Source organism: Taudactylus pleione, unplaced genomic scaffold, assembly GCF_031769625.1.
Source record: "Taudactylus pleione unplaced genomic scaffold, aTauple2 ptg000319l, whole genome shotgun sequence".
NCBI lineage: Eukaryota > Metazoa > Chordata > Amphibia > Anura > Myobatrachidae > Taudactylus > Taudactylus pleione.
In genome coordinates, this window is record NW_028284720.1 from 3121077 (window position 1) to 3265255 (window position 144179).

The window sequence follows — 144179 nt, forward strand, 5'->3', positions numbered from 1 at the left end:
ATAGGGGAAACTACTGCTGGGGGCAATGCATGTAGGGGGACTACTACTGGGGGCACTGCACATAGGAGGGGCTACGTCTGGGGCACTGCATAGTGGGGGACTACTACTGGGGGCACTGTACATAGGGGAAACTACTGCTTGGGGCAATGCATGTAGGGGGACTACTACTGGGGGCACTGCACATAGGAGGGGCTACGTCTGGGGCACTGCATAGTGGGGGACTACTACTGGGGGCAGCTTATAAGGGGCACTACTGGGGGCACAAAATAGGTGTGCCACTACATGGGGCACTGCATAAGGGGACCCAAAACATATTCTTGCACCTGGGCCCACCACTCATAGTTCTGCCACTGATCCTACTGTATGCTGGCTAGGCATATTCAAATATATGACTAAATACAAGTAAAGCCATATTTCTTTACTGTATTTGTACTGAACATGCTATTTGCACCATTTATTTTATATTTTGCCAAGTCTTAATGTCAGCAGCTGTGTGACCATACAGATATGTTGTGTTGTACATACATGCTTTTTCTCTTCATATTGCAAATTGTAAGGATTATATAAATCACCAGGGATTTGTGTGGACTTTTAAAGATATGATGCTACAGACAATGGGCTGTTTATAGGTTGCAGAACCCAAAGTAACAAAGTAATTATTCACAAAATGTATTGTGCTGTTCATTATAATTGACACATTTTCTTAAAGAAAACTAAAATGATTACATAAGACCTAAGCGACTATATAGATATTATTTACAGTTTATACTTTTAGTCATACAGTATACAGTATTAGATTCGCTTGTATATTACATGTATGTGTATTAACACTATGGGTTGTTTTATTATGATATTTAAGAGAGATGTTTTTCTCCACAGTGTTCACCTGAGAGAATATCAGCAGCTCCAAGCTTTTATATTGGCCATTGATGAGATTAACAGTAACCCGGATATTCTGCCCAATGTTACTCTGGGATATCACGTGTATGATTCTTGTGGATATATAATGAAAGTTATTAAGGATGTTCTACAGATATTGTCTGGGCCTAAGCTGACTGCTCCGAATTATGCATGCTTGGTGCATGGTAAGGTGGCCGGTTTTATTGGAGATATCCATTCTGTCACTACACTTCCTATGGCACAATTACTGAATATCTTGGGATATACACAGGTAATTGCTGTCTACATTTTATTCTATAACATACAGGAAACAGAAGATAGTCCTTTTATTTTAGCCTATGTGATACTTTTTTTACCTTTGAACACCTAATATAATACTAGATGACAATAACCTAGTAACACGAGCACCGTGCACCCTATGCTTCAGGTGAGGGATCTTATAGAGAGAGGAATTGTTTCTGAGTTAGGCACAAAGTGACGCTATTGGATGTATGTATTCATCTGTCTATGTGAGTATCCGTCCATCTTCATGTGTACGCATTGCTCCACATACTGCTTTCCTGGCCACCATCGTAACCATCATCATTATACTACCTGCAAAAGATCCATCTGTAACAGGAAACCAATTTCAATCTACAGGCCTCAAACATGCATAGATGTAAGAGCATGTGTCCACAACACTCCCATGAGTCAGATGTGTTCTGTGCAGCTGCAAATTTGCCACCCAATTGCCACCTAGTGATGCCCATTTCATGGTAATTGCAGATAAAATATATTAATCATCTGATTTTGGATTTACATCAGACTCAGAATCAGGGTCAGAGTTTGAGGGGCCTGGGGAGACCAAGATCCAAGTAGAAAGATGGCAGGAAAAAAAAGCTACATTTCTCACTATGTACTATCCAGTGCTTGTTACAAAACTGGGACTTAGTCATGCCTACCCTGTCTGATGGTGCATTATAAAGGTGGGTAACTCTGTCCCAGAGCGCAGTCACTTTAATCCTGAGTGTCATGGATGCAGCAATGTTAGCTCTGGTCAGGTGAGCACTAGTATCCAGTCACTACCTGTCTCCTGTGCTCACATGACCACCTCCTATTATCCCTGACAAGAGCATCCTCTTTAAACCTGCACCTTAGGCTGGTCCACTTTTACATTGTCAAAGACAAAGATGCTTGAGTCATGCCTCCACAAAGACTATTGTTGTCCATTGTAATGTGGTAACTTGTGTACAAAATTTTAGCTTTGTACGTTGTAGTTTAGTGGTCACCCAGAAGTTTTCTTTCTGGAAGCTGACACAAATGGAGATTATGCTTTCAAATGTCTTCTCATGTATATTTGGCTCTACTGGAGGCCCAGACGTTGGAATATTCGACCGCTTTCAGAAATAATGGAGAAGTATTGATAGAAATGTTTATAGTGCAGTGGAAATTGCCCTCTTCCAAGATCCTGTATTAAAAAGATTATGACAGGCAATGTTAGAATATTTACCAAATGTACTGGAAACACAGCAACCAAGAAACAATTATCAAGAGCTTTTGCATTTATCTCTTTTGTTTCTTGGTGGTGGAAATAGCAGGGAATCATTTTGAGCTCCTGGTCCTACTCACCACACTTGATGGATGGGTAAATGCAGTGCTTAAAGTGATCCTAGAGATGTGGTGGAACTCACCTACTGTGGCACTTTTTCAACAAAAGGGTGTGGTCTCAAAAGAAAGGGCGTGGTCACACAATAGTATCCCCAATTCAAATTACACCACACAGTAGCACAAGCTTATCCACAATACACCGAACATAATGCCCCTGATTCACAATTCCCACATTAGTGCCCCTTTTACACAATGCCCACATTAGTAGTGCCCTTTATACAATGCCCAAAGCAGTAGTGCAAGGTAATCACTCAAAGTTGTTAGGAGGTGGGTGGGGAGCAGGTTGAACACACAGTGGGATGGGGCAGCACTCACAGTGGGGAGGGGGGGTGCAGTGTGTACACACACAGTGAGGAGGGGGGAAGGGAGCAGGGAGAACACAGTGGAGAGGAGAGTGCAGAGGGAGCAGGGGTAAACACACACAGTGGGGTAGGGGGAAGGAAGCTTGGTGAACACACAGTGGGAAGGGAGCAGGGAGAACACAGTGGAGAGGAGAGTGCAGAGGGAGCAGGGGTAAACACACACAGTGGGGTAGGGTGAAGGAAGCTTGGTGAACACACAGTGGGAAGGGAGCAGGGTGAAAACACAGTGGGGAAGGGGGCAGTGGGAGCAGGGTGAATACACACAGTGGGGCAGTACTCACAGCAGGGAGGGGAAGCAGTGTGTACACACAGTGGGGTGGGTGGGAAGTGAGCACGGTGATCACAGTGGAGAGGGGGAGTGCAATGAGAGCAGGGGTAAACACACACAGTGGGGAAGGAGCAGGGTGAACACACAGTGGGATGGGGGCAGCACTCACAGTGGGGAGGGGGGGTGCAGTGTGTACACACACAGTGAGGAGAGGGGAAGGGAGCAGGGAGAACACAGTTGAGAGGAGAGTGCAGAGGGAGCAGGGGTAAACACACACAGTGGGGTAGGGGGAAGGAAGCTTGGTGAACACACAGTGGGAAGGGAGCAGGGAGAACACAGTGGAGAGGAGAGTGCAGAGGGAGCAGGGGTAAACACACACAGTGGGGTAGGGGGAAGGAAGCTTGGTGAACACACAGTGGGAAGGGAGCAGGGTGAATACACACAGTGGGGCAGTACTCACAGCTGGGAGGGAAATCAGTGTGTACACACAGTGGGGTGGGTGGGAAGTTAGCAAGGTGATCACAGTGGAGAGGGGGAGTGCAATGAGAGCAGGGGTAAACACACACAGTGGGGAAGGAGCAGGGTGAACACACAGTGGGAAGGGAGCAGGGTGAACACACAGTGGGGAAGGAGCAGGGTAAGCACACACAGTGGGGAAGGAGCAGGGTGAACACACAGTGGGAAGGGAGCAGGGTGAACACACAGTGGGAAGGGGGTCAGTGGGAGCAGGGTGAACACACAGTGGGATGGGGGCAGCACTCACAGTGGGGAGGGGGGGAGAGAGCAGGGTGAACACACAGTGGGGAGGGGGGCAGCAGCCAAAGTGGGAAGGACGGAGCAGTGTGTACACACACAGTGGGGATGGGTGGGAGCAGCAGCCACAGTGTAGAGGGGGGATGGGAGCAGTGTGTACACACACAGTGGGGAGAGGGGAAGGGAGCACGGTGAACATGCAATGGAGTATATGGAAAAGATTTCTTGACTGCAAAACCTGACTATATATATAATGGGGGGTGCTACCTGATGAGACTAATTGCAGGCACAGAAACAGACAAAATCTCAGGTGCCCAACTCCAAATTATTAATAATATTTATAAATGCAATAAAATTTTGCAATCAATAGAGGTTTTTAGCATAATCATGGCCAAGGTTATGGGCCTACCCACCATATCCACTGCCCCCTCCCCAGTGTGTACTCACACTGCCCCCCTCCCTACTGTGTAGTCACACTGCCCCCCTCCCCACTGTGTGTTCTCCATTCTCCCACTGCCCCTATCCACTGTATTCACCCTGATCCCTTCCCCTCCTAACTGTGTGTTCATTTTGCTCCCACTGCCCCCTCCCCACTGTGTTCTCCATTTTCTCACTGACCACCCTCCCCACTATGTGTTCTCTATTTTCCCACTGCCCCTTCCCCACTGTGTGTTTACCCTGCTCCCTTCCCTCCCACTGTGTGTTCACCCTGCTCTGTTCCACCCTAACCGCTGTGTGCTTACACCTGCTCCCACTGCACTCCCCCTCTCCACAGTGTTCATCTTTTTCACTTCCACTCCACCCCATTGTGTGTGTAAAGACTGCTCCCCCCTTCCCACTCTGAGTGCTGCCCCCCTTGCCACTGTGTGGTCACCTTGCTCCCACACCCTGCTTCCACTGCCCACGTCCCCACAGTGTTCTCCATTTTTTCCCACTGCACCCCTCCTCACTGTGTATTCACTCTGCACCATTCCCCCTCCCTACTGTGTGTTCATTCTGCTTCCACTGCCCCACTCCCAACTGTGTTCTCCATTTTCCCACTGACCCCCTCCCCGCTGTGTTCTCCATTTTCCCACCACCTCTCCTCCGCAATGTGTGGTCACCCTGCTCCCTTCCCCCTTCCCCACTGTGTGTTCACAAAGACAGACAAAATCTCAGGTGCACAACTCCAAATTACTCCATGATTTTAAACCAATACGGAAGGGTGCTAGTCCAGAATGAGGGCACCACCTTTCCCTCAGATGTGCAATAAAGCACATTAAATGGAGTATATGGAAAAGATTTCTGGACAGCACAACCTGACTATATATATATATAATGGGAGGTGCTACCTGATAAGACTAATTGCAGGCACTGAAACAGACAAAATCTCAGGTGCATAATTCCAAATTATTAATAATATATATAAATGCAATAAAATTTTGCAATCAATAGAGGTTTTTAGCATAATCATGGCCAAGGTTATGGGCCTACCCTCTATATACAGGTAACCTCTTTCGGTTAGGTCCCTAACATACTAAGGTTCAAATCCAGAGCACAGGAGCCCCCAAAACCGGCCCAGCTAAGCCGCCCCAGGGCACCACCATAGTAAGAAAAGTGCAGAATAAAGAGATAGTTAGGAGCAGCTGCATATAAAGAATGAAAATAAAAAAGTGAAGTACACATATATATTAGACACACAGTGAAGGGTTAAATGTGTTATAAAGGAAAATGTGTTATTATGCAGTGCCCTGAGACAGACCCAAAAATGAACCAAAATTGCACTACAGTATATAACTTGTAGGACTTACCTAGAATTGTGCCTAATACAGTGTGCATATACATTACCATAAAAAAACAAATGAACACTGTGCACTGAATTGTAAGTCTATTGTATATGGTGAGCAGCTGAAAAACAGGGTGTGTCAACCCAAAAATAAATACTATATTATAACAATTTAATCAGTGCTCAACCTAAATGAATAATATGTGATGTGATTGCTTGTTGTATTGATATTATGTATCGTGTTATGTCCAATTAGGATGAAACAATGGGAATTGTAACAAATTCTTTACTTGATAATGCTCTTAAAATACACAATATTGGTTGCGTTAGGTAAATATGGTCTCGATAGAAAAGGACCAAAACAAAAATGATTGATGACAATAAATGGTGATTAATAATGTTACTAGTAGCATAAATGATTTGTATATAATATACACACTATCATCACTCTGGTATTACTGAGACCCTAAAACTGTATATTGTTAATGTTCAATTGTACAGTGATGTTAGCGGCGTCCCGATAGAAACAATGAGCAAATGTTATTTGATGCACAATGAGCTGGACTGTTCCTTATACTAATGGTCGACTGAGTAGTGGCTGCTTGCTTGATCTTCTGCCCGGGTAGGAGAAGAACCACTCAGTTTACCAGTGCAGGGGCTCCGGACCGGGTAGAAGCAGGTTGATCCCTGAGTGAGTGATAGGTCTAGTGAAAGACCTTATCCTGCACTCTGGATACTAAGCCTTGCAGTCCCTTGGTCAGAGGAGGGGATTGGCTGGATGTGGCCATTACCGATCACGATCTGCTATCTTCTCCATACGGAGACTCACCTGTCTTCCTGATGCTGTGTGTGGCCGGACCCCTCCTCCTCCCATGCTCCATCTCCTCTTGCTGGCGGCTGCTGGTGTGCTGTCTGTGTCCTTGCTTCCTGGTGCTTCCGTACTGGCCTACTTGTTGTGTCACGTGTGACTCGCCGGTCACGTGATTTCGTTCAATATTGAGATAACGGGTTTCAGTAAATGGGTCCTATGAGCGGATAGGAAATCTGGATCTGTGAAACTGGAATAGTATTGTCCCCCATCGCGTTTCGACCTAGATTGGTCTTCCTATGGGAGTTGTTGTAATGGAGGATTTGGGGTTTAAAATACAGGCTGGCCCCCCTCCTCCAAGTCTGGTTGATTGCTGCGGCATGCTTCTAATTGGTCAGTTGCACAATCACTCAAAGTTCTTGAGTGCAGTATACATTTCTTCCCTGTTAATTCTGATTTGAACCTGTCTGCAATGAATAGTGTAAAGGTACCTATATCAGTCTTGTGATGGCTAATATGAATTGGATTATAACATGCATATGCATTAGTTGTATCTGATGGGAATAACTCACTTTTGTTTCAATTAATGACTGGGATGAATAATCAATAGATATATCTAATATTACATGATTAATAACCGGGTAGAAGAGTCAATAGATATATCTAACAATTAGGGATGGCATATAAACAGTTAACTTTGAGCCTGTATAATTGTCTTGATTAAATGTATAATAAAAAGGGAGATAAAATGAAGATAAGATTTCAAATAAAATATAAAAAAATATGAAAATATTAAGAAAAAATTGAATTCAAACCACTTGATAACGTGGGTGTTATACCTATAAATTGGTGTATTAAAAGTTCTGTCCTCTGTAGGTACTCTTTGAGTACTCAGAAAATTATTGAATACTCTGTATTGAAGCATATATAGAGGTAAGATACTTATGTATATGGACTAGCCACAGATAATGGACCTCACTTCATTATCTATGTTTAGTCCATATGGTGCCAGAGTGTCCATTGTTATTATGGCTCTCAATTCTTCTTTATTTATATATTTAATAAAGTCCCCTCCCCTCCAATTTGCTTGTACTTTTCTTAGGCCTGCAAAAATTAATCCCTTGGGGTCTGAATCGTGTAATTTCTTATACTGCAGGGAAATTGGATGTTCTTCACAACCAACCATGATGTTACGTATATGTTCACCTATCCTCTGTTTCAGAGGGTGAATGGTGCGGCCTATATACTGTTTCTGCTGGGGCATTCAAGTACGTAAATGACACCCTTACTATGACAAGTCATGTGGTCCCTAATAGTCCATTTGAATTGATTGGATGTAGAGATGAAAGAATGTATGGGTTTTGTACTTTTTGCTCTGGTTCTGGTGCAGTTCTTACATTGTCCACAATAATAGAACCCCCCCGTTATTGGTTTGTTCACCCCTATTCCATAATTGGGTGATAGTGGTTTGTACCTGTTGTGTCGGGGCTATATGGTTCCTTACTAGTTTTGTTCTAATATCAGGTGCTTTGCGGAATATAACCTTAGGGTCTTTAGGTAGTATTTCCACCAAGGAGTCATCCTCGAGTAATATTGGCCAGTGTTTCTTTATTAATTGTTTAACAAGGGTTGCTTGACTGCTATAATCAGTAACAAAATAAATGTTTTTGAAGTCGTCTGCTTTCTCTTTTTTATCGTTGTATTGTAGTAATGATTCTCTATCCATCAATTTAAACCTATTGAATGCTTGATCTATTGCTTTGGGTCCATATTGTTTTTCCTGTAATTTCATTTTCAATATATTGCCTTGTTGTATGTAATCATGGTCTCTAGTGCAATTACGCTTTATTTTTCGAAATTGGCTGACTGGAATGATGTTCAACCAGTTAGGGTGATGTCCACTAGTGGCCAAGATAAAACTGTTTACATCTACAGACTTGCTGTGCGTATTTGTGTGGATCTTATCATCCCCAATGAAAATGTTCAAATCTAAAAATGTCACCTGAGTTTTACTGTAATGAGTGGTAAATTGAAGGTTGTAATTGTTGTTGTTAATGTAACCTGTGAATTTCTGTAATGATTCCTCATCTCCTTGCCAGATAAAGAATACATCATCTATGAATCTGGACCAAAGGACGAGGTTTGCGTCAAGTTCGTGATTGGCCCATACATGATGATCTTCCCAGTGGCTCATAAATAAGTTTGCGTAACTTGGCGCAAACCTCGTCCCCATCGCCGTGCTGGTCACTTGTATGTAGAACTCGCTATTGAACCACAGGTAATTGTGCGTTAAGATGTACCTTATATTGTTGATAATAAAATCTCTCTTGACTGGTGTCATGGATGGATCATTATCGATGAAGTGTTTGGTGCTCTCGATCCCTAATGTATGTTTTATGACTGAATATAATGTGGTGACATCACTCGTGCCGAGCCAATAGTCATCTTGCCAAGGGATGTTGTTCAATTTGCACAAAATGTCAATACTGTCTCTCAAATATGATTTTTGTAATTTGACATAGGGTTGCAAAAATGTGTCAATGGATTGGGACAAGTTCGATGTTAGAGATTGGATACCAGAAACTATTGGTCTACCTGGTGGTTTTATGGGGTCTTTGTGTATCTTGGGCAAATGGTAGAATACCGGTAAGACAGGGTGGGATGTGTCTAGAAATTCAAATCCTTTGTAAGAATCCCTTTATCTAAACCCTCTTGGAGGTGTTTCCTAAGTTCTGATTGAAATTGTTTTGTGGGATTGTGATTCAAAAGTTCATATGTCGTGGTGTCTTGGAGTAGTCTTCTAGCCTCTTTAATGTAAGATTCTTTACTCATAATGACTATAATCCCCCCTTATCTGCTGGTTTGATTATCATTTCTTTATTATTCTTATGATATTCCAGTGCTAGATATTCCTTTTTGCTCATATTGATGTGTTTTTGCTTGAGTTTTTGGTCACTGAGTTTGCAAAGATCTCTTTCTAGTAAACTGGTGAATGTATTGATATGATGCCCAGATGTATAGGTGGAATAGAAGTTTGATATAGGTTTCAAATCTTATGCCGGTAATTGTCAATGATTGGTTTAAATTCTACTGAGGGTGTTTGCTGAAAAAACTGTTTTAGAGTTAATTTTCTGGTGAACCTATATATATCTAAATAGGTATTGAATTTATCTAATTTGCTGGCTGGGGAAAATTTGAGACCTTTGTCTAGAACAGATATATAGTCTTCACTGAGTGTTATGTGACTTAGGTTGAATATGCCCTGTAATTTTTGTTCTTTTTCATTGGATTGTGTCTTTTGTTGTTTCTTACCTCCTCTACATCCCCTTCTAGTTTTCTTTTCATGGGTATGTTTACCCGATGTTTGGGATTGGTTACTAAATCTAAAAAAGATTGGTCTACACATGATGTTCTTGGGTTTGCTTCGTCTGTGCAGTCTATATGGCTTGTTGTTGGAATATGGCCTTCGTTGCTTGTGTTTATTGAAGTCTTTTGAGGACTATTGTCATGTGTACTTATAATTAGTAGATTTGGTGCTATGTCAAACCAGCCCTGTTCGAGTGACTGTCTTGCCAGATTATGGCAGGTCTCGTCTTCTTCTATATCATAAACTGAAAATGAGCTGGTGTCAAACGTGGTGGTGTCAGAACTCTCTGATGATGATTTGATGATGTATCATTTATCTATCTTTTTGTTATTATTAATGGAGCATGTATTAACAGAGTGTATTTGGGTCATGTATTCTTGATAGGTGAGGTTCATTCGCTTGTAAATAGGAATTGTAGATTTAAGTCCTTTTGCATTGTGATATTGATGTTGTTTTGACAAATTGTTAGTATATACTGAACTGTGTCTTAATGTTTTCCCTTTATTTTTGACTTTGGTGATCCCTAGTTTATCTCTTAATATTTTACCCTTTTTGGTTGATATCAATTTATCTTCCACTTGTCGTAATTTCTTTGTGGTTAATTCTGTTAATTGTTGAAATTCTTTATCTAATTGATATGGGGCTAATCGTGTTTCCAAATTTTCCAATTCTTTGGCTAGAATGGTAAGTTCACTAGATTGTGTTTCCACTAATAACCCAAGTAATTTGAGTGAACAATCTGTTAGGATTTGTTCCCATTTGTTCAGAAAACCACTGTTGTCTTTGTGGTGTGCAGGTGTTTTCTTGATTCTATGGCCTTTGGGGACCAATTGGTTTGTGAGGTACCATTTTAAGGTTTCAGTGTCCCACCACAATTTGTTTTCCTTTGTTAAAGTTTTTTCAAATAGTGTGAACGTTAGAAAAAAATCTTGAACATCTGGAGTACTCGAGTAGTTGTCAATTGTGAAAAAGTGTTTGTGCCCTCTGTTCCCTGTTGTTGTTTATGTTAAGTATACCCATCTATGTATGTCTGCAAATTAGTCCTTGCTGCAGATGTTACTAACACAGTATATAGGCACAAAAAACAAATGAACACTGCACACTGAATTGTAAGTCTATTGTATATGGTGAGCAGCTGAAAAACAGGGTGTGTCAACCCAAAAATAAATACTATATTATAACAATTTAATCAGCGCTCAACCTAAATGAATAATATGTGATGTGATTGCTTGTTGTATTGATATTATGTATCGTGTTATGTCCAATTAGGATGAAACAATGGGAATTGTAACAAATTCTTTACTTGATAATGCTCTTAAAATATACAATATTGGTTGCATTAGGTGAATATGGTTTCGATAGAAAAGGACCAAAACAAAAATGATTGATGACAATAAATGGTGATAATGTTACTAGTAGCATAAATGATTTGTATATAATATACACACTATCATCACTCTGGTATTACTGAGACCCTGAAACTGTATATTGTTAATGTTCAATTGTACAGTGATGGTAGCGGCGTCCTGATAGAAACAATGAGCAAATGTTATTTGATGCACAATGAGCTGGACTGTTCCTTATACTAATGGTCGACTGAGTAGTGGCTGCTTGCTTGATCTTCTGCCCGGGTAGGAGAAGAACCACTCAGTTTACCAGTGCAGGGGCTCCGGACCAGGTAGAAGCAGGCTGATCCCTGAGTGAGCGATAGGTCTAGTGAAAGACCTTATCCTGCACTCTGGATACTAAGCTTTGCAGTCCCTTGGTCAGAGGAGGGGATTGGCTGGATGTGGCCATTACCGATCACGATTTGCTATCCCCTCCGTACGGAGACTCACCTGTCTTCCTAATGCTGTGTGTGGCCGGATCCCTCCACCTCTCATGCTCGGTCTCCTCTTGCTGGCGGCTGCTGGTGTGCGGTCTGTGTCCTCGCTTCCTGGTGCTTCCGTACTGGCCTCCTTGTTGTGTCACGTGTGACTCGCCGGTCACGTGATTTCGTTCAATATTGAGATAATGGGTCTCAGTAAATGGGTCCTATGAGCGGATAGGAAATCTGGATCTGTGAAACTGGAATAGTATTGTCCTCCAATGCGTTTCGACCTAGATGGATATGGTGGGTAGGCCCATAACCTTGGCCATGATTATGCTAAAACCTCTATTAATTGCAACATTTTATTGCATTTATATATATTATTAATAATTTGGAGTAGTGCACCTGAGATTTTGTCTGTTTCTGTGCCTGCAATTAGTCTCATCAGGTAGCACCTTCCATTATATATATAGTCAGGTTGTGCAGTCCAGAAATCTTTTCCATAAACTCCATTTAATGTGCTTTATTGCACATCTGAGGGAAAGGAGATGCCCTCATTCTGGACTAGCACCCTTCCTTATTGGTTTAAAATCATGGAGTATGGTAATGTATATGCACACTGTATTAGGCACAATTCTAGGTAAGTCCTACAAGTTATATGCTGTAGTGCAATTTTGGTTCATTTTTGGGGTGTGGGTCCCTCTGGATTGTGTTGGTTGGTCTGTCTCAGGGCACCGCATTATAACACATTTTCCATTATAACACATTTTAACCCTTCACTGTGTGTCTAATATATATGTACTTCACTTTTTTATTTTCATTCTTTATTTGCAGCTGCTCCTAACTATCTCTTTACACTGAACTTTGCTTACTATGGTGGTGCCCTGGGGTGGCTTAGCTGGGCCGGTTTTGAGGGGCCCTGCGCTCTGGATTTGAACCTTAGTATGTTAGGGACCTACCCGAAAGAGGTTACCTGGATATGGTGGGTAGGCCCATAACCTTGGCCATGATTATGCTAAAAACCTCTATTGATTGCAAAATTGTATTGCATTTATATATATTATTAATAATTTGGAGTTGTGCACCTGAGGTTTTGTCTGTTTCTTTGAACACACAGTGGGGAAGGGGGAAGGGAGCAGGGTGACCACAAATTGCGGAGGAGTGGTGGTGGGAAAATGGAGAACACACAGTAGGGAGGGGGTCAGTGGGAAAATGGAGAACACAGTGGGGAGAAGGGCAGTGGGAGCAGAATGAGCACACAGTAGGGAGGGGGTCAGTGGGAAAATGGAGAACACAGTGGGGAGAAGGGCAGTGGGAGCAGAATGAGCACACAGTAGGGATGGGGAATGGTGAAGGGAGAATACACAGTGAGGAGGGCTGCAGTGGGAAAAAATGGAGAACACTGTGGGGATGTGGGCAGTGTAAGCAGAGTGTGGGAGCAAGGTGACCACACAGTGGCAAGGGGGGCAGCACTAAGAGTGGGAAGGGGGGAGCAGTCTTTACACACACAATGCGGAGGAGTGGAAGTGAGGAAGATGAACACAGTGGAGAGGGGGAGTGCAGAGGGAGCAGGGGTAAGCTCACAGTGGTTAGGGTGGAACAGAGCAGGGTGAACAAACAGTGGGAGGGAAGGGAGCAGGGTGAACACATAGTGGGGAGGGGGTCAGTGGGAAAATGGAGAACACAGTGAGGAGGGGGCAGTGGGAGCAAAATGAACACACAGTAAGGAGGGGAAGGGATCAGGGTGAATACAGTGTGGATAGGGGCAGTGGGAGAATGGAGAACACACAGTGGGGATGGGGGCAGTGTGAATACACACTGGGGAGGGGGCAGTGTAAATACACTGTGGGGAGGGGGGCAGTGGGGAAATTTGACAACTCACATTGGGAAGGGAGCGGCAGATGGAGCAGGGACACCACACAGTGGGGAGGGGGCAGTGGGAGAATGGAGAATGCACAGTGGGGTGGGGGGCATCAGTGGGAAAATTGAGAACACACAGTGGGAGAATGGAGAATGCACAGTATTATCCTGCTCTAACTCAGGACCTCATTCAGAGGTGCTTGCAAAATGTGAGCGCTTGCTCTGAATGAGGGCGGCCACATCTATTTTCTGGCCCGGCCACTTGTCCACTCGCTATGCTATGGGTGACCACCCACAGCTTTAGCGAGCAGCCAGGTTGATGGTCGCGATGGTCAAGTTGGGGCTTGCGACAAGACACTTGTGGTAGGGTCTCATTTTCCGCAAGCCCCAGTGAGCTTTCTGCTCTATTAGACCTGGAAGCTCACCACTAACATCACGATTGATGTCAGTGGAGCCGCCCCCAAATGGCAGGCATTCCATCTGGAACACCTCCATTTGGCAGGCCACCCCCCCTGCCCCGCCTACAAAATGGTGTGAGCTGTCGATCACCATCATCAGCCGCCCCTTTTGTAGTAATCCCCGGAGTGATAGAATTTCTCTCTTGCTCCGGGGCTTGCGCACGCGCAGTGCGGCCATTGCGCATGCACAGGGCCTCTACATCAAAACACTTGCAAGCACGTCAGTGCTTGCGAGTGGGTCTGAATGAGACCCTCAGTGCACTCTAGTGCTCACCAGTGTCACCGTCCATCACACACACAGCATGAGCAGCATCCACATGGACTGGATCCTCTCAGGGTGGCCCCTCCTTACACAGGGGGAGAGACAGACACATGCTGTCTCATTCCCACCAGAGGCAAGGAGACCAGGCAGGCAGTGGGACAAATGTCAATCATCATGAGATGAGAGACAGGCTAGTCATCAACTCTAGTAGCAGTATCGGCCACCTGCCTCCACAGTTATTAATATAGGGCCAGCAGCACTGGTGTGCGGCACAGAGCCGTGGGAACCAGCCGGGACAAGCCCGACACGATGTCACATTACAGTAAAAAAACAACCCTTACATTTTGTCACTGCGCAGCTCTTTTAAGCGCACCACCACACCATGCCACCACCAGTACTGCAGATGCCTGACCTGTGTCATTACTTTCTCTCAGTCACTGCCTCTTCTCTCTTCATCACATCAGGCCAGGTCTATGTCTATGGTCATTGACAAAACTAGCATGGAGAGTGGATTCACTGGACAAATGGGGCCAGTATGATGGGCAAAGGATGGGCAGGCTTATCCAGTGAAAATGGACCACACATTCAGAATTACAGCTGCAGGCCTGCAGCCCATAGCTTACAGTTTCTAAAGCCAGGCTAAGTAGGCAGATGGAGGCGGAACTGGTTCCAACTCCAATTTGAAGTGACAGAACGCATTCCACCCCATTCCGGCCCACTTTAATGTATTTATGCTCTGAAAGTATGTCTCTTTGGAAATCAGTTCCAGTTAACACCTAGAGAGGCAAACAACATGGTGAATTTTGCTTTGTTTGTAAGTCTGGTTTATATAAAGTATTGGAATGAAGCTCCATTGGGAATTAGAACACCATATAATGACATCGAGCTCTTAAGTCTCTTAAATATCTACCCTGATATAACAATTGGTAAGAAAGCTTACATTGCTTTTACCAGACACCTCGGGTTTCTATCTGAACACTTGGTAGCTTTAGCCTTTTTTTGACAATTGAGTGTCTACGAAAACCAGAGAAAAATGGTAAAAAATCTAAAACGTCCACAGCTACCTGATTTTCTGCTACATATTCAATTATCTGAGAATGCAGAACTAAGTCTAGAAAAGTTCAATATAGGGTGATCCCTAAATATTGTTTGTTTGGAAAATGTTTTGGTGTACTACCCACTGATGTACTAAGGAGTAAAAATTACTTTGTGAAGAAAGACAATTTGAATGTTTTATTTTTTTGACCATATTACTGCACCTGACACTAGCACCATGTCAGAACAATGTGAGGTTCTTCACTTCCCAATGATCTCACTCACTAGTGAGTATGTACTACCTCTGATCTGCTGCCTGAACCTGCGCTACTGGATACCTGCAAGTTGCTGCCTCTGAGTTGACTCCATCCATTCTGCTGCGTTGTGCTGTCTGGTTAAAGTCTCTGAATCCAATGTGGCACGAAGGGCCTGATTCAGCTTTGGAAAGAGAGAGAGATTTCTCACTCAACTGATCATCTTGGTGAAACCATGCTGCAATGCACGGGGGCAGATAGAGAAACTGCAGAGAGATTTAGATTTGGGAGGGACGTGTCCAAACTGACATCTAAAGTGCAGTGTAACAATAAAGCTGTGCAGTATTTGTAGGCTACATTCAAAAGCAGCCAGTATTTACCCCACATTCTAAAAAAAAATATGTATTTACACCCCTTGCATTGTAACATGGTTTGTCCAGGTTCACAGTTAAGTGCTAATTCTCACTCTATTCCCGAAGCTGAATCAGGCCCGAAATCTGCTACCTCTGTCCGAATCAGGGTCAAAGTTTAAAAAAAAAGAGAAAAAAGAAAAAGAAGGGCTAGTTACTGGGGCACTCTTCATGAATATTCATATAAATGTTAAAATATAACCTGTATTATACATCCATAAAATTCTAGGGTTACCCATACAAAATCATCAATGCTAACAAGTGTTTTGTATTAATCACCTGCAGCAAATGACCTTATATTGTAAAAAAAAGTTATAAATATTAATGATCAATTATTAAGAAATTTTTCGGCTAAATATTATTAAATCTACATTCCACCAAACACTACAAATAAGTTTATTTTGGATTTATTAGTACAATGACACATCACAAGTATACTTTTTGCACAAATAGGAAGTTTTGAAAATGCTCTGCCATGTGCATTCTAGTCCCAATTAACCTCTTTTGACCTACTTTACAGCACCTGGTATTCCCAAGTGGTCTCCCATCCAAGTACTGACCAGGCCTATTACTGTATAGCTTCCAAGATCAGACAAAATTGGGCAGAGAAAGTAATGTATGGCTGTAGGTATAAAGTAGTTGGGGGAATGGTGTTCACACTGGCACACGGTCAGAACACAAAATGTAGGATTATCACAAATGAATAGTCCATTTTATTAATAAAATACAACGTTCAAAAAACGTGATGCATGAGCATACTTATTTGTTACACATGATTTGTTTTACTTATACTTAATCATATATGTTTAATAAATGTAATAAACTTGGCACCATGTCAAAATATATCTACCAGCATGCATCACGGCGTATCACCATGGTGATGGGACAATATGTGCGATTATTACTGGTATATGACTTCCTACTGTATATCTATCTACATAGTTCTTTGTTAAATACAATATTAGTTTAAATTATGAAACATACATGATAATCTCTTTACTCTCTATAGGGCAGTTCATCTACATATATATATATATATATATTAGGGGTGTGCACCGGACACTTTTCGTGTTTTGTGTTTTGGTTTTGGATCTGGATCTTTCTTCGTGTTTTGGATCTGGATTGGTTTTGCCAAAACCACCCTTCCGTGTTTTGGGTTCTGGGTTTTGTGTTTTGGATCTGGATTTTTTCTTAAAAAATAAAAAAAACCCGCTAAAATCACATAAATGGGCCTTTTTTTGTTCCTACGCTATTAATAACCCCAATAACATTAATTTCCACTCATTTCCACTCTATTCTGAACACCTCACACCTCACAATATTGTTTTTAGGCCAAAAGGTTGTACCGAGGAAGCTGGATGACTATGCTAAGCGACACAAGGGGGCGGCACAAACACGTGGCCCATCTAGGAGTGGCACTGCAGTGGCAGACAGGAAGCCAATCAGCGTTATGGTGCCCATTTGCATGTAGCACGAACCCGGGAGATCCGTGCTACATGCATCTGTGTGATTGGCACAGAGCAATGACAGGTCCGTGAGACCCGTCTGTGCTGCTGTGGTAAAAAAAAAAAAAAAAAAACTGTGTAAAAAAAGAAAAAAATGGCGTGCACCCCCCCAAAAAAGAGCAACCAGCCCCGGGCATTAGTAACCCAGTGCTGGGTGTGCTTAAATACAGGGGACAAACGACGTAGGGGTCCCCTGTACTTAAGCACAACCAGCACCGGGCTAGTCAGAACCAGCGCTGGTTGCCAAAATACGGGGGACAAACGACGTAGGGGTCCCCTGTATTCTGCGCAACCAGCTCTGGGCTCTGATCCGGTCCTGGTTCTGGAAATATAGGGGACAAAAAATGAGTAGGGTTCCCCTGTATGTTCCAGAACCAGCACTGGACTTTTTCTAGCGGGGGGCTGATGCCACAGCCAGGGGAGCCCTTTCACCGGGCCCCCCAGCCGCAGCATCAACCCTGACCGCTAGTCAGCCCAGGCCGGGGATCCCTGGAGAGCTGGGGACCCCCCCAATAAAGGGGTCACCCTCTCCAGGGCACCCCAGGCCCAGGCTGATAGCCCGGGGCTATCCCCGCCACCCCTGGTGGCGGTGGGTGGCGGGTTGATTGTGTGGTGTGGTGTAAATAAAGAATATCAAACATTGTCTTTACAAGTAGAACTGCAAGTCCCAGCTAGCCTGCCCCGCATGCTGGTACTTGGAGAACCACAAGTACCAGCATGCAGGGCATTAAGGGCCCACTAGTACCTGTAGTTCACCTGTAAAAAAAATGTTTAAAAAAACACAGGACACACACACCGTGACAGTATAAGTTTATTAAACATACATACACACACACACATGTACACATACTCACCTATGTAACCTGTAGCATCGGTCCACTTGTCCGGTAAAGTATCCCTAGGGGACCTGTGAAAAAAAACATACTCACCATCTCCTATGCGAGGTTCTGTCCTCTTCGTTCCAAAGTAGGCATCCCCGGACTTGGCAAAAAAAAAAAAACGAAAACGCGATCCACGAACTTAGTACCGTTCTATAGAACGGTACTTCCCGAATGAGAGCTTAGCGGCGGGGTATCACCATGGAAACCCCGCTGCTAAGCGTTCATTGGCTGAGAGAGGTCATCTCCCGTCTCTCAGCCAATGAACGGCTCCCTCCATTGTAGTCAATGGTGGGAACCGCAGGGTAAACTTTAATAACCTTGCGGCTCCCAGCATTGACTACAATGGAGGGAGCCGTTCATTGGCTGAGAGAGACGGGAGATGGCCTCTCTCAGCCAATGAACGCTTAGCAGCGGGGTTTCCATGGTGATACCCCGCCGCTAAGCTCTCATTCGGGAAGTACCGTTCTATAGAACGGTACTAAGTTCGTGGATCGGGTTTTCGTTTTTTTTTTTGCCAAGTCCGGGGATGCCTACTTTGGAACGAAGAGGACAGAACCTCGCATAGGAGATGGTGAGTATGTTTTTTTTCACAGGTCCCCTATGGATACTTTACCGGACAAGTGGACCGATGCTACAGGGTTACATAGGTGAGTATGTGTACATGTGTGTGTGTGTGTGTGTGTGTATGTATGTTTAATAAACTTATACTGTCACGGTGTGTGTGTCCTGTGTTTTTTTTAAACATTTTTTTACAGGTGAACTACAGGTACTAGTGGGCCCTTAATGCCCTGCATGCTGGTACTTGTGGTTCTCCAAGTACCAGCATGCGGGGCAGGCTTGCTGGGACTTGCAGTTCTACTTGTAAAGACAATGTTTGATATTCTTTATTTACACCACACCACACAATCAACCCGCCACCCACCGCCACCAGGGGTGGCGGGGATAGCCCCGGGCTATCAGCCTGGGCCTGGGGTGCCCTGGAGAGGGTGACCCCTTTATTGGGGGGGTCCCCAGCTCTCCAGGGATCCCCGGCCTGGGCTGACTAGCGGTCAGGGCTGATGCTGCGGCTGGGGGGCCCGGTGAAAGGGCTCCCCTGGCTGTGGCATCAGCCCCCCGCTAGAAAAAGTCCAGTGCTGGTTCTGGAACATACAGGGGAACCCTACTTATTTTTTTCCCCTGTATTTCCAGAACCAGGACCGGATCAGAGCCCAGAGCTGGTTGCGCAGAATACGGGGGACCCCTACGTCGTTTGTCCCCCGTATTTTGGCAACCAGCTCTGGTTCTGACTAGCCCGGTGCTGGTTGTGTTTAAGTACAGGGGACCCCTATGTCGTTTGTCCCCTGTATTTAAGCACACCCAGCACTGGGTCACTAATGCCCGGGGCTGGTTGCTCTTTTTTTGGGGGGGAGGACGCCATTTTTTTCTCTTTTTACACAGGTTTTTTTTTTTTTATTTACCACAGCAGCACAGACGGGTCTCACGGACCCGTTAGTGCTCTGTGTCAATGACACAGATGCAAGTAGCACGGATCTCCTGGTCCGTGCGTGCATCTGTGTCATTGAAATACACAGCAGCACAGACGGGTCTCACTGACCCATCTGTGCTCTGTGTCACTGTCAATCACACAGATGCATGTAGCACGGATCTCACGAGTCCGTGCTACATGCAAATGAGCACCATAATGCTGATTGGCTGAGAGCCGTGACAGACGGCTCTGTCAGCCAATCAGCACTTTGCCCATTAAAGGCAAAGGCATTTTTTTTTAAATGGCCGCTCGAGGCAAAACCTCGAGATCCGACAGCAGATCTCGAGGTTTTGCCTCGGGAGAGGGATCCGGGGCAGACAGGGAGATCCGAGCTTGGGCTCGGATCGCCCCGGATCCCCGAAGTTCGGGTGGGTTCGGTTCTCAGGGAACCGAACCCGCTCATCCCTAATATATATATATATATATATATATATATATATATATATAAAATCTACTTGGTGTCATTCAAACTACATTTACCAGAAAGCTCTGCGGCAATTTATAATTGTGTTGAATGTGGCACCACATCAAACTAGATTTACCAGCATGCAATTGTGGATTATTACCATGGTGATGGACAACATGTGTGATCATTATTGTCATATGACCTCTTACTACATCTGGGGGAGGCGTGTTATGTTTCCTTAGCAACCCTCAGTAACTAAGCCTCACACTCTGTAGGCATCACGTGGTTGTTTATAATGGACACTAGGCTTAAATTAATGGTCTAAATTATCAATACAATATGCAATGTAGCAATCCACGTGGATGCCTGAAACTGAAGTTTGTGAATGCTTTGTTTATGGCACTTTAACAAGGGAATGTGCATTGTGCCCTTTATGCATGATTCATTTTTTAATGGAAAACAACATTTACCTATAAAGATTACAGTGTAAAGGATAATAGTGGTTACATTACTAAGTAATTTCTGTCTGATGGAATTCAGACACCATATGAATTGAATAAGTTACTATGGGCACTAAGGATACTTAAAGTTTGTGATATGCATCTCTATACATGAGCACGAACTAATGATATGAGTATTATTAAGCAAGGATGAAACGCATGGGTATGGAATATACAATACCATCTTTATATATAAATTCTTGAGATACTCTTTTGTATGTATTCCTTTCTATTTGGTCACACGTGCAATATGTATGATTAAGTATAAGTAAAACATATCACGTTTATGTGTAACAAATAAATATGCTCATGCATCACTTTTTTTAAACATTGTATTTTATTAATAAAATGGACTATTCATTTGTGATTGTCCTACATTTTTTGCTCTGACTTTGTGCCAGTGAACACCATTCCCAGAACTACTTTATACCTACAGCCATACATTACTTGCTCTGCCCAATCCCATATGATCTTGGAAGCTATACAGTAATAGGCCTGGTCAGTACTTGGATGGGAGACCACTTGTGAATACCAGGTGCTGTACAGTAGGTCAAAAGTGGTTAATTGGGACTAGAATGCACATGGCAGAGCATTTTCAAAACTTCCTATTTGTGCAAAAAGTATACTTGTGATGTGTCATTGTACTAATAAATCCCCCCCAAAAATGTTTGTAGTGTTTGGTGGAATGTAGATTTAATAACATTTAGTTGAAAAAAATCTTTATGATTGATTATTAATATTTATTTACAATATAATTAGTTTGCTGCAGGTGAATAATACATAACACTTGTTAGCATTGATGGTTTTGTATGGGTACCTTATAAGTTCAGTGATGCATAATAAAGGTTATATTTTATTTATTTATTTATTTATTTTTTAACAGTTTCTTATATAGTGCAGCAAATTCTGTAGCACTTTACAATTTGAATCAACATTAACATTTTACTGGGTTGTAAAAGACAAACATACATACATAAAAGACATTTGTAAAAGACATACATAAAGGTAAGAGGGCCTTGCTCGTAAGCTTACAATCTATTTTAACATTGATATGAATATTCATGAAGAGTGCCTCAGCTACTAGCCCTTCTTTATTTTCTTTTTGTTTGATCTATGTACTAAACTGGGCTTTGGGAGCACCACCAACAGCACTTGATGATATAATTAGTATTTAGATAATAGATGGTTGGTTTATATTAGTTGATTTATTAAGGTTTTGTGCAGAATCTCCCCTCCTTTTCCAATCAGGTTCAAGTAAGGTCCAAGTTTGTGCCTTATTCCAGTTTCTAGCCGGCATAGTAGAGTGAAGTCTCCTCGGTGTCACATAGACCTTCCTTGTGGTTCCAAGTACCAAGTATATTGCCTACATTGATCCTAACTACAAGCAAGCCATCTGAGTGCAACTCTCCTTCTCATTGCAGGTTAAAGTGGACTATATTTTCTATGTACTTCAGATTACCTCTCTGCTCTGCAATTACATTACTTACTCTCAACATTGCAGCTTATGATCTACTCACTAAATCATTGGTACCACTATCAATGGTGGTTATTGTCCTAAGGGCCCTCTTTTAGAGTTTTTATGGTTAGTGCTGAGTTTATGTTCCAGTATTCACTCGGTTCCAACCACTTTTTCCTATATTCAGGGTAAACGGTTGAGTTCCTCTCAGTTGGTTCCAGGGAAAGACTGGAAGCTTTCCATGTGTCACTGACCTCTATGAAGGGACCAGGCATTAACATATGGGTCTAACACCATGAGTAGACCTCTGATTCAAACTACAGTTTCCTGCTACAACCCACCAGCTCAGTGCATGGGTCCTGACTCGAATCTCAAAATATCAAATGTGACAGTAATTTTTTGATTGTTTTCTATAGGTGAACCACAGAAAATGTGGTTGTCTCCTTTTCCATTAGCCACAGCAATTAAAGTGAAAAATATATTATTGTATACCCTGGTACAGGGAGTGAGGTAAAAATTTGGAGCCTGAAAAGGAGGAAATTGGCCATCACATGTGTGTCAGTACATCTAATGGGCAGGTTCCAATCCAACTGCACATTTCACAGTAGCCACATAACCAGCCTACCAGGGTTTATTATAATGATTGCCAGAAATGTTCGAATATTTACCAAATGCACTGAAAAAACAGCAACCAAGAGACAATTGTACGCCGTGTTGCAAGACCATAAGAATACATGGTCTTCTTTTATTCATAGCGGAAGTCCTCAGGTTTTCTTCCATGACCTGATTACTCTTAGTCAAAGTATAATGTGATAACCTTCTTTATGGATTACCAGTTATGGTGCATTCTGTAGTAAATGAAGCAAAATGAATCATCAAAAATTGTGTCCCTGAGCAATTGGCAGGAAGACCATAAAACTACTAAGAGCAAAGACTTCATTGTGTTGCTTGTATGTGATTGAAACCGCAACACAGCACCCACAATTTTGTCACCCAAGCTGCTGGATTAAATAGTTATTTGGAGAGTTAGATCTGAAATGAACTGTGATGTGTGGTATTTTTAATTCCTTAAAACATATGTAGTTTAGGAAAAGTTTCCAACCTGTAGATGTATGCTATATGTGTACAGTGGAAGTTGAATCACTTCCATCCAATTTGTTATACAGGAAGTCTTGTTACAGAGGAAGTGCCTCTATAGCCATTTTTCAACCTGATTGCAGTGAGTAAAAGACACATTTCTGCATCTCTCCCGAGTTCTATGGTGATTTGCACATGGAATTCTTTTCACAACCCATTGGCAGTTCCCCCAATATCATAAAGCAATAACTTTGCCCCCCCTCTTTGTATAATGTAAAAAATGTGACTCTATCCTTTTAGAATACTAATACTGTCCACATTAATTTGAAATTTATTTAATTAACCCTATATATTTGAAATAATTTTAATGACCTCTATAATAATGTCATAATTTTGGGTGCACATTTCGAATTCAAATATTTCGAAATTGTAGCAGTAACAAAAAATGTTTATTTACTCCTTTATGGGTAAATTTACTAAGAATCATATCTGCCTGATTATTAAATACACTTTACATCGTATGGACACGAGTGATTTTGTTTCAAACAAACTACCAATAATTATTTTTGACTGAATCATGTGTTTCTGCACTTCAAGGGTTGTGAGCTAATTAGAGGGCACTACCATGAGAAAAGGCCTCTGATTGGCAGTGAGAGGTCTGTCTCTTAGCCAGCCAGTTAATGCCAAAGGTTACACTGAGCTAGCTGGCTGATTAAGCTAAGCGACTGCAGTGGGCAGCACAAACACATTGCAGTTTAGTTTCAAACATGGCACATCTGGGAAGTGGCACTGCAGTGGCAGAGAAGATGGCAGATTAATAATCTCTATGACCCCATAGAAAGTTGATACCAAAAATGTTTTCATTAATCAAATACTAGATAAGAGGCCCAAGAGAGGTGGAGTATGTTTGTAATGGAAGCCAGGGAAAGGAAGGAAGAATTGATTCATAAGTTTATTTAATTTAAATTTATGACTCTCAAAATTTTAATTGATCAATGGGGGCATTGGGGATGGTCAGTTTTGCATAGACCAACATTTTTATTGGTTATTTTTGTCCTAATATATTACTGATTTGCTAAATATTTTTTAACCAAAATAGAATCAAACTTTAAAAGCCTAGGATTCCAGACAAGGCTTACAAAGCCAGATAAATGAATAGCTGCACTACATAGCTGCAAATATTCAACATTTCACCAATGCCCTCAAAAAATAATACAGCCCATCCTTATCAAAGTGAAGAATACCAAAATGTTTGATTGATTTTGATTACTTAATTAAAATACCCATCCATCAAGGGGACTGTCATGGGCATTGTCATACCTACTCCTTTCACCTCTTTCATTTCCTTCCTGGTTACACCCTGTGCTAGTCACATAGGTTTAACCAGTCTGAGGACAATAGTGCCAATGAACTACATCCATTGACAACAGGGAGGTCATCCTGTTTAAGTCCACATCTGTCTGAGCTTTCAGGACCATCAAACATGAGAGGAGAAGTGGCTTAAAGCTGTGACCGAGAGTCAGATCTGCACTGCAGCATGGTTTTTGCACCTCTTCCTTGTCACCCCCCACAGTTAAGGAGAATACTAGAATGATCAATTGATTGCTTGATGAAGTTTTTAATTGATTGAAAAATTGATTAGTGTTGATAATTTAAGAAAAAGAAATCAGAAGTGGAAAGCATGTTAAAAAAGCATTAAAAAACCCAATGTATTTGAGTGATTGATAATTGAATAATTAATTGATTAGTGTTAATAATTAAACAATAAATAAGCAAATTAGTGAAGTGTAAAACATTGTTAAAAAACAAGCATCCAAAATCCCAATGAGATTGAATCATTAGGATTTAAAGCCTAGTAAAATAATGATATGATTTGATGATATTACTCTGTATCTGTTGAGAAGCTGCAGGAATAGAAGCCTATATGCCTGAATGAGAAGCTGGTGATGGATGGCATTGCAAGATACAAAAGAACATGAACACCCCAGTAAAGTACAGTAATATTATACAGTACACTGCCTGTCAAACAGACACAATCTTGGCAATAGGCCATAATAAAAAGTTATATTAAAAAAAAAAAAAAAACATGCACAATTTAACAAACCAATCACTACAGTGACAGGAACTGTAGTTGGGGCTAAAAAGGTTTGTTTGAACCCCTACAAAACAAGCTACCAATGGGCTTAAGACAGCTAACAGTGTTGTTAAATACTGTATCTTTTCTCTACAGCGGTAAGATGTTGTCATCATCCTCCTCACTCTAATCAGTGTTAACATCATCTTCACACAATATTAAATCATACATGCTGGAATCCGGCATTATAGAAGTTTATAAACTTTGATGTAATTAGCAGTAAATGTCTTCCTCATGAAATTGATAGTTCATTTTGATGAAAATCATATTTTTCATATTTTGATGAAGAAGCCACCTACTGTACACCAATCACTAACAAGGTTCCCAGCTCTGCTGAACTCTTTCCGAGTACACACTGGAGGGTGGCCAGCTTGAGTAAAGCAAAGTCAATTTGTACAAGGGCCTACAATTTGCCTTTTTTCTCTCAGTAGTCAAAGTGACTATCTGACATGTCTATTTGTACATGATCATTGAGATAATCCTCCACCATTCTATGGGAGGTGACCATATCAGATTGTGTTAGGGTAGAAGTGTTACTAATTTTGGACAACTCTTTTATGTTATGTTGACTCATCTGCATCACCAGTGGGTCTCTTGGGAAAGATTAGTTTTTTCCTGGCAGTTGCCAGAGAAACTGAAAGAAGAGACGCCGTCATGTCATATGTCACTAGTGATGACAACTTGCTCACCATGAGCTCTTTGCATCTCCTAAGATCTGTGTTAGTTGGAAAGAAAGACATCACATGATTTAAACCTGGGATCAAGCACAGTAGACATATGGTAATGATCCAATTTCAAGATATTTGCAACCATTAGATAATGGTGGTGATGAAAGGTCTTGATCTACAAGTCCAATCTACTTAGTGGGATCGCTTCATTTCACCTACTCCTTCAGTTTTTTGGGCTGCTTTTTCAGAAGTCTAAAAAGGGGAATCACCTAACTCAAGCTAGCAGAGTCTAAACTCACATCATAGATGACTGCTTCAAATGGTTGCACACATTGTACAACACAGAAAGTATTCTCCACTGTGCTAAAATAAAGTGCATTCCCCTTCCACTCCCTATGTCATTACTTGTTGTATAGGTTTGGATTGCTTGTTGCTGTTCCTCCATTTGCTAAAGCATATAATGGTAACTTCTTGCTTCAGTTGATGGCATTTCGAAAATGTCCTAAAATTATTTGGGCCACAGACAGCATCTCCTGCATGCCACTGTCATTTAAAAAAAAATGCACCAACAAGATTATAGTGTGATCAAAACATGGGACATGTTCAAATTCAACCAGCTGTAATGCTCTTTCATTATTTGTGGCATTATCAAAAATGACAAATCCTTAGTAAAATCCAAGCAGGGTAAGCCATTTTGCTATCACATCTCTTACGTTTTTGAACAGGTTAACAACAGTATGACTCTTAATGAAGCTGTTGATATAGAGAGTTGTCTGCCTGGGACTGAACTGGTGTTTTGTGTTACCTACACTGCTGCTAAAAGCAATACATCTACCCTGTGGGCACATTTTTATAGTTGAATTTTTACTTATTATTAATTAATTAATTTCTGGCTGCCTGTAATTACTCCCATTGCAGTGGTCCTCTGTGAAATGGCACCATATTACTGTGGGAGGGAATTCTATCAAATCCAAAATCAGTGAGATCTGATGCCAGGATGATAATGTTTTGCCTTGATTTGGATTTCAAGCCTGGTGGGAAAACCCAAACTGAGATTCAGATCCCAATGCATCCATGAAGTTCATGCAAGCTCGGTTTTTGGAAATCCAAGACCACACATCTCTAGCTCTAATTCATTGTTGTGTTTTGGTTTTGTCAAAACCAGCATCACATGTTTTGGATTTGGATCACTATTTTTCTTTAAAATATTAAAAACTGCTACAGCAGTTACAACTGCTACTACTGTTTTTGTTCCTACAGCATGACTAACTCACTAACATCAATTCCAGTCATTTCCAGTCAATTTTGACCACCCCAAAGTTTGCAATATTGTTCACCAATATTGTTTAAAGGCTGGCTAATTTAAGTGACAGAGCAGCATAACAAATGCATAGCAGTTTAAAAGACTATAGCAAATCTACTATATGGAACATTGCCACATAGCAGTAGCAGACAGGATGTCCATTTGATAAGCTATAAAACTTCTTAGAATTTAATGTTTTGATTAATCAATGACTAGATCAGAGGCCCAAGGGCAGTACAGAGTTGCAGTATGTATGTAGTGGAAGGCAGGTAAAAATGATTGATTAGTTTAGTTCATTTAATTGTTTGATTACTGAAGAAAATTTAAGTAAAAACAGGCAATGAAAAAAATTCCAGAAGTATGGATATATTTGGTACTATTATTATTTGGGATAAAGTGGGATTATAGGTGAGTATGCATGATTGTGAATGTGAGTGTGCATGAATGTTTTAATAAAATTATATTTTTACAGTGTGTAAGTGTGACCTGTTATGTTTATAACATTTTTTTTGCAGGTGTACTAGGAGGTAACAATGGGCCCTTAATGCCCCACATGCTGGTACTTGTGGTGCTCCAAGTTCAAGCATGTAAGAGAGGCTTGCTGAGACCTCTATATAGTTCTCCAATAAAATACAATATTTATCATTCTATATTTTTTACACAATCAACAAAGCACCCCCCACCCAGAGGTGCCAGGGATAGCTCTGGGCTATCAGCCAGGACTTCGGTGCCTCGAAGAGGGGGAACCCCTTTATTAGGGGATTTCCTACCTCCCTGGGCTGATTAGCGGTCAGGTGTCAATGCTTTGGCTGGGGGACCCAGTCAAAGGCTCCCCCAGCTGTGGCATTGCACCCCTGCTAGAAAGAGTCTGGTGCTAGAAACTAGCACCAGCACAGGAAATCCTGGTGCCAGTTGTGCTTTTTGAGGGAAGCCCCACATAAATTTTTACATTTTACTTTTTTGTTAAACACAGAAGCCTTCACAGATATCACTGATCTGTGAAGGCTTCTGTAAAACAGACTTTATAATGAAAGTCACATTAGGAGGTGCAATTTTACATACTAAAAACTTGCACGGGCTCGCACAGTGTAATAGCCTCAAACCTACAAGTTTGCAGGCTATTACATTTGCCGAGTTGTGGGCCATACTCACACCACTGAGTACAGCTACCAAAGTATCCTCCAGTGCACCTGGATTCGCACATTGTGTACTCAGTACACTCCACTGAGTAAAACTACCGAAGCATCCTCTGATGCATCTGAATTTGCATACTGTGTACTCAGTACACACTACTAAGTACAACTACCAAAGCATCCCCTGGTGTATCTGGATGTGCACATTGTGCACTCAGTACACACCACTGAGGACAACTACCAAAGCATCCTCTGGTGCATCTGGATTCACATATTGTGTACTCAGTACTCACCACTGAGTACAGTTACTGAATCAATCTCTGGTGAATCTGGATTTGCACCTCGTGTACTCTGTACACACCGACCACTGAACCACCTTCTTTACCAGTGGTGATTCATTATCCACATGCCATGCAGTCATCACAACCCTAGTGTACCAACTCTATACCTTAGGGTATAGCATACATATTAGTACTTCTCCAATTACTTCATCTGGGCCATAGTAGTGTATCTCTCTCTGTTTCCCACTTGTATTGGATACCTGACCACAGGGCTGTGACCTGCTTGTCAGGAGCAGCTAAACCCATATCCCGCTTGGAGGGGTCACTGGTGAACAACTTCCAGCAGATTAGACTGTGCACCTTTGGTCAGGTCTCCCCAACATCTGATACTTGTGGATGAGAACTTACATTCAGGCCCCTCACCTCCAATTCTGTCCTCAACCTAGGACCTCAGCTTTAAACCCCTCAATTGGGTAATCCTCGCAGCTGGGCATGAGTTTGCACAGGCCCAATGGAAGCTACTGGGTCCCTTGGTGCGGAGGCACTGCTAGACCTTGAATCACACATTGACAATCAGGAGGCTGTGCAACATCAGGTGGGTCAATACCTTCAAAAGCTCCCTGGGCAGTTAATGTCTATACATTCAACGTTGGCCACATTTTTTATTCCTCCTGCTATGGTAGCTCCTTCAAATCCTCCACTTCTTCCTCCAGTTTCTAGAGGCCCTAAACCTTTTCTTAAACTGGCATTTCCTGAGCGCTATGATGGTAACCCTAACCACTGTTGAGGTTTTGTTAATCATTGTGAGATTCAGTTTGAGTGCCTGCCCCAAAACTTTTCTATATCAAGGTTTGAGGTGGCCTACGTTATCTCTCTCATGATGGGAACTGCACAGGATTGGGTCTTCCCATGATGGGAATGGGCAGATCCTCTGATGTCCAACTATGAAAATGTTATTTCTGCCTTCAAGAGATTCTTTGATGATCAAGGTTGCACTGCCTCAGCCTCCTCTGATCTCCTTCAAGTCCAACAAGGGACCCATACTTTAGAACAGTACATTGTAGAATTCCAAACAATATCCATTAAACTGAAATGGAATGAAGACTCCCTCAAGGCAGCTTTCTTCATGGTCTTTCTGAAAAAATAAAAGACAAATTAGCCTCTCTGGGTCTTCCTGAACATTTTGCAGAAATAATTTCCATGTGTATCAAGATTGATTTATGCCATATAAAGGTCATGAAGACTGCTTATGGGACCAGTTCCATCCAGAGGTACATCTGCCTTCCCCTGCTACGTCAAGAAGAGCCCATGCAGGTCAATAAGTCTTGGTTAATGGTGGCTGAACATACCTGTCAGTTTCAGAACAAGCTTTGTCTTTACTGTGCAGCCCCGGATCATAGCCTCAAAACTTGTTCTCTACTTGCGGGAAACGCGAGACCCTAACTGGTGCTGGGGGCATCCAGTTCAGGGTACTGGTCAAGCCATCCCATTCGATGGATAGTCTTTTATCAGTGATATAAACACACACTCACCTGGCACCTAAGTTATCAAATGACAAACATATTTGGGCTGCAACTTCTAAAAAGGGTACCTGCTATTTGTACCAACAACTATTAACAAAATTTACACAATATTAACAAGCGCTGGTCAAATACTTAACACAATAATTTCTTAATTAATATTTTAATTAATAAATATATAAATATATAAAATACATATAATGAAAGCACAGAACAAAAAACACTTTCAAAACAAAACTGCTATTTGTTGTAAAGTCCACGCTATTTTACAACAAATAGCAATTTTGTTTTGAAAGCTGTTATTGTTATGTGCATTCATTATATGTATTTTGTATATGAATTTGTATGTTATATTATGGCCACTTTTTAAAAATTAAAATATATACTGAAAAATTATTTTGTTAATTTTTTGTGGAGATGCTATCTCGTCCATTACTCTTCTGGTCTCTTTTCAAATAGGATGTCTTCACCACAAAGAACTGGAGATTCTAGTGCTTCCAAAAACTTCCTATGAGTTAGTCTTAGGTCTGCTTTGGCTTAAAGAACACAATCCCACACTGAACTGGTCCACTATGCAAATCCTAGCTTGGGGTCCTGACTGCTTCCATCTATGTCTGACCCGTGTACTTCCGGTGCATATCCATCAAGTTTCAAGTAAACCTTTCCTTCCTGTTTGATCAAGTGTTCTCTCCGACTGCAGGTTACCTGCATCCTTTTAAGCTTTGTCTGATGATTTTGATGAACGAGCTGCAGACCAGCTACCCCCCCCCCATCGCTCCTGGGATATGGCATTGACCAACTTCTTGGGAAAATGCCTCCTCATGCCGTATATTCCCATTATCTGTTCCAGACTTTGCAGAACACCTGGCTCTAAGGGATTTTTCAGACAATCCTCCTCTCCTGCTGGAGCTGGGTTATTTTTGGTCAAAATGAAGCCCTGAGGGCTCAGACCCTGTATAGACTACCGTGGCCTCAATTTGATCACTACCAAGAACCGATACCCTCTCTCACTCTTCTCAGAACTTTTAAATAAGGTTTGTGGGGCCCACCTTTTCAATAAATTAAACCTCCAAAGTGCTTAAAATTTAATTTGTATTAAAGCTGGAGATTAATGGAAGACTGAGTTCAACACCCGAGATGGTCATTTTGAATGTTTGGTCATGCTATTTGGTTTATGCAATGCCCCAGCTGTATTTCAGGGGTATGTGAATGAGATCTTCAGGGACATCCTTTACAAATTTATCATGGTCTTTCTGGAGAACATCTTAAAATATTCCAAGGACCTACAATCCCACTGATTTAATGTCAAATAGATCCTTACTCATCATCGAGCTCATAATTTTTACGGGAAGATCTCCAAATGCCTCTTTGAATGACCCTCTGTGCTTTTCTTGTGGCACATCATTTCTGGAGATTATCTGCAGATGAATCCAGACAAACTGTGTGCCATCTGGGAATGGCCACAACCAAATTCTTAAAAAGCCACTCAGCAATTCTTGGGGTTCTCAAATTATTATTGCAGGCTTATCTCCAACTTCTATACCTTAGTTACTCCCATCACAACCCTCACTAAAAAAAGAAGCCAATCCTTCTCATTGGCCATCTACAGCAGTGGACAGCTTTCAACAACTGAAAACAGCCTTTTCAACCACTCCAATAATTGAAATCACTATTGGAAAACTCCTTCATCTTAGAAGTGGGTGTCTCTTTGGTGGGAGTAGGGGCTGTACAGTACCAGACTGCAGAAGATGGGAAAATCATCCCTGTGGCTTCTTTTCTCTAAAGTTTTCTCTGGCTGAAAAAACTATTACATTGGTTACCAGTTGGCTATGCATTTGGCACTGGAGGAGTGGAGGCACCTTTTGGAAGGCACGAAGTTCCCCATTAATATCATCACTGATCACAAAAACCTGTTCTACCTCCAGTCTGACCATCGACTAAATGCTAGACAAGCTTGCTGGTCCCTTTTCTTTTCAAGATTCAATTTTAAACTTCAATTTCACCCTGGAGTCCTGAATAAAAAAGCTGATGCTCTTTCCCGATCTTTCCTGTCTCCTCAAGAAGAAGAGGACCAACCCCTAATTTGCTCAGTACTGGATCCCTTTGTCTTCATATCCACCTGACTCCAGTCTCCTCCACAAGGTAGAATCATCATTGCACCATCACTATGAAAGGAATTTCTGACATGGGCCCACGTTTCTCTTTTCTCTGGTCATTCGGGCATTCTGAAAACCTTCAAGCTCCTGCAATGATCCGACTGTTGGCCCTCCATGAAAAAATATGTCAGAGATTTCATTATGTCTTGCACCAAATGTGCCCAACATAAAGTCACCTGTAGTAAGATTACCGGGCAGTTACGTCCCCTACCCACTCCTGATGCTCTTGGATTTTATCTCTGATTTGCCACCGTAAAAAAGGGCATAACATCATTTGGATGATTGTTAACTGAATTTCGAAGATGGCTCACTTTGTCCATTTATTCAGTCTCCCTTTGGCACCACAGTTAGGCTAAATTTTCATTCGAGATATGTTCAGGCTACACAGTCTTCCAAAAAAAGAAAGTGTCTGATCGATGAGTTCACTTTGTGGCTATGTTTTGGAAGGCTCTTTGTGCTTCTTGTGGAGTTAAATTTAAATTATCTTATGCCTATCATCCCCAAACTAATTGCAGACCAGGAGGGTGAACCAGGAACTGGAGACCTTTATCAGACTCTTCATATCCTCCTTGCAAGATGGCTCGATTTCCTATCTTGGGCAGAATTTTCCCATTACTTCAGATACCATTTTTCTTCATATACCACTCCATTTTTTGCAGTATATGGTAAACACCCATGAGTACCTGATTGCCAAGTGTTACCTTCTATGGAAGTTCCTGCTGTAACTAATCTTGTGGATTAATTTGCTGATGTATGGAAAAAGATTAATTGTTCCCTTAAAACAGCTTTCAAAAGTTGCAAGAAATTTGCTGATCGGAAATGCCTTGCTGTTACCCTTCTAAAACTTGGAGACTGAGTTTGGTTATCTTCTAAGAACATTCGTTTAAAGGTCACAAGCATGAAATTTGCCTCCATGTTTCATTGGACCTTGTCGTATCCTGAAAGTGATTAATCCAAAAGTTTATAGATTGTAGCTGCCACCTCAGTTGAAGATCTCCAACACATTTCATATCCCACTGTTATGTCCTCTTATCTAAATCAGTTTGAACGTCATCCATCCAAAACAACTTAAATTCGGATGCAACAGGGGGTCAAGTTTGAAATTGAGAGGATCCTTGACTCTCAACATCGATCAAATTGCCTGTAATATCTCATCAATTGTTTGGATCAAGTCCTCAGATGTCTATGCTCCCCTACTCATTTAAGGGTTTCCTGATAAGCATTATGGGTGTCCAGTGTCCACCCTGAAAAAGTGGGTTCTGTCAGAGTTCTGCCTAGGAACAGCCATTACTCACCCCAGCACCAGCTTCCCCGACTTCTTGTGCGGTCATACATCAGGTTCAGCGGGGGGTGCCATGCAGAGGATTTTGCCTTAGGTGCTTTTGGACTTCCATGTCTAGCTCTATGTCTTGGTTTCCGATGTTGCCGTCAGGGATACTGAATTAATCCTCGGTGCATCTGGATTAACATCTCATGTGTTATGTACACACCAACCACTGAGCCACCTTCTTTACCAGCGGTGCACCATTATCCATAACCCATATCCTGCTTGGAGGGGTCACTGGTGAAAACCTTCCAGCAGGTTAGACTCTGCACCTTTGGTCAGGTCTCGCCAACATCCAATACTTGTGAATTAGGGGAACTTGCATTCAGGCCCCTTGCCTATGCTTCATTCCTCAACCCAGGAACTCAGCTTTCAACCCCTCAATAGGGGATTCCTCAGAGCCGGGCGTGACACAGGTGTTGCATCATTATGTGAGGATATAGGAGAAGATGCTTGACTGTGTTTGGTCTTGGCTACAGCAACAGGCATTCTAGTGCATGAAAAAGCAGTAGCAGTACCACCACTCAAAGAGAAAAACCATGGCCTGAGCTTTTCCTTGCCACTGCATGTGGTGTATGGCATGTTTGCAATTTTATGGTTTTCTTCAGTAAACTTTCCTTTATTATTAGAGGTGATGCTTTTTTCTTTAACATTGGGAAATATTAACTTGATTTCAGGTGCCGTGTCTTGAGCCCTTGACCACCACCTTTAGTAATTGTTGAAGTACTATCATGACTAGCAACAGCCACAGCACCAGTACTAGGTAGCTCCTGCTCTTTTGTTGACTGATCCATATCCACTCACAGTGCTTCTAGTAATGGTGGCACAGCACCTACTGAACATTATTTTTTAACAAAGTACCTGAACATGCACACAAGTTATATTAAATAATTTTTTTTTCAACAAAAACACTGCTCCTAAATGGAATGTTTTTTTTTAACAGTGCCCACATAGTACCCATTTAAGAACACAATGCTCCTAATGGTATTTTTTTAATAAACAAAGTGCCCAGTGTCTACACAGTGCTCATTTAATAAGAACACCATGCACCTAAGGGTATTTTTTAAGTGACACAGTGCCCCTGCCTTACTGGCTAAAAGATGCACATACACACAACAAGAACAACACAGAGTTTCCACCAGTGATGTGTGCTGAGGTCAATGGCTTGGGAGGTACACATGTATAAAATTAAAAACACAGTTTTTATATAAAAAATCTGGAGCATGCCTCCCCTGCCCACCCTGACCACATGTCCCTGGCATCTGCGTCTGAGTAATCCACTCCTCTGTCATTTAGTGCCTCTGGGTGCTGCAAACCACAGTCCCAAAATGGCAAAGTGCCTAAGTTAGAAAAACCCAAGTTAAACTTCTTTCTCTAGCACAGTGCCCACATTCTTTCCCTTAGATATCCTGTGTGAAATGGTGCCTAGACACAATGGAATTACTTTTATATGCAATCCAAAACACATGAGATCTGGCACCAGGAAGATTACATTTTGCCTCATTCTAGGATCCAAGCCTGGCAGAAATACCCGAGCCGGGACATGCACCAACTTAGAATACCTAAGTTTGTGTCGGTTTGGTTTTCAGGAAACTGAAACCTATTATCTCTACTGTATGTAGAACAAAGTCAGAAGAGCAGCCCCTCTGATAGGATCCAGAACTGCAGCTCAGAAATTAAAGATACCTGGTTACCCTTAGTGGCATGGAAACATACTTCTGGGAGACAAGGCAAAACATACAGAGCTCTAATAACACATGACAAGTCTTAAAGCTGATCTGACTACATTTACCATGTTGCAGGAACAAGATTTGAATCATCAATTTGTGGTGTAGATGGATGCCAGTGCACATGGCCTGAGGGCCTGATTCAGAGACGGACACTCTGAAAGAGCACTCGCTCTGAATCAGGGCGTTTTTTTTTAAGCAACCTCCTGGCCACTCGCATAGCTGTGGGTTACCACCCACAGCTATTGTGAGCGGCCAGGATGATGGTCGCGATGGTCTTGACCATGGGACCATTGGGCTTGCGATGAGACCCTTGTGGTAGGGTCTTGTGGCCGCAAGCCCCAGAAAGCTTCCAGCTCTAATTGAGCCAGAAGCTCTCCCACTGACATCACTGGTGATTTCAGTCGGGTCGCCCACAAATGGCAGGCATTCGCTTGGGAACACCTCTGTTTGTGAAGCCTCCCACCTGCCACACCTACAAAACATGGCAAGCTGTCAATAAACATTGACAGCCACTCCTTTTTTAATGAGCCACGGAGTGAGTGCTTTTTGCGCTCGCTCCGAGGCTCGCGCACGCGCTGTACGCACTGGGCCACCATCGACCCACTTGCAAGCTCTATGCGCTTGGGAGCGGGTCTGAATCAGGCCCTGAGTTCCATCCCCAGTCACAAAAATAAAAAAGAGAAAGAACACACAGGTCAAAAATTGATCAGGAGCTTTTTTTCAGGGAAGAAGCCTATGCCACTATGAAATAAAAGAGTTCATACATTATATAGTCCTTACAGAAGCTACTATACGTCCCTACCTCTATGGATGTCAGTATACAATGGGGACAGATCACAAAACCTTTACCTAGTTACACAGAGTGTCAGGGGATAATGGGAAATTGCTGCAGTGGAGCTGAGTGTCACAACAATATGAGGAAAAATTGGGCTCAATAGCCTCTAACCTTATGTAAGCCAGCTTATAAATAAGGGCAGCATTCAAGTTTGATCACTGCACAGCCAGTACATTGTGCACTAGAGAAAGAATCAAAACTACCAAACAACTGAGCAAGGAAACCAGCATCAGAGTGTGTTCCTTATTACTTTATACTGAGGAATATCAGGTGTATCATCATGTTTAGTCATGGCTGTGAGTTTTGCATTTTATATGAAATAAAAGTTTGGATAGAAAATAAACTTCCATAATTGTAATAAGGGGAACCAGCAATCTGCTCACCAGGTGGAAGCTTAAAACTAAAGTTATACCCAGTCTGAGTATAAAGGGGTAATGAGCCAGCAGAGGGCCTGATCTAGAGGTGGTCTGTATTGCAGCCAACACTGCATCTTTTTACAAAGCATGACTGCATTACACTAATGGCACAGACAATGGGCATCCTATGGAGATGCCCAGCAAATGTGGCAGTAATCCCCCGCTGTGTGTACAAAGATGCCCCATCTATTGCACATTGGTTACAGCATCGGACATTACAACTACCACTATGGAGGTGCAGAATGTCCATCTGAACAAGGTAACGAGTGCCAGTGCATCTACGGTAAAAGCCACAGTTGCTGACTGCAACACGCCTGTAACATGCCCACATTCAAATAGACACCCCGGTTGCCTTCCAGGAATGCCCACTGACATTGTTTCTATTTGCATTGAATTAATTCTGTGACTCCCAGGACACATGTGCAGGGTGGCTCAGACTCATAAGCAGACTGAAAACATTGGACACTTGCATCCAGTGACACAACCGATGATGTCCACCTTGGTGGCCCTGAGTCATTATTATTATTATTATTATTATTATTATTATTATTGCTACTTTGTTTACTTTAAAAAAAACATCAGTGTAACACAGGCCTAGAATACAAATAATTCTGTCGCCTTCTTATCCATGAATAGTCTTTAGTAGCTGTTACTTTTGGAAACTGACACTATTAACATTTCCAGATCAGCTATGGAGCGAGGGAGCCGCTGCTCAGTGACCGGATTCTGTATCCAAACTTCTTCCGCACAGTTCAAAATTACTGGGCACAGCAAGTGGCCATTGCAAAGTTATTGAGAAGCTTTGGGTGGAACTGGGTCGGAATCATCACATCAGATGATGATACTGGAGAACGGGAGCTACAACATCTGAGCGAGCAATTACACAATTACGGAATTTGTATTGAATTCAAAATTAAAGTTTCTCAAGCTAAATATATGCCTGACATTCTTCTTGAGTTAAAGACCTCATCTACTGAGATTATTGTTATTTGTGGAACAAGTAATGTAATGTTTGTTGTGTTTTTGAGAAGTGTAACATATATGCTCATTAACAAGACACTTATCCTTCCAGCATCGTGGTCATTGGCAACAGAACTTTTGGTTATGGAAACACAAAAAGCAGTTGAGAACAGTTTGGTGTTTTCTCCTCCGTCATGTTATATCCCTGCATTACAGGAACGTTTATTCACTTTTCATCCATCCAGTCATCCAAGTGACCCAATGCTGGAAGATATCTGGCTGCAGTACTTCAGGTGCCTGTCAGGAAATACTTATAAGAATGCTCTATTTTCAGACTTTGCTAAGACAATATTTGAGAACTGCACTGGGACAAAGAGGTTTATGTACCTTTATAATTATTCTGGAGATCCAGCCACCTACAAAGTGTATATCGCTGTCCTCAGCATGGCACAATCTTTACATGATGTGAATGTAGCCCTAAATATGTATTTAGAAAAACATGATATAAAAACTTTTGTATTTGAGCACAAGGTGAGTGAGTGCAAGTTATGTGTACTAAACATTATATTGCCACAGATCTCATGGAATTCATTTACTGTACCCAATGGATATGAAAACCAGTAAGAAAAAGTTTATATATTTCCTATATAGAATTTTAGGGGTATATTTACAAAAGGTAGATTTTTTATGTTTTGGATGTATTTGTAGGTGATTTACATTCAATTTTGATCTGTGCATGCTTCTTAGGGATAAAGTTATCTAAATACTTAAAAATATAAAAACTTCAATGGGAATGGCCCTGGGGTAACCCTCACAATTGAAGATTAAGGGCAAAACATCGCTACACCCATAGATTTCAATGGAATTCACCACAACTCTGCTTTATTTGTAAAGTACTAGACTGTACCTAGTGAACAGTACTATATCTGTGGGCTCAGGAAATTAATTTTAAAATAATTATTTATTTTAAATGATCAGCCAAATACAAACTAATACAGAAAAAAGGGGGCAACAGGATCCAAATACAGACCAAATTTTAAGAATATAATAAGCAGAGAAAAAAACAAATCAAGTGCTTGATAAGAGGGAAAGGGGTAAACAGGGGGTCGGGTGAGGGGAAGGAGGGGGGAGAACACAACAAATCCTCATAAGGTTAGATACACAATAAGCATCTAAAAATAAGAAATTATAGCAACCTAGGGGGTAAAACAAAAAAGTTTGAGGGAAGACATCATTCAACACCCATGGGTACATGTATGAAATTAGTAGAAAGGGGAGGGGGACTGTGCTTCACAATCAGCCAGGGAGCCCAAATTTGTGTGCAAACATGCACTTGGTCATGGAGGTAAAAGTTATTTCCTGAATGGCCGCAAAATCCCAGATCTGAGAGAAGTGGTGGGGAGGTCTCTTTCCAGTTTTGAGCAAAAAAGGATTTTGCCACCGCCAGGATGTGTGCAGCATGTTTTTTAGAAAGTTTGCCAATCTCTGGGGTTGGGTAGCACAATAAAAATGTACAGGGATCTTTTGAAATCTAAGCCTCCAGTAGGGTATTTAGGAGTCCATGAAATGAGTGCCAGAAAGGAATAATAATTGGACAGGTACACAAAATAGGGATCATAGTACCCCTCCAGCCACAACCTCACCAATAGATGGGAGCATTTAATGAAGTATTTCAAGGGTATGATACCAATGATAATACATTTCATATGTCATTTCTTTTTTATTGGTTGCAAAAGAGCTTTTGGCTATCACCTGTCTCATGTCCTCCTAGGTCTCATCATCTGGATGAGGTCCAAGATTTAATTCCCAAGCAATTTCATTGGTGTAAGAGAGGGAAGGGTAGTGACTAAAAGGAGAGCAAAAAGCTGGGAAATTAAACCCCTAGTTAAAGGGTAATGCCTTCAAAGACTGGGAATTTCAATTTTAATTTGTTGCCAAGTCCTGTCATGCTTACTGCTCAAGAGGACTGATTGGCACCTGGAAGATGGAACATAGAGTAGTATTTCTAGATGGCTACTAGGCAGGAACTGGTTATACAGATAGAGGAGAATTTCTAGATGGCTACTAGGCAGGAACTGGGTGTACACATAGAGGATAATTACTGGGTAGCTGCTAGGCAGGAACTGGGTATACAGATAGAAGAAAAATTCTGGGTGGAAACTAGACAGGAACTGGGTGTACACATAGTGGATAATTTCTGGGTGGCTACTAGGCAGGAACTGGGTGTACACATGGAAACATAGAATTTGACTGCAGATAAGAACCACTTGGCCCATCTAATCTGCCCCAGTTTTAAACATATTTTTACCTCAACCCTAATTGAACCTTACTTCTTCTGAAGGATATCCTTATGTCTATCCCATGCAAGTTTACATCTAAGCCTCTACCACCACTGATGGGAGGCTATTCCATTTGTCCACTACCCTTTCTGCGATGTAATTTTTCCTCAAATTTCCTCTGAACCTACCACCCTCCAGTTTTAGAATATGTCCTCTTGTTCTAATAATTCTATTTCTTTGAAGAATGTCTCCTTCTCTTACCATGTTAAAACCCTTTATATATTTGACTGTTTCTATCATGTCCACCCTTTCCCTTCTCTGCTTCTGGAGATATGGCCTCCAGAACTGAACACAGTATTTGAGATGAGGATGTACCAATGACCTATACAGTGGTATTATCACTTCTTTATTTCTGCTACTGTTTCCTCTTCCTATGCAACCAAGCATCTGACTTGCCTTCTTCATTGTTTTGTTACAATGTTTGCTTACCTTTCAGTCACCTGAAATAGTGATTCCTAGATCCCTTTCCCATTCAGTAGTTTCCAGTATAGTGCCATTAATACTATATTTAGCCTTTGGATTTCTGAGACCCAAGTGCATGATCTTGCATTTTTTGGCATTAAACTGTAGTTGCCACATAGAGGATAATTTCTGGATGGCTTCTAGGAAGGAACTGGGTGTACACAGAGGAGAATTTCTCGGTGGTTACAAGGCAGGAACTGGGTGTACAGATAGAGGAGAATTTCAGGGTGTCTACAAGGCAGGAACTGGGTGTACACAGAGGAGAATTTCTGGATTGCTACTAGGCAGGAACTGGGTGTACACATAGAAGAGAATTTCAGGGTGGCTACTAGGCAGGAACTCGGTGTACATATAAAAGTGAATTACTGGGTGGCTACTAGGCAGAGACAGGGTGCACACATAAATTAGGTTTTCTTTGTGGCTACTAGACAGGAACTGGGTGTTCACATAGAGGTTAATTTCTGGGTGGCTACTAGGCAGGAACTGGGTGTACACATGAAAGAGAATTACTGTGTGGCTGCTAGCAGGAACTGGGTGCTCACATAAAATATATTTTCTGGGTGACTACTAGGCAGAAACTGGGTGTACACAAAGAGGATAATTTCTTATTGACTACTAGGCAGGAACACTATATACTATATTTTTAATTCTGTGTAAGCCAATGGGATGCCTATCTCAGTTGTAACCTTTGCACCTATAATGGGGAAGGTGTAAGTGCCAATGATGATGTCACATATTGAAGAAATGGGGTGATGTGCTTGCATTGAGATGTGTGTACAGTCACAATAGCCTTCTGTTTGCAATCTATTCATATTTAGAATATAGCTTCATTCAGATCTTCGTGTGACTGGACAGTCAGAGTTGCATGCAGTTAGAATGCAACACCAATGTTCACATACTTGAGTGGTTATTTGCCACTGCACTTGTGGAAAAATCTGGTAAACCCCTACACTGCCTGTGTTACAGAGTGAACACACAAAGGAGCTGCTGTGATCGGGGCAAACAGTCTCGGAAATTAGGCAGAAAAGTGACAGATGTTCCTGGTGGTCACTGGGAGGTGACATGCATTGAACACAAAAAAAATATCATAAACATGTTATTGGCATGTTATAGGCATGTTTAGGAGTGTATTAAGCATGTCAGTGACAGCGTTGATGTTCTTAAATGCAGAGCTGCAGCCACAGATGCCAGGGGGTGATGGTGCATGTGGTGTTGCATGTGATGGTGCATGTGGTGGTATATGTGGAGGTGCATGTGAAGGTGCATGTGAAGGTGCATGTGATGGTACATGTGATGGTACATGTCATAGTGCATGTCATGGTGCATGTCATGGTGCATGTGGTGGGGCTTGTGATGGTGCATGTGATGGTGCATGTGATGGTGCATGTGCTGTTGCATGTGATGTTGCTTATTTTGTTGCATGTGATGGTGCATGTGATGGTGCATGTGGTGGTGCATGTGGTGGGTGCATGTGGTGGGTGCATGTGATGGTGCATGTGATGGTGCATGTGGTGGTGCATGTGGTGGTGCATGTGATGGTGCATGTGAAGGTGGTAAATGTGATGGCACATGTGATGGTGCATGTGATGGTTCATGTGGTGGTGCATGTGGTGGTGCATGTGATGGTGCATGTGATGGTGCATGTGATGGTACATGTGATGTGCATGTGATGGTACATGTGATGGTACATGTGATGGTGCATGTGGTGGTGCATGTGGTGGTGCATGTGATGGTGCATGTGATGGTGCATGTGGTGGTACATGTGATGGTGCATGTGAAGGTGCATGTGATGGTGCATGTGATGGTGCATGTGATGGTACATGTGATGGTACATGGTATGGTGCATGTGGTGGTACATGTGATGGTGCATGTGATGGTGCATGTGATGGTGCATGTGGTGGTACATGTGATGGTACATGTGATGGTGCATGTGATGGTGCATGTGATGGTACATGTGATGGTGCATGTGAAGGTGGTAAATGTGATGGTGCATGTGATGGTGCATGTGATGGTGCATGTGATGGTACATGTGATGGTGCATGTGATGGTGCGCTGATGGACTGTTAAGAATCACCGGCATTGTTACATCATGTAGAGGCCCTGAAAGTGGGCACCTCAGGGCTTGCACCAGCTATTGTATATTATTGCCACCAAGACTCTGGCAGCAGACACAGCAGCCCCCACCTCTGTATCCAGCCTTCTGTGTGCAGAAATGATGTGTTCATGTGCTGCCCTCTCCTCACATGGGGCCACATTCTGAGTTGCACACACTACTGATGTCAGACACACAGCGCATGCGTCACGTTTCATGTCACTCACAGTCAGGATATGTGAAGCTGCCATTGGGTATCTAAGTACAAATCCCAGAGGCTGTGACAGTTGCTGTGCACAGAGTTGCAGCTGTGGTGGCATTAGTGTCCTTCTCTGCATCAGGCCCAGAGTCGGAGCTGTGATTGAGGCATGTGTGGGGAATGTAGTGGGTGTTTCTGTATGGTGACATAGAGGTGGCTTAGCGCATGCACAGAGAAGTTCCATATTATGCACAAATTGTTATTTCTGCATCTATGGATGCAGAAAGTGGTCGCCATTCCTTGCACACTCACACTCATGGATGTTCCCCAGGGAAGGAGTGTGTAGAAGCATTTGCATAAAGTCGCACACAGGTGACTGAGAAGAGATGCAGACATGGGCCTGACTGGGTATGGCTCAGAATCAGTCCCATAATGTCTTTATAAAGGGGCACAACCAGGTGTTTCTCTAGTGGCTCTACAGGTTGCAGAGTGCCGATCTAGGCCCCCTATGAGCCAAATACAGCTGCCAGTGATGGTGCCACCCCCTAAGCCCTGTGCCCTGGGTGACAGCCCTACTCGCACACCCCAAATTATGGCCCTGGCCATCAGTATCACAGCACTGAAAATTTCAGAGCAAGGGGCCCATTTATCAAGTTTTATCATACGCAATGGTTTTTAAAACTCACTGTGTATGATAATGGTGCTCCAGCCAATCAGCTCGCAACTGTCATTTTTCAAACAGATGGCAGTTGGGAGATAATTGGCTGGAGCAACGTTATCATACACAACAAATTTTAAAACTTGTTGTGTATGATAACACATGTTGATTAATGGGCTCCTGTACTTGAAAACAAGTAAAATATGTGAATTTGATTTTATGTTTAACACACTAAAATGAGATTTACATCTTCTATGTCATACCCCAATATGAAATACAGAAGCGTGTATTTGGTGTCATTAATGGCAGGTCACCAGGCTATTCACATACTACACCTAATGCACAGTTATTATCTTTAATCTGTAGTAATCTCATTTACATTCTACAAACTGAATCACCAATTTTATGGATCAATTCAAATAAATTGTCTGTGCTCAATGTATATTGTACACTCTGCAAAATCAGCTTATATTTATAACTGTAACTGACATAGTAAACAAACATTTTAATAATTTAATAAATGATGATAAAATGACTTTTGGTGTTCCACACTGTTTCATGGACAACGCTATGCAGCATCTATCTAAATATAATATATATATATAGTCAGAAATCCACTGCACTCGCCACTCTCAGATTTGAGGCGCAAAACTGCACTCGCCATTCCCAGGAGTGGGGTGCAAGTGGCTTGTGACCACATTGCTTAAATAAGTAAAAACATAAAACTCAGCAGCTACCAGGTTTCCAGAAGTATGATATATAGTGTAGGACCTGCAGAGATATGGGGTCCCGAGATGAGGGCTGCAGGCTTAAATACATTAATCTATCCATGAACCCAAACCCCATTATTTATTTATTATTGTGAGTGATTTCACAATGGTGAGTGCTAAGTTTTCTGTATATATATATATATATATATATATATATTATAATGAATTATGCTGTGGAATTTTGAAGAGGGAGTATGGAAAATATAAGTTGGACTTATGCGCCTGCCAGATAAGGGGGTGTGGCCACCCACACAGGGTGTGTCCTTAAGACACTCCACTTTTTCATTAGTGTAGTGTACCACACCATAGTACTCCTTATACACATTATGCTACACAATAGTAGTGCCCCTTATACAATGCTCACAGTAGTACAATAGTAGTGCCCCCTATGCAATGCCTACAGTATTAGTGCCCCTTATACATTGTCCACAGTAGTAGTGCCCACTATACAATGTGCATAGCAGTAGGACCCCTTAGGCAATGCCCACAGTAGTAATGCCCCTTATAGAATGACCACAGTAGTAGTGCTCTTTATAAAATGCCCACAGATTGCATTGTATAAGGGGCACTATTATTGTGGGCACTTTCACATTAGCACATGCACACAGTGCAGTAACTTTGTAACCAGGTATCAGGCTTAGATATACCATGCTGGGTGCACTGGTATCAGGCTGGAATCTACCACTCTTGGTGCACTGGACACCAATTTCTCTCTGGCTACTAGGACATGCCATAGATAACATAAAATAGTGGCAGGGAGAAGATTTATTTTTATGCAGTCCAGTGCCAACAGCAGCTGCAGAGAGCACTTGTCCAGAAGGAATTGCAGTCACAGGTGAAGAGGTGGGCAAGGAGTGGAGGCAGACAGGGATGTGGGTGCATACAGTAGGTGGGTGAGGACAGAAGGTGGCTAAAGAGACAGGCAAGGATGTATTCTGGTAACTGGGAGAGGACTGGAAGTGGGAAAGGACTAGATGCAGGTGAGGACATGAGTGGATAGACAGGAGTGGACTTGAGGTAGGTGAAAAGGCAGGTGGGTGGCAGGAGAGAATGAAAGGCAAGTGAGGAGGCAGGAGGGTAGGTGGGAGAGGACTGGATAGGGACAGGGAGATGTGCTGGTATGCAGCAGAAGACTGGAGGTGGGGGAGGATTGGAGGCAGGCAAGAAGGCGGTGGGTGGGTAGACAGGAGTGGATGAGAGGCAGGTAAGGAGGAAGGTGGGTAGGTAGGAGAGGACTAGAGGCAGGAATTAGGCAGTGAGAAGTTGGTTGTAAAAGGACTGGATGGGGCAGGGAGTTGGGTGAGGAGGCTTTTTAGTAGGCATTAGATGACAGGAGGTGGGTGAAAATTGAAGACAGGCACGGAGGCGGTTGGGTGGGTAGATCAGAGTGTACTAGAGGCAGGTAAGGAGAAGGGTGGTTAGGTAGGACTAGAAGCAGGTATTAGGCAGTGAGAAGGTGGGTGTGAGAGGACTGGATAGGGGCAGGGAGATGGGTGAAGAGGCTTGCTAGTAGTCAGTAGATGACCGGAGGTGTGCGAGGATTGGAGGCAGACAAGGAGGTGGTGGATGGGTGGATGGGAGTGGACTGGAGACAGGAAAGGAGGCATGTGGGTAGGCAGGAGAGGACTAGAAGCAGGTATTAGGTAGTGAGTGAGAAGGTGTGTGCGAGAAGACTGATTGGGGGCTGGGAGACAGGCAAGGAGGCTTGCTGGTATGCAGTAGATGACTGGAGTGGGTGAATATTGGAGGCAGGCAAGTAGCAGTGGGTGGGTAGAGGAGAGGGGATTAGAGGTAGGTAAGTAGGCAGGTGGGTAGGTTGGAGAGGACTAGATGTAGGTATTAGGCAGTGAGAAGGTGGGTGTGAAATGACTGGATGGGGCAAGGAGACAGGTGAGGAGGCTTGCTAGTAGACAGTAGATGACTGGAGGTGGGTAAGGATTGGAGGTCATGGGAGAGTAGATGTGAGTGGACTGGAATGCAGGTAAGGAGGTGGGTGGTTAGGTAGGAGAGGACTAGAGGCAGGTATTAGGCAGTGAGATGGTGGGTGTGAGAGGACTAAATGGGGGCAGGGAGACAGGTGAGGAGGCAGTAAATGACTGGAGTGGGTGAATATTGGAGGCAGGCAAGTAGGCGGTGGGTGGGTAGAGGAGAGTGGACTAGAGGGAGGTAAGGAGGTGGGTGGGTAAGCAGGAGTGGACTAGAGGCAGATATTATGCAGTGAGAAGTTGGGTGTGAGAGGACTGAATGGGGCAGGGAGACAGGTGAGGAGGTTTGCTAGTAGGCAGTAGATGACTGGAGGTGGGTGAGTATTGGAGACAGGCAAGGAGGTGGTGGGTAGGTAGACAGTAGTGGACTGGAGGCAGGTAAGGAGCTGGGTGGGTAGGCAGGAGAAGACTAGAGGCAGGTATTAGGCAGTGAGAAGGTGGGTGTGAGAGAACTGGGTGGGGGCTGGGAGATGGGCAAGGAGGCTTGCTAGTTGGTAGTAGATGACTGGAGGTGGGTGGGGATTGGAGGCAGGCAAGGAGGTGGTGGGTGGGTGGATGGGAGTCGACTAGAGGCAGGTAAGGAGAGAGGTGGGTAGACAGGAGAGGGCTAGAGGCAGGTAGTAGGCAGTGAGAAGGTGGGTGTGAGAGGACTGGATGGGGGCATGGATATGGGTGAGTAGGCTTTCTAGTAGGCAGTAGATGAATGTAGTGGGTGAAGATTGGAGGCAGGCAAGGAGGTGGTGGGTATGTGGGGTGTTCAGCTTGTAAATTTAAATTTTAAAAAATTCCAGATACTACATCTCTTAAATTATTAACACTTTGGACAGTCTGGAAATCAGGTCCTCTGAGTATTAATAATAATTCTACTAATGTAATTATAATTATAATAAATAGGTGGAACCCCAATTTCCCTCTTTCTCTTACTCTCCCTCCTCTTTTTCTGTTCTTCAGCTCCCCTCCTTAACATAGCTCTGACACACTAATGAGTCCAGAGTAACGCTGCTGACACCCCCCACACCCATAGCCCCTCCATCTCCAGCTTGCACCCATACTCCTGAGCCTTCCCCCACTTACAGCAATACACCCACTCATGTCATACTCCCAAGCCCCCCAACTTGCGGCCATTCCCCTGACACCCATCCCTGTGGCCATACTCCTGAACCCCCCCACTTGTGGCCATACTCCTGACACACACCCCCCATGGCCATGCTCCCAAACCCCCCCTCTGCTCATGTCAATACTCCTGACACCTCCCCCATCACCCACAGGGACACATGATACAGTACACACTAGCCAGGGCAACCTCCATTGTCAGGATCCAGGTAGCTGTGGTATGAGCAGTGGAGGAGATCAGTGAGCTCTTACTGTGAGAAGTAGCGGTTGAAAAGCTGCCAGAGTCTCCTGCCACCCTCAGCAAACCCCCTCTGATCTGTGACCACATACACTGTAGTAAGTGGGCATGATAAGAATGTTGGGGAAATGGGGACATTTTTTGTTTATTAAAGAACAAAAAGCACTTACACATTCCCTCACATTTTGGCTGGCTTTAGGGGCTGGGGCTGTCCTAGTACACACTGACAGCATGTGAGCAGTGTCAGTGTAGTGGGCAGAGGTATGCCATGTTGTTTTCCAACTCAGCACTGAAGCCATGCCTCTGCCGGTATGCCATACTGTTGTATACCGGCACACTTCTAGCACTGGAACTTTGAAGAACTGCATATAATTAAGTCTGTGGTGGCATTAGTGCTGTATTATTATAATTCCAGGTGTGTTTTAAACATACTGTAACAATTTTCTCTGTATTGCAGATTAGAGCAATTAGATAAAGGGTTTGCCATTTAGATCATATCTATAAACACTTACTAATTGTATTTTCTGTATTTTTAAAAAAAAGCTGAGACACTTTGTAGGTAAAATTAATTACACAGGTCCATATAATGAAACAATATTTTATGATAAAAAAGGAGAATATCCGGAATTTCTGTACATTGAGAATTGGAAAAGTAAACAAACAGGCCATGTACATATAATGTATCGGACGGCTGTTGGTAAGTTTGATCCATACGTTACAGAAGATCAACAGCTGATTATTTTACCATGGAGAATCTCATGGAAACATGGAAAGGTAAAGATCTTGTATGACTGGTACAGAATGTTCCAGATAAAGCAGATACAGTACCACCATCTCCAACTCGCCCAAAGTTTTTGCCACCCTGCTGTGTATTTGGCTACTATAACTGCAGATATGGCAATGGTTTTACCATGTCTATGTCCTGCAGTGTTCTGTTCTGTGTCACCTTTTTACATAGTGTTGTTTACGTTCTTTGTAAGGTGCTGATTTGCCTCTTTATTGTTTTTTGAAAACTGTTAAATATGGGATTTTGCTGGTGAAGAAAGTATAAAATTCTAATCCTAATTCAGGTGTAAATATACCCTGATCTGCACTAATGAAAGACTATAACTCAGGAGGAGGCTGCCAGATTGGCACCGCAGGGGGGAGTGATGTGTATTTGGGGGTGGGAAGGGGGAGTGTTTTCAAGATTGACTCATCGCAGCCACGCCCTTGCTACACAATGCTGAGATTACCAGCATTGTGCAGCTGGGGGCGGGGCCACAATGATGTGAGTCAGTGTGAATTATGTAATTGGCTTCCCCAGACTTCCCACTTACAAAGGGGAGTGGACTCTGGCAGGTGGCTAAGGCCCTCATTCAGAGCCACTCGCTATTTGCGGTCGTTCGTTCTAAAACTAGTGGTGGCTATTCAAATGAACCGTTCGCTGTTTGCGGTCGGTTCACGCCTCTATGTCTGAACGAGCGAACAAAACTTGCGGTCGTTTTTTGGAAAAATACGCCCCCTGGCCGCTCGCATCCTACGTCATGTCCGCTATTTATTAGATTAATCGAGTTCATCGACAAGGGTATGATCTGCTCGCTATTCTTGGGGTTGGTGTTTGCTACCACAATTTTGCGAGCAGTTCTGACTATAAAATAACCCAGTGACGTGGTCCATGACGCTGCTGTTTTAAATATGCACACCCATAAAACGCTTGTTTTGACCTTTAAGCACGCCTGCGTTCTGATTTCCACTCCCCATTTTCAAGCACCTTCCCCTGTTACCACCCACATACGCCTCTTTCTGTCACTCAAAATAGCAGGCATTCGCTATTTTGCGAGCACATGAATTTCGGCCGCACTGACTGGTTAGCGCATGCGTATAACGATCCGTACGCATGCGCAGTTGGGCTAACATCGCTCAGAACGAACGAGCGGCCACTTACGAGCGGCTCTGAATCAGGCCCTAAGTGTTAAATGTTGGAGGGGTACTAGCAGCTGGTGGTGGCTGGGAGACTTACCCACTATCCTGGGGGGCTGCGATTTTTGGGAGGCTCCAGACCATCCTGGGAGAGTCAGTAAGTATGCCAAAACTGTACATGCAATTTCTGCACTTGTTCCATTACAGAGAAGTAATCTTGCCCCACAAATCAAATTCTGTTTTTCATTCATGTGGGTGCAAAAATTAGCAGTCAGCAAGTAACAAACTAATGTAGCGCTGATTGGACAAAATAAAAACAATTTATTATATAGTCTGCATCTGCTCAACAACTCCCCATTTGTGCTTGATCACATACACCCATCCTCATCCACTTGGCAGTTAGTTTGTTACTTGGTGAGGAAATAGAAGCAGGTGCGCAAAATAGTCTGCTAGAAAGCTATCTGGTCAAATAATCAGCTACACAAAGCCCCTGATTCAGAGCCGGTCGCTATTTGCGGTCGTTCGTTCAAAAAAAAGGGGTGGTTATTCAAATGAACCGTTCGCTCATTGCGGTCTGTTCACGCCTCCATGTCTGAACGAGCGAACAAAACATGCGGACGTTTATTTGAAAAATACGCCCCCTGGCCACTCGCATCATACGTCATGTCCGCTATTTATTAGATTAATCGAGTACATCGAACAGCGTATGAACTGCTCGCTATTCTTGTGGCTGGTTTTTCCTACAGCTATATTGCGAGCAGTTCTGACTATAAATCAACCCAGTGACGTGGTCAATGACGCTGCTGTATTAATTATGCACACTCTTAAAATGCCCGTTTTGACCTTTAAGCACGCCTGCTTTCTGAATTCCACTCCCCGTTTTCAAGCACCTTCCCCTGTTACCACTCACATATGCCTTCTCCTGTCACTCAAAGTAGCAGGCATTCGCTATATAGCGAACAAACGATTTTCGGCCGCACTGACTGGTTCGCGCATGCGTATTATAAACCGTACGCATGTGCAGATGTGCGAACATCGCTCGGAACGAGCGTACTGCCGCTTATGAGCGGCTCTGGATCAGGGCCAAAGTGCGATCTGCAACCCACTAAAACAAAAACAAATAAAACACAATGTGTCAACTCAATATCATGAGTACATTAAATTATACAAGCTGCAAATCTAATCAGAACATATTTCTCCCTGATTAGTCATAAAAATCCCCTCCTTCTAAAGAAACTGGGAGTCAAGTCCTGGAGAAACCGGTTAAGGCTTTTGGGCTTTTTTGTCCCTCTGGAAGGTGGTCATATCCCTGCAACTTTACCTCATTCAGATTACTACATGGGAGCTATCTATATATCTGGACACAGATACACATTGGCTGCCATTTACTCACACGCTGACGCGGGTGCCAGCTATCACAGCCCGGGGATCTGTAAAGGAGAAAGACTGCTATCAGAAGCTGTTTAAGGCTGAGGTGAGCAGCAGGACCACTGGACGGGTAATATGCAATTGCACCCTCAATTATTTCTGACTTCAGTATTAGCAGCGCCACTACAACTTTGTGCAGCGTACCATTGAGGGTTAATTATTCAAGTATTTCTGTATACACTGGATTTGACATTCCTAAATACATCTCTAATGAGGTGAGCTCATCTATTTATGGGGATTTGTTCCATAATTTGTGCATATAGACCGTTTGGTAAGACTTACCACTGAGGGATTTTTATGACTAATCTGGAATATACATGTTTTGATTAGATTTGCAGCTTGTATAATTTAATGTACTCTTATGATATTGAGTTGACACATTGTGTTTTATTTGTCCCATTGTAACATGCTACATGTTTTATAATAAATTGTTTTTATTTTATCAATTAGCGCTACCTTACTTTTATTCACATTTGTTTTTGTTTTAGGGCAGTGTTGGCTAACCTTGACACTCCAGCTGTTGTGGAACTATATATCCCAGCATGCCCTGCCACAGTTTTAGCATGCCGTAATAGCAAAACTGTAGCAGTGCATGCTGGGTTATGTAGTTCCATAACAGCTGGAGTGTCAAGGTTAGCCAACACTGTTTTAGGGGGTTGCAGTTCGCACTTTGTGTAGCTGTTTATTTGACCAGATAGCTTTCTAGCAGACTATTTTGCGAACCTGCTTCTATTTCCTCACCAAGTAACAAACTAAACTGCCAAGCGGATGGAGGATGGGTGTCTGTGCTCAAGCACAAATGGGGAGATTTTGAACAGATGCAGACTCACACATACAGGGCCTGACTCACCAGTGAAGAGAATTGCAAAGTCACACACAAGAGGCTTTATAATTCTGTCCTGCTAAAATACAAATACTGCAGAAAGCATCTGAGGTGAAGAGATGCCTCCTGTCAGCATCTGCAATCCCAGCGCTGTGCCCGAGGTTGCGATGTTGTGTGGCACAGTTTCCAGAACGCAGACTGTCCCTGCCCCATCACCAACCCCAAAACGCCTCTGCCTGTCAATAAGACAGAGATATAGGGGGGCCTGCGTGCAATCTGGCAGGGCCCTCTCTGCAAGATCTCACAAGTCCTGATTAAAATTTGAAAGTGTGGGCCTTATTCAGTATGGATACCAACAGCGATTACACACACAGTCTCACTGCAATGATATGCTAATCCACGGAGATCGCTATGCCATAGCAGCACTACATAAGGATGCCCACTTTACCTTACAGACTGCAAAACCATCGGTAACACTGAGTACAATCGCAGCCTCATGCAAACTTACAGAAGCTCTGACCTTTCTCAGAAATTGCTAACTGCAGCGCACACAGTGAAAGCCCAAGCTGTGTATGGCATTGCAGTGGATAATTTTTGCATGCCCCTGCAATGGTGTTCAAATACACTGGCATGCCTACGTTTCTCCGAGCACCCCCCTTACCACCCCCAAATGGAACTTCCTATCAATCTCTCTGCGATGGGTCTGAGAAGTCACTGTGATCACAGTGCCAATCGCAGTGGAGTGCCCGCGACATACACTGCAATGCATATGCATGCGCATAATGCAACAATTGGCTGATTGCGTGGATAATCGCAGTTGCAATCAGTAATGAATAAGGCCCTGTGACCATTGCTGAATCAATATTACAGTCTTTTTCTAAGTAGAGATAAGTGGGTCTGGCTCCATGAGAATTGGACCCACCTGAACTTCCAGTACCGAGATGAGATCCGAGTCTGGCTCAGGTTTTCCTGCCTGACTCAAAGCGAGGCAAAATGTCATCATCCCACTGTCGGATTCTCTTTGGTTTTCGATTGTATGAAAGTCCCTCCCCACGGTGATCAGAGCTTTCATGCTTGCTGAGAACCGGACTGTAAGGGCTGTGCTTCATCCAAGAGGGGCTGCTGTGTCCATCCAGGGGCTGCTGTGTCCATCAACGTAAGGGGATTTTGTGTCCATCCAGGGGTTGCTATGTCCATCAAGGGCAGGGAATTCTGTGTCTGTCCAGGGTCTGCGGTGTCCATTCAGGGGTTGTTCTGTCTATTCAGGAGCAGTGGCTGCTGTGTCCATCCAGGGACTGCTGTGTCCATACAGGGGCTTCTATGTCCATCCAGGGGTTGTTGTGTCCATCTAGGGCAGCAGCTTTTGTATCCATCCAGGGTTTTCTGTGTCCATCCAGGGGCAGGGGCTGCTGTGTCCATCCAGGGTTTTCTGTTTACATCCAGGGGCTGATATGTCCAACCATGAGATCTCTGTCCATCCAAGGGTTCCCAGTGTATTCAAAAATAAATGCTAATAATAAATTAATGAAAAATAATACATTTTTTAGTGCTGAACCAAAGTGTACTATATATATATTTTTTTCTGCAATGCTGCCTCAGACCGCAGTGTAATATTCATACACATAAAATAAAATAGATAAACCAGTCGGCGCTAATTATCAAAAGGTAAAGCTAAACTTAATATAATGTGATCAATACAGCTGCTGTTCCAAAGAAACTCTTCAGTTTCTCAACAAAAGAATGGTAACCATAAACATGTAAATAAGAAATTGCGCTAGACCAATCACCATAAATACTCAATTGTTTAAAATACAATTAAATGATTTATTCAGACATATAATATAATAATCACATTAATGCATGTGTACCAGCATAATAAAACCTAGACAATATACTGTACTCATGTGTTTGTCATCTCAAACATCAATATAGATATAAAATAAAGACCTTTCCTATTGTTTGTTACACTGTAAGTGGAAAACGCAGTGTATTCATAAAAAATATTGTCACACTATAAGTAGAAACACAGTTTATTCATAAAAAAATATTGTCACACTTTTAGTGGCAATGCAGTGCATTCATAAAAAATATTGTCACACTTTTAGTGGCAATGCAGTGCATTCATAAAAAATATTGTCACACTTTTAGTGGCAATGCAGTGCATTCATAAAAAATATTGGAACACTGTTAGTGGAAACTAGCGATGTTTTCCGACCCCCATGTTTTGTTTTTTGTTTTGGATCTGTATCTCCCCTGGTTTTGGATCTGGGTTGATTTTACCAAAACCTCCATTTCATGTTTTGTTTTTTGGTTTTGGTTATGAATCTAGATTTTTTTCTTAAAAAAAAAATCATAAAAACAGCTAAAATAACATAAAATGGGCCTGTTTTGTTACTACAGTATTAATAACCTCAATAACATTTCCACTCATTTACAGTAAATTTTTACCACCTCACAGCTCACAATATTGATTTGTTTCATCTAGTTAAGGGCCAAAAGGTTGCATCCAGCTAGCTAGCTGTCACGATTCCTAGGCGGAATCAAAACTGAGTTATAAATAGAGTTTAGGACTGTGCAAAGATGATGGTTAGGGTACCCCTTGGGGATTGAATAACTGAAAGTTTATTATTGATACAGTCACTGACTGAAAGAGGAATTGATAGTTGATAATTGGTGCAGCCACTGGATGAAATAAGAATTGATAGTTCATAGTTGATGCAGCCACTGGCTGAAGTAAGAATAGTTGATTATTATTATCATTTATTTATATGGCGTCACAAGTGTTCCACAGCGCCTTACAAAGTACATAAACAGATAAGCAACCAGCGACTTACAATACAATACAATGCAGGACATGGACATGGATAATAAACATAGCTATATATTAGCAACCTCTATACCCACATAAGCAGCCAAGTGTTAGTTGCCCTAGTGGGGAGTAAGAGATAAATGAAAATACAGTACAGAGAAGCACAAGAGGGTAGAGGTCCCTGCTCAAAAGAGCTTACATTCTGAAAAGGAGGGGCAGAAAACAGGAGTGACACAGACGGGCTAGGCGGGGAGGAAGGAAGATGTAGCAGCAAGTTAGAATGAGAGCTGGAAGGCTTTAATGAAGTAGTAGGTATTAAGAGCTTGTTTTAAAGATTGTAGAGAGATACCAAGTCTCATGGGGAGAGGGAGGGAGTTCCAAAGGTGGGGAGCAGCATGGGTAATATCTTGGAGGCAGGAGTGATTGGAAGTAATCAATTGGCATGAAAGGCAGCGTGTATTAAGTGAATGAAGAGGGCAGACAGAAGAGTGAAGGGAGATGAGATCAGAGATGTAAATGGTAGAGGAATAGTTGTAAGTGAATGTGAGAACCTTGAATTGGATTCTGAAAAAGAAGGGGAGCCAGTGGATGACTTGTAGGAGAGGGGAGGCAGAAATGGAGCATTTGGAGAGGAAATTGACCGAGGTGATACTTGATAATTGGTGCAGTCACTGGCTGAAGTAAGAACTGATAATTGGTGCAGCCACTGGCTGAAGTAAGATTTGATAGTTGATACTTAATTGTTGATGAAGCCTCTGGGCTGAGTGGTAGTGGAATACAGTGCTATGATTAGGAACCAGTCCTGCAACATTTTGAGGGCTGGAACTCTTGGCAAGTTGTGGCTGAAACAGCCTTGAGGGCTGGTGAGGAGTGATGACAGGTGGACTTTGGGCCATGAAGCAGGATGCGGCATTTGGGCCATGTAGCAGCCTTGAGGGCTGAAAACTCTTGGTGCAATGTGGCCTTTGTGCTGTGCAGCCGGATGCGGCCTTTGGGTCGTGGATCAGCCTTTATGGCTAAGAACCCTTGGCTGAATGTCACTGTTGTGTGACTTCTGCCACTGAGATGACACAAGCAGAAGTCCACTTGATTGTGCACACTTAACGCTATTGTGTGGGTTATGCCGCTGGGCTGACACAAGCGGCAGAATGCTGGCTTAAGTCCACTTGATGCTGCAGTGTGGCTTGTGCTGCCGGGTTGACACAAGCAGCACACTGGATTGCAAACACTGGTTGCCGAGGAGCATCTTATGCCACCTGGATGACATAAATGGCAAGTGACTGAAGTGCAGACTTTGCCACCTGAATGACACAAACAGCAGGAGCAAAACAAGGCAGACAGCAGAACTAAATACTCAACTTGAACAGGAGACTCATAGCAGGAGACTCATAGCAGAACAGGCAGAAACACATGTGAACGCTATCACCAGCACATGAACAATGCATCAGCAAGGTAGAAAAAGGAGAATGCACTAATACTGTTCCAGCAGAGGTGATTTCAGCCATATGGCTACCCCATCAACTTGTTGGTTCAGAATTTTGTTTAAAAAAAATGAAAGGGGAATGCAGGAGATGCTGTCTGTAGCCATTACAATTTTTGGATATTCATAAACCATCAAATTAAAAATGTCAGGCAGCAATTCCCCCAAACAGCACATAATGCAAAAGAAAAGAGGTGCTAGATGGAATTGTCCTTGGGCCCTCCAACTCACCCTTACTGTATGTTGTATATATGAAATAGGACATTCACAGTTTAACAAACCAATCACTTCAGCAACAGGGACTGCCACTTACGGCTAAAATGATTGGTTTGTTTGGATCCCCCACAAAACAAGCTGCCAAAGCCTAGTGTAGTGGACATTGGTGGCAATGATCCCATACACAAACTGGCTTTACATAGGTAAGATCAGATATTGTAATCGTCATCATCATCCCCATCTTTTTGTACATCTTCTTCATCACACAATATTAATTTTTCTCCACTGTAATCCACCATTGTAGATGCTTCTTAATTTTTTTACTTAATTGCTTGTAAAGGGCTTCCTCGTGGAATTTGTAATTCATTTTGATGAACATCATCTTTTCCACATTCTGGGGAAGTAATCTCCTATGCCGATCACTGACAAGGTTCCCGACTGCACTGAAAACTCTTTCAGAGTACACACTGGAGCGTGGGCAACTTAAGTAAAGCAAAGCCAGTTTGTGTAGTGGACTCAAAATTGCCTCTTTTTCCTGCCAGTAGTGAAATGGACTGTCCAACATGCCTATTTGGATGCTATCCCTAAAATAATCATCCACCATTCACTGAATGGTGAACGTATAAGACAAAGTCACATTAGACATGTCACTCATTATAGCCAGTTCCTTCAGACCCAACCAGATGTCATTAGATTTTGCTGATTGATCTGCATCACCACCAGCAGTGGATCTCCTGGCAGCCGCTTGAGCTGACAATTTTTTCACCAACAACTCTTTGCATATTTTCATATTTATGTCTATCGGAAAGAAAGACACATGATATGACTTAAACCTAGGATCAAATATGGTCGCCAATATTTAGTGATCTGATTTCAAGAGATTTACAACCCTTGGATCCTGGCAAAGCGAATGAAGGGCTTGATCCACAAGTCTGACATACTTAGTGGAATCATTTTGTTTCAGCTCCTCCTTTAGTTTCTCCAGCTGCTTTTGCAAAAGTCTGATTAGGGGAATGACCTGAGTCAAGCTGGCAGTGTCTGAACTAACTACACATGTGGCAAGGTGAAAGGGTTTGAGAACTTTGCACAACATGGAAATTATTCTCCACTGCGCTTGACTAAGGTGCATTCCCACTCCTCTCCCCATGTCATAGGCCGCAGTGTAGCCTTGGATGGCCTTTTGCTGCTCCTCCATCTGCTAAAGCATATATAGGGTAGAATTTCACCTAGTTACTTCCTCTTGTTTCAGCTAATGGCAGGGAAAATTTAACGGTTCTTGCTGGTTCTGCAATCTGTGACATGTAGTTGCCGAAAATTGAAAATGTCCAGAAATCTTTCAGGCCACCGATAGTATCTCCTGCACATCTCTGTCATTTTTTTTTAATTGCACCACCAAATTAATTGTGTGAGCAAAACATGGGACTTGTTCGAATTCATCCACATGTAAGGCTCGCACATTATTGGTGGATTGCCAGCTTGAAAAAGGCTGCAGTGGTAGCCGAAATGCATTACTGTCCTTTCCACATCCACCAGAGATCCACCCTGGTTTCAGTTACTTCATACTGAACAACCACCCGACTTATTGCCAAATGGATACCATCTCCCTCACGCCAGCCACAAGTTTGACTCAGCCACGAAGTCCATTGTGACTACTGCCTGCTTTTTCATTGTTGTCTGTGGCGTCATGTCGAACATACCTTCCACTGTTTATCACCTGACCAACTGCTTCACGGACATCATCTGCTTTATGATAACCACAAACCTAATGCACCTGGGAGTATACTGGGATCAGTGCCAACTTGTTTGACTGCTAATTGCGGCTCTCTGTTGGAATTACCATGCACGCCACTGTACTCCCTGAGATGAGAGTGGAGAGGCTTACATCCTCACAGAACCTCATGTCTGCCGCAGTGTCCCAATCTTACAAGGTATAGCACTATACATGAGTTTCTACACCAGTGGTTTGCACGGATAGTACTTTCATGCTACTGCACTCACAAAAGTGTATGGGACTTGTCTATACAGCAGTTGTTTCAGAGACTTAATTTTCCTGTGGCTTGATACAGACAAACTAATTAACCATCCTTATACATTTGCTTCTCAGGTCCTTGCGAAATGCAAAAGTTATTGGAGAATTGTCACATACAAATTATTATCTAAATAAGATCTCCGGGGAATCTATTGTTGAGATACCAATCTGTATCAGTTCTTTGGATACAATATCACCAATTGTATTTCCTACTGGCTTAATAAATCTGGATAAGCCTCTTTTAACAGTTTATTAATTTTTGTTCATTAAACAACCATTTCACTATTTAATAGTTAATTTTATTACATTTATTTCATTTTTTCATTATTTTTCGGCATAGGTTTTGGTTGCGCAGTGTTTCTTTGTTCCATTATTTCTTCCATGGGAGATTGACAACCACCTCCTTTTATACTGCTGCATCACTGCCTGCTTCTCCTGCTTTTTGAGCACTAGGAATTATCCTTTCTAAGGAAGGAATGTGCAAACATACACCCAGCACAATATTAATAATAATATTATTAATAATAATAATAATAATAATAATAATAATAATAATATTATTATTATTATTATTATTATTATTATTATTATTATTATTATTATTATTATTATTATGTTTCTGCAGCACCTTACAAATGAGCAAAACAAGGAAACAGTGACTTACACTACAATACAATGCTGGACAGGGACATGGTTTATACACATTGCTGCATTCACAACACTCAGATTAGCAGCAACAAAGCTTTGTTCATTTAATTGTGAATCACTTAGAGCTGGATACATCCATAGATGCACCTTACAGCCATTGTGTCACTTCTAGGTGATCATCAGTACTGACATTAAGTGTGTAATAAAAAGCATTAATTTAAAGAATGTGTGAGAGAAAGCCGGTGTGATTTATCACCACATGGGGTTTCAATGACAAAAACTAGTACAATGACGTCACATGAAGACCCCATGTGAGGCCACAACTAACCAAATGACTCTTTTTGGAATTACTAGTACAATAAATTGGGGACTTGTCAATTAAACAAAATAACTATTTCAATGGTGTTTGTGTTTTGCAATATTGTTTATATAACGTAAAAGGTCCTAGTGTTCCCAGACTCCAGGGCATGTTGGCACTTGAGCAGTAGTTCTGTAATACAGCCCAGTACAGGGTTTTACTCCATCCATACTATCTAGAGCTAATTATACTATAGTACTACATTTATATGTGACAGTCACTCAGCACCAGGTATATTCTCTACACAGATAATCAAAATGTTTTTCTTCTATTATCTGTCACCTGCACTATAACATCACACTCACTTACCCAGATGATTGTCCTGAATGTTTATCTGTCATTATGGAGAAGATACATTGGGCCAAATGTAATAGGATGAGAGTTTAGAAAATGTGAAAACTCACATTTTTATACCATACCATGCCTACCCTCCTGATTCGGCCGGAAAGGCAGGCAAGTCTCCCAGTTACCCATCTGCCTCCCCCCACTTTACAGTGTAAATCCCTGGCAGCACGGGGCTGGTGACACGATTTGTGCTGAATTGCGTCATAATGGCCCCGCCCCCTGCTTCACAATGAATATCGGCATTGTGAAGAGAGGGTGGGGCCATGATGATGTGATCACACGGTCACGCCCTAAGTTCCACCCCCAAATTCTCACCATTTACCGGCCACATTTTTGCCGCGACTTGCCCCCCCCTGCCGAGAATGCCCTACAGCGAGATGTCGGCAAGTATGTTTCAACCTCAGCCAATGTAATAAAGTGACAGAACATTTGTTTTTTAGACTCAAAAAACTCTCAAGACTTAAACTCTCATTCAGATGTTTCCTGTTTTAAAAATACAACTCGATCAATGTATTAGTGTGAGGGTTTTACTGCTAATCTCTCACATTTTTTAATCTCTCACCCTATTACATTTATCGCATTGTGTTTGTTGCAGCAATAAGAAGATTTTATGATTTCCAAAACAATGAATTAGTTGTGATCAGACAATGCCCAGAAGATAACAATGTTCCCATCATAAAAATACAAATGAAATCAGCACTTATTTTGGAAATAGTTTTAATCATTTTATTTCCCAGTTTCCGCAAGGTTTGTGTTCTGCTGTCTGTCTTCCGGGGACCAGACGGGCACTGAGGAAAGGATCTCACACCTGCTGCTATGACTGTATCCCATGCTCAGAGGGAGAGATATCCAATGTGTCCGGTAATAAACTTATATTTCATTATTCCTGCAGCTCTGTGTACACTGGACCTGATTCAGACCTGCTCGATAGCAAGCAATAGCTCATTGCTGGCGATGTTTGCAAATGTGTATAGTTCGCAGTGCACATGCGCAAACTAGTACGAACAATCGGGATATGCTCGCTAGCCCTGCAAAGACAGCCCAGAGGCATGAGCTTGCCTGAGTGTTTAAACGCTGTTTCAGAGGCGTGCATAATTAACAGCCAGCATCATAGGACCCGTCACTTGTTAGAAATACACACTGAAGTGCACGCAGTGCTTGCTGTAGGGTATAGTCAACCTCAAGGGCTGCGATCGTATCTGATGGTGCTCGATGTACCAATGGTTTCTTGCACTTCCTGGAGATAACAAACGCATGTGACCGTCTTTAGACAGGCTGGTGGGCGTCTACAAACAAAAAGTGATCACTCGCCAAAACAAAGTGGGAGTGCTTATGACTTGCCCTGAGAGCGCCTGCCTTGAAGTCATGTATCTGAATTTTAATATGCTTGGAGCGAGCGATCGCAGCTAGCGAATGGGTCTGAATCAGGTCAACTGTGTGGAGGGAAGGAGAAGATTATATAATGGATTGATTTGGTAGATTATAATTGTGTATCCTTCAAATTTAGCAAAGTTTAAACATGCTTAGAATGAAAGAATTATTTGGGAATAATTGATTGCTACATGTTCATAGTTAATGTCTACAAATGTTCTTAATCATTTAATGCCATTTATAAACAGGACAATAAGATCTGCCACATGGATACATTACTGTGACAAAGTATAATAGACAGAGTTGTCTGTCCCATAGACATTTGTTGCCTGATGCAGAGTCACAGACCCAATTCTAATTGTGGCTACACACAGTCAGATTTTTCTTCAGATCTGAATGATAACAATTTAAAGAATTGTTCAATTGTTCATATCTGAAAGAAAAATCTCACATGTGTGCAACAATGAATGATGAACAATGAACGATGTGTGTTCCTGTTTGTCAGATAACAATATCTGACATCTGATGTGTTTGCAGTCAGTTTTGTACAATTTCCATTCATTTTAATACAGGCTGAAATCGTTCAATTATTCAATCGTTTGCAAATCGTTTGCAGATCATTTGCAAATAATTCAATCATCCAATTGTTCAGTCGTTGAATCATTCATCTGACATATCTGACCGTGTGTATGCACCTTTAGAGTTTCCAACCTCTTACTGCTGAGAATAACTGGTTACATCAGTACTGGTCTGAGCCTGTGTGATGTGGGTGTGAGACAGGGTTAATAAATAGGACCAACAACCCCCAGGTCTGTGTAATAATGATCACTCTCCCTAGTCTCTAATACCCCTTTTCCACCTAAATTCCAGGTCTGATCCGGAGTTGGAACAAAGTTCCTATCCGGATCAGACCCGGAATTTTGCCGGTGCCGACTCGGGATATTCCTGAGTCAGCGCCACTCACACCGCAGTCAGGTCTGCATAGACCCGGCTTGTGCGGAGTGAAAGTGGTCGCTTGGAGATGACGGCATCTCCAAGCGCCACTGAAGCCGGACCAATCGGCCGGCTAGCAGCTCACTCCAGGTCATCGTGACCCGGAGTGCGCTGTTCTCATAGCAGGGTTTCACGGGCTACACCCATGTTAAACCCTGCTAGTTACCTGGGTTGGATTGCCGGGTCACTTGACCTGGCGATCCAACCCTCTGCACTTTTACACCAGGGAGCTGCCTGGGTTAACCCTTCAAAAACCCGGGTTTTAGCTCCGGTGTAAAAGGGGTATAACACACTTACAGCCTGATCCTGGGTCTGACGCTGCAGCATCTGAGTGCAGGTCTTTTGCTGATATTTCACTCTATGCAAATACTGCTTCAAATCTTCCCTGGTGTACAGCCGGACATCTGTATGTGCAAGGTCTGAGACCCCCCATACTAGGTGCTGATTATCCATTAGGCTATGGCCTCCATTATGAATGATTATGCATCTGAGATAACAACTACTTCCCCAACATGAACATGACACTCCCATAACATGCCCACAAGCTGGACCATCTCAATGTGGCATAGCCATTTGCCACCTCTTTGTCACCTGCCAGTCCTGGCCCAGGATTGCCCAACTCATTTTCAAAATATTTCTGAGACTGTGGCGCATGGATCTTAAGGTGTGTACACATGCAGCAATATTTTGGATGGCGGAACGATAACGATATCATTATCATTTAGTTGTCTAAAATATAATTCAGTTTCTACACCAAAACGATGAATGATAATGACCAATGTGCGCTCCCGTTTGTATATGGTTATTAATGTTCATTGCCCGAACCTCCCGTCCAACCTGATGATATTGTCAGGTTGAACATGTTCGGGTATGAGGGTAGGGAGCCCCACTCTGAATGATATCGTTCAGTGTTTGTGCTCAGTGTCATTAAGAACACTGAGCATACCTCTGCCGGGGACACACAGGACAATGTCACTCATGGAGCTAATGGTCCCATGTGTACGCACCTTTAGACATTGTGTGAGACTCAGAATCACATCCTTACTCTTAAATCTCACATTCTGCCACAACTAATGTTTTTTCATGACCAATTGAGTCCAAATACAAAGCCTTCAGTTATCCCTACACATCTAGAAGTAGACCTTAAGTCAGTCCCATTTATAATAACCCCCAAAAATAACCTGTACTGCAGATAGCACCATAGCTGGTTAGCTGAATTCATAGACAAATGAATCATATAAATGGTTCAAAGACCAGGAGATATAGATGCAGGTTAATATCAGAAAATAATTTGCTTAAAGTATAAATAATTTTTTTTCATAAAAATGACATAGAGAGATAGTCTCAGGCATATGAGCATGTATTATAAAACAAAAAAGGTAAATGAGTAGAAATACTGTATCTCACTTTTATAATCATAGTTGTTTAAGGGGAGAATCCCAGAGAAATTCTCAATGTCAGATTAGGTACCAAAGACCTTCTGTACAGTAAAAGGGACCATTCTGTGGTGCTCAGTGTAAATGCAAATTACGTAGGTTTCACAAATCTTTTCAGAAACCATTCTTGTCTAAGGAACATTTTAAACATATTCAAACATATCGTAAAAAAGAATTAGTAATTAAAGATGTATGCCCCTAATCATAAGCCGCTTTTTGCTTCCTGATCAAAGCAGCTCTAGCATAAATCTGGCTGCAAATTCCACCCCTTGGACTCTAGACAGGTCAATGACAACTTTGAAAAGCAAGTGATCACATGAATAAGCATTTATAGAGTTCCCATGTGATATGATATTTCCCTGAGATTTATACAGCAACACAGTACCTGTCAGTGTCAAGCTAAAGATAATTGATAAAGATATTTTTTGCCAGTATAAAGATATGTCCACATACAACGGTCCCCAAATTGCCGAAAATAGACCCATTTAGAGCACCATGAACTTTGCTACTTAAAGTCTTAAACAAACAAAAATGCTAATCTTGAAACACTAGTTCACTATATGTGAAGTAAGACACAAAGGGCCTGATTCAGACCCGCTCGCGAGGGCATAGCGCTCACAATCGGGTTTATGGCAGGGCAGTGAGCCCCGTAGTAAGTGAATTTTCACTCGCTGCGGGACTCACTACAAGACGGGGCGGCTGTTGATTGTGATTGACAGCTCACTCCATTTTGTAGATGTGCAGGGGGGGTGGCTGGACAAACGGTGGCTTCCATTTGTGGGCGTCCCTACTGACATCACCAGTGATGTCAGTAGTGAATTTCCTGCTCTAATAGAGCAGGAAGTTCACTGGGGCTTGTGGTGGATGAGGCCCTACCACAAGGGTCTTGTTGCAAGCCCGATGGTCGCGATAATCATGACTATCGCCAGGCCGCACACTAATCCTGTAGGTGGTCACCCACAGCTTAGCGAGCGGCCCAGAGCCGGAGGGAGTAAAAAAAAAGCCATGATTCAGAGCGAGCGCTCACAAAGAGTATCCGGCTCTGAATCAGGGCCAAAGGCCTGTAAACAATTGGCAGCAAAAAGTCCCAGACTTTTCACATGGTGCACTTTCCGCCATCATCGCTAGTTTTGCCTCCAGAAAAGTATTGCACTTTTTCACCGCTTTTTCGCCCTATTCATTTGCAAAGGACATGAGAATGTGTCACAGCGAAACTCAAATAGGCGAAAAGTGCTGTCATAATTTGGAGAAATCAGCCTGACACCCCCCAAATGATACACTGACATGGGGGATCACTATGTATACCCATGAATATCCCTGCTGAAGGTATTTGGGGGGCTTAAATGCTCTCAATTGGTGCTATTTTGCGTCTTTGCAGAAGTGGTGAAGAATAGCATTTAGCAGTTGTTTTTGCAAAAAATAAGTAGTCCAAGCAAATTTTTGGAAAATGAAAATGGGTGCAAGCATGGTTAAAATTTGCTAAAGTAATGTTTTAAAAAACGTGAAAAATGCACCGCCAGCAAACACCTGCAATAAAAAAAAACACCTGGGGCATTCTTGGGGGAGTCCGTTTCACTTGTTTTTAAGTTTGTCCCCCAACTTTTAACTTTTTCACCCCCCCAAAAAAATTACTTTTTTGGGGTGTTCTAAAGTATATTTCCAACTTTATTTGATACAGTTTACCTTTGGGGGACTGTCCCAAGGCTGTAGGGTTGTTGCTGCAACTTTGCACCCCAATCCCCCAATTCTGCACTTTTTTCCAACTTCTTTCATAGGCGAATCTTTCCCGCTTAATACAAGGTGCAGACTTTTCGCACCATCGAAAAGTCTTTGGAATTGAATATGGGGAAAAGTTATCGCCTGGCGAAATTATGTCATCGGTGAGACATTTTGCCAAGAACGGCTTTTCGCTGGCAATTGGCCCATAAATGAGGAAAAAGCACACAATACAGGTCTAATACGAGTGTCCTGCACCTGGCACCCTTACACTTTATCCACATCTTGTTACCAATTACTTTGTACCTATCACACTATTTGCATAATAACAATCTGTGCATACACCTCAGTCACACTGAGTATGCCTCATTTACAAAACCATAGTCACTACCAGCAACTGTTAACTCACAATCAGACAGTGGGTTTCATTCAGAGACGGACGCTCTGAAAGAGCACTCGCTCTGAATCAGGGCATTTATTTTTTTGTTCTGCCTCCTGACCGCTCGCATAGCTGTGGGTGACCACCCACAGCTATTGCGAGTGGCCAGGTTGATGGTCATGATGGTCAAGACCATCACGACCATCGGGCTTGCGACAAGACCCTTGCGGTAGGGTCTCGTGGCCGCAAGCCTCAGTGAGCTCCCGGCTCTAAATAGAGCTAGAAGCTCACCAATGACATCACTAGTGATGTCAATGGGGCTGCCCCCAAATAGCAGGCATTCCTTCGGGAACACCTCCGTTTGGCTAGCCACCCCCTCGCCCGCCTACCAAATGGGGCGAGCTGTCAATCACCATCGACAGTTCGCCCCCTTTGGTGCGAGACCCGGAGCAACGGAGCGCCCATCTCAAGCCTGGTCTTGCGCATGTGCATGACGGAGCCGGCTCCGTCGTGCGCTTGCCCAATGGGCAAACATCGACCCGGTTGCGAGCGCTCAGCGCTTGCGACCAGGTTTGAATCAGGCCCAGTGTTTGCGGGTTGTAATGGAAATTGGTGGCAAAAAATCAAGGCACCTGGCATCTGTTATCTGGTTGTGTCACAGCCTCTAATGTGCAGTAAATGTGGCTCCAGTGTCTCAGTTCCTGCAGCCATTAAGCATGACAATAAGGCTGCTCAGAAGTCTGATTATTAAAGGATCTGCCACTGATGCTGTGTCTTTGTACGCAGATGCTTGGATTTGCGAAGCTGCAGGTGGGCACCTCAGTACATTCCTTAGCATCTGCAACATTTACATACTGTATTTTGCTGCATATACAGTATTAAGCACCCTAAAGTTTTCAGAAAATTTAATATTCTTTAGAGCATATAATAGTTAATTATCGTTATATATTGAATAATAATCACTGTATTGCAGACAAAATATTTTGTTCATCAGGAGGCTTGCCAACTAGCAACAGCTGGTGGTATAGGTGCAAGCCTCCCGGACATGCTTAGAAGGTAAACTGAAAGAAACTTTCACTTAACTTTGCACAGATGCCAGGGGAGATGGCTGTACTGGTGCCACGTGATGCACATGAACATCACTGTCATGCATCCATGCATCATGAGCACATCACATGCACTACCTAGGTAAGTCGCACGCACACTGGTCATGTGTGCACATGCAGGGCACACAGGTGCTAGGTTCCACCCCCTGACTCAGATTTTTTTCTCAGCATGGAAGATGGAGGACACAGTGTCCATGTCTGCCACAGACACTTTTGTTTTGTCTCCATCCCACAGGAATAGAGTGAGACAGCCCTCTTAGGCAGAAGACTCATCCTCTGAGGAGGAAATAGTGTTTCTAAGATGGAAGTTAATTAACCCTGCCAGGTCAGAGGAAAGCGGAATACCTCTGAGGAGGATGGAGTCACTCAGGTTGTAGTCTTCTTCCCCTCTACATTTTCTCAAAGAGTAGTGAGAAAAGGCACTTCTAGAAAGAAGCACATAAGTGATGTTTCTTCAAGAGTATTGCCCATAGCTGGAATACCTCTAAGGTCCACAGCAGAACACCTTCTCCTGCCCATGACCGGCACACCTTCCCTGTATTATGAGCAACAGCAGTCTCATAAGGTTGCTAGTGAGCACTGTTCATTGTCCCCTGCTCACTCATATAAAGACAGCAGTTGCCCCACCATTGACTGGGAGTCAGAGGAGGTCACGAGAACCAGGGTAGCTTTAGCTGGCAGAATGCCACTTTCTAAATTATATATGTCCCATTAGGCTCTCAGCAAGTGCTCTCTGGTATATCAGTTTGCTCAGTCGACCTTTAGAACTACCCACATTAAGGAGGACAAGATGGTTCTCTGCAGCCATACTGGTATTCCAGACATTCCTGCCCTGTTTGCTCCAGAGATCGTTTCAGCTCTTGCATCACTAGTCAGGGATAAAGCCCAGAGTGACACAATAAATAAATTATACGGGGAGAGGAGCCCTAGCTTGCACATCCTAAGCCCAATGTGAGGTGCTATCTGCTGAGACTTATAGTGCTGCAATCAGAAAAATAAACAAATGCAGGTGCGCACTCTAACCATGCTAAAGCTTAATGCCTAAATGACATATGGTGGGCATGCCCATAATTATGGCCATCATTATGCTACGAACCTCTTTGATGCAATTTAGCAGTATTGTTATTAGTTTCAGCAGGGTTAGAGTGTGCACAATAGATAAGTTGCTGAGAAAAACACAATTTTAAAATCTCAGATGCTGTCGGGCCACTTTTATTTGTCTTAGACAAGGTGGAGAAAGAAGGACCCTCTAGGGGGTCTCTAAACTCCCTGGTAGCTTCCAAAATGGCCCACTTAAAGGCTATTAGCAGGGCTACATTAATGATTGGCCAAACTTTTGACTTAATTTCCAAAACCCACAGAATGCACTGGTTAGCTAGTGTGGGTCTGACCATTCTATCTCCCAGGCATGTGGACATTCCCAACCTGACATACTCTATAAAACTCATACATCCTTTGCAGATCTGTGGGGCCCTCAGCCTCCAAAACCACCCTTTCCTCAGGAGGATTGTTCTGTCGGAGCCAGCAGTTTGACTCCATATCCACAAGGTGCCCCCAGATCACCTAGAGGAGGTTTATTTCACACATGAGTGGCCAGAAGCTTGAAAAAGTCCCAGGAACGGGACAAAATGCATTGCTGCCTGCTGCCTTTACCTGTTCCAAGTATCTTGTCCTGTAACCTGCTTCTGCTAAGTGCTGCCAGTGCCCGCAGTGCTCGATCCTCATGCGAGGAGTATCCATAAGTCGCGGCCGCGCTTTATCACACCCGGATCTCCTCTCAGCTTTCCTCTGGCCCTGGGATCCGGCAGGAATCATATTATTTAGCCGGACAGAGAGCCACCGCACCGGATCTCTGAGACAGCGCGTCTCTGAGAGTATCCTGACTTGGCCAGTGATTGACTGCACAGCCGGTGAGATATTATTACATCATCTCTACTTTGCCATTGCCTAAAACTTTGAAACCGGTCAGTACCTAAATCTTCTCAGCACTTGCGTGCCCGGCGGGGTTAACACTTCATGTATCCAACAAGTCATTAACTGTTGTGTTATACAAGCTTCAGAATATTTATTATAGTGGATACCCAATTGATACATTGTCTGCACACAAGCGGTTACAATATTTCAAGACTATGAATTAATCTACTAAGTGTTTCAAAACGCTTTTATATGTCTATTTGGAACTTCTCTACACAAGAATTGCCAATTCTGGGTTCAATTAGCCCTATATTATTTATATTATTATTATTATTTGCTCATCAGCTAGTATCCATTTACTAATTGTTATTTTATTTATTTATGGTCTTCATTCTGTCGTCATTTGTGTTTGTTCATGTTATATGTAATGTTGACGTAATCTACTATTTCACATGCAGCAATTGTTGCTACTCTATTAAATTGCATATCTACTTATCTGGTCACCAGCGCGGTGTGTGTGGTTTTATACATTGGCCAGAGGCACAGTGTCTGGCAACTCCAACTCCTCCAGGAAGGATACAGTAAGTCACTTCTGTACAACCACTTTTCCTTGTCTTTCTCAAGCAATAGATGTCTGGAAGCAGATAACCACAGAGAGGTTTTTGCTAAAGATCATAGAAAAGGGTTTGTCCCTCCCTTTTTTTCCACACCAGGTATACCCCTGCACAAAGAATGCCAGTCCTCTGCTAATCGGGGTCCTATACCTAGCTTTGCACCAAGGCAAATCAAGTAAGCGGACATCTCCAGAAAGTTTGGTCAGCCACCTTTTTCCCATGAAGAAGCTAGATGGTTCCTAAAGGCCAATTTTAAACATTAACTATCTGAACCAGTACATAAAGCCTTGTTCCTTCCATAGGGCCTAGCAGACGTGCCTTTACTGTTTGTCAGGAACAATTTTTATATAAAAATAGGTCTCAGAGTGGCCTTTCATACAATCCAAGTTCACCTGCATGACAGGAGACTCCTAAGGTTCCTCTGGAATGATGCCTTCTATCAATGGACAGTGATGGTGTTTGGCCTGTCCAATGCCCCATACATGTTCACCCACCTCTTGACGGTTGTTGTGACACACCATCGTTAGAATGGAGTCCACTGTGTCTTCTACTTGAACTATCTCCTGGTTATCCAACCAGACGTAAAAGTCTTTCTATCTCACAGGGTCATCATTTTGTCTCTCCTTAAGAATTTAGGTTTTGTCTGTGAACCTAGACAAATCAATTTTGACACCTTGTCAATCAATAATTTTCTGGGATTTCTCATATATTCCTCTTCTTTCTCAATTTTAGTTCCCTCAAAAAAATGGAGAATGTGGTAAGACAATTGGAGAGACATTCAAGAATTTGTAACCCAGGTCCTTCACTGCCAGCTTTCCCTGAGAGAATTAGCCAAGGTTATAGGGAAAATGAGAGCACTGGATTCAGGTTTCTTCCACACTCCTTTCATATGCAAACACTCAAGACTTTATTTTTTGTCTTCTCCGTTCAGCTCTGCCTGGACAACAGGACTGCAGTCTCTTACCTCAACAGAATGGGAGGCACATGATCCCACACTATCTGCCAAGAGACAGTAGACATCTGGAACTGGGCAGTGCATGGATCCATATTCCTCTCTGCCATAGATATCCCAAGGGAGCATGTATGAGATGGCCGATTCCCTGTCCAGAAAGTGCCTCACATTAGATTGCATTATTCTCAGGCCAGAAACCTTCCTTCCATAGTAAAGGCCTTTGGTCAACCAGATGTGGACCTCTTTGCAACTCCATCCAACGTACAGCTCTCAGTCTTCTTGTCCAAAATCTGGACCCAAGGAGCCCTACACATGGATGACATTTGCTTTCCATGGACCAAACTCACTCTCCCATATGCCTTTCTCTCTTCTGCCTTGCTACTGAAGGTATTTCACAAGGTGTGAGTGGACAGAGTGGCTCACCTCATTCTGGTGTACCCTGTCTGGCTCTCAATAATATGGTTCCCCTTAATTACCCAACTCTGGATGGGACCCAAACTTCCCCTATAACTGTACAGGGACTGCTTCCAGTGAACTCCAGATCTACTGCAAGCGCTCACAAAATGCATGTCAATAGTGACATTACTTGGCTGCTAACCAATGCCAATCTCTCAGCCTCTGCCACTGCTTTGATAAATGCTTATCTTAGGCCTAGAACAAGATACAGATACCAGTCTATCATAGATGAGTTTGTTTCCTGGTGGATCTCACACTCTTCGACCTCAGGGTCCCATTCTGAACTCAACTTGGAAATAGATTTTCTGACCACTAAGTTCAAAAAAGGCCTAGTTTCTGCCACAATACACTCATAAATCTCAGCCCTGGTGCTTTCAATCCCTGGCCTTACAGAAAATAAGCAATACCTTAGGTTGCTTAAGGGCATTTTTCTTACCAGGCCATCAAGCCCATGCTACTCTTCCACATGGGACATTAACCCTTTTCCTAAACATTTTAGCTACTACTCCACATCACAGCTGCTGACACTTGAGACTCCTGGAACGAGGCAGGTCTGCTAGGTACAATAAACTGGGGTGGTTTGATGAATGACCATTTCATGGAATCACAGTAGCACATGGTAAAAGTAAATAGGGTTTATTCACAAGAGAAATAATAATAATGTCTCACTTAAGGTTTCAATAACACAGCAGTTCATATATGCAATCATGGGTATACTAGCAAAATATAGTCTTTACCACAGAAGAACTGATGGGGTAGGGGACCCTGAGTCCAATAACCCTGTAGTACTGGCAATAGGACCAAGCCCTGTTACACTGTGAAAGTCAATACAGTTGAGCACTGTGATACAGAAAAAGATGAAGCAGGGTTGAGCCCTGTGATGTGAAGAAAGATGGAGCAGGGTTGGGCCCTAAAATGCAGAGAATGATGGAGCAGGGTTGAGCCCTGTGATGTGAAGTTAGACAGAGCAGGGTTGAGCCCTGAAATGCAGAGAACAATGGAGCAGGATTGAGCCTGTGATGTGAAGTTATACAGAGCAGGGTTGAGCCCTGAAATGCAGAGAACAATGGAGCAGGGTTGAGCCCTGTGATGTGAAGTTAGATGGAGCAGGGTTGAGCCCTGAAATGCAGAGAGCAATGGAGCAGGGTTGAGCCCTGTGATGTGAAGGCAGATGGGGCAGGGTTGAGCCCTGTGATGTGAAGATGGTACAGATTTGAGCCTCATGATGCGATGAAGACTGAAGCAGGGTTGAGACCTGTGGAGCGGTGTAGTTCCAGGACAGGGTTGAGCCCTGTGGAGTGGTCTAGATCCAGGACATGGTTGAACCCTGCAGCGCAGCCAGAACCCAGAGCTGGGTTAAGCCCTATGGTGAAATGATGACTGAAGCAGGGTTGAGCCCTGTGGAGAGGTGCAGTTCCAGGACAGGGTTGAGCCCTGCAGCATGGCTGGAACACGGAGCGGGGTTGAGCCCCGTAATGCAATGAAGGTAACTGTGATGGTGCAGCTGACAACAGTTATGAAGATTAGTTCAATGCCCTCCGGAGAAGAAAACAACAGGCAAAGTAAATGGTGCAGCAAAGGGTGAACCACTGCAGTGAAACAAAAGGCAATGCTTAGACAATGGTAATGCTGGGCTCTGTACTGTGGCTGGTAAATAGTACAGCAAAGGGTAAAACCATAGCAGTGAAGCAAAAGGCAATACTTAGTCAAGGGCAATGCTAGGCTCTGTAGTGCGGTTGTTCACTGACATCAGAGGTTCAACTGGAACACAGGCAAGGATATAACAAATTCCACAGCAACCCTCAGGCACAGCAGGTATCTGGCAGGAATCCAAGAAAGACCTAGAAGTAATGTTGCACAGACACTGAGACACAGTAAATGGCTGGCTTTATACTAGAGGTCTGTAATCCATAAGCAGTTCAGAACATGTGACCCAAATGGAATCAGGTTTCAGATAATGAGCAATCTAGGAATCCCACAACCTGACAACACCTTGAAAACAGACGATCATTTTAACCCTCTATCCCCTGCATTTGAAGAATGCCAGCAAGCAGGATAGCTCTTCCAACGGCCACAAACGAACTTTGGCAAAAGTAGTCTGTCTTTATGTACTGAAATAGTTGCAGTCCTGACACTCCTTCCTTCACTAACAATTTTTGCCTTTCATGGAAGTTAGCTTCTTTTTTGGATTTGGCCTTTGCTTCCAGAGGTGGAGAACTTTTACTGATCCACACTTCAGAGCCATTGATGACCTCAATCCCAGAGGGTTTTTATATCATTCCTAAAGTACACAATGCCCTTGTGAAAATTGTGTAAAAGACCAATCTGATCCCAACCTCAGCATAGTTAAGTGTTTATCCTCTTACATCACACTCACAGCACCGATTAGAGGTAACCTTTTGCCCAGCTAGGGCTTCTAAAATCAGGGGCTTGATTGTTTCTGCCAAGCAGAGCTCAGGGTTAGACACCTCTTTATTTGAGGGTCACTCTCTATGCTGAGCAGTCATTACTTTGGCTGCCACCAGAAGTCTTCCTTTGCAGTCAATACTGCAGGCTGCACATTGGTCTTCCACACATATTTTGTAAAACATTATTGGAGGCCTTCTGATACTCAGAGATTAGAATTCCCTAAAGCAACCATCAGGTTTGTGGTTGTCTGCCCACCAGCTGTTGCTAGGTGACAAGCCTCCCAATGAACAAACAGTAGTTTGCAGAAATCTATGATCTGCAAACTCTCTTTGTTCTAGGGTATAGGATTGTCACATAGCAACAGCTCCCACCTTAACTGCCCTGTTACCTTGCTAGGTCCCAGCCTCTGTGAGATGGTAAGGGAAACATTATATCACTTTACATTCTCTGCATAGTTGGGCGGCTTGCACCTAACCCACCAACTGTTGCTAGGTGGCAATCCTATACCCTAGAAAAGGGGTGGCCAAACAGTCAGAGTCAAAGAGCCCAAAAATATCTGTAGGTATGTAAAAGAGCCAAGATCATGCATGCTCCAAAGGTGCACATGCAAAAAGGGGTGTGGCCTTGTTCCAGCTAGGGCTCACCCCTGGATATGATTCTTGTAGGAGCATGTAAAAGTACATGCACATAGTCAATGTGGAAGTAACTATTAAAAGAAAAGAAAAAGCCAGAATAATATAAAAAACACTGAGAAATACAGAGCCACATAAAAAACACTGAAACAAGCCAGATCTACATATAATACACTGCAAAAGCCACATCCACAAATAGTGCACTGAAAAAGCCACATCAACATAAAATACACTGAAAAAAGCCACATCCACAAAAAATACTTTGATAAAAAACTACAATAGATTCACATAAATCAAACCAGCCCCTCCATGTTTCAATTCATCCCTCATGTATCACTTCAGCAGGCAATCATGTGTCACTTCAGCAACCCATCATGCATCACTCTAGCAGGCCATCATGTGTCAGTCCAGCAACTCTCCATGTGCCACTTCAGCTTCCCCTCATGTGTCACTCCAGCCCCCCTTTGTCACAGCAACAGACCCTCATGTGCCACTCCAGCCCCCCCCTTTCTCCGGGACACTCCAGCCCCCCACATGCATTTCTGGCCCTTTTTACACACATTCATATTCAGTAACACACAGATATACGGAATACATACGAATTACCGCTGGACACAAGGCCGGCGGTTCAAATCCTAACAGCGGCAGGCCGACACGGCTGAAAATCCCGATCATCCCCAGGTAAGTATCAACTAACATAACCTAATCCCCCTAACCCTTAGGGGTGCCTATCCCTAATCTTCCCCCCCAGAGCCTAACCCTAATACCCCCTGTAAGTGCCTAAACCTAGCCCCCCTTCCCCGCCACCAAAACCTACGTCCCCTGAGGGGGTGCCAAAACTTAATGCTCCCTTCCCCTAGCCTAACCCAAACCTCCCTGGGGGATGCCCAACCCTGTCCCCCCCGGGAGCCCTAAACCTAACCCTTCTCCCCGTTGCTGTCCATAGCGGCGCCCAGCATCACTTCGATTGGGATGCTGGTTGGTAAAATGACAGGTGTCTAGAATTAGACACCTGTCATTTAACCCTTGCCGGGATAAAGCAGTCAGGAAGCCGGCTGTCGGGCTTACGTCCACCAGATTCCCGATTGCATACCAGATATACAAATGATGCACATGAAATTGATCAGCGACAGAGTTGGTCAGGACCTGATGAGCTAAGAGGGGCTATTTGGTGTCAGTGAAGCAACAGTAAAAAAGTCACATCTGTATCATATTTCTCTGCAAATATGAAATTGCTTTTCATAACTTTTGACCCTTTCAGTGTGTAGCTTGTTTTACTAGGAAAGGCTTTTAATACTCTACTAAGTAGTCTCATATGGGAATGTTTTCTGTATGTAAATCTGTTATTTCTTTGGAATACATTAAATAAATGTGACTATTATGAGTAAAAATTATTTAAATTGCAATGAAACTAAATTTGGGTGATGGATACATCTCTTTGTTCTATACAAAATAAAATAGTGACACAGCAGCAATAAAATCCTGTTTTGGTGAAAACAAATGTTGAACAATTGTATCCTGGTCTATTTCCTTTATGAGAGGTGTGTGTGTGTGTGTGTGTGACAATCTTCGGCTTACATAATGTGTGTGTCACAGTTAGGGACTGGTTTCTGGATTGGAACTTGTTTTTTATTAGAAGAATAATGCAGATAAACTGTGCAGCAAACTGACCCTTAATATAATATAATAAAAGTGCATCATTTGGACTGTTACAAATAGCAAAAAGTAAGTTCACAGAAAGGCAGACTAGATCGGTCTTTAGGTTATTTTATTACTGTCCATATGTCAGTAAAGCCATTGAAATATTATATTATAGGCTGGTACTTCCAACTATATGATCCTATGAATTATGGGAAATAAGTTTTACAAGTTTTTAAAAGTGTTACTTCAAACAGAACATTTGCAAATAATTTTAGGACAATCAGAAATCTTTTGATACAAAGTAAACATTTTCTCAAGACTACTCAATGACATTAATATGTAAGAGATATATATTGGACAATGTGGTAATATTATATTTTATCATAACATTTATTTCCTTATTCATTTTTTAGACAGTGAAAACTGCCAGATATGTCCTGAAGATGAATGGCCTAATGAGGATAAAGATTTGTGTATTAAAAGGATATTAGAATTTCTATCATACAAGTCAGATATGATAGCTATAGTTTTTTCTTCAATATCTGTCCTATTTTTTATCTTATCCATCTTTATAGTTGGAATATTTATTTCATTCCGGGACACTCCCATAGTAAAAGCCAATAATAGAAACCTTAGCTTCATTCTTCTAATCTCCCTCAAACTTAGCCAACTCTGTGTGTTTCTGTTCATCGGCCATCCTATGGACATCACCTGCATGCTACGCCAGATATCCTTTGGAATAATATTCACTGTAGCCATGTCTTCTATCCTGGCCAAGACTATCATGGTTTGCATAGCTTTCAAAGCCACCAGACCTGGAAGTGCCTGGAAAAAATGTCTGGGTGTTAAATTGCCATATTCTATTGTGTTAATCTGCTTATCTGTCCAAGTTCTCACCAGTGCTATTTGGTTGTCAGTTTCTCCTCCTTTTCAAGAGTATGACAGGAAACCAAATCCTGGGATTATCATAGTTCAATGTAATGAGGGTTCTGTCTTTGCCTTTTATTTCATGTTGGGTTATATGGGGTTTCTGGCAACTTTGAGTTTTGTTCTAGCATTCATGATGAGGAAATTACCTGACATCTTTAATGAAGCCAAATACATCACCTTCAGCATGCTGGTGTTCTTCAATGTTTGGGTCTGTGCCATACCTGCCTATCTGAGCAGTAAGGGTAAACATATGGTTACTGTGGAGATTTTTGCTATATTGGCTTCAAATATTGGAATACTAAGCTGTATATTTTTTCCTAAATGCTACAATATTCTACTGAGACCTGTTATTAACAGTAAAAGACACTTGTTAGTAAAAAGTTCTTTATAAATTTAATAGTTTTTACTGTTAAAATTTAGAACTGCAGGCAATTTAAAGTATAAAGTGAAATATATATTTACACAGCTTTTATATATCCATGTTATTAAAATAAAATTAGGTGTTATAATTAATTGAAAAATGAAATTAAGTGTAGCTGTAACATTGAATAGGGGTTTGTCTGTTGGAATTTTCTGTGGGCTCAAATTACCTGATCCTCACTTGTAAAATTTTACATTGATCTATGAACCAAATATTTTTGGATATGAGATTGAATAGAGAAGATTTAGATAAGTTAATTAAAGTGTTTGTTTGAGTAATATGTAGAATTTATTGCAAAGGAAATAAAACATCATTACTAAACCAAAGATAAATTGATTATCACAAAGTTTAATAAACTACACTGGTAAAATAGCTCCAATCCTCAGATGCATTGAAATGTTTCATAAAAGGACAATAATATTACATATGTTATATCTTATTACATTTCATACAGTATATTACATTTAGAGATGAGCTGGTCCGGTTCTCCGAGAACTGGACCCACCCGAACTTCTCGATCTGTGCTAGGATCCGACTTCAGCACAGGTTGTCCTGCCTAACTCAGAACCTAAAATGAGGCATCCTGCTTTTAGATTCTTGCGGGTTTTGGATTCTATAAAGATTCCTGTTATTGGTGCCATTTTCACTCCAGCTGTGGAGAGTGTACAAAACAGATGCGCTCTGTGCTGCTCTGTCTGTGCACGTGTTCTCTGTTTCTCTTTCTGTTGTTCGAGGGTGCAGTGTTGTCATGCTGGGGCTGCAGTACATAAAGGGTCTGGGGCTGCAGTACATAAAAGGGGTGCTGATGTGTCACTGTTGTCCTGTCAATCAAGGGGCTGGGGCTGAAAAACATGAAGGGGTCCTGCTGTGCAACTGTTTTCCCGTCAATCAAGGAGCTGGCACTGCATTACCTTCAAGGGGCTGAGTGAGGCTGCAGTACATAAGGGCTGCTGCTGTTTTACCATTAAGGGGCTGGGTCTGCAGTATGTAAGGTGTGGCTGCAGTACCTGCTGTGTTGACCTATTCATCAAGGGTCTGGGGCTGCAGTACTATCAAGGGGCTGGGGCTGCAGTACACAAAGGGATACTGCTCTGTTGTCCATAAAGGGGAATGCAATACATAAAGAAGTGCTGTGTGTTGTCCTGTCCATCAAAAGGCATGGTCTGCAGTAAATAAAGGGGTGCTGTGTTGTCCAAGGGTGCTCTGTCAAATCAGGGGTGCTCTTTCCCAGTGTAAAAAAAACATAAAAGTTAAGTAAAATGATCATTCCACAAAAAAATAAGAAAAAAAATATATTTTTTAAGTTTTTTTGGGTGTGTGTTTTATACACTATTATTGTTTGGTGACACTACCTGCCAGACTGCTGTTTATCATCCACATATTTGTGACTCTGCAGATGGTCCATCTGCACTCCACAGGGGTGCTTTGTTGTCCATAAAGGTGTGTTCTGTTGCTCATAAAGGGGCTACTACCTTGTCCAGGGGTGCTCTTCCCAGTGTAAAAAAATCAAAGTTAAATAAAATTATCATTCTACAAAAAATAAAAAATATATATTTTAAGGGTTTTTTGTGTGTATTATTTATGCTATTATTGTTCAGTGACACTGCTGGCCAGACCGCAGTTTATTATCCACATGTGACTCTGCAGGTGGTCTATACACACTTTGCTGCTCCTCATGGGTACTTTTTTGTCCATAAAAGGGTGCTGTGTTGTTTATCAAAGGGCTGCTGCCTCGCCAGGGGTGCTCTTCCCCAGTGTTAAAAAAAAAGATCAATAAAATTATCTTTCCACAAAAAATATATTTTTTTTTTCAGTGTTTTTTTGTGTGTTAGCTATGTTATTATTGTTTAGTGACACTGCCGGCCAGACTGCAGTGTATGTTTTTTTAGATGGAGGACGATCAAATGACAGGAGAGTAGGAACCACATACTAGTGCTGCAGCTGATACCAGCAGTCATGATGACAGTACAAGACCATCAATATTATACCTGAAGAATGATGCTGAAGGGCCTAAGTCAGGGCATCTAAAATCAAAAGAGGAATCTTTTAAAGTGGTAAAGAAAAAAAATCATCAAAGGTAAAGTTAGCTGCAGAAAGACATAAAATTGGCAATATGTTTTCACCACACAAAGTGGCAAAGAAAGGCTAAGGCCTTGAACTTTATAACTGGTTGTTCAGCCTCTTATGATGATGTAAGAATAAGTGAACATGCTGACATAGAAATCAATGATGCTTCTGTGGAAGTGCACCATGATGAGCAGCATATTTGACTAGCTGACACTAATAAGGATGTTGATGATGATGAGGATGTTTTTTGTGTAAATCAGGAACAAGTGGAAGAAACAGGTTTTGCATATGATAAGGAAAAGCCCATTGTCATGCCTGAGCACAAGACAAAGAAAACTACTTCTTATGTGTGGAATTATTTCTACCCAAATCAGGACAACAATTGTCAAGCCATCTGTACCCTTTGTAATGCCAGAGAAGGTAGAGGTAGGAAAATTATTTGCAGTGCTTCAATCTTTTTTTTCAAAATTCAGAAACTTTGGCTAAAAGCAGTCCAACAACACCTTCATCAAAAATATCAATCATGAAACATCTGATTTGTTTGGGTCCCCACAAAACAAGTTACCAATGAACAGCTAACAATGCTGGCAATGATCTCAATGTGCACAAACTGGCTTTACAATGGCAAGATGTTGTCACCATCTTCATAAAATTCCTCACCCTCATCAGTGTTTACATCATCTGCATACAATATTAATCTGTCCCATCTGTAATCCACCATTACAGGTGCCTCTATAATTTTTGGATGTAAGTAGCAAAAAATTTGTAGTTCATCATGTTGGACATAATCTTTTCCACATATTGAGAAAGTAGCCTCCTATGCCGATCGCTGACAAATTTCTCGGCTGTGCTGAAAACTCTTTCAGAGTATACATTGGAGGGTGGGCAGTTCAAGTAAAGCAAATGCAGTTTGTGAAAAGGCAACCAAATTGCCTTTTTTTTCCTGCCAGTAGTGAAACGGGATGTCTGACATACTGTACCCAGGATGCTATCATTAAAAAAATAAAATATTCCTCAACCATTAATTGTATGGTAACCATATAAGATGGAGTCATGGTAGAGGTATCATTACTTGTAGGCAATTCTTTTAGACCCAACCAGAAGTTGAAACTTGGTTGTGTTGACTCATTTACCAGTTGGTCTTTTGGGAAAGTTTAGTTTTTTCTCGGCAGATGCACTTGCTTAAGAAACTGAAGGAGAATCCATTGCTGCATCACGTACCACTTGAACTGACAATTTGCTTACCTACAGCTCTTTGCATCTCTTCAGATCTGTGTCCATTGGTAAAAAAAGACACAACATATGACTTTAACTTAGGATCCAGCACAGTTGCCAAAATGTATTCATCCAGTTGTAAGATCCTGAAAACCATTGGATCCTGGCGAAGCAAATAAAGGACTTCATCTAAAAGTCCAACATACTTAGCAGAATCACTTTGTTTCAGCTCCTACTTCAGTTGCTCTAGCTGCTTTTTGAACAGTCTAAATAGAGGAATTACCTGACTCATGCTGGCAATGTCTGAACTCACTTCACAGGTGACTACTTCGATGGGCACTTTGCACAAAATGGAAAGTATTTTCCACTGAGTCTGAGTAAGGTACATTCCTCCTCCTCTTCCTATGTAATACTATTCTGTGTAGCTTTGGATGTCATTTTGCTGTTCCTCCATCCACTGAGGCATATAAAGGGTGGAGTTCCACCTTGTAACTACTTCTTGTTTCAGTTGGTGGCAGGTCAAATTCAACATTTCCTACAGGTGCTGCAATCTTCTACATGCTCCTACTGAATGACGAAAATGTCCAAGAATTTTTCATGGCCACAGATATTATCTCCTTCATGGCCCTGTCATTTAAAAAAAAAAATTGCACCACAATGATGATTGCATGAGCAAAACATGGGATGTGTTGGAATTCACCCACCTGTAATGCTCTCACAATATTGGTGACATTTTCAGAATTCATAAATCCTAAGAAGAGTCCAAGCGGGGTAAGACATTTTGCAATGACTACTGAGATTTTATTAAACGTTGTCAGTGGTATACCTCTTAGTGAACTGGTGATACACAAAGTATCCTGCCTCTGAATGAGAAGCTGTTTCTTAGATACTGCTGCTGTTGCTGCAGCTGAAAACAATACACCCATCAAGTGGGCTGTTATAGTCATATAATATTCACTTTGCTCTGTTCTTCTTGTCTACATATCTGTGGTTATGTGGACAGTGGGTACAATGGCATTTTGGAGGCCACTAATTATGTTTTTTAATGTCCCTGTATAGGTTGGGAATTGCTTTCTAGTGAAGTGGAATCTAGATGGGATTTGGTAGTTGAAACACAGGACCTCAATTAACTGTTTTAAAACCCACTGTATTATTGGTGGATATTGGTTGCACATCTAATACCAGATGTTATGGCATCAGTGATTCGCTGTGCAACTGGGAGACTGCTGTCATACTTGCTCCTCCTTGCAAAGGATTGCTTAAAAGTCAATTGTTTTTAACATTTTTTAAACCCCAATTTTTTTCTTATTAATGTTGATTCAAATTGGAAGGCACAACAAAATATGCAGCGCTTTGTAAGAAACTGTTAATAAATAAATAATAAATAATGAAGTACTAGTAGTAGTCTTCCTGGTCCACTTCTCAGATGAATATCCACTCCCAGCAGCAGCAGGTGGAGCACTCAATGATTCTTCTGGTGAAAGGACTGATGTGAATGATTTAAATAGTTTTTGTAAATGCCTCCCCTTCTTTCTTTATAAATTTGCTTCGGAATCAAAAAATTAAATTAAATTTACTACTAATCAAATTTTTATTTCCCTGCCTTCAACTGCATACATACTCCAACTCCCTTAGGCCTCTTGCATAATAAAAACATTTGTTTCTTGATGTGCCATATTGGAAGTTCAACAGCCACAGCTGCTGCAATTTTTGGTTACCGAATGCCAATAATGTCCAGAATGTTTTATGGCCACAAACAACATCTCCTGCATGCCCCTTTAATTTGAAAAAAATATTATTATCCACAAAGTTAATTTTGTGGGCAAAACATGGGACATATTGTTCACACATCCTCTTCCTTTCTCCCTCATAAATTTGCTACGGAATAAAAAACTTTAATTCCTGTCCCTGCCTTCAAGTACGTACATACTCCATCTTCCTCAGGCCTCTTGTTTAATGAACACAGATGTTTCCTAACGTGCCATGTTGGAATTTCAACTGCCATGTGTTTGTGCCACCCACTGCTGCCACTTAGTTTAATCAGTCATCTGGCTTGGTGCAAATTTTGGGCCTAAACTGGATGAAAACTATATTGTAATCTGTGAGCTGGTCAAAATTGGGAATTATTGTGATTTATGTTAACAATACTGTAGGAACCAAAAAACAAATTATGTGATTTTAGCAGCTTTTATAAATTTTTTAACAAAAATACACATCCAAAATCAAAACCAAAGCATGCAAGGCCGGGTTTGGCAAAAGCAAATCCAGATCCAAAACACAAAGGAGATACAAATCTAAAACCAAAACATGGGGGTCGGCGCACATCTCTAATTACATTATTTAAGGTAAGAGTTGAAATGTAACAATCAAGGAGAAATTAAACTGTATTTATACTGTAATCTTAACAACAATGGTGATTACTGTAAATTGGGAGATACCACTAAATGTGTGTAGCCAGTGCCAGTGTGATAAACATTCAGAAATTTTTGTAGTTAATTAGAGTGAGAAAGCTACTATAATATGTTAAATAACTATAGCCCCCTTCCCCCATTCTGTATTGAAAGGTTTATAAGGTTTACAAACCCACCTTCAAATCAATCATATTACAAAAAGTTGAAAAAACTCAATTCATTTAATCTTGATACTGCTACACTCCTTTACCCTAGAGGTATAAAATGAAATAAGCAAAAAAGTTAAAATAGGATGAAGGAAATGAAAATAGTAAATATTTAAGGTCTACCTGGGTGAAACTGGACACAGCAGCTAGCATCAAATATCTAAAACATATTTACAATGGCATAATGCACCTAATGAGGCACACAATAAGGTGTTGAAGTATTGCCAAGCAATATACACACAACAGCAGCAAGGCTGACAGTAGCATAACGTACAGCCGACTCCACCATTATGAGACACACGGTGGTGCCTCCATGGTATTGGAGAATTGTACCATTAGCATAACGTACTGCCGACTCCACCATTATGAGACACACGGTGGTGCCTCCATGGTATTGGAGAATTGTGCCCAGCCACAAGCTAACACTTAGTGGTGGCAGAAACACAAAGTAAAAAAAAATTAAAAATGCAAAGATCAATAGGGAAAATAGGTTTTCCCTACAAAAACAGGGCACCACAAAGGGGCATAATATTGTCTGTCTTTCATTTTCTTTACCAGCCAGAAGAAACAAAAGCACACATCAAAATTATCAAAGTTATGTCATAAATGCAGAATTTTATAACTTGCCAATTATACCTCCAGTATCTAGCACCTAAAATGCCACTGCATAAGCTGGATACATAATTTTTGAGCCAGTGAAAAGACCCAATTTCTGCTCAACCGACCATGACATTTTATTTTACCTCAAATCTGCACAATGTCTCAACCCTCGACAACCCCAATGGGCAATGTTTTTCACTCATTTTGATTTAAAGCTTTGTTATCATTCTTGAGTCTCTCAACAGTGAGGTTAAAGCCTTATTACCTTCAATCAGTTTTGAGGAATAATTTCCTAATCATCAGGATCACACCATCTTGAAAGCTACCACCTTTGCAGTGGTACAAGTATCTCCTATGCCTCCTCCAGGAAATACTTTTGTTGCTCCAGAGCTATGGAAGAAGTTACTTACTTACACCTCCTTTTTCACATGTAATGCAGGAGAATGTAAGACTTTGAATTTCAGTCAAAGTTCCTACTGGTGGCCGGGTCTTCAAGGAGAAGTGCAGGCTTTTATAGTTTCCTGTCTACAATGTGATGAATATAAATTTGCCAGGGGTCTCCCTCCAGGTCAGTTACATCCACTACTAATTCCCCTAAAACCATGTACACACATCTGGATGGACTTTACCACAGATCTTCCCCCTTCTAAAGGGCAAGCAACTATTTGGGTTAAAAAAAAGTTTCTGCATTGATTGCAAGGATCAAAAAAATGTGTGGGACAACTCGAGAAGATGATTGCCATTTAGTTATTCGAAATTGTATAAAATCTTAGTCTGCCAACCGGCACCTAAAGATTTCATATGTACACCCTATATGCATGCCCACAGAAAACACCACTGCAAAGTGTTCTGGCAGTGTTGGCAGTGCTGATAGAGGTATACTGTGGTATACTATGTTGTTGTTGTCCAGCTGGTCTCCAGCAGTCATTGAGTGACTCTGTGGGATTGAAGGCTTGCCAATTGCCTGCTGCTTTCCTGTTCATCATGATGTGGCTGTGCTAGTAGAAGCTGCAGCAGTGCAGGGGAGAGGCTGTGCTATGATTGGTTATCACTGTATCAGTGGCCAAACAGAGCTAACAATGTGTCTGGTTGCCTAGCAGCTGCTTAGAGAGGGGAGGTATCACTGAGGATGACTGATTCCAGAGACAGTATCCAATGAGTGCAAGATGCCCCTGATGAAAACACACAGTACCCAGGAAGGAGCCAGGGCCAGTGCAGCTCTGAGGATATAAAGAAAGAGTCAACCATCAGAACACCATAGAATAATTTCCATTATTAGGATGGATTCAAATAAGGCTCTGGCCGGTTCCACAAGAAAGAATAAAAACCTCCCCACCTCCTAACTGTCCTATTTTAGGGACCCCTCAGGAGTTTGATGGTGCTGTTCTTCCTACTTACAAAAAAGTAGTTCTTCAATTCCATGTCATTCGACATGACATTCTTTTAGATACATGTTGTAACCCGTCAACTGCAGAGGTTGCCAGGTTTGTTGCTAACAGACTAATAGCATTATAGCAGACTAAAGCATCATTACCTACTGTCACCCTGCAAACCATAGACAAATGCGTTCAGGCGTACTACAAGAAATATTGAGCATTGTTTACACTCCTAAAAATAAGAGGGCCTACTTTTCATAGCGGTGAGTCCTGGGTTGTTGCATGTATTTGGCAATCAACTTCTCGAGTGGTCCCACAATTTTTTTTCAACCCTCGCAATCGATGTGGAAACATTTTCTTTTTTTAACCCACTTTTCAACCCACCCTAATGAACAGACTGAGAGGGTAAATCAAGATTTGGAGACCTTTCTTTGAATATTTATCTCTTCTTCACAAGATGATTGGGCTGAATTCACCCACAATAACCAGTATCATACATCTGCCAGTGCTACTCCATTTTACATGAATTATGGATTCCATCCAGGAGTTCCTAAGATTCAGCCTCTTCCCTCTTCTGAGGTTCCTACTACTGATCTCACCCTTCTTCATTTCTTAAAATTTGGAAGCAAGTACATTTCTTTCTGAAACATGCATCAGTACAATACCAAAGGTCAGCCAGCTGACCAAGTATGGTTATCAACCCAAAATTTAAAGTTAAAGGTGCCATCAGTGAAGTTTGCTCCATGATTTATCAGTCCCTATCTGACTGAAAAAGTAATCAATCCAGTGGTTTACAAAGTACAAACATCCTCATTACCATAATTTTCCTAATGCTTTCCACATTTCTCTTCTAAAGCGACTGATATTGAATCAGTTCCTTGCAACTCTCCCAAAACCTCCTTGTGTCCAGACTCAACGTGGGACTGAGTTTGAAGTAGAAAAGATTGTTGATTCATGTAGACAATATGGTCGGCTACAGTATTTAACTGACTGGACGGGCTATGGTCCAGAGAGGGCATGGGTTAATGCCAAAGATGTTCATGTTCCACAACTGATCCAAAGTTTCCATTCAAAAAACTTAATAAAGCTAAGAGGTGTTCAGAGTCCATCCTTAAAAGGGGGAGGTGCTGTCAGGACTCTGCCGGTGTTTATAACTGGTTTGCAGAAGTTACATATCTGGGAATTGGTGATTCAGTGGTGTGTTACACAGATTCCTTAGGACCAGCGAGTGAGACAACAGAGATATTGGCTGTGATGACTGGGTGAGGTGACAGAGATTTCATCTTTGACAGATGGCAGAATTGGCTGGTGTCTGGTAGCCAGAGAACTGGGGTGGTTTGGTGTACATTCCATGTGGCTTGTTTGCCTGTGTGTCTGCATAGTAGATGCTGCCATGTTGAAGACCATCAGCTGATTACCAGTAATCCAATGGTCAGCCAGAGGGAGTTTCTGGGACAATCAGGGTGCTGCTATGTCTATAAAGCCAGTCTGGCCCAGAGGAGAATTGCCAGTGCAATAAGTCACTACTCCTGGAAGCTGCTTTTTACTATGCTCCCTGCAGTGGTTGTTGATTTGGTCCTAGTGCCCTGTGGAAACCCATGTTGGTGTAGGTCCCAGCTAATATATGGTTGAGTCTCAGTCCTCTTTGCCAGTATTGTTGATCCTATTGTTTTCCCCTGCTGACCACATTCATTCTAGTAACATCCTGTAGCAACCCAGCACAACCTGAATAGCTGGTTCTGCTCCACAACCTAGTACATCCTGTATAGCTGGTTCTGCTCTGCAACCCCACACATCCTGTATAGCTGGTTCTGCCCTGCAACCTAGCACATCCCACATAGTTGGTACTGCTCCACAACCAAACACATCCTGAATAGCTGGTTCTGCTCCATGACCCAGCACATCCTGCATAGCTGGTTCTGCTCCACAACCCAGCACATCCCTTATAGCTGGTCCTGTTCAACATGTCAACACATCCTGTATAGCTGGTTGTGCTCTGCAACCCAGCACATTCCATATAGCTGGTTCTGCTCCACAATCCAGCACATCCAGTATAGCTGATATGGCTCTACATTACACCATCTGTTATTATTATTATTATTATTATTATTATTATTATTATTACATTTTATTTATAGGGTGCTACACTTGGTCCGCAGTGCCGTACATACAGTAAAGGGTACACAGAACATTATATTACAGTAACCAAAATATAAACAGAGCACTAATAACAATTAGCAACACAATTCTCCAAACACAGTACAGCTGGGAAGATGAAGGCTGTCATAGAAGTGCTTGAGAAGAAGGATGTGAGACAGTGGGGAGGAGGACCCTGCTTCTGGGAGATTACAATCTAGGGGAGACAGACAGATGACATGAGGCATAAATGTGTAAATGGGGACCTGAGTGCAGGAAGTAGGCAAGGTAGTGATGGCTGAGGCAGGAGGGAAAGAGACCTGGTAACATGGTTATATGGTTGAAGGGTATGCCTTGATGGTCAGATGGGTTTTCAGTGCATGTTTGAAGCTCTGCAAGGTCAGGGAGAGCCTGATCGAGTAAGGGAGATCAGTCCAGGGAAGAGGGGCTGCACGGGCAAAATCTCCAATATGAGCATGAGATGAAGTAACCAGGGTGGATGAGAGGTAACAGTCATTAACAGACTGGAGAGAGCAGGTGGCAGTATGTAAGGAAATGAGTTTGGAGATGTAGGGAGCAGTAGATTTAGAGAGGGCCTTGTTGTCACATTTTGCTTAGTGAAATTCGCTACTAAGGGGATGGAAGCTGAGGTCCCTGGAGGAGAGAGAAGTCTGATGTGTGGGGTCAGTATATATGATCTCCTCATCCACAAATATCAAATGTTGGTGAGACCTGTCTAAAGGCATGGAGTATAACCAACTGGGAGATGTTCAGCAGTGACCCCTCCAAGCGGGGTACAGGTTTAAGCTGCACCCAGCAGGATGGTCGTGGCCCTTTGGTGATATCGTGGGAATAGTGACAATATAATAATGGCCCAAGATATATACTTCTAAAGAAGTACCTTTGCACAGAAAACTGGTGCTTGTACTGGTATGTAAGCAAGTTCTTGGATGCACTGTTGTGCCAAGCAGTGGCACTTGTAACTGTACATTGGAAAGGGGTGCTTGAGGCAATTTTGCAACAGGAGGCGGTACTTGTATCACACACAGACAAGATGTTCAGATGCACTGTTGCACAAGGAGTTGCCAGTTAAGACTCTAGGAAATCAAGTAGGGAACCTTTAACGAGATAAGAGCAAGTATACACAAGGTAGTGACAACATTGCACAGGCAACCTCCTTCTGTCTGGATACTGGCTTTGTACCCTAAGGCAGCAGATCATTGGTGGACAGCATTAGCTGACCACCACCGTGTTACCATTGGGTAAAGTGTATTCAGGTGATGTGGACTGTCATGGCTGCATCCATGATGGCATCCACAGCAATCAAGGCACAGTGCACCTCATAGGTGTCCACATGGCCCTAAGTATAATGCTCAGCGTGTCAATCGCTGCCGCACCTGACGTTTGACCACCTGAGGGATCAGAGGAAGATGGCTCTGTGGTGAGTAACAGCCGATCCAAGGCTGCAAATTTTCAGTACCCCCCCTTTCAAGGTGGACTCCGGACACCCCCAAGGCTTCTCTGGAAATCTTTTGTGAAAGGCTTTCACAAGTTGAGGAGCAAGGATGTCAGATGCCTTGATCCACAACCATTCTTCTGGTAAACCAAAATTGAGAATCCAGGATTTTCTCTACCTAAAACTTAACTCACCAATGAATCTGAACTTGAGGAGTCTTAGGAGGAGACTGTTGAAATTGATTAAGCATCAATGGACATAGCAGAGAAACATGGAAATTATTAGAAATTCTTCATTGTGGAGGAAGTTCCAACTTCCAACCACAGGATTGATTACCTTAAGAATACGGTAAGGTCCAATGAAGCATGGTGATAACTTCATACTTGGTACTTTCATTTGAATATTCTTGGAAGATAGTCATACCCTGTCCCCAAATCTCAGGAGGGGAATGGCGAGATGCTACCTGTCTGAAAACTTCTTGTAGTTGTGGGAGGTCTCCTTTAAAAAACAATGAACATTCTTCCATAAATCTGAAAAAGAATCAACCAAGTTGGTAACGGCAGGATCCTCCACAGGATGCAAGTCTTGAAAATTGGGCACTTAAGGGTGTCTACCATACAGAGTGAATAATGGAGTGGAATTTGATGAGGAGTGGTACCTGAAATTGTAGCCAATCTCTGCCCAAAGCAATAAATCAACATAGTCATCTTGAGAGGAGGAGATGAAGAGTCTAAGAAAGTTTCCAGTTCTTGGTTCACCCTCTCAGTCTGGCCATTGGTCTGCAGGTGGTAGGCTGAAAAAAACTTAAATTTAATCCCAAAAGAGGCAGAGAGAGCTCTCCAAAATCTTGCTACAAATTGTACCCCATGGTCAGATATGATTTCTTTAGGTAAACCATGAAGTTTGAAGATCTCCTGGATAAACATCTTTGCCAACTGAGGAGCGGAAGGAAGTCCGGTTAAAGGAACGAAGTGGGACATTTTTGAAAACTGGTTGACCACTACCCAAATAATATTGTATACCTTAGAAGGTGGGAACTCAGAAATGAAATCCATTGAGAGATGGGTCCAAGGAGCATTCGGCACAGGCAGTGGATGTAGAGGACCAACAACTTTTTTATGATTAGACTGATGCTTGGCACATTTGTCACAAGATACAATGAAGTTACAGACATCTTCCAACATAGTGGGCTACCAGTAAGAACAATGCAAGAATTTAAATGTTTTGATGATCCCCGAGTGGCCGGCAAAAAGAGAGGTATGGGCCCAAGACAACAGTTTTTCTCGTGATTGAGGAGATACAAAAATCTTGCCAGGAGGAGAGGATATAACTTAAGTGGAAGCCAAAATAAAAGGATTCAGTATTGTCTAGGCCTGCGGTTGAATCTCTTCTTCCACAGGGGACAGAATGGATTGAGATAAGGCCTCCGCCATTTTATTCGAAATCCCATGATGGAATTGTAGTTTAAAGTTAAACCAGGCAAAGAAAAGGGACCAATGAACCTGTCTGGCATTAAGGCAATGAGCCTTCTGAAGGTAGAAAAGATTCTTGTGGTTGGTGATGATAGTGATTGGGAACGTTGCACCTTCCAACAAATGTCTCCATTCATCCAAGGCTAGGTGGATAGCCAACAGTTCCTGATCTCCAATAGCATATTTTTTCTCTGCCATAGAGAATTTATGAGAGAAAATACCACAAGGGTGGTTTTTCCCGTCATCTCCAATTTGTGAGAGCACTGCTCCTACACTCACAAAGGAGGCATCGACCTCAAGAGTAAAATGTTTTTGGAGTTGTGGTTGTCATAGAATTGGAGATGTGGAAAAGGAAGTCTTAAATTTCTGCAGAGCTGCTATAGCTGTGGGCAACCAATGGGGAGGATTGTAGCCTTTTTTCGCAATAGCCATGCTAGAATCTACCACCATGGAGAAATCCAAAATAAACCTTCAATAGTAATTGGAGAAGCCTAGGAATCGCTGAATGGACTTCAAAGAAGTCGGCTGGGGCCACTCTTGAATTGCTTTTTACTTGTCCAGATCCAAAGCTTCCAGAGATGATGTATCCCAGAAATGGCACAGAGGACTGATCAAAAAGACACTTGGATATTTTCCTATACAGACTGATCTGAAAAATGGGACAGAACTTCCTTGACATGAAGTTGATGAGACTGTAAATTTTCCAAAAAAATCAACATATCATCAAGATATACCACCACACATTTATAAAGAACATCTCTGAAAATGTCATTGATAAATCCTTGGAAGACTGCTTGAACATTACTTAACCCGAATGGCATCACCAAGTATTCAAAATGCCCATCACATGTGTTGAACGCAATCTTCTCATCTTCGGATTTAATGTAAAATCAAATTGTAGTACTGCGAAGATCTAGTTTAGTGCATATATGGGCTCCACACACTTTATCAAAGAGTACTCAGATGAGGGGCAAGGGGTTCTGGTTTCTATTGGTGATTGCATTGAGCCCCCTATAGTCTATGCAAGGTCCGAGTCCTCCGTATTTCTTTTCAACAAAGAAAAGGCCTGCTCCTGCAGGAGAGAAAGAAGGTCTAATGAATCCCTTGGAAAGTTTATCCTTAATGTATTCAGCCATAGCTGCAGTCTCAGGCACAGAAAGAGGATAAAATCTACATCTTGGAGGCATTTTCCCTGGCATGAGATCGATGTTACAATTCCAGGAGCTGTGAGGAGGTCATTTATCTTCAAAGTGATTATTAAGCACATCAGCAAAATCCCAGTATGCATCTGGCAAGCAAAGATCAGGAATTACTTTATTTTGCTTAGAAACTGAAGAAGAACTCGTGGAAAGAGGGTGGGCACATACAGGTACAACTTGAGACAGACACTGGTGAAAACAGTTTTGACTCCAAGCAAGAACTTGCTTCGTAGACCAGTCCAATGTAGGATTGTGTTTCCTGAGCCAGGGTAATCTCAGAGCTAATTCAGGAGAGGACATGGGAAGTGCCAGGAGTTCCAATACTTCCCGGTGAAGGCAGCCCACCTGAAGAGACACTGAGTGGGTACAGACAAAATTGGATTATCCAAAATAATGCTGCCATCCACCCCAGAAAAATCCAACTTAGTATAAAGGGGAGTGATAGGTATATCCAAGGATAGAGTCAAGGCTTCAGAAATAAACTTTCCCACTGCTCCAGAATCTACTAAGGCCATTAATTATCTTGTATTCTCCTTGCAGGAAAGCATCACTGTTAAATAACTACCCATGACATGGGATGGCTTAATCAATACTCCCAACTGGATGCTCTCAGAGCCAGTTAGGGTCTTGCGTTTCCCTGAAGGAGAGGACAATTCAATAGAACATCCACCAGAGCAGCACAATAAAGGCAATTTTTGATCTGGAACTGGCGAGTTCGTTCAGCGGAAGATAATAGATCTATTGATCTGCATTGGCTCTTCACTACTAGAAGTAGAAGAAGAACAAACTGTTTGAGACGGCTGATTTTATAAGTGATCCCATCAACCTCTACTAGCTGTATGCTCCTGGTGATGTAAGTCAATTTTAATACAAAGAGAGACCACAACAGCAAATTACTCCGGCAGATCGCGAGAGGCTAGTTCATATTTTATCTTCTCAGAGAGCCAAGGGAGAAAATCTGCTTTTAGAGCCTCCTCATTCCACACTAACTCAGAAGAGATAGTCTTGAATTGAACCACATATTGCCCAACAGTAGAGGTTCCTTGATGAACTCATAGTAGGTCAGAAGAAACAAAGCCATGCAACCAGGCTCATCAAAAATACTCTTAAAGAGGAAATAAAAGAACTGTAGATGGAAACCAGTGGATCTGCTCATTCCCATAGTGATGAAACCCAGTCCAAAGCTGTTCCAGACAACAAAGAAATTATATATGCAACCTTCGACCTAGGCATGGGGAAGTTCTGTGGTAGGCATTCAAATTGGATTTTGCACCAGTTGATAAATCCTCAACACCACCAAGGGTTCCCATCAAAATGTTCCGGTGATGCCAGCTGAATATGGGGCTTAGTGCCAGCAGAAACCGAAGTCTGGGTTGTTGGAGTAGGTGGCGCTACTACCACGGGAGGAGGAAGGAGCGTGGCTAGTGTCACCTAAATTGACAGCAGCTGTCCAGAAAGCTTGTGTAGGTATAGACCCACCTAGTGTTGCACTGTCTCTTGATTTTCCATGTGAGTGGCAAGATCTTGTAATGCCGGGGAGTCCTTAGCTTCCATTGGCCTGTGCAACCTGTCATGTTTGGCTTAGTGAAATCCCCTACTAAGGGGATGAAAGCTGAGGTTCCTGGAGGAGAGAGAAGTCGGAGGTGTGGGGCCTGTATATATGATCTCCTCATTCACAAATATCAAACATTGGTAAGACCTGTCCAAAGGCACGGAGTCTAACCAACTGGCAGGTGTTCACCAGTGACCCCTCCAAGTGGGGTATGAGTTTAAGCTGCACCCAGCAGGCAGGTCGCGGCCCTTTGGACAGGTGTCTGATACCATGGGAATAGAGACAATATAACAATGGCCCAAGAGATATACTTCTAAAGAATTAACTTTGCACAGAAAACTGGTGCTTGTTCTGGTATATAGGCAAGTGCTTGGATGCACTGTTGTGCCAAGGAGTGGCACTTGTAACTGTACACTGGAAAGAGGTACTTAACATAATGTTGCAACAGGAAGTGGTACTTGTATCACACACAGGCAAGATGCTTTGATGCACTGTTGCACAAGGAGTTGGCACTTGTATCACACACAGGCAAGAAGTTCGGACGCACTGTTGCACAAGGAGTTGGCACTTGCATCACATACAGGAAAGATGTTCAGATGCACTGTTGCACAAGGAGTTGACACTTGTATCGTAGACAGGCAAAATGTTCAGATGCACTGTTGCACAAGGAGTTGGCAGTTAAGACTCTAGGAAATCAAGTAGGAAACCTGGAACGAGGTAACAGCAAATATGTACAAGGTAGCCACAAAGTTGCACAGGCAACCTACTTCTGTCTGGAGACTGGCTTTATACCCTTAGGTAGCAGATTATTGATGGACAGCATCAGCTGACCACCACCATGCTACCATTGGGTAAAGGGTAGTCAGGTGATGTGAACTGTCATAACTGCATCCATGATGGCGACCACAGCAACTAAGGCACAGCACAGCTCATAGGTGTCCACATGGCCCTAAGTATAATGTTCAGCGCATCACCCACCACCGCACATGACATCTGACCACCCAAGGGATCAGGGGAAGCCTGCACTGTGAGTAACAGCTATCCCTAGGCCACAACCTGACACTTGTATGTGATGTTGAGGAGTTTGAAGAGGGTTCTCTAGGGGAATGAGAGCCATTGCAGATTTTGGCAGAGGGGAGCAATGGAAGTGGAATGGTGGGAGAGGAAAATAAGTCTTGCTGCAGCATTGAGAACAGACTGGAGGGGAGCAAGATGACAACGTGGGAGGCAAGTAAGGAGAGGGTTGCAGTAGTTCAGCTGAGAAATGAATAGTGAATGAACAATCAGTTTGATAGCATTCAGGGAGAGAAAAGGCCTAATGTGAGTGATGTTGCATAGCTGGAAACAGCAGAATTGAGCCAGAGATTGAATGTGGGGGGTGAAGGAAGGGTATAGTCAAGGGAGACACCCAAGCAGCAAAGTTGTGGGACATGGGAGATGATGGTGTTGTCAACGGTGATAGTGAGATTGTTTGGAGTGGAGACTCTATTAGAGGGAAAGATGATTAGTTTGGTTTTGTCCATATTGAGCTTCAGAGAGTGCACGGACACCCATAAAGAGATGGCAGAGAGGCAGCTGGATACCTGAGAGTGGACAGAAGGAGAGAGTTCAGGAGAAGAGAGGAATACTTGTATGTCATTGGCATAGAGGTGGTATTGGGGGCCGAAAGAGCTGATGAGTTCTCCTAGTGTATAGATGTACAGGGAGAAGAGCAGTGGGGCCCAGACAGAACCCTGCAGGACACCAATGGGAAGGGTGGAAGGTGGGATGTGGATCCAGAGGTAGACAGAAAAGGAGCAGCTGGTGAGGTAAGAGGTGAACAGGCATGGACGGTGTTAGAGATGCCAAAGGTCTGAAGGGAGGAGAGAATGATTTGTGGTATCGAATCCTGCAGAAAGCTCCAAGAGGATGAGCAGAGATAAGTGGCCCCTGGATTTCGCTGCAAGCAGGTCATTGTTGATTTTGGCTAGGGCAGTTTCAGTGGAGTGAAGTGGGCAAAAGCCAGATTGGAGAGAACCAAGAATGGAGTTGTCAGAGAGATATCTGGTAAGGCAGATGTAGACAAGCTGCTCAAATAGCTTGGAGGCAAAAGGGATAAGGGAAATGAAGTGGTAATTGGTCGGTGAGGATGGTTCAAGGTTAGGTTTTTTTAAGAATAGGTTTGACAAGAGCATTTTTGAATGATGAGGGAAAGATGCGGGTGGAGATAGATAAATTGAAAAGGTACAACACTTTGTCAACACACCATTTTGGATACCCTTCATCTATTATACCCACCTGATCTCAACAACATTCAGAATCCTGGTTCCATACTCACCTTCTTCCCATGACTTTTGGCTTCCAACAGTATAGTATATACCCCATCAATACAGCTCGTACATGAGAAGAAACTACATACTGTACTACCTCCTTGTTTATACCTATCTGCTAGAGCCTCCCCCACTACTACCCTCATGGCCAAAACCCACCATGATTTGACAGTAGGTTACACATTACACTGAGAGCATGATTCAGCAAGGGAAGCAAGGAAAAGAATGAATGCACATGGCCAATGTTTTTGCACTGTGCATGCATGAACCAGTTACTGCAGTTGGGTAAAGGTTTGCAAGGTACATGCAGAGAGGACAGAGACCCCTCCAATGTTGATTTGACAGAACATGCCTTTTGTGGGTGGTGACAGGGGGTTGGCTAGGCGAACACAGGTTCACCTGTGCATCTGAATGCCATTACAGGGACGTGCATAATTAAGGCTGCGTGGTGGCATACACAGCCAGGTGACATGATGCATGCAGAAAGTGGACAAAATCCTGCAACAGGTAAGGTCATCCTCTATTGTGCATCTGGGTCCAATGGTTTTTGATTTGACTGATGTTTGCGCTATCCTGTGTACTTACTGAACATTGAGTACTGGGCATCTGCATCCTTCTGCTGCGGTTGCCGTGTGTATGGATTGATGAGTATATATATATATACACATGTAGCATCCAAGTGCATGTGTTTTGCCCCTTGCATCCCTTGCTGAATGAGGCCGTGCCCTAAATAATTCAACAGCATTGCCCACAAAACATATAGCTGCATACACATGGTTCTATCTGCACAACAAACCAATGTTATTGCTGAACGATTACCCTTGAACTTTTCTGCTGTGCAGGACAAACAATATTGGGTGTACACACTGAAAGGTATATATGATAGATAGTGTAGTCATCCTGCCACATCTCTGAACATGAAATTGTGATATAATCGTTCAAGTTGGCCTGCATGTATGGATGACCTTATCATTATCAACCTTGCAGGAATGCGCACTGTTATTCGTTCGTTGGTTGTTCACTGCATAAAAATGAATGATATTAATGATTTACAATTGAACAATATTGTTGTTGTTCATATCATTCATAGATATCGTACCGCGTGTACACACCTTATGAAGATGTAAATACAGAACATATTTTTATATTGTTGTTAATTTTAGTAAAAAATTCTACCATTGAAAGTGGCACTGTATGAAGAATCTTCATTACACTGAATGAACCCACAGAAGAAGAGAGAGGAGAGCTGCCCTTTAATTGTCTTTAACATGCTGGGTCATATACAAAACTAGGGCACATTGTAAGCTTGATGTAAGAACTTTGATCATCTTTGAAGAAAATTCACAAAAAACAACTATATTAAAATGATCAATTTGTCACAAAAATGCTCAAAATGAATACAAATCAAAAAGATTTGGGGGGACATGGCTTGGACACTGAAGACGATAGCAGCATGACACCAGAGCTCTTTTGTAACTAGCTCCCTAGCACATCCCTGAACTTTGCTAGGCTGCCTGCTCATGCCTGTTCCACCACCTAACCATCTCTCCTGTGCCCCAGGCCAATGTTTCAGGTGACTGGCTGGCTCTGCAATCCCGGTCCTGGTGGGATCATTACCTGTGGCCTGCAGAGCCTAGCAACACATCCAATTTCTTCATCTCCATTTCAGCATCCCCTGACTACTGGGCACTCCTACTCCCCACTGGCACAGTGCTGCCTGCACCCCCTGTAACGCAAAATGTTACTGCTGGTCAAACATGTGGACTAGCACCCACTCACCCTTGTAGGCTTTTTTAGCAGGATTCCTGGATCATCTGCACACACAATGCAGATACCATCTTGGAGAATGCTCCCTGTATACTACTCCTTGCTGAAGCTGCTGCTTTGCTGCCAGCTATATTATCCAATCTCTGCTAACAAGCTGCAATTATATTTTCTTGTTTGAGTGTTTTTTCCAATTTCTTTTCCCTTACTGTAGGTTACGTGGCTTTTAGAACCAGCATCATTTTCATCTAGTACCCAGCCTCTTATATCTGATAACTCAGCCTACAATCCCAAATTGCTGTGGGATTAAGTCCTTCTAGTTGTGTTTGTTATCAATTGAAACATCATACAAAGAGAGCACTTATCTATTACATTATTTATATTACATATTCTTCAACCAGAAGTTCTAATCCTCAATATATGACTTTTTATGTTAAACACCCTCACCTAATGGCTATTCCTAAATGTGGCTGGTGATGTTTCATCCATGCTGAATGGTTTATCTCTACACCATTTGTGATGTGCAAATCAATCCATTTTAATACCTCAACTAGAGTGAAGTCACAGTGTCTATGCCCAAACAGTAATAAGCTTTGCCTCCTTCTACTGTAGCTGGTTCTCCTGTGACTACCTCCCCCTCTACCACACAATCACCTGTTTTACCTGCCCATTCTATGACAATGCACAGAATAAGTTCTTAGATGTTGTACGGGCCATCCGGGAAACTATGGAATTTACAGCATCTATCTATGATCTCAAGGTCCAAAATTCAACATACTTCTAAATGTGATGGCTAATGAACATTACATTGGGGAAAATGTACAGGATAAATTGGCGCTGCCAACTACATCAATATATCCAATCAAGAAGTCCAATCACCAAATGAGAAATAAAATGTATGACCTACAGATGTGCCCAGCTAGTTTGCTGCTCCAAATGCCATGTAGTGTGCCATGTATGGTGCGATACACACTACACCATGAGTCACGACACACAGAAAATTTCGTAAGGGAACGTAGGGTAAAGCAAAAAAAAAGTCATAACGTGTAATACAACTTTTTGTCTACCATGTGTCACTTTTCCTAAACTAAACAGCGTTTGTGTCTCATTTCCAATGCATTTTCTATATCACTGCCCGATGATAGGCTGACAGAAGCAGTGATTCTGTACAATATACTGTAGTACAGCATTTTCCTCATGGAATCGGGACTGTAGAAGAATGACTAAAAAAGTTTTAAATCATTATGTGTGTGAGTCCTGTACTTTTAATACAGTGCTTTATATAATACAGCACTGTATTACACACTGACTGTGTGTTTGAAACTGCACACTTGCGTCAATGTCGGCACAGTCCCAGACTAGTGATTTCATAACTTTAGTAGTGGGCTCTGTTTTAAAGAGGGGTCTCTGTATTACAAACTGATTGTGAATTTAAAACTGCAAACTTGCGGCAATGTTGGCACATCGGCGTGTGGTGGCTGTCAGCTCTGAGGTGTTACAATAGGATCTTTGACACATGCCCAGTGGAGGGGTTGCAATGGGATCTCTGGCACATGCCCAGTGGCGCCTCACCATATACCAGTTTGTGTTATGCAATGGCGAATGGAAGATCATATACTGTGCTTGCCCACTGGGTCAGGAGTCACATACAGTGAAAGTGGGTTGTCTGTATTAAAAACTGACTGTGCAGTTGAAGTTTCACACTTGCAGCACTGTCAGCGCTGTCCCAGTTTTAGACACTATAGTGATTTCCTGACTTCAGAAACTGGTAGTGGGATCTGTTTGAAAGAGGGGTCTCTGTCTTACAAAATGATTGTGTGTTTAAAATAGAATGTGTCTAAATATTCTTTGCTGATTGGCCATCCAGAATCCCTTACAAGACCAGCTCTGCTCATCTTCTTGTGGAAAGATCTTCCTGAAGACTTAGGGGTCACCAACAAACTTTCCTATTTAAAATTGAACATGCTCACAAACTTGGCCCACTCCGAAAAGTGTTGGATTCCAAAACCAGGCATGTCATTTTCCGATGTTTCAACTTTCATCACAAAATTATTCAGGGGTCTGCTGAACATCAGTATGTTAATACTGTTAATATCAAATTAAATAGCCTTACTACCCTTATGTTCCAGGACTACTCCTCAGAAGTTGCCAGGGATTGCTGTGAGATGGCACCCATTTGCACCAAACTAGACAGGGCACACCTAAAATTCTTTGCTCTTCCCAGCTCATCTCCAAATTTATGACGGTAAGGAATTTAAGGACTTCACCACACGGCTGATGTGCAGGAGTCCTTAATAGAGAAATATATCGAACAATCTGAGTAGACTCTCCCACATCTGAGTGCCCAGGCATTTATGTTACTGCCATGGGAACCAGGATTGCCCTGAGCTTTGCAAACCTATACATGGGTAGGTTCGAGGACCACCATGTGTGGAGGAGCAACTTTGGGGCGCACCTGGGTCTCTATTGCAGATATATTTATGATTTGTTTTTTATCTGGGATGGGGTTTCTTCATTTAATGATTTTTTTTGTTCACTACCTTAACACCAACACCTTTGGATTGAAATTCACAAGCACATTCAGTTTCACGTCCTTAATTTTTTCTGGATCTCACACTGACAGTACTGAACGATCAGATCATTACTACTACATACATTAAACCTATAGATTGTGGGAACTATGAATTATGCCAGCGGTAACTATAGATCATGGAAAAATAATATTCCCAAAGGTCAATTCCACCACATTAGGAGGAACTGTTTCTCATAGAAATTCCAATCTCATTTCTCATTCCAATCACAAGCTCTGGGATTATGATACCTTTATTAGACAAGGATATCTCACTCTCTGCTTGATAAAGTACTCAAGGAAGTTACCCATATACACAGAACTTCATTGCTCCAAACTAGATCAAGGCACTTGAAACCTATTGTGAATTATGAACAGAATGTTGAACAAATCTAATTTACTACACAGTATAATACATAGGTTTTTGTGATTAAGGAAATAATCTGAAAAAATGTCTCACTTTTAAAGGTGGATAGAGTCATAGGTTCGGTACTAGACAACCACCAGAAAGTAGTCTTCAGAAATACATCCAATTTAAAACAACATTTGGCCCCAAGTCTATTTAAGAGAAAACCAAAAGATCCAGACACTAGTATAATTTCCTGGTTACTCCCTAAACCACATGGATATTTTAGGTGTGATGGTGTTTTGGATTGGATCAGACAAGAGTTGTCAGAAGACTTCTGCCAGTTGACTAGTTGTGGCCAAGTGTAGAATATGAAGGGCAGCCTTTGGGCTGTAGAGGCAGTCTGGAGGGCTGGACAATAGGGTCTAGCTGTGGCCAAGGGCTGGAGAAGAGATGCAGCCTTTGGGCTGTAGAAGCAGCCTTGAGGGCTGATTTGATAAAGACTAATTGTGGCAAATGGGCAGATGATGTAATGCAGCCTTTTGGCCATTGGAGCAGCCTTGAGGTCTGATTGATGAAGACTAGTTGTGGCCAATGGGCAGACAATGTGATGCAGCCTTTGGGCCATTGGAGCAGCCTTGAGGCTGATTGATGAAGACTATTAAAATTAAGGAAAAGGGGTCGGGACAGGCCTCTGCACCAGTGAATAATATGTTATAAAGGTGTATGTACTTATAACCCCAATAATAGTAGGAATTATAAATCTCAATATTTGTAAGATCCTGGGGCATGCTGCCAAGGACAATGATAAGCTTACAGAGAAAAAATGGGAGAAACAGAAATGTCCTCTTTGTTGGCACACTTTAAGATGTTAATAAAAATGAACTTTTAATGATTTGTATTAAAATAATATGCAATCTCTTCAGTGAAATATTAGATATCAATATAAATATAGTGAAAACTATTTAAAATATCAAAACGTCTATGTTCTTAATGTGAAGTATAATAAAGATTATTTATATTATCAACGCGTCTTTGCTATTATTATATGAAACCCTGTCTTATTGTTCCACCTTCGCATACAGTGGCTGCTAAGAATAAATATTTGTAGAAAAAATATATTATAACAAATTATGACACTGTATAGGTCACACTATCCATAGGTCAAAGGTAGCAAGAAAGTGATGCATTTAATTGGTACCAATTATGTGTGGAATGGTACTTGTTTAACGTACCTATTTTACCCACTGCATCAATAAGAGCACATGTTTATTATGGCCATATTGTGTCTGTGGCAACTACTGCATTATAGAAGTTAACATCCATATAACAAATAATAATAACTGCTAAAGAAACAGCTTACTATAGTTGGAGGTATCCAGAAAATAAGTAGTAACCTCAAGAATACAATGTTACGCTAACACCACGTGTCAGAATCTACTTGGTAACAAATGTAGCTGTGTGAAAATATTAGCATCCACTAGATGTCAGTATAAGCCCTTTATTATGAAAATCCTGCATTAGTGAAAATATAAGACAATACGTTTCACTGGCTCACTATTAGGGTTTCATTGATAGTAATAATGGTAGGACCTTATAGGTATATTGCCGTTCAAGTGAACCTAATGATATAGTTAATAATAATAACACTGAGTAGCAGGTAATATTGGACAAAGGGGAAAGTCAGTATGATATATTGCTGAATTATCCTTATTGAAAGGTTATGAGCAAGATGTTAACTAATTAGTATTGGTCAGGACCCTTGTTTAGCTGGCATTGGCGATCATATGTGACAGTGCTAGTTATTGATTGAATAGCGGTTGAATGGGCTCAGTCCCTATGAGATATAAATAATAGCATTCAGTAATTAAATGAAAATGAGCAGATATGCTAGAAACTAGTATTCAACTAACATCCTGCCCAATGGTTTATAAAACGGGAGAGCTTAGGCTCAATGCCAAGCCTGACATTAAGTTAAATTAAGCAGCATTATTTAAATGGGAATTTCATCAGCCCGACATTATTTTAGGTTGTGGGGTGCACGTATTTATATCCCTAATTCATTAATGGGTGAGCTCAAGTTCAATGCCAGTCTTGACATTAAGTTGATTCTGACAGCATAATTCAGATGGGCATTACATCAGCCCAAATTTATATAAGATTGTGCAGCGCACGTATCCACCTATATTAATGGATATGTGTGCTGCACGATCCTATATAATGGGTGCAGCCTTTGACTTAGGATGAAGTGATACACTGAAGGTAAAGCTGCAACTATTGCCGCCGGGATGACACTGGCGACAGTGCACTGATTGTGCACTGGGATGCTGGGTTGCTATCAGTGCCACTGGGATGACACTGTCGATGGTGCACCGAGTTGCTCACTGATAGTGCTGAGATTCAGCCGATGCTGCTGAGGTGACACTTGCAGTGATGCTCCAGATAGCACACTGGAGACACTAGTTAGCAAAAAGTGCCGCCAGGTTGACACAGGCCATGAGATGATAGTTAGCAACTAGTGTTGCCAGGTTGACACAGGCCACGGGACACTAGTAGCAAACTAAATGCAGGAAGGCAGCTAGCGACACCAAGTTGATACAAGCTGCCTGGCGAGGATAAGGTACTTCTGGGAAATGAAGTGACTGTGCAGTCTGGATGACACAACAGCATGAGGAGGTGAACTACAGACCGTGCTGCCTGGATGGAACAAATGACAGCGAACAGACATAGCAAACTGGCTCAGGAACTCGACTGACTGAACAGGAGACAGGAACAACTGGAAGCATGAGAAACTCTATCACCGGCATGGAGTGCAGGGCTGGGTGGAATTTAACAGAGATAGAGTCCAATCAGAGCAGGTCTCCCTTAATGACAGATTAATGTGCACCTGGATTGTGCACAGACAGGAGAATCAATTAGTGCACCTGACACTGCACACAGACAGGCAGTAATTAGTGCAGTGGCTTAGTAACAACTAAGGCTGGAACACCAAGCAATATTATCTGCTTAACTGCAGATCCTAACAGTACCCCCCCCTTGACGAGGTGTTAAGGAGCCCCTTGACCCAGGTTTGTCTAGAAAGTCGACAAAAAAAATTCTACTCAGGATAGGAGCATGCAGAAAATCTTCCAGAATCCAGGAGCACTCCTCAGGACCATACCCCTTTCAGTGTACCAGAAATTGAAGACAGCCTCTGGAAATTGTTGAGTCCAGGATTTTTTCTACAACAAACTTTTGTTGTCCCTGAACAAGAACTGGTGGTGGCCTGATTGAGCGTCTGACAGACCGTGGTAGCTTCAAACGGAAGGTCACATGATTAATTTGTGCAATAATTCTGAACAGCCCAATGAACTTGGGTTCAACTTTTTGTGACCTTTGGCACAGATTGATTTTCCTGGTGGACAGCCAGACCAAATCCCCCACCTTCAGCCTACAATGCCTATGATGCCTATCTGCCCAAACCTTGGAAGGACCAGACACCTGCTGAAGGGACTGATGCACTTTCCTCCAGATGGATTGAATTCTGGAAACAGATGAAGATGAAGGACTTGAATTTGATGAAGTTTAAAAAAAATAGCTTCTGGGATGAATAACAAAATAGCAAAAGAACAGGAACAAATAAGATGTGGAATGGCAAGAATTGTTGTAGGTGAATTCTGCAAATTTCAAGAGGGACACCCAATTGTTCTGGCATTTAGCAATAAAACACTGGAGATACTGCTCCAAAGACTGATTGGCCCACTCTTTCTGCCCATTGTGCTATGGATGATATCCTGATGAGAGACTGACCTTTATACTGACCTTTATACCCAGATCAGCACAGAAGCACCTCCAGAACCTCACAACAAACTGGGTACCATGGACAGAAACGATATCCAAAGGCAGTCCATGTGTCCTGAAGACATGTTGCACAAAAAGACTTGACAATTCTTTGACTAAGGGCAATTTGCCGAGAGGGACGAAATGCACCATTTTCGAAAATCTGTCGACAATGGTCCAGACAACTGTACAGTGAGCAGAATATAGAAGATCCACAACAAAGTCCATTGAAATGTGTGTCCATGGTTTAAGGGGCATGGCCAATGGTCACAACAGACCTGTAGGCACAGTACGGAGACTTATTCCTGGCACAGACATCACAAGCCATCACAAACTCACAGATATCTTGAGTCATGGACTGCCACCAGACTGAAAGAGACATAAGATCTAGAGTCCTGGCAACACCTGGATGACCCCCAGCCTTGGACAAATGGAAATCCTTAAGGACTGCCTTGCGGGCCCTTACCGGAAAATTCTCCCTCTAGGCATTTCTAAGGGAGCTTCAGCCTGATGCTGTCTGAGAGAGTCTGCCAGGGTCCTTGTTAAGGTCAAATGGATCCGAGTAGAAGGGATGATGGTCTCCTCATAATCCATAGAACACAAGTCAGTAGGGAAGCTTTGGGACAGAGCATCTGCCTTCAAGTTCTTAGACCAGGCCGAAAAGAGATGTTGAAATTAAAAAAACAAGGCCCATTGTGCCTGCCTGGCATTCAATCTTTTGGAAGACTCAATGTATGCCAGATTCGTATGATCCATCAGGACAGACACTACCTGATTAGCCCCCTCTAACCAGTGTCACCAATCTTCAAATGCCCACTTAATAGCCAGGAGCTCACGAGTGCCCTCGTCGTAATTTCTCACAGCTGTTTGAAATTTCCTAGAGAATAAGGCACAGAGATGTAGTTTGTTGTCTTTTAAATCTCTCTGGGAAAGAATGGCCACAACTCCAACTTCCAAGGCATCTACCTCCACCACAAAAGGGAGGTAGGGATCAGGATGATGGATGACAGGTGCGCCCACAAAGGCCATCTTGCACTGTTTGAAGGCCAACATGGTGAAGCAATGGTAATAATTAGAGAATCCTAAGAACTGCTGAATGGCCTTGAGGGACTTGGATTGTCCCCAGTCTAAAACTGTCTTCACCTTACTTGGGTCCATGGAGAACGCAAATGAGGAAGTTAAGAAGGAGATCTGCTCCACCTCCAATTTGGATTTCTCCAACTTGGCATAAAGACTTTTCTCCAGAAGTCTTCGCAACACCTGCCTGACATGTTGTCGGTATTCTTTCAGGAAAATTAGAAAAAATGAGGATGTCATCTATGTACACCACAGCGAAAACCTCCAGGAAATCCTTCAGTACTTCATTAATAAAATCTTGGAAGACAGCAGGTGCATTGGACAGACCGAATGGCATCACCAAGTACTCGAAATGCCCTGAGTGGGTGTTGAAAGCTGTCTTCCACTCGTTTCCTTTGTGGATGCAGATGAGGTTGTAGGCTCCACGTAAATCAATTTTGGAGATGATTGAAGCCTCCGATAATTGGTCGAAAAGAACCGAGATCAGAGGCAGAGGGTATGCATTCTTCACTGTTATCCTGTTCAGGCCATGAAAATCAATGCAGGGATCCTTCCTTTGAACAAAAAAGAACCCTCCACCCACTGGGAATTTGGATGGTCGAATGAACCCCTTCTCAAAGGCATCTTGAATGTATTCCTGCATAGCCCTATCCTCAGGGTATGAGAATGCATACAGTCTACCCTTAGGAAGTCTGGTATCTGGTAACAGGTCGAAGGCACAGTCGAAGGGACGATAAGGTGGCAAGACATCAGCTTTTAAAAAAAAAGACGTCTGTAAGATCGCGGTTTGGACCAGGAATCTTAGGAGAGTCAATGGAGAAGACAGTGGCAAGACAAACCAGATGGGATAAATAATGGACAAAACAAGAAGGACCCCACTGGAGAATCTCCCCCGTCTTCCACTCGATAACAGCATTGTGCTTCTTCAGCCAGGGTAAGCCTAACACGATGGGAACCATCGGACACTGAAGCAGAATAAATGAGAGCTCTTCTTGATGCAAGGCACCTACTGTCAACTGAATAGGTGGCGTCCGGGAAGTAACAGGAACTGAGCATAGACTCTTCCCATCCAGACCAATGACAGCATCCGGATTGTCCAGAGGTTCATGAAGTAGACCCAAAGTCTTGAAGAATGTCTGGTCCATGAAGTTTTCTGTGGCTCCACTGTCTATAAATATAAAGGCAGAGACAGGAATCTGGCCATGAGAAGTTTTAAGCAAAGCAGGTAAAGTTACTGAATTTTTTGGAGAGATGGATGCAAGGCCTAGATGTATCCCTCCACAAACATCTAGACATTGTCTTTTCCCAACTTTACAGGACAGTGTTGGGCCAAATATTCCTTGCCTCCGCAATAAATACAGTACATAGACCCAGCAAGCCCCTTCTCTGTTACTCTTCTGCTGGAAGATGGTATACTCCCAGTTGTATCGGCTCCTCCTGTTCAGCGGCCAAGATCCAAAGAGAGGAATAAGGAGCTTGTGATGGCAGGTTCCTTTCCAGCCTGTGCTCCCTGAGACGTTGGTCTATATAAATAGACAAACTCATGAGGTCATCCAGGGTGCTCATGGTGGGATGCTGGACTAAGACATCCTTGATCTGGTCAGACAGCCTCCAAAGAAACTGGCTACGCAGTGCAGGATCATTCCATCCAGAGTCCATGGCCTACTTACAGAACTCTGTACAGTAATTCTCTGCTGCCTGGATTTCCTGTTTCAGAGAGAGGAGGCAGGCCTCTGCCATAGCTGTCTTGTTGGGATTGTCATAAAGCAGTTCCAAGGCAGCGAAGAAGGCATCCACTGTCTGGAGTGCAGAAGAAGTGGGAGGTAGCCATAATTGCCCAAGTCTGTGGGGAACCCCTGTAGAGAGGAAATAATAATCCTGACTCGCTGGACTTTGGAACCGGAGGAGTGAGGCCTGAGTCTAAAGTAAAGCTTACAAGCATCCTGAAATTGCCAAAGTCTTTATGTCTACCAGAAAAGTGATCAGGCAAGTGAAGTTTGGGTTCACAAACTGTGGCAAGGAGGGGAGCGGACCATGGCTCCTCAGCTTTGAGGGAGAGTTCCTGGACTTTTTGAGTTAGCACCTGAATCTGGGTGGCCAGGATTTGCACTGGATTCTGACTGGGCCCCAATGATTAACCTACTTTCTTTGGGCTGGTGATAATGTTAAGGATTGGATGGTTAATCAGACATGAGTTGTCAGAAGGCTGCTGCCAGTTGACTAGTTGTGGTCAAGTGTAGAATATGAGGGGCATCCTTTGGGCTGTAGAGGCAGCCTGGAGGGCTGGATGATAAAGTCTAGTTGTGGCCAAGGGCTGGAGAAGAGATGCAGCCTTTTTTACTGTAGAAGCAGTCTTGAGGACTGATTTGATAGAGACTAGTCGTGGCCAATGGGCAGAAAATGTGATGCAGCCTTTGGGCCATTGGAGCAGCCTTGAGGGCTGATTGATGAAGACTAGTTGTGGCCAATGGGCAGACAATGTTATGCAGCCTTTGGGCCATGGAATAGACTTGAGGATGATTGATGAAGACTAGTCATGGCCTGAGGCCCCAGGGCTGGGTGCAGCCTTTGAGCTGACAACAATTAGGATGAAGTGATACACCAAAGGTAGAGCTGTAACCAGTGCAGCCGGGATGACACTGGCGTTGGTGCGCTGATTGCGTACTGGGATGCTGGGTTGCTACCAGTGCTGCCGGGATGACACTGGTGATGATGTGCCAAGTTGTGCACTGATGGTGCCAAGATGCGGCCGATGCTGCTGGGTTGACACTGGCAGTGGTTCTCCAGATAGTGCACTGGAGACACTAGTTAGCGACCAGTGTCGCCAGGTTGATACAGGCCACAGGACGCTAGTAGCGAACTCAATGTAGGATGGCAGCTAGCATTGCCAAGTTGACACAAGCTGCTGGGCGAGGATAAGGCACTCCCAGGGTATGAAGTGCACTGTGCTGTATGGATTACACAACAGCAATCTGGCTCAGTAACTCGACTCAACCCTTGCTAATGGTGAAAATGCATTGCTGTTTGAGGATGGAGGACCCCACTGATTGAATATAGTGACAGATCCAGTGGAAGGGAACCCTGGCCGGCTGTAGATCCAGGAAACATACTAGTGATTTTACCATTTTTTGCATCTAAAGAACTAATTGGTGTCAGCTCTTTCTGAGACCTGGTAATTGTTACCTTCTCCAGCTTTTGGGGGTTAGCGAAGTCCATGCAATTATTTGTTGTTTGATTCTTGTTTTGTTTTCATTTTTATTAAATACTGTATTACACTATATACACCTTTTTTCTTTTTTGGGGACATGATGATTTGCTACTGAAAAGGATTGAATCAAGAACTTTTCCTCATTACTGGGGATTACTAGAGAAGGATTTGAATTTGTTGCCAAAGATTACTTACTTTACCATTGTGGTTTGATATGTTATAATCATTTATTCAAGTGAATGCACTGGTGAGATGTGTCTTTCTTAAATATGGAGTACCTGGATATGTTAGCCACCTCTGATGAAATGGCCCTTTCAATTGGCTGAGAAACGTGTCAGGTAATACTCCCAGGATCCTGACCAAGAGAGCACTGGATTGGTCATACCATCTGATACAGCAAGTCTAGCCCTGAACTACCTGTTCCAGCTTGAATCTCCGAGATGGGGATGCTGTCCTCTTTCCCAAGCCGCCAGGACCTGTACACTAAAGAGTGGGCTGCCCCTTCAGCAGACAAGGCTTCACATTGCAGGGAACACTACACAATGTCCCTCTCTTTTCCAGGTTGCAGAGAGCCGCTATGCTGCTGGAGACTTCAGGAATGCAGGTACCTGTTGCACCACTTTTTTGAATGGGACGCTGGCATAAATTGTAACAGCACACAGGTGTTGTGTGGACTTCAACACAGGGAATACAGGGATATTGCAGGTTTATAATATAATCGGACCCAGTCCCCATCCAAAGTTCCCTGGTCTGACCATACAAACCACTATTAATTATCTACCTGCTGGGTTTGGGTGCATGTGCAGGACACTTGCCAACTGTGATTATGCAGCTACGCTTACACGCTTTCTGGCTGAATGTAAATCCTTAAAGTTTATGAGATGCTTTTCTGCATAAGCCTTTGCTTGTACTAACATTTGCTGCTAATTCCGTTTTCATAATCTGCATTGCACTAACCGACAATTTTTTTACCATATGAGTTGACCTGAACTGTTATTGACTTTTTATCATACATGTGATTCAGTTGATCCTTGATTTGAGCATGGATTCTCTTTTATAAATTACCAATTATTGTGATTTATTTTATTGTATTATATTATTTTTGTAAGTGATATTAAATATTACACTTTTGTCCAGCGCTCTCCCTATATTTATTTTTTTCTATTTATGTTACTTACAATGCATATATATTATCCCATTACCTATCTTAGGCTATTTGGAACTTCTTATACCCATTATTGTTTTGGTAGACCTTATTCTATTTTTCTATAATTTGTAATGATTACTGGTGTCTATGTTTTACTTTTAAAATATTTACATTCAGCAGGATACCATGGTCCATATCTCTTTCTCAGGTTACACTATTGCTAGGTAGACTGCAAACAGATATTATTATACATTTTCATCTGTTTTATATTTGTAATTGTTAGTTTTATTTTTCTGTTTTCTTCTGTTTTATAAATATGCAGTAATGATAATGATGTTGTAATGATGCTGATGATGAAGTTGTAATGATGCTGATGATGAAGTTGTAATGATGATGACAATGATGATGATGACGATGACAATGACGATGATGATGATGATGATGATGATGATGATGATGATGATGATACAGTAATAATTATATGTGATGTGGCACTAATGATGGTGATAATGGTGGTGATGATGATAATGGTGATGATGATGATAATTTAATTTTCCTTTTTTTATATCAATATCTATTGACCTCTACAGCCAGCACTTAAAAAATTAGAATTGTCATATCTATTTGCGTTGACTTTATTTATTTCCTTTAGGACTTCTACAGAAAAAAAGACAAATATGCCTGTTTGTATTTAAAAGTGGAAGTTTATATTTAATTACATTTTATTTTGCAGGCCACAGAATACATCAGGTCCATAATGACATCACAATTGAAACATGTTAACATTTCATACATTGCTTTAGTTCATAATATAGTTTGTGATAGTCTTTTCATAAGTTTCTGTTTGATATAATGTGTTTAAAAATATATGTTGGACTCTAATATTACAAATATAACTTGCCAATGGTACAGTTATAACTGTAACGTGAAATTAACAGTAGCTATAAATATGGAACGCTGCTTGTTTTTACTTATAACAATAACTCTTTTTTTTCTAAGTACATTAATAAACTGCATAACATATATAAACCTCTCCCGGTCTCATCTCTTACCAGAACGCTGATTACATCATTACATTCCATGTCGCTGTCAGTGCTGAGTCTGCAGGAAGAGGACACAATCTCTGCAATGTGCCATAAATCTAACATCAATCCATCTACCTTATTACAGACACTGTTCTGGTTCCTGCTCCTGTGTTTTCCCACCTGCAGCTCAGCACCTGGGTGTTATCTTTTAATGAAGAATTATGTGTTTGAATACAAATATTTCAAGGGAGGAGATATAATTATAGGAGGAATATTCACTGTACACTCTATGATGGTTCCATTACGTTATAAAGACCCTCGCCCTAATCAGATGTGTATGGTGTAAGAGCTGCTTCTGTGATCACTTTGTAAAACAATATAGGAAATGAATATGGGTCATTGTCAGTGCACTGAGCAGGATCAGAGCAGGGAATGGTCTCAAATAATCTCATACCTCAGATATAGTATGAGTGATATTCTGTGATACTTTATGTAAGCAGGAGAACAGCATACACTGTAATATCAATAGTTATTAGTGGCTTCTTATTTATCCTCTGACACTTCGGGTCTGAATCTGAGTTGGAATCAATGTTGGACACAGTTGAGCAATATTTATACTGTGCAAGTGTCTAAGTCACGCAGCTTATGCCCCCAGAGTCCGTGCATAATCGTGATTAAGATGCATAGTCTCAGTAAAGACATGGAAATGTATCGGGCATTCATGGGCAGTGACTGGGAGGTGACAGGGTGGTTTCTATGCTCGCCAGGGAAGAGCTTTACAGTGGCATTTGTATATAGTACAGATGGGTGACCACCAAAAAATGTGGCTGCATCAATGGCCACTTCAGAATCAGCGTTCCTAAGGTGATTTCCTACTTCTCATATGTAAAAGAAAATATATAACACTCTGTTACAGAAAATCAACATTGGTTTAATGTGTTTCCATTTTGTTATTTAAGGGTATTTAAACTAATTTATTATATTTTTCCCTTATTGATGATGTTTAAGGCACTCACTTTACTATCTTCATATTTTTAGTTAAACAGATTATGGGGTCTATTCATTATGTTAATTATCAAGGTCTGAGTGGACCCCAATAATTAATAAACTTACTCATGGCAAGCGCCAATGCAATTCATCATTGCTCTGGTGTGGAGACAGCTGATGCAAAAATCAGCTGCCTCCCTGAAGCGGTGAGCACTGCTGAGTTGACTCATCAGTGCTACTTTGCCCTAGAGTTTATGCAGGCACAAAAAAGTCCTGGTGTCCTGCCCGAAGGAGCCAGACATTGGTGGAGGGAACCCACTTCACAACCAAAGAATCTTTCCCATAGGGAAGGAGCAGGGTGAGCACCATGTGTATGAGCAAATGCCATCTGAAGATGGTGAATGCTCACACTGTCAAGCTCCAAAATATTGTATTTTAATAGCTTGATGAATTTAGGTCCCCATACTAGTGTATGGGGACAGTGGGCCACATTAGGAGAGAAAGGTAAGCAGGAGATATCTGTGATACTAATGTATGGGGACAGTGGGCCACATTGGGAGAGAAAGGTAAGCAGGAGATATCTGTGATACTAGTGTATGGGGACAGTGGGCCACATCGGGAGAGAAAGGTAAGCAGGAGATATCTGTGATACTAGTGTATGGTGACAGTGGGCCACATCGGGAGGTAACGGTAAGCAGGAGATATCTGTGATACTAATGTATGGGGACAGTGGGCCACATCGGGAGGGAAAGTTAAGCAGGAGGTATCTGAGATACTAGTGTATGGGGACAGTGGGACACATCGGGAGAGAAAGGTAAGCAGGAGATATCTATGATACTAGTATATGGGGACAGTGGGCCACATCAGGAGAGAAAGTTAAGCAGGAGGTATCTGAGATACTATTGTATGGGGACAGGGGGCCACATTGGGAGAGAAAGGTAAAGGACAGCGGCCATTCTGGGAGAGAAAGGTTATCAGGAGATATCTGTGATACTAGTGTATGGGGACAGCGGGCCACATTGGGAGAGAAATGTAAGCAGGATATATCTGTGATACTAGTGTATGGGGACAGTGGGCCACATCGGGAGAGAAAGGTAATCAGGAGATAGCTGTGATACTAGTATATTGGGACTGGGGGCCACATCAGGAGGGAAAGGTAAGCAGAAGATATCTGTGACTTTACCTGTATGATGAATGGCCCAACAACTTAATTTCTACAAAAGCAGGTGAAAAAATGAATATACTTCTATACATTTTATTTTGTTAAGGCTCCAGTATTATTCACATTCCACCCAAAAAATGTTTTCATGATTATAAAGGCAGATGATAATGTCTCATGGACCCTTGGGACATTATCCAATTTTTCATGAGATAAGTGAATAATGATTATGTCCCCAATGCTACAGACACCTAGATATAATGACCATTTAGAGGTAGTATAATAGCACATAATAAATACACAGTACAATTTGGTGGTAACACAATTTATTGATATGATTTTTGATTTTGTTTTGTATTATTATATTTCACGGACTACTTACAAAACATTTTTATCATTAGTACTAATAAAAGTTACATTTTAAAATTGCATGACAATTCCTCAATTCAATTAACATTATTACTGTCAATTGATTCAGATTTTGAGTCCATGAGTGCCCCATAAAGGAATTATCTTTTACTCTTTGGTTTAGATAGATTGTGATACATATTCCAGGGTGCACCTCCTTTCAAAATAGTGATGAAACTTGATAGACATTATATCCACTACATGATATGGTTTATGATATTTGTTAGGATAAGGAAGGACTTAAAAAATATATGCATCTATTTATATAATAATATCTGTGTGGGTAAACTCCCCCCTTTCAATCAAGGATTCTTCTATGGAATCCTGTATATAGGAAAACTCACTAACAGTAGCTTTAACAAACTGGATGCAGGACTAGCACCAATCATTAATGAGGAGTTTGATGATGAAGGTGTTGGCAGTGGAGATATCTTATGCTGTAATCTAGCTAAGAGATAGTAGTTAATTGACACTGGACTATTTGTTGTGATTACTTTAGCAGAATTTTCAGATTTTGCTGAAAACTTTTCATGAACTCACTGCAAATGACATAACAGGGAGAAGGTTCCTAGATGGTTAATGCCCCAATTTATTTTGGCTTTACAAAAGCTACAGATGGCTTGAAAACTGTTGTCAGGATTTGGGTAAAATAATTCCACACATAAGAGGAAGGAATTTTCCTCTACATGTCCTGTATCATAAAGGTCAGGCTCATTCATAGCACTCATGGACACCCTTAAACTCTCCTTAGATATTTGTGACATTTCTGAACACATAGTTTTTTTTGCCATTTTCAGCTTTTTTCAGCACTGATTTTCCTGTATGCATTTTACTGACACCTCTTCTAGACTATGAGGTGGTAAATTTACTAAAGTTTTTAGAAGTGGTGATTTTGCCCATAGCAACTAATTAGATTCTAACTATTGTTTTCTAGAAGCTGCTAGTTAAATGTTAAGTATAATCTGATTGGTTGCTATGGGCAACATCTCCATTTCTAAAAACTCTCACTTTAGTTAATATACCCCCTGAGTGAGACGGTCTTGCATCAACATGTGAGGCAGAAGAAGATGTATTATTGAAAGCAGTTACAGAACCACCACTCACAAATAAAGTCCAATGCCTGATCCTTTCCTTGCCTCTGCATGTGGTGTGGGGCATGTTGGCAATTTTATATCTTTCTGAAGAAATAATTTCCTTTATTAGAGGTGATTTTTTTTGAGCAATGTAAAATATTGTTTTAATTTTCGATGCCTGACTTAAACCATCTACAGTATGCCATTAAGCATAAGCTTTAGTAGACTATGACTACCCATTAATCGCTAGTCGCTTTTAGCGCTGCAAGTCGCATAATAAATAATTGCTTTCCAGCTCCACTGTGGTTCCAAAGCACAAAAATTATATAATTCATGTAAAGGATGATACACGCTTTGATCTAAACAATTAGCGCAAAGAAGCAAGTAAATACAAAAGGTACAGCTTGATACATACGTATGTGCACCGGTCCCAGTATACAGTCGTCAATCCTGAGGTCTGTGGTCATCCAAGAGAATGGCTACTGACTGGGACGGGACACAGTTTATATACCCTACAGATCATGACAACAATAATGTAAACAGACAAACATAATTCCATTGGTTCTTGCTCTTGGTCTTTGTAGTATGCTGTAGTTCATAGGACAGTTCATATGTTGTCACTAGGGGTATGTGCCAATTCTCCAACAGTCTCTTGAGATTACATTGTCTTTCTTTAACTGGTTTAAACTAGCTAAAGACACTACATACAGAGTATACATTTTAACCAATAATTCCCTATAATCCATAACCATCGAACGCAAGATGCGACTCCCTCACTGATAGATTCGTATATCTGGAAATAAACAGGGTGTCAGTATAGTACCAAACATGCCATTTATACCATGTTGTATACCTTAAATATCATATATGCACACTTTATACCATAATGATTGTCTAACAAAACCTTTCTATATGTGCTTGCATAAGTAATAGTGAGATATTTACAGAAATACATAAGTATGCAGTGTGCATCTGAGCACAGCAGAAATGTTGCGGTGCGTGTATCTATTGTGCACAATGCAACTGTGTGTTTGTGCATTTTATCTTACATACGCTAATCTGCGTTGTGCGTCTTCATATTAAAATAGTTACAGGGTATGTTCGTGGGTATGTGCGTACGCATAAGAGTGTATTCGCATTGTGGATACACATGCGATTGTCTATGTGTATGCATGTATATATATGTGTGTGCAAATGTGCATTAGTGTTTGTGTCATGGATTAAAATTATATATATATATTTATATATTATTATAAAAGACTGTTGATGGGCAGCACTCCACAAAAAAACACACAACTTCAGCATTTTAGCAGCAACGTTTCAGATGCTTTATTGCATCTTTCATCAAGGCCTTGATGAAAGATGCAATAAAGCATCTGAAACGTTGCTGCTAAAATCCATCACCAGTCTTTTATCATTGGGGGTTTATTCTTGCCTCTTGGGATTATTGCACCCCCCGAATGTTGGCACTTTCCTTGGAGTCTCGATCAACAAATTGTATGTATATATTAATATGTATATATATATATAGCTATATCCAGTAACTGGTATTTTTTATATTATATATTTTTTATATTATATCCATCTGAATCTAAATCCAAAAGGTCATATAAAATGAAGTTTGTCCTGCTCACAGGTGGAGCAAACCTTGACCAGAGTCAAGAAGTCAGATAACTTTAACAAAGGCTTTCCTATGCTTATTTAGAATACAATTGTCAGTTCTTCTTAACCACATTAGCATTGAACACAAGGCATACAATTGCTAATGATAGTCAAACTTCTGACAATTGTTTCTAACTCTACATTCAGAACACTTCCTTTGAGCATATCAGTCTCTGTATTACACTTCAATTGCCACAGACATATTGTATCTGTATGCGGAGCTTCTCAATATATATAAGCAAACACTCACAGTATCTTTGTGTATTCTTAATTACTTGTCACAGACATACTCCTGGAACCTGCTTCTCACACACTTGACTAAACCTTGAATAATTTATATATATATATGCATTTGTGCACATCGGCTTGCTGTGACGCAGAGTAGCATCCGATTTACTCTTTATCAGCCCATAAATGACTAGATCGTCAGACAATAATTACAAGCAATCATAACCAATTATTTGACTTTGACAGTCCACACTTTGATAGCAAACTATATGCTATCACACTCTGATCTTAACCTTTTGTAGTCATGCATAATAATGTATTATTCAAGGTTATAAACGGTGTGACACAAGTAGGTCACTGAACCGTTAATAATGCTTTTCAAGAGGGTAGAACAACCCTTATATGCCATTTGCGGATCTAAAGGGATAATTGGTCATCCGCTCTTTTGGATTTCAGTACCATCTGTATGTGGATGATACTCAAATCTACCTATCCTCTCCAGATTTATCACCATCTGTATTGGTCCGTGTCACTGAATGTATTTCTGCCATTTCATCTTTGATGTCATCTCGCTACCTGAAACTTAATATTTCTAAAACAGAATTAATTATATTTCCACCAGCCAATAACAGTTACCAATCTGATCTCTTTATCACTGTTGATAACTCAACAATCCACCCCACCCCACAAGCTAGCTGCCTTGGTGTCATCCTTGATTCTGAACTGTCCTTTGTTCCCCACATTCAATCTGTCTCAAAATCATGTTATATACATCTAAAAAACATATCCAAAATTCGACCATATCTCACACATGACACTGCAAAAACTGTAATCCATGCACTCATTATTTCCCGCATTGACTATTGCAATAGTCTCCTTACTGGTCTTCCCAAAAACAGGCTATCACCATTACAATTCATTATGAATGCAGCTGCGAGGCTTATCTTCCTTGCCAAATGTTCTTCTGCTGCCCCGCTCTGTCAGTCCCTCCATTGGTTGCCGGTTTTCTACCGTATTCAATACAAAATACTGTGACATACACATAAGGCCATTAACTGAATTACACCAACATACATCTCTTCACTCATCTCAAAATATCTCCCAACCCAACCTCTCCGCTCAGCACAAGATCTGCGTCTCTCATCCCAGCGCATTACTTGCTCCCATTTACGGTTACAGGACTTTCTTTGGGCTGCACCCACTCTATGGAAAGCCTTACCACACACAATAAGACTTACCTCTAGTCTTCAATCCTTCAAGTGTTCCCTGAAAACTCACCTCTTCAGACAAGCTTCTCAGATTCCACAACTGACCACATAACCTTCACAGCTTCCATGTCTTATTACATCCCCTCTCACAGTCCACACATAACCTCACATATTGTCTTTCTTTCACATACTCCTGACATTTTGCAGACATTCCTGTGTAACTGGATCATGCAGCCCACCAAGAAACTCTGCATTCTGGCTGGACCAAACTGAAATATATAACACCTATCCTTGTGTATCAATGCCTATTTCCCTATAGATTGTAAGCTTGCAAGCAGGGCCCTCTTACCTCTATGTCTGTTATTACCCTGTTTTGTTCTATCAATGTTTCCAATTGTAAAGCGCAACGGAATATGCTGCGCTATTTAAGAAACTGTTAATAAATAATAAATAAATAAATTGGTGGGATGTGGGATCTCATCGAACCTATAAAGGAAGTTTTGGGGGGATTGAGACTACATTTTCTAGGATATTTAAAAATAACATTAATAATACACCTATGCATGACCACATGATTCTATATTCCATCATCTGATGGTACACTCTAAATCAGGGTTGTAATGCATTTCTTTCTTGACCTTGGTATCCATAATATCATTGTTTACCACCATCATGATTTAGTGTGTATATATGGAGGTAGTGCAGTTCTATGGACACCAATCATTTCATCATGTGTAAGGGTCATAACCTCTGGGATCAATTTGCCAATAAAACATAAACCTTCAGAACTCGGAGAGAGCCACTTGTATGCTTTCCTTCCATTTAAAAAATACACATCATCTGGGAGTACATAAAGAACAGAATGCATCATTATCATGGAACACATTATTCTAATGAAGAATCCTGCCCCTTCTTCCTACATTTGACTAGTACACATTTCTGGTTGGATAATAGCTGCACAGTACCCTACTGATACTCTCCCAACCATTACCTTGTTATAGCTTTTAGTGTAATTATACCAGAAATATATCCCACTTGCAATAATTTTGCATACAAGTTCAGAATCAATAGGTTCATTATCAGCTCTGTGTGAGTAGGTCATTGTCTGGTTGTTCCAGGTCACTTCCCAATTTCCTGTTTTATGGAAATTGGTGATATTCAAACACAACATGGATCTATCTACCTGGTACTGGTGAAGCCTAAAACTAGGGGGTCTGTATATATTACATTTCTTATCCACTGGTCTTCCCCCATGTAATTCAAGGACCTCAGAGACATTTAATAGGAATGGTACTAATCCTACATTATGTTGACCCTGAGGCACATGTGTGCATACCCAACACTCCATCTGATTTAAGTCCTCACCCACTAAGGAATGGTAATCTTCTAATGGATGTCCACCCAAATACAAATTACTTTTGGACTGGCACCGTTGGATGCACTTCTCATCAATTAAATATCCACAGAACTCACAAACACAGTATTCCTCAGACAATAACCCCTCACACTGTCTCCGAGTTTCTTGGATCACAGATCTCTTAAAAATTACTTTACTGAGTTTAGTCAAATACTCCCACGATAGGTTTAGCACTCCTTCTCCCAACTCCCTTCCATTGATATCACCACCAGCCACTCTCTCCATCCTCTGTCTACCTTCACAGAAGCAGGAAATCCCGAAACAAACTAAGATGAGGAGAACCCTGGAAGAAAACAAAAACACCAATCCAGCCCGCAATTCCATTGCTGGAAAATTGGCCTGCAAATTTCTCTCGTTCAGGTGTTCCATTGCAGCCTCTAACCCACCCAGAACAAGCTCGCAATTGACAGGTCTACGTTATCTGCCTCGACTCTGCCTTGTATCTCCACCGGTTGGTTGACCTATCTGCAGTGAGTGGAATGGACCCAGGTATCTCTCTCTGCCACTTTCAAGGATGTCATACTTGTCAGCAACACTTGATATGGACCTTCCTACCAATCTTTCAGACAATCCGAATGTAAGAAATTTCTGATCATAACAAATTATCCAGGTTCAACATCATGACAGTTTGTTTCTGGCATATCAGGTGACAACAATTTCAATTTCTGCTGCTGCTGTTTCAAATGTTTATCACTGTTATAAGATACTTTCTAGTAACCTCGTTGTTACTCTTCAAATCTTCCTGTGGACCAAACAGTATCTCAAAGGGGGACAAATTAAGAGGGGGTCTAGGAGGACTAACGGTAAGGCTTCTGACCAACCTAATCCAGTTTTAGCCATGATCGTGCTCAGTTTGTTCTTAATAGTACCGTTTACCCTCTCCACCTTGGCACTGGCTTGCGGCCAATAGGAGGTGTGAAGTCTACTATTAATACCCATCAACTTACACATGTTCTGGAAGATGTCACCTGTGAAATGAGTACCCCTATACCTTTCTATGATTCTAGGGCTACCATATCTGCATACAAATTCCTGAACAAATATTTTAGCAGTAAAATAGCAGTGTTAGTGGCAGCTGGATATGCCTCAACTCAATTAGAGAATACATCTGTACAAACTAATACATACTTAAGATTCCAGCAAGGTGGTAATTGGATGAAATCAATTTGTATTACCTGAAAAGTTTTGTCTGTCGGAGGAATATGTGATGGTTCAGTAGGGATAGTTTTCCCTACATTTTTCTTCAAGCAAGTCAAACAGGACATATCCCTTTTGCAGCTTGAGAGGAGAAGCCTCGTGCACAGCAATATGCTCTGACAAACTTGCACATACCTCCTTTTCCTAGGTGAGTCAAACTGTGCGCTGCCTCAGCCAAGGTTGGGTAATATGCCTTGGGTGCAACAGGCCTACCTTGTCCATCTCTCCAAAGTCCAGAGGACTCTTGAACACATCCCTTTGATCTCCAGACTGCCTTTTCCTTTATGGAACACAAATTTTGCATCTCAGTTAATTTCGAGATGTCTTTTGTCTGGAAGACCATCACTTTATCAGCTGTTGAATTTACGCGTAACCCTGCTGGCTGCCCATTTGGCAGCTTCATCTGCTCTGTTATTGCCCATTGACACCGGGTCTTCTTCACATGTATGGGCTTTACATTTGATGACAGCTACTGTCTTTGGTAGCTGAATTGCTGTCAGGAGTCCTTTTATGTGGTGTGAGTGAATGAATGGTGTACCTGCTGCTGTAATCAAATTTCTCAGATGCCAAAGAGCTCCAAAATCATGCACTACCCCGAAGGCGTAACTGGAGTCAGTGTAGATATTAGCTGACTTACCTTCTGCCAGCTCCCCTTAATGCCACCAGTTCAGCTACCTGTGCTGAGTGAGGTGGACCAAGTGGTTCAGCTTCTACAACATCTTCATTATTTAAAACAGCATAACCTATGCATAATTCTCCTGTGTCAGTTTGTCTATGACAACTCACATCTGTGTAAAACATCAAGTCTACATTTTCTAAGGGTATGTCATGTATGTCTGGTCTTGCAGTAAAGGTCTGATTCAAATATTCCATACAGTCATCTGTATCAGTATACCTGCAAAACTCACCTTCACTCCGCAACTCACCTCTCTCCACCCTTTGTGCATCCTGCGGCACATATGGTAAGTACGTTGCTGGATTTAAAGTATTACACCGTTTAATGGTGATGTTTGCAGGTGCCATTAGAGCTAGTTCCCATTTCATGAACCTAACTAAAGAAACATGTCTAGTTTGGGCAGAGTTCAACAAAGCAGATACAGCATGTGGTGTATAAACAATCATATCATGACCTAGTACTACATCCTCACTCTTATTTACCAAAAGAGCAGTCGCTGCTACACTTCTTAAACACATTGGGAGTGATCTTGCCACACTGTCCAATTGTGCACTGTAGTATGCTACAGGTCTGCTAGCATCACCATGTCTTTGTGTGAGGACACCTGCTGCACAGCCATCAGCTTCCATGCAATATAACTCAAAGGGTTTTTCATAATCTAGTATCCCCAAGGCAGGTGCTCATGTCAGACTATCCTTAAGGTTAAGGAAATCCTGCTCTGTGTCCTCAGTGTGTGTAACATGATCGGGGTTTGAGGATGAAACTAACTCCTGCAATGGTAATGCCAAAATAGAAAAACCTGTGATCCACATTCTGCAGTATCCACACATGCCCAAGAAGGTATGGATTTGCTGCTGGTTCTGCGGTAGTGTCATGGTCTGTATGGCCTGTATTCTGTCATTTGTCAAGTGTCATAATCTATGGGTTAGACAGTGTCCCAAGTATTTAACCTTAGTCTGACATGGCTGTAATTTGTCCTTTGCAACCTTGTGTCCTGTTTGTGAGAGATGAAGCAAATATTTTAGTATCATTTAAACATGACATAAACGAAATAGAGCACAACAACAAATATTGGATTAGAACAGACCCATTGCCTGGTTGAAAAGATTGCAAACAGTCGTGTAAGGTCGGAGAGAAAATACTGGGGCTGTCTATGAAGCCCTTGGGCAATCGTGTCCATGTGTATTGTACCCCTCTGAATGTGAATGCAAAAAAGTATTGACAGTCAGGGTGTAGGAGGACTGAGAAAAATGCAGAACACAAATCAATGACAGTGAAGTGGGTTGCAGATGGTGGAATTTGCATGAGGATGACAGCTGGATTTGGCACTACAGGGAATTGGCATCTCAACAACCTTGTTTACACCACTAAGGTCCTGTACTAACCTATAACCCCTCCCCCCAGCCTTCTTCACTGGAAAAAAGGGACTATTGGCTACACTTGCAGTAAGGCCTAAAATTCCCTGTTGCAATAACCGCTCAATTATGGTATAAACCCCTATCTCTACTTCTGGTTTTAACGGGTACTGGGGAATTTTTGGAGCTTGCCTACCACTTTTTAAGGTGACCATTACAGGAGCTACATTTGCCATCAATCCAGTGTCCTGTCCATCTTTAGTCCAGAGGGACCCTGGTATTTGTGACAACATTTCCTTTACCTTGGGTGAAATTTGCTCTAGAATGGTAGAGTGCAACATTAATCTTTGTGGAGTGTCCAATATATCCCTTACCTCATGAGTAACTTTCTCTGGGATATCTAGGAATATACCATCAGGGGTATCGTAAATGACACATCCCATTTTACACAACAAATCCCTTCCCAGTAGGTTAGTAGAGGCTGCCGCTGCCAAGAGAAAAGAATGCTTGGTTTGCAATGACCTGATAGTAACCTATCATCTTTCTATTGCATGGGAATCACATGACGCTAAACATCGCTGTATGTTCTTATAATGGGCGAGATTCACTAAAATGGCGCTGGACTGCCAGTCGCAAAATGGCGTCTCATTGCCATTCACAAAATGGTGTTGTGCAGATTTAATTTTAAACCGATTCTAACAGATTCTGTCTTAGTCAATTATCCGGCTTCGACACCCCTCATACCACTTCCAAGCATGAGGCTGCATTGGAGAACATTTTATTTCTCTGGAAAGGGCTGGGGGATCCAGCAGCCCACTGAGGACTCTGGATCCCCTGGGACTTCCAGGGAACAAGGTAAGTGCAGTTTACATTTAAATTGTGCACCTTAACTTAACACATGCATGAAATATAAACATTAAAAATACATTATTGTGTTTTTAACCACATGTACATCTGTGCTTTTTATACTGTGCCCAGTGCTCAGCGCTGGGCTCCCTTATTCCTGCAGTCCTGGACTGCTGGGGCTCCCTCAGGGGTTAATCCTCCAGAGAACCGCAGCATAGAACTCTGGCTGCGAGCACTCCATACTGCCCCCTCTCAGTGCTGTGGATTCAGTGAACCAATGCTCCCTTTCCCCCCAGCTGGTGGTCATGCTTCCCTAGACAGCCGTGCAGCTGCACTGCACTGGGAGCTGGCTTCTCTGGTCTCCCAGTTGGTGGCCTCTCTTCCATGCCGGGGTATCAGGAGCCAGAGCTCCCAACCCCCAGCATGCAGCCATCGCAGTTCTCCCCTTGGCACAGTGCACTGAGGATTAACTGCTGGCCACATTGTGCTGTGGAACTGGGGGCACCGGGAGCAATGCTCCCAGTCCTCAGCGGTCAGTGCACAGTTCACCCAATGCCATGCACCGGGGGTTAACCAGCACCACACAGGAAGCCGTCTAGCCCAGTCCCCCCTTCATGTGGCACTTAGCCCTGCTGTCCAGGACACTTGCCCTGGTGGCAGCGGCTTCCTGCTGGCCTGTGTGCTGGGGGCGCTGGGAGTACTGCTTCCAGTCCCAAGCAGTCTGCACATAGCCTGGCAGTCTCCAGAGGTGGCCCGGGGGCTGTAGCACAACACACAGCCCCCAGCAGTCAGCATCCAACCCTGCCCTCCATTGCCTGGTCACAGTAAGCAGCCTGCACCGAGGGACCAGCAGCGTCCATGTGGAGCTGGGACACCGGAAGTCACACTCCCGGGTCCCAGCGTGGAGTGCAAAGCGGCTCCCTGCCCACCGTTCTCCCCTGGTGTGGCACAATGGGGGTTACCTCATCCCTGCCATGGCCGCAAGAGCGGGGCCAGACCGCAGCAGAGAAATAAATTTTTAAAATATTTAAATAAAACAATTGGCACCTAGCACAGGTATTAAATTTAAAACATGGCATCTAGCACCCATAATACAATTAAATATGGTACCTAGCACCCTTTGTCCATTTAAAATATGGCACCGCAGCACAGGGGGTTAACCATTTCAGTGCTGCAGCTGCCATTATCCTCGTGTGGCCAGCCTCCGGCCACAACCACCAAGGAACATCCTCCCTTATACTGTACATCACCTGCAGCACGTTCATAAAAAGTTACTGTCAAGTTCAGAAACGTTTGCTAAGAACATAAGCAGTCGAGGGACACCAAAATCCCTTTGTCCTGTTGTATCCAAGTGTCTGCAAACCAAGCCATCAACTCCCTCCTCATCAATTTCCACCTTAGTCAGAATCGGAAGTAGTCCTGCAGGCCATGTCACTGGCATGACTGACTCCTCTTCTTTCCGGGATTCCTCCAGAGGATCCTGCATTGCTATGCCTACTGCTGCTGCTGCTGCTGTTGCTGCTGGGAGTCGTTCATCATCCCAGAGAGGAAGTAGGAACACCACTACTTCTTTTACTAAGTAATTGACCCTCCAACAGTCCTTATAGAGGAGGATGAAGTACGACAGCAGTCATCCTGAAGCAAAGCGGATAACTGAGGCCTTGACTGCTATGTTGGTGTTAGACGTGCATCCGGTATCCGCCATTAGTGCAGTGGGATTTAGACAATTGATGGAGGTAGTGTGTCCCCGGTACCAAATCCCATCTAGATTCCACTTCACTAGGCAGGCAATACCGAGAATGTACAGAGAATGCAGAAAAAGTGTCCTCAGTGTCCTAAAAAATGTAGTTGTACCCAATGTCTACTTAACCACGGACATGTGGACAAGTGGAACAGGGCAGACTAAGGACTATATGACTGTTACAGCCCACTGGGTTGATGTATCACCTTATGCAGCAACAACAGCAGTGTCACCAGTAGCAGCATCTCAGAAACGCCAGCTCATTCCAAGGCAGGCTATGCTGTGTATCACCAGTTTCAGTAAGAGGCATAACGCTGACAACCACTTAGGGAAACTGAGGGAAATCATTGCCCAATGGCTTACCCCACTTAGACTCTCCTGGGCATCTGTGATATCTGACAATGCCACCAATATTGTGTGGGCATTACATCTCAGCAAATTCCAGCATGTCCCATGTTTTGCTCACAAAATAAATTTGGTGGTGCAGAATTTTCTTAAACACAACAAGGACGTGCAGGAGACGCTTTGGGTGGCCCGAAAAATTTTGGGCCACTTTCGCCATTCAGCGACAGTGTGCTGAAGATGGAGCACCAGGAAACAGTCTTGAACCTGTCCTGTCATCACCTGAAGCAAGAGGTTGTGACGCGGTGGAATTCAACCCTCTATATGCTTCAGAGGATGGAGGAGCACCAAAAGGCCATTCAAGCCTATACATCCACCTATGACATAGGCAAAGGAGAAGGTATGCACCTGACTCAAGCGCAGTGGAGAATTATTTCCATGTTGCACAAGGTTCTCCAGCCCTTCAAACTTGCCACACGTGAAAACAGTTCAGACACTGCCAGCTTGAGTCAGGTCATTCCCCTCATCAGGCTTTTGCAGAAGCAGCTGGAGAAAGTGAAGGAAGAGCTAAGATGGAGCTATTCCACTCAGCATGTGGGACTTGTGGATGAAGCCCTTCATTCACTTTGCCAGGATTCGATGGTGGTCAATCTGTTGAAATCAGACCACTACATTTTGGCCACCGTGCTCGATCCTAGGTTTAAAGCCTATGTGGTGTCTCTCTTTCCGGCTGACACAAGCCTGCAGAGGTGCAAAGACCTGCTGGTGAAAACACTGTCAGCTGAAGTGGAACTTGACACGTCAACAGCTCCTTCTTCATTTTCTCCCACAACTGTGGCTGCCAGGAAACAACTTCGGTATCCTAAGCAACCTGCTAGCAGTGATGCAGGGCAGGCAGGACCACGTCTGGACTGAAGGACCTGGCAACAATTTCTGACATGCCTACTGTCACTACATATGATACTGTCACCATTGACAGAATGGTGGAGGATTACATCATTGACAGTATCCAAGTAGGCATGTCAGACAGTCCGTACCTGCACTGGCAGGAAAAAAAGGCAATTTGGAGGCCCCTGTACAAACTGGCTCTATTTTATCTAAGTTGCCCCCCTCCAGTGTGTATTCCAAAAGAGTTTTTAGTGCAGCAGGGAACATTGTCAGTGAAAAGTGTAGGAGGTTGCTTCCACAAAATGTGGAGAAGATGATGTTCATAAAAATGAATTATCAATTCTTCCAGGGAGACCAGCCTCCAGAATGAACAGAGGGACCTGTGGTGGTGGATTCCAGTGGGGACAAATTAATACTGTGTGAAGATTAGGACACATCTTGCCTCTGTAGAGCCAGTTTGTGCAGGGATAGATTAATTGCCAGCTTGTTTTGTGGGGGCCAAATGAACCAATCATTTCAGCCACAGTCGTGCGGTGGACCCTGGCACTGAAATGATTGGTTTGTTAAAGTGTGCATGTCCTGTTTATTCAACATAAGGGTGGGTCGGAGGGCCCAAGGACAATTCCATCTTGCACCTCTTTTTTTTTCTTTGCAGTATGTACTCTTTGGGGCCTAGTTTTTCAAACTGCCATCCTGTCTGCCACTGCAGTGTCACTCCTAGATGGGCCACATGTTTGTGCCACCCACTTGTGTCGCTTAGCATAGTCATCCAGCTACCTCGGTGCAACCTTTAGGACTAAAAACAATATTGTGAGGTGTGAGGTGTTCAGAATAGACTGAAAATGAGTGGAAATTAAGGTTATTGAGGTTAATAATAACACAGGAGCAGAAAAACCCACACATTTTGTGTTTTTATCTGTTTTTATTCTTTTTTTCAAAAAATACAGATCCAAAAAACAAAACCCAGAACCCAAAACACAGAAGGGTAGTTTTGGCAAAACCAATCCAGATCCAAAACACGAAGAAAGATTCAGATCCAAAACACAAAAAGTGGCTGGTGCACACCCCTAAATTAAATACAGTATAAAAACCAGGGCTGGATTGGGACAGAAAACCAGCCCGGGAAATTTATGGAAGCAGCCCTAATGGGGGCTGGGTCTGTTGAGGCAGCTGGATCCCTTCTCATAGGGCCTGATTCTGAGTTGAACATAGTTGCATCCATCCTTGCTTCTTTTGCTAGTTTCATCTGTGACTTTAAGTTAATACCTCTATAGTGTCATTCACTGGTATACAGTCCAAATATACAAAGACTGAAATGCCTACTTTTAGTGTCTAAGTGGTCTACTTACTAATCCATTGAGATAGAGAATGATAAGTCCCAGCCAATCAGCTCCTAACTGTCAGTTTACAAGCTGCATTTGAAAAATGACAGTTGTTTGCTGATTGGCTGAGACTTATTTTTCTCCATTTATATTTCTCCAAAGATTAGACCCCAAAGATTTTAGACACCACCATCGGTCGCACCATTGGAACTTTCAACAGTCTTATGCTAGGTGTAGATCATCCGTGTAAGTATGGCCTCCAATGTTAGCAACTCAGCGTCACTATAGTCAACCCCCTGTGACTGCCTAGGAACAACCAACACATTTATAATACACTACTTAGTGCATGCGACTGAATCTGCACTGCCACTCACTGCCACTCAGACACATGTGGAAATCAAAAACAATGTACAAGAAAAAAATAAAACACATTATCCCGACAGGAAAAAAAAACATATTATCCTCCACACAGGAAAAAATGAAGCACATTGGTCCACCCACACATGAAAAAAACAAAAAACACATTAGCCTTCTACAAGAAAAAAATAAAACACACACCAGCCCCAAACAGAAAAAAACAAATACATTTGCCCCTACAGAAAACAATACATTGGCCCCCACAGGTAAAAATACAAACACATTGTCCTCTGCAAGAAAAAAAAAGTAAAACACATTGGCCCTCATTCAGAGCCGCACGTTACCAACAGTACGCTCGTTGCGTTCCGATGTTGACTAACCGCGCATGCGTCGGTGTTACACTGCGCATGTGCGTACGCCAGATTGCGAGCTTTTTTTCTCTCATTCCTAAAATAGCGTACAGGAAGTGACATGTCAAATGTGATTGACAGAACAGGGCGTTTTTGGGTGTTGACGGGGGTGGAGATGGAAAAACGCAGGCGTGGTGAGGCGTTTTTGGGGCGTACATACATTAGCAGATGCGAACGTCAAATGTGTTCGGACCGTCACATACGTCACTGGAACATCCTCTTTCCCTTCAAAATGCTCGCACAGTTTAGGGTCTGGATTACTCTACCACATTGGCGATGGCCTTCTCCTCCGTCCCGGGACTCCATGATGTTGCAGCGATTAATCGCGGGTGGTCACAAAAGCAATTAGTGTTGTATTGAAAACCGGCTTGGTATGTGTTTGGGAAGCAGTTTTTTGGGATAGCACAAAACCGTACGCAGGTGGAAATCATACCTGCTAATGTCAGGATTACACAATCATTTGGCGTACATTTTTGGGGGGTTTTTTTGGCCTCAATTTGTTGTTTATGGCCTATTGTGACAATAATGTCATCATGTTTTAATTAGCTCCCCTTTTTTTTTTTACTGTGGAATTTGCATCGTTATGTGATTTTTTAAACGTTCCTTCAAGAGGCCTTTTTTTAAAAAAAATGAAATGGTTTTTTGTGTCAGTTTTTGCCTTTAGGGCCAGGATAAAATGTAACCCATTTGTACAATAATGTCACAATACAATGTCAGATTTTTATCAGAAATTTATTGTTTAAACACAAACCAATTGGCATAATATTTTGTTTTCTTTTTTTCTGGCAAAGATACTTTTTAACAAAAATAAATAATCAATAACTGCTAACATAAACGTACAAAAATAAATTAAAAACATTTCACAAGAAAGGAGAGGGAAGTTTTGACCAGAAAGGAATATGAGCCAAGCACAGAAGGAGTTTGGGAAAAGTCGCCATTGCTGTCACCGTTTTTTTGCCCGTTTGGATGGGGGAGGGTGGGCGCCAGACCGGGTCCGGGATGCCATCGGGCTGGCCTGTCCAGAGGCAGATGTTGTGGCCTCTGGACTAGGCACAGGGCTAGGCACATTTGGAGGATTGGCTGATGTTGTGCCAGAGGTGGAGGATCCTGATGTTCCGGCAGGAAGGGAGGTCGGCTCCACCATGTGCTGGCGAGCGAGCTGCTCCAGGGCATCGGCGATGCGGATGTTGGCCCTGGTATTTTCCGCCAGGGCCTGACCAATGGTCACGTTGGCCGCTGCATTTTGCTCCAGGGCCTCAGCCATCCGTATCAGACTGGCGTCCATCCTCTGCAGAATCTCCGAATGGAAATCCGATTTTAAATTGAGTTCTGTGAGGAGGCCCACTGCCTGCGAGGGGGCACGCCCTGGACTGGCTTCTGCAGGGTCCTCAGCCGGATGTACTGGTTCCTCCCCTGCAGAGCCAGCAGAAATTCTGCGGCCAAGGCTTCCCTCTGGAGCAGACTCATCCGCCTGTGTCTCTGTTGGAAAAATGAGAAAAGAGTCACATTAGAATCTACATATTGGCACAATAGCATTTCAGAGTTGGTTACATCACAATACTTTCCTGGGCCAACATGAGGAGCCGCAAAGTCTGGCATGTCCGTATCCATGTTGGACACGCCAAACACCTCCACAGGCTGCACACACCCCTGTGCCAGCTCTTCTAAATCCGTCAACTCCAATGACACAGGGGTGGGACCCCCACCTGTCCCCCTTGCATGCCTAGCCCTGTCCGCGAGTTTTTGCTTTAGGCGATATTTGAAGTCACCCCATCTGTGGGGAAAAATGGAAGCCATTATCCTTTGGTTTAAAATGGGGTTTGTTTTTAGGGGGGGCAAGGGTTTACTTATCACCGTTTGACATCCCGGGCTAGACGGACATAATCACCCACCCTATTGACAGCAATGGCTACCTCTTCCCACATTCTCCACTTCTGGCTTAGACTCATATTCCTGTCTGCCTGTGGCAGGATGTCCACACACTTCTGGATCATAACCTCCATCTCCTTTCTTGTGAAATGTGGCTGCCTTTTTTTTTTGGCCGCTTTGGCCGGAATACTGGGCCCAGCAGCCTCTTCCATGTCATCCTCCTCACCTATTTGTGTAAATTTACAGAATTCACAAAATCACAACTTGCCTAATCTTATGTTTCAAATTAATCATTGATAGAAAATGCATGAAAGACTTACCGCCTGAATTTGAATGTGTTTTCGTGACGTATTTATACATGCGTCCTTATTTTGCGGCCGCATCATTGATTGTGCGGCCCTATGATCCCTCCTTAATTTGTGCGGGAAACGAAACACTATTTATGGCTTGGTGTGTCTCAAGTCGAGGTGGCGTTTTTGGATTGTTGGAGGTTATCTTGGCTGGAGTTTATTCATTGCGTAGAAAGGAGTTGGCGGTTGGAGATTCGTTTGTTGGTTAGATTTGCGTTTTTTATTTCCGTTATCTTTGTTGGTTTATATTTTTGGGACCTCGTTTCTTGATTTGGTAAGTTTTGTGAAGTGTAACTTTTGTTCAATTGTTGTTTCATTGTGTTTCGTATATTTTGTAATTTTTGGATCCATAATTTCTTCTATTTTAGATTTTGATTATTTTCGACCCCAAAGATCTTTTGATTTTGAATCTTAGATATTTGCTCTTGGTAAGTCCATTTTTTATCTTGTATTTGCAAACTAATTAGCGCATTTTTAGTAGTTACTCTTGTGACTTGTATTAGCGAACTAATTAGCGCATTTTAAACAGCTTAATAATCATTCTAACTTTTTGGTGGTTTATCTTTCGCTTTTTGAGCCAACATTTCGACCTGTTTTGATGTACTGTGTTAAATGTCGCTTTGCGGTTTTGCTAAATGGGTGTTTGGCATATTTTAACTTTGGTCTAGCACAAAATTTATAAACAAAAATGCAGAGTGAAATGTGTCAAGTAATTTTGGTGTTTATTTTCAGTCTGGACGTATCATGACAATACCCCGGCATGTAAGCAGCAATGGATGGTATCATCAAGCTAAGTTGTTTTAATATAGTTTTGGGGTGGGTCAAAAGCCTTACTTTGAAATCTTTGAATTTCAGGTTGATCTGGGGCGGATTGTTCTGGCCATGCTCCCGGAAGGCGTAGGCATCGTAGGCATGCATGGCCCCAGATATTTCGAACATGTGTCACCCTTTTTGGAATGCCCGATGATGAGGTTTTAAGACGCTACCGTCTACCTCCCAAAATCATCATAGACACTCTCTCATTAATACAAAGTGATCTTGAGCGGCAAATTGACAGTCCAACAGCAATACCACCACTGACGCAATTTATTGTTTCATCAACGGTGGGAATAGTGGCGGGCATCTCCCAATCATCCTTTTCCCGGATCCTGAGGGCAGTGATGGAGGCACTTTTCAAGCACCTCCATCATTTTATTCAAATGCCTTTGGATATGGGTGCCCTTAGTGTGGCCAAGGCCAATTTTTACCAAATAGCTGGCTTCCCACACATCATAGGGGTTGTGGATGGTACTCACATACCACTTCAGCCTCCAGCACGGCTGGAGGCAATATTTAGAAACAGGAAACACTATCACTCCCTGAATGTAATGGTGGTATGTGATGTCTCCCTCCAGATCCTGTCCCTGAATGCTAAATTACCAGGAAGTGCACATGGCTCCTTCGTCATCCGGGAATTAGGGATATGGCAGAAATTAACCAACCTACAAGCTGGTGATGCGTGGCTTCTGGGTAAGTGGAGACCTTTAGTACATAACAATGTTAAGCTTGATACACAGTGTTCCTGATGTTGTCTCTTATTTTTCACAGGAGACAGTGGATACCCTTGCATGTCCTGGCTGCTCACTCCTTATTTGGCTCCCACACCAGGCCCACAAAGTGAGTATAATTCCGCACTTGCAGCCACCAGGCAAGTGGTGGAGCGCTGCATTGGCCTTTTAAAAGGCCGATTCAGATGCCTCCACCGCTGTGGTGGCAAGCTCATGTATTTGCCGGATATGGTGTCGAAAATTGAGGTCCTGTGTGGGATATTTCACAACATCACCATAAGGAGTGGTGTCCCAATGCAGCCAGAGGATGCCTTACCTGAGGGTGGCCCCCCCGAGGTTGGTCGGAGGTCAGTATGTGGGGGGGCCATACGCGATGATGTGGTGGCCAGATTTTTTAGGTAAGTTTGACCAAAACTACAGTGTTTATACCTAATGTGTTTGTGTTTGTTTGCGAACATCTAATTTATTTGTATTTTTTTCACCATCTTCTGTTTGTTCACATAATCTTTGGCACTCCAATGCTCACTACTTCCTGCTACCCTTACCAAACCTGGATCTGGTGATTTGGGGCATATATTCTGGAACCCATATCGCAACGCCATGTTTGTGGAATCATGTTGGCATGGTCCTTCGTCAACCAGTTTTTGATTTTTTTTTTAATTTAAATTTTTTATTTGTATGTGTTGTATTTGAGTTTATCACTGTGTTTTTTTTTTGAGGGAGTGACCACTTTGATTTCTCATTTATGTTGTGAATAAATGTTTGGAGAGTGAAATGGTCTTCCTTTTTTTGGACGTTAACAGCAAGTGTAACCAGGTTAACACACCTTACATTTGACTAAGGGGTAATCCAGTACTGACACCAGTTGATGTAAACTGAAATATGTTTTCAGGATCCCAACCCACACCAAAAGGAAGCCTGTCCAAACCTTTGGATTTGGAAGATTGGCCTAAGCAGCTTGCACACCAACTAGGAACCTGTAAAATGTAGAAATATCTAATTGACACTACACCCAAAAAGGGAAATGACATTGTTACTGTTCTGTGTTTCTTGTGGCTGTTTTACATACAAATACAAAACACAATCTAACTTTTAAAAAAGGGAAATCCTTGCAGGAACAGTCAACTTATGTCAGGGAAATTTTTTTTTGTTTTTGAAAAAAAGAATGAGCCAGAATGTATATACGAAATCAACAATTTATTTAGAAAATGAAAAAAAACAAAAAAAACTACTGGCGAAGGATGCCAGACAGCCGGTCAAGGCCCACAAGAACGCCAATGACATGTTGGCGCATCTGGCCAACACATTCGACCACCTCTTGCCGACGCCTCTGTTCCTCTGTGGGTGAGAAAAGTGTGTGGATTAATAAAACAATAGGGAAGCCACATTAAAAAAAAAAACACAACGAAATCACTCCTAAACCTAAAAAAAAGAAACCAAAACAAAAAGGGGGTGCTGCCAAAAATACAAGGCCTATGTACAAATTCCCACAGGTGTGATATGTGTATGTTGAAACCAGCAGGAAGAGGTAAAGGCAAACTGCTAAATCACCAAAAGTAAACCCAAAAATCACGAATAAAGGCACGACACATGATTACATACAAACAGTTTGTGCTTAAAAAAAATGCGAAAGAAAAACATACCGGGAGCCAAAACGGGAGCTCCGGAAGTCCCTTCATGTTCGTCCTCGGAGAAGCCTTCATTCCCCAAAGAACGGGGAGGGGTAATGACGGACTCTGGGGAGGGGGTAATTGAAAGAGGGGTTGGTGGAGGAGAGGGGGAAGTGGGACGGAGGGGAATGAGGCCCGACAGTTCCGGGAGAGGGTCTGGGAAGGCTGGGGAGGAGTGGGGTATAGGGGAAATATTTGGGGTGGAGTGTTGGCTGGGGGTTGGGGATAGTGGGCAGGAATGCCGTCTGGCCGGACGGTGACGGCGTAGTCTTGGCTGTCCACCTAAAATATGTCAAACAAATTGAGGTTAGTTTCTGGCCAAATCCGGGGGCCAAATAAAAAACAAAAAACCACCAACAAAAAACATGCAAATAGGAGTAGAATGAAAAAAACAGAAATAGAGGGAAAACATGCACACGCAGATATGAGGACAAATAATAAATAGGACAGACAGGAAAACATGCACACGCAGATATGAGGACAAATAATAAATAGGACAGACAGGAAAACATGCACACGCAGTTTGCCCCACAAACACAAACATGAAAACCACAATACATAACACTTACTTTCCAGTATCTGCATGCGAAAGCATGCCAGCAAGCGGGGCGTTCGCCGTTGCAGGTCTGACCACCTGCGCTCCAGCTGCCCGATGTTGCGGCGTGAACCTACGGACCGCAGGCGGGACCGTGCCTCCGCATATGCGGAGCGCTTCTGCCGGTTGGTGATGGGTGGAGGCTGGCTGGTGATACGGCGATCCATCACCTCCGTAAGCACCAGCAGCTCGCGCCTGGTGAATGCGGAGGCTCTCATGATGGCAATGGTGTTTTTCTTAAAAATCATTTTTGATAAAGTGTGTAAAAATTTTCTGATTGGCTAATGTATTTGGGAAATTAACAGGAGCAATTTTATTGGTTAGTGTATGAGTCATGTGTTCAACAGGGCCAGAAATCTCTGGAGAGTTATGATAGGCTTGATGCAGTGACATGCGTTTGCAAATTTAAATAAAGAAATGAACCCCTGGAAATATGCGGGGATCCACAGCAATAGAACAATTGTTTAATTGTGGTTCACATGTTTTTTGAACAATAAAAGCGAATGTTCCACCCGTACGTATTCTGCGGGTAAACACAAACACGGACAAGAGTAAAGTTTCTTGCATTGTGTTGAAAAAAAAAAACAATTAAGCTAACTGATTCATTGATTGGCATGATACGATTGAGGGAGGTAGGCAGAATAAAGGAGCAGGTAATCAACATCTGACAAGGCCACTTCCGGTTTCACTTGTGCGTGCGTTCCCTTCAAGCCATTTCGGGGATGTACGCTCGCTATTTCGCACGCTCGTTAGTTAGAGGAGGGGTCGTCTGAGTTTAGGGAGGTATTTTAGATACGAACAAAAATACGAGCGAGCCATTGAATTTAAATAATTTTGTACGTGCGCCCGCTTGCGAGTGGGTCTGAATGAGGGCCATTATCCTCTGCAAAAAAAAAAATGGATGCGTCCCCACCAGAAATAGCACCTGGAGCACAAACTTCATAAATTCCACCACTGCTGGGGTTGGGATGTGAGTAGCAGTAATGGGAAGCAGGATAAAAGTAGTAATAGTAGTGGGACTCATGTTGCAGTATGAGAATACTAGTAGTGTGGATCTAAAGGTAGGTTGGGAGCAGTAGTAATTGCAGAGCAGGTGCAGGCTTGGAGTAATAATAGTGTGGGGCAGGAGAGTAGTAATAGTGGAAATTAGGGGGTAGGATAAGAGTAATAGTGGAAAACAAGAGGCAGGATAGGAGTAAAAGTAGAAAGCTGGGGCATGATAGGAGTAATAGAGGAAAGCAGGGGCAGGATAGAAGTAATAGTGGAAAACAAGTGGCAAGATAGGAGTAATAGTTGAAGCAGAGGGCAGTATAGGAGTAATAGTGAAAGCTGGTGCAGGATAGGAGTAATAGTGGAAATCAGGGGCCAGGAATTGAGCAATAGTGGAAAGCTGGTACAGCTTAGAAGTAAAAGTGTAAAGCAGATGGCAGGATAGGAGTAATAGTGGAAAGCAGGGGGCAGGATAGGAGTAATAGTGGAAAGCAAGGGTCAGGATGGGAGTAATAGTTGAAAGCAGGGGGCAGGATAGGATTAATAATAGATATCAGGGGGCAGGATAGGAGTAATAGTGGATAGTAGTTGGCAGCATAGGAGTAACAGAGGAAAGCAGTGGGCAGTAACAGAGGACATCAGGGGCAGGATAGGAGTAATAGTGAAAATCAAGGGTCAGGATGGGAGTAATAGTGGAAAGGTAAGGCAGGATAGGCATAATAGTGGAAAGCAGGGGGCAGGATGGGAGTAATAGTGGAAAGCTGAGGGTAGGATTGGAGTAATAGTGGATAGCAGTGGGCAGTAATAGTGGAAATCAGAGGCAGGATAGTAGGAATAGTGGAAAGTATGGGGCAAGACAGGAGTAAAAGTGGAAAACAGAAGCTGGATGGGGGCAATAGTGGAAAACAGGGGCAGGATAGAAATAATAGTGGAAAGCAGGGGCAGGATAGGAATAATAGTAGAAAGTAGGGGGCAGGTTAGGAGAAATTGTGGAAAGCACAGGCAGGATAGGAGTAATAGTGGAAACCACAGGGCAGGATAGGTGTAATAGTGGAAAGCAGGCGGCAACATAGGAGTAATAGTTGAAAGCAGGGGGCAGGATAGGATTAATAATATATATCAGGGGGCAGGATTGGAGAAATAGTGGATAGCAGTTGTCAGGATAGGAGTAATAGTGGAAAGCAGGTGCAGGATAGGAGTAATAGTGAAAAGCAGGGACAGGATATGATTAATAGTGCAAAGCAGGAGGCATGATAACAGTAATAGTAGAAAACAGGGGCATGATAGGAGTTATAGTGGAAAGCAGAGGCATGATAATAGTAATTGTGAAAAGCAAAGGGCAGGATGGTAGTAATAGTGGAATGCATGGGGCAGGATGGGAGTAATAGTGGAAAGCAAAGGGCAGGAGAGGAGTATTAGTGGAAAGCAAGGGGTAGGATAAAAGTAATACTGGAAAGAAGAGGGCAGGAGAGGAGTAATAGTGAAAAGCAGGGGTCAGGATGGGAGTAATAGAGGAAAGCAGGGGCTGGATAGGATTAATAGAGGAAAGCAGGTGGCAGGATAGGAGTAGTAGTGGAAAGCAGGGGGCATGATAGGAGTAAAAGTAGAAAGCAGGGGGCAGGATGAGAGTAATAGTGGAAAGCAGGGGCAGGATAGGAGTAATAGTGGAAAGCAGGGACAAGATTCATGTAAAAGTGGAAAGCAGCGGTAAGGATGGGACTAATAGTGGAAATCAGGGACAGGACAGGAGTATTAGTGGAAAACAGGGGGAAGGATAGGAGTAATAGTTAAAAGCAGGGGCAGGATAGGAGTAATAGTGGAAAGCAGGTGCAGGATAGGAGTAATAGTGAAAAGCAGGGGGCAGGATAGTAGTAATAGTGGAAAACAGGGACAGGATATGATTAATAGTGCAAAGCAGGAGGCATGATAACAGTAATAGTAGAAAACAGGGGCATGATAGGAGTTATAGTGGAAAGCAGAGGCATGATAATAGTAATTGTGAAAAGCAAAGGGCAGGATGGTAGTAATAGTGGAATGCATGGGGCAGGATGGGAGTAATAGTGGAAAGCAAAGGGCAGGAGAGGAGTATTAGTGGAAAGCAAGGGGTAGGATAAAAGTAATACTGGAAAGAAGAGGGCAGGAGAGGAGTAATAGTGAAAAGCAGGGGTCAGGATGGGAGTAATAGAGGAAAGCAGGGGCTGGATAGGATTAATAGAGGAAAGCAGGTGGCAGGATAGGAGTAGTAGTGGAAAGCAGGGGGCATGATAGGAGTAAAAGTAGAAAGCAGGGGGCAGGATGAGAGTAATAGTGGAAAGCAGGGGCAGGATAGGAGTAATAGTGGAAAGCAGGGACAAGATTCATGTAAAAGTGGAAAGCAGCGGTAAGGATGGGACTAATAGTGGAAATCAGGGACAGGACAGGAGTATTAGTGGAAAACAGGGGGAAGGATAGGAGTAATAGTTAAAAGCAGGGGCAGGATAGGAGTAGTAGTGGAAAGCAGGGGGCAGGATAGGAGAATAGTGATAAGCAGGAGCAGGATAGGAGCAATAGTGGAAAAAAGTTGGCAGTATAGGAGTAATAGTGGAAAGCAGGGGCATGATAGGAGTAATAGTGGAAAACAGTTGGCAGGATTGGAGTAATAGTGGAAAGCAGAAGGCAGGATGGAAGTAATAGTGGAAAGCAGGGGCAGGATAGGAGTAATAGTGGAAAACAGTTGGCAGGATAGGAGTAATAGTGGAAAGCAGATGGCAGGATGGGAGTAATAAAAAAAAGCAGGGTCTGATAGGAGCAATAGTGGAAAGCAGGGGTAGGATAGGAGTAATAGTGGAAAACGGGGGAATGATAAGAGTAATAGTGGAAAGCAGGGTCAGGATAGGAGTAATAGTGGAAAGCAGGGTCAGGATAGGAGTAAAAGTGGAAAGCAGGGGCAGGATAGCAGCAAAAGAGGAAAGCAGGGGCAGGATAGGAGTATTATTGGAAAGCAGGGACAAGATTGGGGTAAAAGTGGAAAGCAGGGGTCAGGATAGGAGTAATAGTGGAAATCATGTGCAGGAAAGGAGTAATAATGGAAAGCAGGGGGCAGGATAAAAGTAATACTGAAAAGCAGGGGCAGGACAGGGTACTAGTGGATAGCAGGGGGCAGGAAAGGATTAATAGTGGAAAGCAGGGGTCGGGATGGGAGTAAAAGTGGAAATCTGGAGAAGGACAGGAGAAATAGTGGAAAGCAGGGGTTAGGATAGGAGTAATAGTGGAAAGCAGGGACAAGATTCGGGTAAAAGTTGAAAGCCGCGGTAAGGATTGGACTAAAAGTGGAAATCAGCGACAGGACAGGAGTATTAGTGGAAAACAGGGGGTAGGATAGGAGTAATAGTGAAAAGCAGAGGCAGGATAGGAGTAGTAGTGGAAAACAGGGGGCAGGATAGGATAATAGTGATCAGCAGGTGCAGGATTGGAGCAATAGTGGAAAAAAGTTGGCAGTATAGGAGTAATAGTGGAAAGCAGAAGGCAGGATCGGAGTAATAGTAGAAAGCAGGGGCATGATAGGAGTAATAGTGGAAAACAGTTGGCAGGATAGGAGTAATAGTGAAAAGCAGAAGGCAGGATGGAAGTAATAGTGGAAAGCAGGGGCAGGATAGGAGTAATAGTGGAAAACAGTTGGCAGGATAGGAGTAATAGTGGAAAGCAGATGGCAGGATGGGAGTAATAGAGAAAAGCAGGGTCTGATAGGAGTAATAGTGGAAAGCAGGGCCAGGAAAAGGAGTAATAGTGGAAAACAGGGGAAGGATAAGAGTAATAGTGGAAAGCAGGGTCAGGATAGGAGTAAAAGTTTAAAGCAGGGGCAGGATAGGAGTAAAAGTGGAAATCAGGGGCAGGATAGGAGTAATAGTGGAAAGCAGGTGGCAGGATAGGAGTATTAGTGGAAAGGAGGGACAAGATTGGGGTAAAAGTGGAAAACAGAGGGCAGGATAAAAGTAATACTGAAAAGCAGGTGCAGGACAGGAGTAATAGTCTAAAGCAGGGGGCAGGATAGGAGTAATCGTGGAAAGCAGGGGCAGAACAGGAGTACTAGTGGAAAGCAGGTGGCAGGATAGGATTAGTAGTGGAAAGCAGGGGTCTGGATGGGAGTAATAGTGGAAATTAGGAGAAGGACCGGAGTAATAGTGGAAACAGGGGTTAGGATAGGAGTAATAGTGGAAAGCAGGTTGCAGGGTAGGAGTAACAGTGGAAAGCAGGGGACAGTATATGAGTAACAGTGGAAAGCAGGGAAAATGATAGGAGTAATAGTGGAAAGCAGAGTGAAGGTTAGGAGTACCAGTGGAAAGTAGGGGGCAGGATAGGTGTAATATTGGAATGTAGGGGGCAGGATAGGAGTCATATTGGAAAGGAGGGTGCAGGGTAGGAGTAACAGTGGAAAGCAGAGGGAAGGTTAGGAGTACCAGTGGAAAGTAGGGGGCAGGATAAGTGTAATAGTGGAAAGCTGGGGGCATGAATGGAGTAATAGTGGAAAGCAGGGGGTAGGATAGGAGTAATCGTGGAAAGCAAGGGTCAGGATAGGAGTAATATTGGAAAACAAGAGGCAGGATAGGGGTAATAGTAGAAGGCAGGGGGCAGGACAGAAGTAATAGTGGAAAACAGGGGGCAGTATAGGAGTAATAGAGGAAAGCTGGTGCAGGATAGGAGTAATAGTGGAAAGCAGGGGCAGGATAGGAGTAATAGTGGAAAACAGGGGCAGGATAGGAATAATAGTGGAAAGCAGTAGCAGGATAGGAGTAATAGTGAAAAGCAGGTAGCAAGATAGGAGTATTATTGGAAAGCAGGGACAAGTTTGGGGTAAAAGTGGAGAGCAGGGGTCAGAATAGGAATAATAGTGGAAATCATGAGCAGGGCAGAAGTAATAGTGGAAAGCAGGGTGCAGGATAGGAGTAATAGTGAAAAGCAGGGGCAGGACAGGAGTAATAGTGGAAAGCAGGGGGCAGGGTAGGAGTAATAGTGGAAAGCAGGGGCAGTATAGGAGTAATAGTGGAAAGCAGGTGGAAGGATAGGGTTAATACTGGAAAGCAGGGTCAGGATAAGAGTAACAGTGGAAATCAAGAGCAGGACAGGAGTAATAGTGGACAGCAGGGGGTAGGATAGGAGTAAAAGTGGAAAGTGGGGGGCAGGGTAAGAGTAATAGAGGAAAGCAGGGGACAGGATAGGAGTAACTGTGGAAATCAGGGGGCAGGATAGGAGTAACAGTGGAAAGCAGGGGACACTATAAGTGTAATAGTAGAAAGCTGGGGGCATGATGGGAGTAATAGTGGAAAGCTGGGGGCAGGATGGGTGTAGTGGTGGGAATACGTGGGCTGGATAGGAGTAAAAGAAACTGAACATGATTCACCTCCTCTCCAGGGTCACCTTAGCTCACTGCTGTCATTCTCTCAGAGTTGACATCAGCCTCACACAGACACTGTGTATTGGGAAAGCCCCTGCCATCCATGTCCCACTCCTTTACATCCCAGACACAGCTGCACAACACCCTGTGTGGTCTACTTAATCATCTCCTGCAGCCCCTAGGGACATGATGGGATGGCCCAAGGAATAAGAGGGGCTGATGGCGGATGACAGAGGGAAGGACGGGACACTGCACACAGTCGAGCTGGGAACTTCCAGGAAGCCAGTAACTTCCTGCTGTGCTGCACTGCCTTGGAAACTGGCTGATGACATCAGGGTCCTTTCCGGGAAGGAAATTTAGACATGACCCTGTGTAGGAGGCTGGAGGCGAGCTGTGGAGGGACTGTAGGCAGGGCTGTCAGCTTATGGGAGTAGCTGCAGCAGCTGAGCATGTGCAGCCAGCAGCTCCCCCATTGGCCATTATTTTTTTTATTTTTTTTTACATCATTAAGCTTCTGCATTTGTGCAGAAGCTTTGCAGCTGAGCTGCCCATTTGTAGTTAAGGTCTGATCGCGGCAGCGGGACTTGGGAGTGGAGGCCTGAGTGAAGAGGTTAGACTATTGGAGCGGGTTGGGCTGGGGTCCACCATCACTAAGCTGCTGAGCTGTGCAGCTGCCTGATCGGAGGATGGTGGCAGTGGGATGGGGGTCAATTATTGAAGAGTGGGCTGGGCTGCCACCAGACAACAAGGGGACCGGCCCGGCGGGAACTGTCCTGGCCTCCCAGCGGCCCAATCCGCCACTGATAAACACCTCCACTTTTAAATACAAATGGGCGTATTTGTCTTCTTTTCTTCATCATCATTACTGCAACATCATCATCAAAATCATCATCAAAATCATCATCACTGCAATATCATCATCATCATCATCATCATTGCTGCAATATCATCATCACCACCACCACCACCACCATCATTACTGCAGAATCATCATCATCATCATCATCATTGCAACATCATCCTCATCATACCTGCAATATCATCATCATCATCATCATCATCATCATCATTACTTCAATATCATCATCATCATTACTTCAATATCATCATCGTCATCATTACTGCAATATCAATATCATCAATCATCATCATTATCATCATCACAACTTCATTATCATCACTGCATCATCATCCTCATCATACCTGCAATTTCATCATCATCATCACTTCAATATCATCATCATCATCATTACTGCAATATCAATATCATCAATCATCCTCATTATCATCATCACAACTTCTTTATCATCACTGTATCATCATCCTCATCATACCAGCAATTTCATCATCATCATCATCATCATCATCATCACTTCAATATCATCAATCATCATCATTATCATCATCACAACTTCATTATCATCACTGTATCATCATCCTCATCATACCTGCAATTTCATCATCATCATCATCATCATCATCATCATCATCATCATCATCATCATCACAACTTCATTATCATCATCATTATCATCATCACAACTTCATTATCATCACTGCATCATCAACACAGAAGAAAAAATTTACATAAAACTAACAAGTACACATAGAAAACAGATGAAAATGTATAATGATATCTGTATGTATTCTACCTAGCAATGGTGTAACCTGAGAAAGAGCTATGAACCATGGTATCCTGGATGTAAATAATCTAAAAGTAAAACATAGACACCAGTAATCATTACAAGAAAAATAGAATAAGGTCTACCAAAGCAATAATGGGTACAAGAAATATTTTGATTTGGGAGGGGCATGTCCAAACCAAAATCTAAATTGCAGCCAGTATTTACCCCACATTCAAAATAAATGATGTATTTTCACCCCTTGCATGGTTTGTTTAGGTACTGTCATAAGCTGCCACTGTATCTTGTCTGACAGTGCTTCGGGCATCTCTCTCAGGCCTGTTGCTAGGAGACAAGGATGCCGGCCTGCTACTCCATTAGGTTCTCCTACCTGGCCGCTCTGTCATCTCTACCCTACTTAGATTGCTTCCTTCTCCTTTTTCTTCCCTGCTGGTTATCTGCTCAGAAACCTGTGATAGCGTTCACTATTTGTCTTCCAGCATGCTGTGATATGTGACATCATGCATGCTGAAAAATAGTGTGTGGAGCCTGCTGCTGCCTGAAGGAGGAACAATGTAGATCCAGGTAAGTGGTGGTGGGGGTTTGAGGGGTAACACAAGCACAGACTACTGCAGAGATATAGAGGGGAGAGACACTGGCTGCTTCAGTGATAAGGGAGAGTGGGACACAGGCTGCTGCAGTGATATGAGGGGAAAGTGGGATACAGACTGCTGTAGAGACACCAGGGGGGGTTTCTGAAAGGACTGAGGGGCCTATTCATCAACACTAAAATAACGTTTTTAAGGACATTTTCCTTAAATAACGTTATTTTGGTATTCATGTAGCCACTTAGCAAAGGAGATATCACAGATATTCACACTCCCCATACATTAGAATGGGGATGTGGAAATTATGGTATTCATCAAATTCCGAAAATTATAAATTTTCGGAATTTGATGCAGTTACTATTCGCCACTGTGAGGTGGAGAATAGCAGGTGAAACTTACCTGTATCCACATGTGCAGGTACCCCGACGAGTCCCTCCGGCACTCTGCTCCGTCCTCAGGCTCCGGAGGCTGGTCGGACATGTGTGCACAAGAAAGTTTAGTCAAAAAAAAAAAGGTTTTATTTTTTTCTAATCTGTCATGTGGTCTGCTGGGAAACCACATGACAGACCAGCAGAACGGAGCCGGAGGCTGCTGCGCGGACAGGTAAAATCGGGGGGGGGAGGTGAGCGGAGGGGGGAGGGGGGTGGGGGTGGTGGTGCGAAACTTAATGCATCTCTTGGCAGTGCTGCACATGCGCTGGTTTTACAGATGTAACTGTGCATGCGCAGCACTGTTTCCAGATGCGATAAGGTAGTGTAGGCAGGAAAAGTATCTATTTCACGAAAAGCTGTCATTGCAAAAATGACAGCTACCGGAATAGATACTTATGGAGAGGTGGAATGATGAATTCCACCTATAATTAGCTAGAACTCCATGAGAGTTCTAAAGCTAATTATCTCCAGAGATTTTTTACGTTTAATGAATAGGCCCCTGAGTCTATAGTTATGGCAAGTGAGGGGGGAAGGGCAACAATATTACTACCTTGCCTCGGATGACAAAAATCCTAGATTAAGCCCTGTATTTGCTCAGCAGTGATGGCTGGTCTTAAATTGGTGTCTTTCTGTTTATGTATAGGGTGACAAGTTCCAATGACTCCACAAGGTAGTCATCCTCACTCCTGAGATAATTCCTGAAGTCATCAGGTTTATTGTTATGAATTTGCATATGTGACAAGTAATCTCTCTTTAATAACCCTTTCTTTGGTCTAGCAGTGCCTTCTCCTTAATCTTCTCCTCCTTTTCATTTCATGTAAAAAAGTGAAAATAGCAACTGCAAAAACAGCACATCCTTCCATTTGCATGTAATTTATTTTGTTCCCCAAAAAATCCACAATAACCTATAGGAGACTACAAAATACAAAGAAAATGTGGACAGTTTACCTTCCGGCTGTCCGAAAAAGTCAGCCTTCTTTTGTAGTACTGCCTTTTATTGAAATTCACAGCCATCATCCTTGCCCACAGGTGCAAAAATTGGGAAGGGAGTAAATATGATTTTTTGGGGGGGATCGGCCTATGAGACAAAAAAAATTGGCAGAATTTAAAAAATATTTGAAATGTGTGTTGCACAGCAATTAGGACTTTTCACTGGCTGAAAAATCTTCCCGAATGTTGGGGCGACCAAAACAATTGGACATAGTGTACCTAGCTTTACTCCTCTGGGTATGTTTCCAGGTCATGCAGTGTCATTTCAGGTGCCAGATACTTGAGGTATAACTGTCCAACAGAGAGAATCATTCATGGAAGTTTCAGGCCTACTTCTGAATTATTCAAATTTTTCCCAGACTCTTAGGAGAACAGAGAACTCTCGTGCATCCCACATCATTACTTAGTGAAGTGGCCACGGTTGGGCTTAATAACAATTATGACATTGCACAGTGTGTGTTGGGCAATGGTTATAGGAATATTGCTGTACCACACAATGCAATTATACCTATGACATTCCTCCTGGGTCTCCCAAGTTACAAAATTTAGCAATTATGACATAGCCTTGATTATTTTGTCTTGTGCTTTTGTTTATGCTTGCTGGTAAAGACAATGAAAGAAAGAAAATATTAGGCCCCATTTTGGTGCCCTGTTTTTATAGGAAAAACCTGTTCTCCCTGAGGTCACTTTTATTGATCTTTGCATTTTTATAATTTTAATGTTTTTTTTTTACTTTGTGTTTCTGGCACTGCTAAGTGTTAGCTTGTGGCTGGGCACAGACTCCAACACCATGGAGGCACTGCTGTGTGTCTAATAATGGTGGAGTCTTCTGCACCTTATGCTACTGTCAGCCTTGATGCTGTTGTGTGTATTGCTAGGTACCAGATTCCAACACCTTCGATGCACTATTGTGTTCCTCATAATGGTGCAGTCTGCCATTGATAAAATGTTTTAGAAATATGATGCTAGCAGATGTGCCTGATTTCTCCTGGTTAGACTTTCGATACTTACTATTTTCCTTCATCCCATTTCAACTTATTTGCTTATTTCAATTTATGCCTCTACAGGGGCATAGCGATGAATGTCCCAGTGGAGCTCGTGCTCCAGGCGCCTGGTCCGGCCAGGGTGCAGCAGATCAGATCAGACATCCAACATGGGGGTGTATCACCTGCAGAGTGTGAAGCACATAGAGATCAGTGCCCTTTGAAAGTGAAGACACATATATACACTCAGACTGGGCTGCCGGGGAATCATGTAAGTAATTCCCTTGTGG

At 42.6% G+C, this 144179-nt stretch overlaps 1 protein-coding gene across 1 annotated transcript; it reads left to right on the forward strand.

The window, feature by feature from the left end:
• Positions 1–886: 886 nt before the first annotated feature.
• Positions 887–76603, forward strand: LOC148509566 (vomeronasal type-2 receptor 26-like). The gene is made up of 3 exons (XM_088442965.1): positions 887–1171; positions 60401–60524; positions 75696–76603. Exons 1-3 carry the CDS (start codon positions 1007–1009, stop codon positions 76601–76603), a joined length of 1197 nt encoding a protein of 398 aa, XP_088299091.1. The 5' UTR covers positions 887–1006.
• The last annotated feature ends 67576 nt before the right edge of the window (positions 76604–144179 follow it).

Bases quoted from the DNA above. Each gene is read 5' to 3' on its own strand.
- LOC148509566 (XM_088442965.1), top strand. From the start codon at position 1,007: ATGAAAGTTATTAAGGATGTTCTACAGATATTGTCTGGGCCTAAGCTG. The intron at 1,172-60,400 runs GTAATTGCTGTC...TTTATTTCCCAG, and splicing joins ATATCTTGGGATATACACAG to TTTCCGCAAGGTTTGTGTTC. The intron at 60,525-75,695 runs GTAATAAACTTA...TTCATTTTTTAG, and splicing joins AGAGATATCCAATGTGTCCG to ACAGTGAAAACTGCCAGATA.